Source organism: Miniopterus natalensis, chromosome 4 (assembly GCF_054644295.1).
Source record: "Miniopterus natalensis isolate mMinNat1 chromosome 4, mMinNat1.hap1, whole genome shotgun sequence".
NCBI classification, from domain to species: domain Eukaryota; kingdom Metazoa; phylum Chordata; class Mammalia; order Chiroptera; family Miniopteridae; genus Miniopterus; species Miniopterus natalensis.
In genome coordinates, this window is record NC_142084.1 from 96,253,475 (window position 1) to 96,394,550 (window position 141,076).

Here is a 141,076-nt window from a genome sequence, read left to right on the forward strand (position 1 = left end):
CTCTAAATCGGGGGTGGGGGACCTTTTTTCTGCCAAGGGCCATTTGGATATTTATAACATCATTTGTGGGCTATACAAAATTATCAATTTAAAAATTAGCTATGAAAAAAACTCCTAGATTTATTGACTTTTGAGTCCCATCTGCGGCTGCCTTGCAGGGCTAGACCAAATGATTTCGTGGGCCGGACGTTCCCCACCCTTGCTCTAAATAAATCATGGTCATTCACACCTGTTTTCTCAACTGTGCAGTTCCCTTTTTCTGACTCTTAAAATTCTACTCATCTTTCAAGGTCAAACTCAGAAACTGTCTCCTTCAACCCACAACTCAAGTTTCTTTCCTTGGGATTCCACAGGAAACTCCTAGCCTCCTTAAAGTAAAACCTATTTCACTCTGCCTTACATTGCTCATCAAGGAGAATAGAAAGGAAGACCTGAATTTCAATTCCACAATTTCATTCATTTAGAGAGCAAGTATTTACTGAAATCCTTACTATGTTTAACGGGTACTAGATGAGGCACTAGGGAGTCAACAGTAAACAAGTTAAACACAGTCCCTACCCTCATAAAATTTAAGTCTAATGGAGCATATAGACGCGTAAACTTATGCAATTGCAATATAAAATGAGAAATGTTACCAGAAGATATAAAATAAGCCTCTAACCTTGGGGGGAGGAGGGAGTGTGAAGATGACTTCCCTGGAGGGAATACAATATTTAAGCTGAGACTTTAATGGTACAAACTAGCCACAATTCAAGATGCATCCAGTTTCAGTGCTCACTAGCTGACTAGTGACTCTGAATCCCAAATCCTTGCCTATCAAATGGGAAGCACCCCATCAACCCCCCCTAGAATTTCTGTGAGGACCCAGCTCTTTATTACTCTCTCTCCTTTAAGCTCCTTCAGGACAGACTCACATCTAATGCATCTCTGTAACCACCAGAACACCCAGCTGCTAGAGGAAGGACAGTCCCCTCAGCCAGAAGCCCCTCACCTGAGGATGTTGATACAACCATTGCCATTCGTCAGGAAGAACATGTTATTGTCATTGTTCCAGGAGATCTCGTTGACCTCGAACTTGAACTGCTCCTCAGCTTTTGAGCGGTGTGTCTTGGCATCAATGAAGGTCACTACATCATCCTTGTTGCCCACAGCAATGGTCTGCCCGTCAGGGCTCCAGCAGATATTAATGTTCTCCCCTAGAAAACCAAATATAATCAGTAAGATACCCTGTTGGCCCAGAATCCTCCAGAAGTTAATTTTGTTTTCCTAGAAGGAAGGCCAGAGTTACCTCCAGAGTTCATTCATTAAGGTCATAATCAATGGAAGGCAGCTAACACTTGAGGATCAGCAACCATGAGTCAGGCACATTCATCCACAAGTTTCCCCATTTGGTCTTCACAATACTCTATTTGTTAGCAATTCGTTATCCCCATTTTACAGACAAAGAAATGGAAGATAAGAGAGAAGAGCCAAACTGTCAAAGCTTGAAGTAACAGAGCCACCAGGTTTGGCTCCAAAGCCTCATATTCTTACACCAGAATTACCCAAACTCCAGTCATTCACATGCCACTTACACAATTTCTGTCCTATCCATGGAACAGCTATATTTTTCTTTACTGAAGACTTTTCTTAAAATTGACTCAAAAAAAAAAGTTTAATAAATTTAGCTTTAATTTAGCAACTCAATGAACTGGGGTTTTTCCTAAACACTAAAACATATACAAAACTGTGTATATAAACATATATACGGTATGTTCATCCACATAACCCTAAATCACTTATGCATCACCAGTTGTATACTTGGGGAAATCACTACATCATTCCACCTACAGGTACAAGTCCTGTCAGTCAAGTCCAGTGCCCCACACTGAGCACATCAACTAAAAATTTCATCAACTTTACCAATTCTAAGATGCATATTTTTTCATATTTTATTATCTATGACGCATCTTCTTTTTTTTTTTAAACATATCTTTATTGATTTCAGAGAGAGGAAAGGAGGAGGGGAAAGAGGGGATGAGAGAGTCATTGATTGAGGCCGCAACCCAGGCATGTGTCCTGATCGGGAATCGAACCCCGATCTCCTGGATCCTAGGTCGGCACTCAACCGCTGAGCCACACCCGGCCGGGCTCTATTATGCATCTTAAAATGCACTGACTGCATCTCAAAATTTTTAGCGTGCATGGTTATCTGGAAGCCTTATTTCCTCTCCTACTGGCACTTAAAATACTAGTGCATCTTATAATCAATGACAATCCTAATCAATAAAATATGGTAAATTACCTCAAGGTTTACAGGACAATACCTGGTAAATGCACTGCACAACTTCCAGGTCCACCGGGACCATCCAACCTTCAGCCATCCTAGTATATCAGCAGTTTCCCAAATTCTCCACGCCTTTGCACATGCTGTTCCCTCCTAGAGCTGCCCTGCCTTCCCACTGCACCTTGACCACTAAATTCCTATGGATACTCTAAGAGTCTGCTCAAATCCTATGAGGCCCTCCCTGTCTCCCCCAGGCAGGCCTAAGCATTTCCACTCTGGGTATCCACTTTATAGACATCTCCACTATAAAATGAACCATGTCCTATTTTGTTAGGTGATTGTTTTTTATGTACTAACATGTGATGTCCTTGGAGCTCAGGATGTTCCATAACTAGCACCAGGCCAGGAACAGAAAAGATATTTGGAAAACGCTTGTTGAATGAATGTAAGTAGCTTATCTTCCTATTGCCCTCTCTCTGAAGTCACCTTTAGTGTTGACAGTAGCGATGCACTTGGTAGTCCTCACATCCCAGATGCGGATGGTTTTGTCTCCAGATGCAGTGACAAAGAGGTCAGGGTTACTTGGATGCCAACAAAGCTGGTCCACACTATCCCCATGTCCACGATAATTGTTTTCTTTGACCTAAAAGAACAAAATCCGGGTGTCATTCACACATACGTACTGCCTCACATGCAATTCTTTAACTTTATTCAAACCACTGTACCTGTGACCAACAAAAAATTAGAGAACTAGAGAGAGTCCGGTTCTTACAAGCCTCTTTTGCAAAACTCTTGCCAAATCCCCCTTCCCTTCCTCCCCAGTCACCCCCAACCACCCCCAGGCTGGATTCCACATGAACGCCATTACTCTTGCCCACCCTGGCCTGCCGCCTCCTTTCTGGTTTTCCACCCTCACTCTGGCCCCAAGGTTCCCAACTCACCTCATTCCCACAGGAGGGGCGCTATCATAGTCAGAGGGGCCCTCCTCACCACACAGGGACCCCACAACACCCCTAGCTACCCTCACCACACAAATCCTTCCTACCGCTCCCGGCACCCCTGCTCCCCGCAGACCCATCCACCCTCCACCACCTGTCTGCACCCTCTCACCTCCACAGGCCGGCAGCTTCACCGCTTCTGACTCCACACTTCCCACACCCCCCTCCTCGCCCCTCACCCTCCCTAACCCCCCCTCTCCCCACCACACTCCCTCCTCGCCCCTCAGACCCCGCCTCCCACCCCACCCCCTCCTTGCCCCTCACCCCCCTCTCCCACCCCACCTCCCTCCTCAACCCTCACCCCGTCTCTCTCCCCACCGCACCTCCTCCTTGCCCCTCACCCCGTCTCCGACCCCACCCCCCTCCTTGCCCCTCACCCCCCCTCCCACCCCACCTCTCTCCTCACCCCTCACCCCGCCTCTCTCCCTACCACACCCCTTCCTCCCGTCTCTCTCCCCACCGCACCCCCTCCTCGCCCCTCACCTCCCGTCCCCTCCCCACCACACCCCTCCGCTCCCCGTGCCACCCCAGCGCGTGCCCGACGCGCCCACTCCTCCCCGCGCACCCCTCCCCGCTCTGCCCTCCCCGCCCCTCGCCTCACCGCACCGGCTACCCCACAGCCCTTCGCCCTGGCCTGGGCCGGGCCCCGGCAGCTCACCAACCGGTCCTTCTCCAGCAAGAAGACGCTGGCCGTCTTGTCGAAGGACCCCGAGGCCAGACGGCGGCCGTCGCAGCTCCAGGCCACCGAGTGCACCTTGGCGCTGTGCGCCGGGAACTCGCGCGTCTTGCTGTGGCCGCGGAACAGCTCCTGCATGCCAAGCACGTAGCGCGTCGGGCCGCTGCTCACGGAGCACCAGTGGGCCATGGAGCCGGGGCCGCCCTGGCCCAGCGCCGAGGGCCCCATGGCCGCCGCGGGTGCCGCCATGCCGAGCTCCCGCACGCCCGCGCCGCCGCCCCCTCAGTCCCGCCGGCCCCGCCGCCGCCGCCGCCGCCGTCTCAGTCAAGTCGGTCCTGCCGCCGCCGCCGCACGCATGCGCTCAGGAGAGCGGCGTCGCTCCCGCGCAGCCGCACTGGGGCCTCGCCGGAAAAGGACTACAAGTCCCGGCATGCAGCGCGCTCCCGCCTGTGCCTTTTCAAACACGCGTGATCCCGCTTTAAATTCGCAGCAAAGTTAACGATTCTGAGGTTTTTAGGGTTCCTCTTGCCCCCTTACCTACTCCCTGATAGATATATTTGTATCCCTGTTTAATCGAAGACAGAAACCAACGCTACCCTTCCAAAACCCAGCTCCCCAGCAGTCGACTGCCTGGTTTCCTGGGGTTGCAGCTCACCGCTCAGCCCCGCCGTTGGAGCAGGAGGCCCCGGGCTTCTTGCTGGACAAGGGCCCGCTGGTGAGCGCGGCCAGCCAAGGGCTGGGGGTTTGGGGGAGGGGTGCTGAGGAGGGGTCTGGAGATTTTGTTAAATAAACAAGTTGTTTTTAAAAGAGACTATATACACATGATTATAGATGCAAAAAATACAAAAGATACAGAGTGAAGAAGTAAATTCCTTATTCCCCACCCTTCACTCCCCTGCCTTTACCCGCAGGGGCAGCCGCTTCCAGCTGAAGAACGCAGCGGTGAGCTGGCAACCACGGCCAAGACCCTGGAGAAGGGCCCTGGGCTAGGGGAGGTTTGGGCTGATTCACTAATCTTTTGTGAATTTACAATGATCTCAAAAAGTTTAAAAACAAAACATTTTAAAGATAACACACAGGCTTGGTAATAAATGTAAAAAGTACAAAAAACAGAGTGAAAAGTAAGTTTCCCTCCCTCGCTGGTCCCCAAATTCCCCTTCAGAAAAGTATCGTTAAACTACCTGTGGGCCTCCCAGAAACAGTGTAAGAGTAAATAGGTGTGTGTATATCCTTCCCTCCGAAAAAAATGGTACCATTCTTTACATATCTTGCTTTCTATCATAAACACAAGTAAGAAATAATTTCTTATCAGTATATGCAGATATCACATTCTTAATGGATGCAGTATTTAATGATATGGATTTACATCCATATCATTCATACATCCATATTCAACTGATTATTCAACCGATCCCCTTGACGGGCATTTAGTGTCCATGAATTTGCCTGTAGACAATGCTGCAGTGAATATCCCTAACTTCATTGTGCATATATGCACGTTTTTAGTTGAATAAGTATTGCCAAAATACCTGTGAAGAGGTTCTAACAATCTACATTTCCCCCAGCAGCATAAGGTCCTAAATGAGTCCACACATAAGTTTCCAAAAGGGGCCTTAGAAAATCAGCCCCTTTCTTTCCCCAATTCCCTTTCCTACCCCACTGCAACCAGAAATTCTTGGAGGCGTCAAACCTTTTTAGACTCCAAAGAATACCAATGAAGTCACTAAAATCTTGGAGTAGGAGACTAGTTGGTGTCCCTCCTTAATTTTCATTTTCAGGAATCTTTTCTGTCTGCTAGCATGTTTTTTCCCTATATACACGGAGGATGTCTATCTCCCAGTCCCAAATAAGGAAACTGAAGAACAGAGAGGTAAAATGTCCAGCTCCCGGTCACATGGCTGGTATATGACAGAGCAAAGACCAGAATTCAGATGTAACTGAGACTCCCAAATCTACCTTCTCATTCTTAGTATCTGAAACATCCATTTTATAAAGATGACTTTTTTGTATTTCTGTATTAATTTTGTATTATTATATGTCATGTGTGGTTTTTATTTTATTTCCCTTGTGTTCTTTTTCTATATTCTGTAAACAGAAATGTTAAAACCCACCATACTTTTCACGGTGACCAGTACAGTATAAACAGTAAAGAAAGGCTCATAGTAACAGTCACAGCAGTTTTGCTGTGGTTTATTTCAAAGCTTTAGTTGCTGGATTTTTTGCTCCCTCAGACCTAGTATTAGCTGCCTTACCCAACAGCTGAAACCACCAGTTTCAATAAAAATCAGAACAGCGGTTGCCTTTGGGGGGAGGGGTTAGGATTGACTAATGGGGCATGAGAGAATTTTCTGGGGTGATAGAAATCTTCTATGTCTCTTTTGGGGTGTCAATTTATACTAGGGTATACATTTGTCAAAAATCATTGAATTATACCCTTAAGATCTATACATTTCACTGAATGTAAATTTTTAATTCAATTTTTTAAAAATTAGCATCTTAAGCTAATGACTGTCCTGTTCAGGGAACAAAGGCACCACTTCTTAGTGTTTAGCAGGTAAGAGACAGAAATCATTTTTGAGGCCATGCAACAGGGAAAACTGGTTTTTCTGCCTGCCCTAAGAGTACAAAGCCACACTGATGCGAGAGAGGTCAAAGACAGAGAAAATTCGAAGCAGTGTGTAGTAGCTTCAAGCTTGACACCAGCTTTCCCACATCTAGGTTTATGCAGAGGAAGGAGGCAATGAAATGCTGATTGAAATTTGGAGGCACCAAGTCCTGCCTGGCATTGTGAGAGTAGCACCCCCTTTTAGGTCCCTGTGAAAAGCAGTAAAGAGGACAGCATGCTACATTTGGAGGCCCCTCAGGTCCCTGGAGGCTTCCCAGTGCTCCAGAGTTTCTGCACAGCCCAGGCAGGTCAAGGAAAAGACCACGCGGACCGATGCATCCGAAGGCTCACCATGCTCCGAGTACTTTTCTAAGTGCTTTCTGTGTATCATCGCAGTAATTCCTCTCAGAAATCCTTGTAAGTAGGTAACAATTATTATTCTCTTTTTCTTTATCAAGAAATCAAGGCCAGGATGGCTAAGAAATTTGATCAAGGATGGATAGCTAATAAGTGGTGGGACTAGGCAGTGTCTATGTAGAGCTCTTATCCTCTGACTTTTGTCTTTTTCAAAACTGTTTTTGCTCTTCTGAATCATATTAGAATCAGCTTGTTATTCTACAAAAAAAAAAAAAAAGGCTGCTGGGATTACGATTGCATCAACCCTATAAATCAATTTGAAGAGAATTAACATCATAACGAAATTGAGTCTTTGAAGCCATGAATATGTTATAATTCTCCACTTACTTAGGCATTCATTTTTATCATGATGTACATCTTTTGTTTGCATAATGATTTGTGGAATAAAGAGCTAGAACTAAGTTTATGCAACAGTTCGCAGTTAGTATTTTGGTGACTGGAGTTTCAGCCGTGTTGTTGGGGGACCAGTGTCCTCTATTAAAGCTGTGGAAACTGATGCTCGTGCATGTGGAAATGGCGCAAAGTAAGGTCTACCTGTATCTTATGTAAATCTTTGAATTCTTGATCAGGTAAATCAGACATGTGTTTTCTCAGAAAAACACCCTTCAATTTTATTCTACATTTAAGATAGAAAGATATACTAACTCCTCTGTGTATTTAGAGCCATCTTCCAAAACCCAGGAATCTTTTTCCGACACCTCCAAGAAGACAATTGCTGGAGCTGAGTCTCTTTGGCTGGAATCTGGACAAAGTAAACAAAACGGGGAAAAAGAAACAATCTTGCTTAGAAATGTCATAATCATCCCCAAGCCTCTTTCCTTCTAATCCCCACACTGTGGCGAAGGGTCTTGCAGAAAAGGGTTCGTTAAATTAAAAGTCCACATAATCTCATATTGGACTCATTCAAAGTCCTCTGTAGTCACGTAACGGATCTACGGCAACTGTACCAACAGCTCCTACGGAGTCTCTGCGCCAGGGAACTACCAACTGAAATGGCAAGCCTCTCAGTAAGTGATTGACTTTTGGCCAATTTGTCTTCAGTATTTCTAGGGCACCGCGTTTACCCGTCTCCTCCTGTCCCTCCCTCCAGTCATCGCCTCCATCCCTTTCAGAGCTCGCAGCCGGGGCCCATGGGGTTGCCCCAGCCTTGGTTCTGCCCCTGGATTTGCCCCAACCTTGGTCCCACCTCTCTGCTTTGCATTCTCAGACTTGGCCTCTTGAGAAGGGCTATGGCACCGGCTTTCACCAGAGCGGGTGAAAATAGCAGGAAAGTCAGCCCGTTACAGCCAAACCCCCTAACCGCTGTCTCTTTAGGTCTTCCTTAATTTCTCTCTCAGAGATATCTTGCAATTTTCCATGTACAGGTCTTAGATATATTTTGTTAAATTTATCCCTTAGTATTTCACATTAATGATGCTATTGTAAATGATCTTTTTAATTTTCAATTTCTAGGTTGTGCGATGACCACTACTAATTCCATAACATCTTCATCACCCCAAAAGAAACCCTTATACCTGTTAGTAGTCACTCCCCATACCCACCCCAGCCCCTGGCAACCACGAATCCACTTCTATCTTTATGGATCTGCCTATGAAATTAATTTTTATATGTTGACCTTATATCACGAGCACTTGCTAAAGCCTCTTACATCTAGAGGTTTTCTGTATTCCTCTGGATTTTCTAACATATATGTTCATGTTATCTGAGAGACTGAACATACAAATAGACAATGGCTCTGACACACACACACACACTGCAGCAGCCAGTCTAAGAAGCCAGCACAACCTCTGAGGCAATCAACCCAAATGGCCAGAACTTGATCAGTGACTGCTAGCTAGCTTCCCTATTTTTTTTTTATCCTGCTTCTAACTCAGGACCATCCAGGAAAAGATGAACATGCTTCCCAGACCATCACATAAGATACCCACTTCTAGTTAACACTCCTTTAGCTTCCCTGTGCCACTAGCCTCCAATCAGAGCATGACTGGAGCTTTCCTTTTTTTTTTCATTATAAAGCTTTCCCAAACCCCTGCCTGACTTTGATTCTCTATCAAATGCAAGTGCTAGTGGCCGCCTGCTATAGAAAACGCTGAGTAAATAGCCTCTGTTGTCATTTGGGTGGTCTTCATTTATTTTGACACATCTGTGAATAAAGACAGTATTCTTTCTTCCTTTCAAATTTGTGTGCTTTTTTTAAATTAAAATTTATTTTCCAATTATAGCTTACATTCAATATTATGTGTGCCTTTTATTTCTTTTTCTTGCCTTCTTACTCTGGATAGGACCTCAAGTAGGATGCTTTATAGAAGTGGTAAAAATAGACATCCCTACCTCGTTCCTTAGAATATCGAGGTATTTTTATGTGAAATTAACTTGGTATGGTATTTAGACTTCTTTGAATACATTTAAAAGTATGGAGTAATAGTTTTCTCTTAAAATATTAATATATGCAATATTCTAGTACATGTGCAACTATTTAAACTTATGATGAAAACATTTAAAGGTCAACTAAAAATTAAGCAAGGAGGTACATAAATGTTCAAAGTTCTTTTATAAGGCAACCAGCGAAGTTTGGAGCAGGCTCCAGTGAAGGCCATCACCGAATCTGGGGGGCAGTGGTGCCCACGTTGGTGAGCAGAGGCCAACCAAGAGGACAGGGTCCGGCTGGAACCGGCAAGGTGGTGTTCGCCTTTATGCAGAATGAGGGCGCACAGGCAGAAATTAAAGAGGTGCTAAAAGAAAGAAAAGCGCATTTCCTGCACACCTGAGGTTGTGACCGAATTTTAAATTCACATCGTGATTATTATAATAATGACGATGATGATTAGAAAGCTTTCTACGACAGATGCTGTGTTTTGAAAACCTCCAGCTGCTTGGGGAAAATTACAAATAAGAAAGAACCTTCCTTTAGTTGGCACAATTCCTTCTCTCCATGGGCATCACCTCACTAACCAGAACTGAAGAGACATATCTGCAGTGCTAATACCCAGCCCTGGGGACGGCCCACAGTTGCCCATCTGGTCTACTAACCACCAAGAACTCAATTTCTAACTTCCCAAACGAAAAGCTACCAGCCGCAGCTCCCAGCAGCTCACCAAAGAGGAGAGAAGCAATGACCACAGGCTGGCATCAAGCTAGAAGTCTGCCTGCTAGTTGCAGAATAGAGCTCGAAAGGAAACCCATGTGAAATAGTCAGGGACAAGGCAGGGAAAGTATCCAGCCCCGAGCTTACCCCAGGAAAACATATCTTATCAAAAGAAGGCACAGTCTGCAAACTTGGAGTGCTGGGTGGCTCCTCCACAGCCCTCAGGAAGCTGGAGGAGGGACTTGGAACAAGATCCAGGAACCCCAGGTCCCTGGAGGATCCAGATCCTGGGACTGCTGAAGGATGGAACAGGGCCAAAGGGTCTGCTGCTCGGTTTCAAACGCTGACTCTTTCAGCGTCTTAGCCCTTCCCCTGGTAGGAAGCATCTCAGGCTGTGCATTTCCAGCCCTGATGAAAAGCAGAGCGAGATAAAAGGGCTGTAGCTCCTAACTGACTCTGCACTGGCCCCAGGCCAGGAGGAGCAGCCTGAAGACAGCTGGGGCTCCTTACCACAGGAGGGAGGGCAGAGTTGTCAGGACCAGAGCAGACGGGCTTCCAAGTGAACTAGCAACACCAGCACCAACAACAAAACAACTCAGTTCAATAAACAAATAGTAGGATAGAAAGAATTTCAGCCCGGCCGGGCCTGGCTCAGCGGCTGAGCGTCGACCTGGGATCCAGGCGATCGGGGTTCGATTCCCAGTCAGGGCACATGCCCAGGTTCCAGGCTCAATCAATGACTCTCCCATCACTGATGTTTCTCTCTCTCTCTCTCTCTCCCTCCCCTTTCCTCTCTCTGAAATCAATAAAGATATATTTAAAAAATTTTTTTTCAGCAAGGTCACAGGATATAAGATCAATATTTTAAAAATTAATAGGTTTTTTGTTTACTAACATTGAACAATCCAAAATGAAATTAAGAAAACAATTCCAGCCCCTCTGGGTGTGGCTCAGTGGCTGAGCGTGCACCCAGGAACCAAGTGGCCATGGTCCGATTCCCAGTCAGGGCACTTGCCCGGGTTCCAGGCTCGATCCCCGGGGGGCATGCGGGAGGCAGCCGATCGATGATTCTCTGTCATCACTGATGTTTCTCTTTCTCTCCCTCTCCCTTCCACTCTCTCTAAAAATCAATAAAAACATATTTTAAAAATGAAGAAAACAATTCCATTCACAATGTATCAATAACATCAAATACTTAGAAATAAATTTAGCAGAAGAGATGTAAGACATGCACTCTTAAAACTACAAAATATTGTCAAAACAAATAAAAAATTTTAATAAACAGAGAGACATTTCATTTTCATGGACTCAAACTTCTTAATATGGCAATTCTACCCAAACTGACCTATGGATTCAATGCAATCCTATCAAAATCCCAGCTGCCTATTTTTACAGAAATTGACAAGCTGATCCTAAAATGCATATAAAAATGCAAAGGACCTAGAACAGTAAAAACGATTTTGAAAAAGAACAAAGTTGGAGCATTTACAGTTCAAAATTTCAAAACAAATTATAAATCCACAAAAATCAAGGCTGCGTACCAGAATAAAGATAGACATATAGATCAATGGAACAGAACTGAGAGTCCAAAAATAAACTCTTACATTTATGGTCAGTCAATTTTCAACGACTGTACCAGAACAATTCCATGGAGAAAGAATATCTTCTTCAACAAATGATGCAGGGACAATTGGATATTCACATAATAAAAGGTGAATTTAGGTCCTTACTTCACACCATTTTTTTAAAAATAACTCAAAATGAATTATAGATCTAAATGTAAGAGCTAAAACTACAATATTTTTAGAAGAAAACAGGAGAAAATCCTTGTGATGCTGGGATAGAGAGTCCTTAAATATAACACAAAAAGCACAATCCATAAAAGAAAAATTTGATAAATTGCATCAATACTAAAAATGTTTAAGTTTAAGAAGACACCATTTAATACAGAAAATCACAAATGTTGACCACAATGTGGAGAAATCGGAGCCCTCGTGCCTGTTGGTGGGAATGTAAAATGGTACAGCCGCTACGGAAACCAGTCTGGGTGGTTCCTCGAAAAAATAAAAACAGAGCTGCCGTATGATCCAGCAATTTCACTTCTGGGAATCTGCCTGAAGGAATCAAAAGCATGCTGCCAAAAAGATACCTGTCCCCCACCCCATGTTCATAGCAGCATTATTTACATCAGCCAAGACAGGGAAACAACCTAAGCGTTCATCCACATGTGAATGGACAAAGAAGTTGTATATACACCGTGGAATATTATTCAGCACTGAAAAAGGAGGGAATCCTGCCATTTGTGACAACATGGATGGGCCTTGAGGACATTATGCTAAGTGAAATAAGACAGACAGAGAAAGACAAATACTACAGGCTCTCATGTACATGTGGAATCTTAAAAAAAGAAAAAAAACTTCTAGAAAAAGAGATCGGGTTTGTGGTCATCGGAGGAAGAAGATGGGGGGAGTAAGAATTGGAAGGTGGTAATCAAAAGACGCAGACTTCCAGATATAAGATAAATAAGGGGGGACTAGGGATGTAATGTACAGCATGGTAACTATCGCTAAGCCTGCTGTATGGTGTATATGAAAGTAGTTAAGAGAGTAAATCCTAAGTGTTCTCATCACGAGGGGGAGAACTCTTCCTAATATTTTTCTTTTCTTTTTTGTACCTCTATGAGATATAGATATTGTGGTAATCATTTCACAACATATGTAAGTCAAATCATTACATTGTACACCTTAAACTGTGTAGTGTTGTCTGTCAATTATATCTCAATAAATCTGGAAAAAAAAATTAAAGGAGTGAAGTAAATAATGGTAGAGTGGGAAATCAAGTTGATCAGAAAAAGCAGAGAATTACCCAGAAGTGTTGAAGGCTGACACGATGTTGATAATCATAGTCTGCTGCAAGTATTTTAAAAAAAAAAAAAAAAAAAAAAAGCCCTGGCGGGTGTGGCCCAGTTGCTTGGGAGTCATCCCGTGCACAGAAAGGCTGCTGGTTCAATTCCCGGTCAGGGTGCACGCCTGGGTTGCAGGCTGGCTCCCCGGTGCGTGGGGGGGGGGGTGCAGGAGGCAGCTGATCGATGTGCTCACACATCGATGTTTCTCTCTTCTCCCTTCTTCTCTCTCTAAAAATCAATAAACCATTCTTTAAAAAAAAAAAATCAACTCTGGAAAATGGAAAGCAAATAGTATCAGGTTGAAAGACAAAAGCAGAACCTAAAATACTCCAGAGTAAACTGACACAAAAGGCAAGAGTGACTTGAAGGTTCTCCCACCTCAGGGAAGTGGATGTGGGGGAACAGGAATGCTACCCGGGCAGGGCCACCCATAAGGTCGCCAGCCCGGCTTCTGCCTCCAGGGAAGAGCGGTGAGTGTGGGGTTAGGCCCTGAGACGGGGCGGCTGAGGCCGTGGCAGCAACGTGGTTGGCCCCCGCCCCAGAAGGCGAGATGCTAATATACCTACCCCCCCGCCCCGCTCCCCCCCAGCAAGTCCCTTTCCTGAAACTACGGCAACAAGAGGCCATGTGCAGATCTGCACTCACACGTGGGCTAATGTGGACTTTCAGAAACTGAGATGAGCGTCCAGCCCAAGGATGTTGAAACAGCGGAGGAAAATTCTAGCATCAAAGGGAAGAAACACCGCACGTCACCAAGGAGGGCAGCAGCGCCTAAGGAGCTGGAAGGAGCGGAGCACGACCAGGTGCTTCCCTCCGAGCGAGGCCGGCTCGCAAGGCCCGAGCCTCCACCTGAGCCTCCGCGTGGACGTTCCCGAGCCGAGAATCCGCCACTGTGGTCCTCTGGTCCTCTCGTGACAGTGGAGGAAGGCCACATGCTGGATAAAAACACAGGGGCTTAGATATCAAAATGTTTTCCCGGCGTACCAACAGGAGGGGTGCTGTGCCTGTTGCAATATTAATGTAACAAAGAGCAGGATTCCAGGCGAAAAGAGCTAACAGGGACTGAGTGATATTTCATATCAATAAAAAACAATGAATGAGGGAGGGCTGACTGTTTAGATATCTCACGTCAGAGCTTGTAAATACATAAAGCAAAATCTAACACGAGTATCAGAGTTAACATGTACTTTCCCTTTCAGTAGCTAATGGGATGAGCAATAAGTGGTGAACACGCACACGTGCACGCACACACACACACACACACACACACACACAATACACATCAGCCAAGCCAGATCGGGGCCCAAGAAAATCACCGGATTTGCCTGGAGCACATGGAGAGGTCCAGCCTAGCTCGGCCCCTACCTTCTCTCTCGCCTCCCAGGAGCCTTACTGGTGAACTGATAACCCCTGAGCATTCTTGCTAACCCACAAAACCTGGCAGGACCCCACCTGAATGAGGAGCCCATGCCGACCTCTCCTGACTGAGAAGCAGGACATGTCTCCTGGAGGACATGGGGCAGGTGAGCAACGGGACTGACCCGCAAACAAAGGGAAACACTTCAGAACTACCCAGTGAACGGGGAAAAGGCCCCAAGGCTCAGCAAATCTCAATGGACAATAAACTGAAAAGATTGTTTTAAAGTCCACACTAAAGGAGTAGGTTTAGGCCCTGGCTGGTTTGGCTCAGTAGTTAGAGCGTTGGCCCACGGATTGAAGGGTCCTGGGTTCGATCCTGGCCAAGGGCACACACCTCCGTTGCAGGCTCGATCCCTGGCCCTGGTCGGCACTCAAGGAACCAATCAATGTGTCTCTCTAGCATCAATGTTTCTCTCTCTCTCTCCCTCTCTCCCTTCCACTCTCTCTGAAAAGCAATGGAAGGAAGTATCCTCCAGTGAGGGTTAAAAAAAAAGTTAGGTTTGCTGACCTTGCTACATGCAGCAAAGGAGAAAGGTCTCCAGAGGAGCTGGAGGGGCCTCAGCCAGAGGACCGAAAGGGGCTTCTCACAGGATTTGGACATGTGCGGGGACTAGTTACAGATTGAAGGTTGTTAGGAATTGGGGGCAGTTTCATGGCTGGATATCTTAATAATTTTTATCTGGGAAGTAAGAGGACTAAAGCAAGGCTAATGTCATTGGTAAACAGCTGTCACTCAGGAGAGCCAGAAGTGAGAGATGTTTTATTGTGTGTGTTTTGTCTTTTTTGCTTGTTTGTTCTGTTTTTTGAACTTGTTTTTATTAAATTTACCGGGGCACCAATGGCTAATAGGAACATAGAGGTTTCAGGTGTGGGTTTCTATGTTACAAGATCTGTGTATTGCCCTGTGTGCCCACCATCCCAAGTTATTGTTTTTATGGTTGCAAAGTGGTCTTGTCTCTGTCTGGTTCCAGATGTGACCCAGAGTGGCCTTGTGTGTATCTTATTTATATTCTAGGAAGGACTGTTTGTGTTCATTTGGGAACACCATGGCCTGGCTGCTAGCTGCCAACCAGGGAGCTGCCCACCTTCTCAAGAGAATCAGTCTCACCAGCAATAAGATAAACCCAAAGTACAGCAACAAATACCATTTTTCACACATCTGTTGACAAAAATTTGAAAAAGTGATCCTACCCAGTGCCAAAAGAAATATAAGGAAATAGGTTTTCTCATGCGCTGTAGATAGTGTCAATTGCTAAAGCCTTTTAAAATTGTAATTATGGAGAATTTCAAACATCTATAAAAGGAAACAATGGTGTAATGGGCTCCCATTATACCAGCTCTGGCAACTATCAATTCATGGTCACTCTTATTTCATCCATCCTTCCATCCACATCTCTCCCTTCAGGACTTTTTTGAAGCAAGCTATTTCACTCATGAACATTTCAGTATGTATCTCTATCATTATCACATCTTTAAAAATAACCAAAAACGCTTAATCTAATGAAATACCAGCGTTCACATTTCCAATTGTCTTATAAATGTCATACTACTTATTTCTACGGCTTCTTTGAATCAAGATCCAAATGAGCTCCACACACAGCTTTTTAAAGTAAGTAACATGGTCCTATACATTAAAAACAAAAAAATACATACCCCTTGATTTACTGAACCTAACCTAATAATCTAAGGATAAATCTATCGGATTATGTATTGTGGCATTGTCTGTAACGACAAAAACTTGACAGTAAGTTGAATGTCCATCACTGGAGGCAGATAAATGCATCTATCGCAGTATGGATAACTCCGTTTCTATTGAAGAGTCAAGTTGAATCTGTAGCTACTGACCTGATGAATTAAGCAAGAAAGGGTAAAATAACTGAGAAACATGATCCCACCTTTGTAAAAGCAAATGACAAGTTCACAGTCCTTTATGTAAGCTTTATGTATTTATTTATATGGGTGTATACATGTGTCTGAATATCTTTGTAGATATTTACTTGGTTATGGAGAAAATGTTGTGGGCTTACACACCTCTCCAAACAATACTGGTTACGTGACAGTGGTGATCAGGGAGGGCATAAGGCAAGAGGAAATAAGAATAAAAACAGATTAGCAAAGTGGAAGCATATTTACGGCATATGTTAAATGAAATGTAGAGATCAAAACCCTTGAAGTTACTATAATATTGTATGTCAGCTATAATTTTTAAAAACTCTAGTCATAATATTGCTGCAAATGTATAAAACTGAATGTGCATAAAGTAGTAAGGATACATGAAAAGTCAGGTGGCAGATTTTTGTCTTATATTTTTTTCACAAGAAAGTAACATTGGAAAAAAGAAAACCTGATTAACATTATAGGTGTGTGTGTGTATATACACTCATAATACTCAAATAAATATATTAGGACAATAGATGGCAAACCAATTTTTGTCTCTTTCATCCTGCCAGTCAATACTACTAATGCAGAAAATGTCTGTGCAGATGATCGTGTTGTATAAAACGGTGCCAGCAGCTCCAGCTCTTTGCTGACACGAGGCAGGCCTCATAGTCGGTGAAACTGGCCCAAGCAGGCCGGAATGCCTAGTTTAGCACGGTGTCACCGGGCGCTCCTGCCTGCAGCCCTCAGGTTGGCGTTTCGGTCATTAATGCAACCTGGCTGACTTGGTGTCCTAACCCAGTTATTACTGCAGTGGGCACTGTGAAGCTTCTCAGCCTGCACTGTCCATGCACTCCCTCTAATGAGCGGGCTGTTAGGCGCGAAGCCGGGATTCGTGCGGCCCGGCCTCCCGCGGCCTGTTCCTGCCGTCTTCTCATTGAACCGACTGCCCTGTGCCCGTCGGAGCGGCTTCCCCGGGAGCCCACAGTCCCACGGGCAAGCTGCCTCGGTTCACCCACTGCTGCCCTCCATTCAGCTTAAATTCCTGAACTACCGTAATGCCAACCGCTCCTTCCAACAGTGGGCACCAGCCCCCACCACGGTAAACAGAAACGCAAAGCCAACGCTACAATTGCACGGCCATAAAATTACTGCGAATCCGCTTTTAGTTATTTTTAATACTATTATTCATCTGCAAATTACAAAATGATCATTTTTCTTTTTCCCCCACAGAATTTGCAGTCTCCAGGAAGCCTGAGCACCCAAAGAGAGAAGGAAATTTGAGACTTTAAGCAGCTTATTGATGAAAGCAGCTCGGATGAGAAATGACCGTCGACGGGCCCGCGAGCGCGGCGGCCTGCAGGGCCGAGGGCCTGGCAGTTAGGAGCAACGCTCAGGGCCTCCTCCTTTCTGCCTCCCCCTCCCCCCTTGGACCCCTCCCCCATCACACAAAGCTATTTCGAAAATTTTGACAAAGAGTTCGGCTTTAAGTCAGCAATTCTACTTCTAGAAGTCTGACTTAGAGTGATATTTGGTTCAGAGTACAGAGACTTAAGTACAAGAATGCTTGAAGGGTTCATTACTAGGGACTAGTTGAATAAATTACCCAAGCAATGCACTACTTTGCTCAATAAATGTTAGCTATTCGTACAAATTCTTCTGCTAGCTATTGAAAAAGATGAAGAGCCAAGGAGAAAAAAAATAGTAAACATGTATGCACAGATAGTTTCAAGAAAAAAAAAAAAAAATGGCCAATGGGCATTTTAAAAGTATCTCAACATGTAAAACACATACACCCTTTATTTAACTCAGTCCCCAATGCTTAAGAATTCTCTGTGGATATCCTGCAAGGTTTGTTAACAGAAACACAAAGATGTTCCTATAGCATCATTGGTAATAGTAAAATCAAAACCACACAACAAACAAATGAACAAAACCCTAGAGGCAACCAAAACATCCATCATGCGGAACTCGTTAAATAAATTGCAGCACACACATCCTAACAAATGACTTTTTATGCAGGGGTTTCAAAGAGAAAGATATATTTTTCTTGCAGTTAGAGAATGATCCCCAATATATATTAAGGGGGGGGGAAGCAAAGCAAATAACTGTGTATATTGTGATCTTTTTTTGTTGAAAACAAACAGACAGAAAGAACTATGTGCACATTACATATAGCAATTTCACATGTTTTAAAGAATTCACAAGAATCCCTATTTGTTTAGGTATTTAGCCTCGGGAAGAGATAGGGAAGGGAGGGTGGCTTTCAACTTTCACTTTTTATTTTGTAACTGTTCATAGTATAAACTTTCTAATCTCATGGCTATGTTTCCTTTAATTTTACAGACTGTTCATTGCAGGTTATCAGGGATGGGGGAATGTGATGTCCTGTTTTGTTTGCTTCTCTGTGCTTTTCTAGAAAAGAAAGAGTAAATGCCGTACTATTTTAAGAATATTATTATAAACCAATAAAATGGGTAATGCATGTAACATAGATCTAACATTCACTGACACAGAAAACTGTAAAGACGTATTTCTTAATTTAAGAAAGCCAATTGCAATACAGTGGGCATAGCGTGATCCCACTTAAATAAAATGATGCACACAATAAAGTGAGCACTGGCCATGCGGAGATGCCTGGAAGGACGTTGTCATCGTGTGATGTGGTCGCACGCTCTGCTGTGCAGCCATCCTGAATTGCTTTAATTTTCTCAAAATGAGGATGCATCGTCTTTGAATGTCAAAGATAGAGCAAAATTTTTACAAAGGCTTAGACATCTACTTGATATCTCGGCAAACTAGAAGCTGGGAAGGGAAAGGATAAGAAAGTGATTTAAATAAAGTGATGTGCAATGAGAGGCTCCCTACAAAAGCGGTCCAGAAAAGCTGGGGAGACAGGGAACTGGGAGATTAGACCTGCGACCCGGCAGGGGACGGAGTGTTCCAGCGCAAGGAGGAACCTGAGCCGCTGGCTTCAGCATAAACAAAAGCGGGCCTGCAGGCACCTACCCTGCCTTGTAATGAAAAAAGAAAATGAAAGGAAAAAAACACCTTTTAAAGATATATACCCACCCAGAAAATCCCCATTGGTAAGGCAGGAAGCCTTACTGCTCAGAACATTTTTACTGCGGGTGATGGTTTCGAATCTCTATGCAAAGCAGGCTTAATCTTTGGATAAAGCAAAAAATGTGTGTTGTTTTGATGAGTACATCTGAATACAGGTCGATAGGCAGAAAAGCTCTGGAGGAGTAAACACGGAAACAGTGAAGAGGGGGAACTGGGATCTGGCTGGAGGGGGTGGTCAGAGGGGCCTTTAACCTGATCTATAAAGTTTTAATTTGTTAATAAAAGGAAAACAGTTGCATATTTTTATTGCGTTAAAATATACATAAAATGTGCCTTTATAACCAGTTAAGAGCACAATTCAGTGGCATTAAACAGGCACAATATTGCACAACCAGCCCACTGTTTCCAGAACTTCCATTACCCCGAACGGAAATTCTGTCCATTAGCTAGCTCCCTACTCTCCCGCCTCCAGTCCCTGACGACCTCCATTCCGCTTTCTGTCTCTCCGAATTTGCCTACTCCAGGGACCGCACATAGGTAGGATCAGGCGCGATTTGTCCTCTTGGGACTGGCTCCTTTCAGTTAGGACAATGCCGTCGGGTTTGGTCCGCGTCGCAGCGCATGTCACAGTTTCCTTTCCCTGTGAGCCGGGAATGCCAGCGCAGGGAGGCGCTTCTTACCCCCCCACCTGGGATGCGCAGGCCACTTCCACCTTCCGGCTGTGGTGACAGTGCTGCCATGAAGATCGGCGGGTAAGTAGGCTCGCGTCCTTGCTTTCAAAGCTTTTGAAATACCTAGGGGCAGAATTGCTGGGTCGCATGGTAATTCTACATCTCCCTTTTTGAGGAGCTGCCATTATGTTCCCACTAGCGATGCAAGAGGGTTCCGATTTCTCCATGTCATCGCCAATACTTGTTTTCTGGTTTTTTTTCAAAATAATAGCCATCCCAATGGGTGTGACATGGCAGCTCATCGTGGTTTAGATTTGCATTGCCACATATAATTTTTTATGTATAAATTTTTTAGTAAAATTACTTTTAAAAAGAAAGTAAGGGATCAGGCTGGCCTTCTTCATAAACTGGGGATCCCTGCTTCGCCGCACAGCTCTGCGAGGACAGAGGCCGCGGCTGTCTTGCTCACTGTTACGTCCTCGGACCTGAACAAAGTGCGTGGCATCTAGCAGGCGCCCGATAAATCCAGTATGCACTGGGCGGATAAATAACTGTGTTAGGCTCTCGGTTTACATGGGATTAATGTAGGACGTGAACAGAATAAGTCTATGAAGAAGACCTGAGAAACACACATGCAAATATCATTCAGCCATGAAAGAGAAGGAGATCCTGCTATTTGCAACAACATGGACAGACCTTGTGGGCGTTATACTAAGTGGAATAACTCAGACAGAGAAAGACAAATACTCTATGATCTCACTTATATGTGAATCTAAAAACATCCACGCCCTGGCCAGTGTTGCTCAGTGGTTAGAGCATCGACCCATGTACCGAAGGGGCGAGGGTTCGATCCCCTGGGTTGCAGATTTGATCCCCAGCCCCAGTCCGGGCACATGCGGGAGGCAACCAATCGATGTCTCTCTCTCACATCAGTGTTTCTCTCTCTCTCCTCTCCTCCCCTCTCTCTCTCCCCTTCCCTCCTTCCCTTCCACTCTCTCTGAAAATCAATGGGAAAAATATCCTCAGGTGAGAACTAATAAATAATAAAAAATCAAACGTTACCAACTTTCAGTTCTAAGATGAATATGTTTCCGGCATCTGATGTATAGCATGGTGACTACAGTTAATAATACTGTATTGCATGCTAGAAAGTTCCTATGACACAGAGCTTTACTGTTCTCACCATAACAACAATAAAAAAATGGTAATTATGTGGGGTAAAGCACATTTAACTAACCTTATTGTAGTAAACATTTTGCAAGGTCTATGTGTATCAAAACATCACATCGTACACCTTAAACTTACACAATGTTATATGCTAACTATATCTCAATAAATCTGAGGAAAAAATAAGGCATCGCCTAGGAAAAAAAAGAAACACATACTAATTTCTAGAAAAGATACCATCACTTTGGAAGTCTTGGGTAAATAGCATATTTCAAGACAGATCCAGGATGGCCAAGGAAACCTAAGTGGCACTGCTTCCAGTTTTAAGACAAGCAACTTCCGGGCCAGATGGTTCCAGATTAGGACAAGGTACTTTTCAAGGTACTTTTCATATTTCACAACCAGGAACCCTGTGTTTCCTGAGTTTCAGGCAGGATGGCTCATGAGAAAGATATATACAATCAAGCTATTGTAACCCTGATGTCATATGACTATTTCGATGCTTGGAAAGTCACAGCAACTAATATTAATTGCTTTATCATAAACCATGCAACAAAAGTAGATATTAGCATTTTTGCACTTAGTTCGCCTACCAATGGGTGAACATTGCTTATTACAGATGGCAACCATCCACTGCTTCTCCCCAGACTAAGAAGATGGGGACCATTCAACTTGTTCCCTGTCCCCTTCCTCCCACAAGTGTCAGGTGCAGCAAACTATTCCTCTGCCCACTCCCCAGGCTGAGAACTTGTCTGAAAGTCACTGAACTGCTGACCTGGACAAGCCCTTGATGCCCTTGGGGGTGAGGAAGGGAGGAGAGCGAGAGAGTGCTGAGAGAGGGGCCCCAAGGTGGGAGCTGCCTGCAGTCCCTTCTTCCTTGAATTGTGCATGGGGACTCTCCCTGTGTGAGTCAACTGCAGAGCACAGAAGGCGGCCGAGGCTTAGAGCTTCTCTGACACTCCCCAAGAAGCCCCTCCAGACAATGATCCCCAACAACAAGACTGCCTCTGGCAGGACCTGGTGGGATGTCCAGGAGAAAGGGGTTGAGGCTGACCTCGCCTAGGTTAGGGAGTGCACAGAGGAGGCCCCAGAGAGCAATGATGTGTCCACAGTAAGAAAGCTGACATCCGGACTCCTGACACATTGGGAAAACTGTTACTGAAGTAGCAACAAGAAGCAGAAAGGGGACAGACAACTCTTCATGGTCAGTCTTGCAGAGAACATTCCTTCCCCCTCCTCCGCATCCCTATCTGGGAGGAGATGGCCAAGGGGAGAGGAGGGGAATGGCATCACCACCACCACCACTAAGAGCTGTTGTAGCCACAAGTCCTCCTGCACCAGGAGGATGGGAAGAGCTACGGATATGAAATTAAAGATTTAAAAAGGGCAGGCCTTTTTAAATAATACTTGGAATGTGACTGTAGTCATTACTGAAAATGGCTGCACAGCTGTGGGACCAGATATATACACACATATATCTCACAAATTAAGACTTCTCAAACTGGTTATATACTTATCATAATTTATAATTATTTCTTAGTTCATTGTTTGTCTTCGTCATCAACTATAAGCACCATGGACCAGAGGCCATGTCTGTGTTTTCACTGTTGTAACCCTTGAGAGAACAGCATCTATGCTCAGCCAGAGGATGGGGCCCATGATGGGATTAGTGGCCTTATAAGAACAGGAGAAGACCTCTCTCTCTATCTCTATCTCTCTCTCTCTACTCACTGGGGAAAGGCCATGTGAGGATATAGTGCAACCCAAGAGGAGAGTCTTCACCAGGAAATGAATTGGCCATCACCTTGATCTTAAACTTTCCAGCCTCCAGCCCTGACCGGTTTGGCTCAGTGGCTAGAGCATCAGCCTGCGGACTGAAGGGTCTCGGGTTTGATTCTGGCCAAGGGCACGTACCTCGGTTGCAGGCTCCATGCCTGGCCCCCGGTCGGGCATATGCAGGAGGCAACCAATCGATGTGCCTCTCTCACATCGATGTTTCTCTCTCCCTCTCTGCCTTCCATTCTCTCTGAGAAGCAATGGAAAAAATATCCTTGGGTGAAGATTAAACAAACAAACAAAAACAAACAACTTTCCAGCCTCCAGAACTGTGAGAAAATAAGCTTCTGTTGTTTAAGCCAACAGTTCATGATATTTTGTTCTGGCAGCCCGAGCAGACTAAGACATAGGGTTATTCGGAAGCCCCTGAAGGGGAGTTGAGTACACACTTTCTTAAAGATCACTTTAAGTGGCTGAGTGTGGAGGGTCCAATGAAAGACGGTAAGAATGGATTCACTGGATTGGATAGGGGGCTACTACCGCAGACTGGGTCAGCGATGATCTTAGCTTGTCTAGAATCATAACTGCAGGAGCCAAAAGAACTGAATGGGTACAAGAAATATTTAGGAGGTAAAGCAGGCAGGACTTGATGATGAGAAAAAGAAAATAAAGCATAATGATTAGATTTCTCACTTGAGCAATTGCTGGCTGGTGGTACCACCATTCACCAAGACAGGGGACACAGAAGGAGAAGCAGGCGTTTTGGGGAGGGGGGACAAGGGGGTGAGTTCAGTTTCAGACATACTCCACTTGAAATGCCTGTGAGATTCAACGGACGTTTGGATATATATGTTTGGAGCTTTGAGGACAGGCTGGGCTGGAAATAAACCTGTGGGAGTCATTGGCATAAAAATGATTGTTAAAGCCATGGGAAGCAGGTGAGACTGTGTAGGGAGAAGCGTGGGAAGACAGCCTGTGACGGAACTCCAGGGACATCGAGATTTAAGAGGCAGGAAGAAGAGCAGCAGTCAGGGTAAGGAGACTGAAAAGAAGAGGTAAGAGAGGTGCAGAGTCACAGGAGCCCCAAGAAGACAGTGTTTCAAGAAGCAGGGAGTTAAATAAGCTGAAGGTTTACTGGCATTTGGTGAATCCAATGTAAGGAATCCCTTCACCGCAAGGATGAGTTCAGCCATTCCACCAGAATGTCTGAAATTTCTTGGCCATAAACTCCCTGTCCACGAGACCGCTGGTTTTCAACAAGTGGTCCCCAGAATAGCAGTATAAACAGCAGCTGGGAACTTGCTAAAAACGCAAATTTTGCGGCCACAGCTCACGGTACTGAATTAGAAACTCTAGGGTGGGGCCCAGAAATCCGTTCTTTAACCAGCCTCCTGGGTGATTCTGATGCTCACTAAAGTTTGACAATCACGGCCTGAGACAGGACTTAGACAGCACCTGATAAGGACTGATCCTCCTTCTAATAAGCACATTTTCATCTGTATCTGTGAATACGTTTCACCTAGTTGCCCGGAGCCACAGAGGCAGGATTGTGTCAATACCCCACCTTTATTGTGACACTGATCCTATCTTGGTTTTAATGATGCTGCCTTACAACCAACCACTACCTACCACTTCGCCCCTTCTCCTGGGCATCTCTTCTTCATCTTTACAACCTTGCTCTCGAACGTAACATCTAATTATCCGCAGCATCTACTACCCCACGGCTTCTCTTTGTGCATTTTTTTTTTTTTCAGTTTCTGATCCTATTGTCAACTGAACAAGTGTCTAAATCTCACAGTTTAAATAAATCTCTGAGCGACGTGGGCTGTGGATGACACTGCAGGTTGGGTACAGTTCAGGAGAGCAATTTGGCATCGTTTGTTGAAACAACTAGCCAGGGAAACACTGCCTTTGACCCAGTAACTACACTTCTACGAATTTTTCTTACAGATGTACTTGCACATGTGCACAAAGAAGTGGGGGGGGGCCCTCTCCCCCCAATCAGTCCCGACGTCAGGCCCCCCACCCCTAGTTAGTCGGGGGCCCTCTTCCCCCCCCCGCAGCAGCTCGAGGCCAGGTCCCCACTCTGCAGGGGGCCCTCGGCTCAGTCCCAGGCCTGGTGGCTCCGAGCTTCACACTGGAGTCCATGGCAAGCAGCTCCTAACGCCGGCCCTGAGCACCGGCCGGGACCCCCCGCAGCGTGACTGTCCGGTTTCCCGGACCGGCGGTAAGGAGCGCGGGTGCCCCGCCCGACGCCGCGGCCACGGCCTTGACCTCGCGGCGCGCTGCAGGCGGCCGGCGGCCCGCGGCCCGCGGCCTGGGGGCGGGGCCAGAAGGGGCGGGGCCCGCGCGGCTCTCGGCGCCAGAGGGCGGGGCTAGGGGCGGGAAGGGGCGGGGCTTGGGCGGGAAGGGGCGGGGCCTGCGGGGTGATGGCCAGGGTTGTCGCCGCCGCGGCTGCCGTCTCCTCAGCCGCAGGAACCGAAGTCGCCGCCGCCGCCGCCGCCTCCGCCGCCTGGGTCGCCGGCCGCCCGCGCGCTGGCTCGGCCGGGGCCCGCAGCCATGGAGGACTTCATCGTGATCTCGGACGACAGCGGCTCCGAGAGCTCCGAGGGGACCCGCCCGGGCCGAGCGCGGAGGCTCCGCCGGGCCCTGTCCCGGACCCCCGGCGCGCCGCCCCGCCGGACCGTGGTGAGTGCGCGAGCCGCCTTCGCCGCGGCGCAGCCCCCGCTCGGGCCGCGCCGATTCGCCCCCGCCGGCCGGGCCCGCGGTCCCCGGCGCCCCCGCCGCCCGCCCGCCCGCCCGGTGGCGCCTCACGGCTGCAGCCGCTTCCCGCCTCGCCGCCTGCCCGGCCCCGAGGAGCGCGGCTGGCCCGGGCGGGGGCGGCCAGGCCTCCGGGCTCCGCGTTGAAGCCCGAGCGGCCAGAGGGGCTGGAGAGGGGCGGCCGAGCACATGGGCGACGTCCCACGGCGGGCGGCGGGCGGCGGGCGGGCCGGGGGCTGACCCGAGCCTCGGCCGGGGTGGGGGCTGGGGCCCCGGGGGACGGGGCCTCCCGGGGGCGGGCCGCGACCTCGAGGCCGGCACGCGGGAGCCTGTAATTGTTTGGCTTGCGGTGGGTGCAGGTGTGTGCGGGGAGGTAACGGGAGCCGGGCGGGGGAGTCGCGGGCCTGGGCAGACGGTGGCGGCGCTCCAGGGCCTGGCGGCCGAGCGGGGCCCCGGCGTCGGAGTTATGCAGGGGGGCGATTTATCCGGCCGAGCAGACGCGTGCGGCGCGGGCCCTGCGGGAGCAGAGGGGGCGTCCTGCGCCGTTCCTCTGCCTCTCGGCCTCCCTAGTCTTTGTCCTCCCTGACGTGGAGAATAAAACGTGTGTGTGTGTGTGTGTGTGTGTGTGGCCCCTGCCTTTCTAGAACCCTCCACAGGTATTTATTGGACCCCCTACTGTGGGCCAGACGTTTTAGGGGGCGGGGATACAATGGAGAGCAGGACGACCGTGGTCCCTCTCACAGAAGGTGACCTGTTCAACAAGTGGCTGCTGAGAACTCAGGGGGCCGGAGGCCGACAGGCTTTCTACCCCGGGACTGTCACCCTCAGACTTCCAAGGGTCTTCCCGGCCCCGCAGAGCCACGCACCCCAGAAATGAAGGCATGAGCCCGCGCGGTCTCATAGATCTGTAACACACCGTTTAAGGAAACCGCCTTTCTTCCTGTGCAAAAACTCCTTCAAGACAAATGCAGCCCCTGCTCCTTCAGTCCCCTCCCCAGCCAGCCCCCCTTCGCGTCCCAGGTGAATGAATGGAGAATGAAATGCGGAGGCACAGCCAGTGCACGGATGGTGCTGTGCTGCCACGATCCAAGCAGGAGTCCTCAAAAGTCTCAGTAAAGAATTTAGATGAGGTGGGCAGACAAGGGACTTCCAAGGTAGAAGTGATCCAACTGGGTAGGTGAACGGATGTACCGAGCACTTGGCAGTGTGTGGGACATAGTAGGTCCACAGTAAACATCCGTTGGGTGAAATAATGATTGGGGGGGGGCGCAGTTCAGGTGGGAGTTTGTTCAGGGAGCCAGTTCAAGAGTGGGAGCAGGCTTGGTGTGCAGGGGACGCTGCCTTTTCAGTCTGGACCTACTGGAATTAAAGTGCTGACGGAAACGTACATGGATGTCGCCCTCCCAGAGAAATTGATCTCCAAGAACAGGCAGGAGGGAGAGATTTGGTAATTATCCAAATAGAAAGCACCAAAGGCGTAAGAGTGACTGAGATGGTCAAGGAAAAGATACTGCAGAATAACTCACAGCTGCCTTTCCTCCCTGTCCCTCCTCTTTCCTACTGCGCCTCCTCTCAGTCCCCCTTGAACTTGGTCCTTCCTACCTGCTTCCGCTCATCCCAAGTGTTACCCCTCTTCCCTCATCCTAGCCCAGCTTCCCTCTTCAAGCACATGGACAGCACCCTTATCCCCGTCTGTGGTCTGCTGTGGCCCTTCACATGTACTTCGGCGCCCTCTCTAACTGCTCACCCCGTGACCACTAACCTGGCCTTTTGCTCTTGAGCCTCTTGAGTTGATGAGAAATGAAGGGCAAGTTCCAGAGAGTTATACCCAATTTAAATCTTACTTCTCTAGATATTTTTACTCCAGCTTTCTAAAAATTTCAAGTTTTTCTCCTTTTATCTCGCTTGCCAATTAGATAAGGGTGGTAGGATAACCATGTAAAAGATCAGAGGCATTGAGAGACTTGCAAGGTTATAAAGCCTCAAGCACCTTAGTCCAGCTTTTCTTCAAGGCCCTGAGGTCAGAGAGACCTCTGCAAATCATGACCCCAACATAGCAGCTGTGTGAGCTTTGGCCAGTTCTGCCATCTCTCTCAGTGTTTGCTCTTGGGAACATTAATACCTACCTGGCAAGGCTATTAGAAGATTTGTAGTGAGGTGATGCAAGGAAAATGCCCAGCATAAATGAGAGCTTTTGCTACACTCTGTTATTTCTCAGGCAGGCCTGACCTCACACTTGGCAGGCAATGAAATAAACAAGTTTTATAATTTTCTTTTCTTTTTTACAGTATTGACTGAGGGGAAGCTATGTGTTTGAATTTAGGAAATGAGGAAGCTCTATCCAATACTGTAGTTAATATTTCTAACTCCTGGGTCTTAACCTGGGCTTTGGAATTTCACTAAGTTGATGAAGTGGGTTTGTGTTTTCAGTAATTTTTATTGCTTTTTCTTTTCCGCACTGAACCTATACAGATAGTTGATTGATTTTGGTTGATCTATTACCAAAAAAATTTAGAAATGTATATAAAGGAGAAAATTAAATTGCCCTTAATCTCACTATCCAAAGGTAACGAATGTTAACATTTTGATGTATGTCTGTCTGAACTGGGATCTGTAAATGTACATGTGTGCTCATACATACCCATGTGTCCCCCAATACTTGTTTTTGCAAAAATGAAGTTTTGCTATATATGTGTTTTTTATAGCTTGCCTTTTTCTAGTAGTGTACTTTTATCTCTTTCCACACTAATAAATACACATTTTTACCAATATTTTTAGTGTATTTCATTATACAGATTTACAATATTTATAATCTACTATTAATGGATATCATGCTGGTTGTTTCTAAATTTTCTCTATTATAAACAGTGCAGTAAGGAATTCCCTCATAAATAATCTTTGTACCCTTCTTTATTTGTTTGTTTAGGATAAGATCCTCTTAGATGTGAGATTGTTGAGTCAAAAGGTATGGCCCCCTTTGAGGGCTTTTGACATACATTGCCTACAGAATTTCCTACAGAAATTGTATATCCACTGTAGTCTCATAATACCACTATCTTCACTACCTAGTCACCCCTAGATAGTGTCAGTTTATTTAGTAAATATTTATTGTTTGCCAGGCTCTTGTAGGTGCTGCGAATACAGCCATGAACAAAACCGAGTCCTGCCCTCATGGAGATTTCATTCTACTCAGTGAGAGACGCACATTTAGCCACATAAGTGTAATGTCGGGTGACATACAGAGTATTAGGAAGGAACATGAGGCCTTTTCATTCTTTTCATCTTTGCTGATTTGACAGCCACACTCTGAGCTATCATGGTTTTAATTTTTTTCTTTGGTTGTAATTCATTCTTTCAGTAAATACTTATTGAGCCTTTGGCCCTGGGGACCAGAGGTGAGCAAGATAACAATGGGCCTGCATCCTCGTGGGAAAAGACAAGGAATACACAAATAAGTGGGCGACATACTGGAGAGGAACTTGGGTGGCATTGGATACATCAGGTTGTGTTTTCAAAGAATGCCTCTCTGAGGAGTTAATATTTGATCTGAGACCACAATGACAACAGATTTGTTATGAGCAGGTCTGAGGAAATAAGGTAGAAGCAAAGGGTGCAGCAAAAATGAAGGCTTAGAAGTGGGAATGGTCATGACTTACTGGAGGAATCCAAAGGCCGGGGGGGGGGGGGGGGCTGGAATGCAGTGAGCCGAGGACACAGTCGAAAAAGGTGAGAAGTAGGTGGGCGCGGTCACAGGCCGTGCAGCCCACACAGGGAATTGGGGTTTTATTCTGTGTAGCAAGACATTTTTGAAGGATTTTAAGCAGGGGAATGACATGATCTGATTTACGTTTTTAAAAGGTGACTCTAGCTGTTATGAGATGAAAAGACTATAATGTAAGGTGACTGTATAATTTCTCATACAGATGGGGATCCTTTTGCACATGAAAGGGGGTGCTAACTGGACAGGTTATCAAGCAGCAAGTAAACTGGAACTGTCCCAGACAAGCCAGAAGTATAGTCAGCTACTGTAAGTGGACAAAAGTGGAACCAGGTTGCTCAGCCTAGGAGCTGTCTGCTATAGTCCAGACCAGACACAACCATAGCTTAGACTAGAGCGGTGGTGCAGGGTCAGAGACCTGAGGGACGCGGTAGATACTTAGGGAGTAAAATCGGCGGGTCCTGACTGCTTGGATGTGGGTAAGGAGGGAAAGGGAGGAATCAAGAGGGATGGCCTGGTTTGGGCCTGAACAACTGGATGCATGCTGGTGCCATTCATTGAAATGAAGACGACTTGGGGAGGAACAGAGTTGAAGGAAAGATTCAAGACCACTGTTTTGAAGGTGTTAGTTAGCCAGCTGGAGATGCCAGATGTGAAGTTTGTGCTGAGTTTGGAGGCCATGGAGGAAGTCCTCACTAGGGACACAAATTTGGTGTCACTAGCACATAGGCTGTAGTGATTTAGATGCGATCATCTAGGCTGAGAGGCTACAGAAGGAAGAACATCCAGGGCCTAGCCCAGGTGAAGGCAAGGGGTGGAAGAGCAGCTAGTGAGGCTAGAGGTCAGTGTGTGCTCAGCTGGTAGTAGAGGTGGACATCTTGTACATGTTTATTGGAGATAAATAAATATATATATGTATCTGTTTCTGTCCTATTGGGGTGTTATTTTTCCTACTATGTAAATATCATGTATTGGATTCATTATGGGTTGAATTGAGTCCTCCCAAAAGATACGTTGAAGTCCTAACTCTCACTATTTGGAAATAGGGTCATTGTAGATGTAATCAGTGAAGACAAAGTCATATGGAGTAGGGTGGGCCGTTAGTCCAATATGACTGGTGCCCTTTTAAGGCAGTGTGAAGACAGAGGAAAACCACCATGTGATGATGGAAGCAAAGATGGGAGTTATGCAACAGCTGCAAGATAAGGATTGCTGGCAACACCAGAAGCTAAAAGAAAGGCATGGAACAGACTCCCAATGAACCTTTAAGAGAGCGTGGCCTTGCAGACACCTTCATTTTGAGGATAAGTTACTGAGAGGATAAGTTACTGTTGTTTTAAGCCAGCCAGTTTGTGGTAATTTGTACTGAAAAACGAGTAACAGACTCCTTTGTCATACATGTTAACATTTCCCCCCCAACTTTTGAATTCTTTTTGTTTTCTTTACAGGAGTTACAATTTTTTCTTTTAATCCTCACCTGGGGGACATGCTTAGAGAGAGGAAGAGAAAGAGAGAGAAACAGCGATTGGTTGCCTTCTGTACATGCTCCCACCAGGGATCAAACCCACAACCCAGGTATGTGCCCTGGTTGGGAGTCAAACCAGCAACCTTTCAGTGCACAGGACCAACTGAGCCACTCCAGTCGGGCACAGGAGCTCTAAGTTTTACGTAGCCAATTCTGTCACTCTTTTCCATTATTTAATTTCTGTCTTTGTTGTCATGCTTAGAAAGGCTTTCCTCACTCTTAAGGTTATAAAAATATACTTTACATTTATTTACTTACTTATTTACTTATTTATTTATTTATTTATTTATTTATTTTTATTTATTTATTTAAAATATATCTTTATTGATTTCAGAGAGAGGAAAGGAGAGGGAGAGAGATAGAAACATCAATGATGAGAGAGTCACTGATCCCGCAACCCGGGCATGTGCCCTGACTGGGAATCGAACCCTGATCGCCTGAATCCTAGGTCGATGCTCAACTGCTGAGCCACGCCCGGCTGGGCAAAAATATGCTTTACATTTAATTAATTCATTAATCTACCTGGAATTAGTTTCAAACAAGGGATGAAATGGTAATCTAATATTTTCCTCTCCAGATGGTTAGCCAGTTGTCCCAACATCACTTGTTGAATCCCTGTCCTTTTCACCCAGTGGTTTGAAATGTTACTTTATTAAGTGGTAAAGTTCTATGTAGTTTATATATTTTGCTACAGGCTATTTTAATCAAAAGTAGAGGAAGCACCTCATTACTCTCCTAGAATTTTTCTGGCTAGTTTTGCATGTTTATTCTTTCAAAGACTTTAAAATCATTTCATCAACTTCCAAATAATGTGTACTTTTAAAATTGGGATTACAGCCCGGCCGGGCATGGCTCAGCGGTTGAGCATCGACCTAGGATCCAGGTGATCAGGGTTCGATTCCCGGTCAGGGCACATGCCCGGGTTGCGGGATCAGTGACTCTCTCATCATTGATGTTTCTATCTCTCTCTCTCCCTCTCCTTTCCTCTCTGAAATCAATAAAGATATATTTAAAAATAAAATAAAATAAAAAAATAAAATTGGGATTACACACTAAATTTAGAAATCTACTTTACTCAATAAAGTTTAAGGTTCTTGTGTGCGCATTCGCACATCTTCGTTTTGTTTTCAGAAAAGTCTTTCCTGTACGGGTATTATTTTCCTGTGTCGTTTAACACTTAGCTCTTTCTTCGTCTGAAATGTTTTAGATGCGTGAAGTGTGCCCAGCGTTTACCAGAGACTCTGTTGCCTTATTTCTAAGATAGCACTGAGTTGAAGACTTGTCAATTTGAGAACAGCTTTTCAGGAAAAGAGGAACTACCACACAGAATGTCCGCAATAACCATTCTTGATATTAGAATGTATGTTGTTCATCAAATATGATGTTAATTATGCAGGAATAATTTCTTAAATAATCATTTTTTCTCCACTTATTTGAAACACGTTGTTTTATACGCTTATGTCTGTTTCTGGATTTTCTCTTATGTTTCATTGATTTGTCTATTCTTGTGGTTTGGCAATATTTTTTGTATCTAGTAGAGCAATTATCGGTCCTTTATTTCCCCCAAGATTTATTGGCTATTGTGTCCATTTACTCCTCCAAATGAACTTTAGAATAATTTTGTCAAGGATTTCAGTAGATCAGGGTCTCTTTGGGCCAATACCTCTTTGTTGTGGGAGGCTGTCACCCGCAGTGTGGGATGCTCATCAGTATCTTTGGTCTCTACAGCTAGATGCCAGCAGTAGCCCTCCCACTTGTGACAACCAAGAATGTCTCCAGACATTGCCAAGTGTCCCCTGGAGGGCAAAATTACAGCCAATTCAAAACCCTTAGATAAGATTTGTAAGCTAATTAAAGGAGAATTAATATCTTTATAATATTGTCTTCCTAATTAGAAGCATAGTATAACTCTCATTTTATGAGGCTTTCTTCTTGGCAATTAGACTTTCTTCTTGGCAATTTGGATCCTGAGCCTTTCTTATCAAGGAGCTAATGTTTTGGTTCTGAATGACTATTTGTCACCCAGGGTTGAACATGTTAGTCGTGGTGAGTATCACATATTAAGAATAGTTGGCATTCATGCCTCACACCCTATATGTGCTTTGAGTGGATTAAGTCGTGTAATCTTCACTGCAGCCCCACGAGGTAAATACTGTTACTATCCTCATTTGATAGAGGAGGAAACTGAGGAAGGTTCAACCAAGTGCTAATGGGTAGAGCAGTTTTACCACCACTAGTCTCAATCTTGAAAATCCTGGGATAAACTTGTGAACCTCTCACCTGGTTTCCAAGGGAGCATCCTGTAGGGATGCTAGAAACAAATGGTTGGGGCGGGAGGGAAACAAGTTGTAATATATAATTTATTTTTTTAATGTGTTTTTTTTAAGAATGGACCCACCAGGGTTTCTTAATCTAAAAATTACTTTTTTAAACCCTATCACGTACTTTAAAAAATATTTTTTAAAACCACTTTTTCTTTCTCAACCTCTTTCCTGAAAGAGTAAGTTCACTGTGGTACACAGCCATATCCCCAGTATGCCCAGCAACTAGTTTAATGCCTCAAATATAGTGGGTGCTCAGTAACTATTTACTTAAGGAGAAACAGAATTCTTATTGTTAGTTTTCTAAGGAATTCTTTCCTCCTGGTAAGTTACGTTACAGATATGTCAAAATACCCTCTGTGATGGGAGACCCAAGGCATAAACTTGACATCTATCCCAGGCTAATTTTTTTTTTTTTTTTAAGATCAGATGGGAGTCCCAGAGAGCCTGGGCACAAGCCCAGAGAGAGCCTCTGGAACAAGCTCTCCAAAGCCCAACACGAGGAACCCAATATCTCCCAGACTATGGACGCTTCACGAATTTGTGTGTCATCCTTGCCCAGGGGCCATGCTAATCTCTGTACTGTTCCAATTTTAGTGTATGTGCTGCCCAAGTGAGCACCAGGCTAATTTTTTTATAAATATTTTTTGGAACTAAAAATACAGCTGTGTCATAGAGTGGAAAGCAAAATTCACCTACATTTTGAATTTAAAACATCAGATGTCAAAATAATTTGGATCTTAAATCAAGGTAAGCTTCCCTTAAGGCCAAAGATGACTTTCCCATCTTCCATTAACAGCTTTATTCAGATGGAATTCCATCCATACATAAAATTCACCCATAAATTCCAAATTTTGCAACCATCACCACTATCTAATTTTAGGACATTTTCTTCACTCTTTCCAAAAGGAAACCCTGTACCCTCCAGTGGCTTCTCTGGGGTTTTTCTTTAAGGTACACAATCATATTTTGAAAAATAAAATTACCCCATTTTAAATTATAAAAAGAATTTTAAAATTATAAAAAGGAAAATAATTCAGGACATTAGTAAGAACCCACCCCTGTACATTCCCACTCTCCAAACATAACTAACAGTTTTTGTGTATTATCCCAGAAGTTTTCTGTATATGTACACAAAGGTACATAAATGTCTTAATTTTTTCCCCAATGGAATCATACTAACTTTTAAAAAACCACTTAATATATTTCTTGCATTTAAAAAAATATTAGTATCTCATTCAGACTAGTGTCCATTTTGCTCACAACGGTATTCTGAGTGCATAAGGTGGTAACCTGGCACAAATATTCATTCAATAAATATTTTATCAGTTCCATCTTACCTAATGTTATAAAAAACTATCTAACCAATCTCCTATTGAATTTAATTTCTCTTTTGTGTTTCAGATTATGATGTGATGAGCTCTTCATAAAAATATGTCTGTAGGACAAGTTTCTTACAGTGGAATTTTGGCGTTAAAGACTAATGTATTTAACATGTCACTGTTATGGACATACTGTTATTCTTTGTGGAATCCATTGGAATTTTGTTTAGAATTTATTAGATTTATATGTTAGGGGAGAACAAACACTTTTAAAATTTTAAATGTTTTGTTATAAAACTTCTATGAATAGACAATCTGAATAGACCTATATCTATTAAAGAAATTTAATCAATAATTAATAACCTTCAAAATCAGAAAGCACCTGGCCCAAATGGGTTCACTGGTGTGTTCTACTAAACATTTAAACAAGAAATTATACCAATTCTCTATAGAAGATGGAAGCAGAGGAAATACTTCCTAACTCATGGCCTGCTACCCTCCCACCTCCCAGCTGCTTCCTGATTTCCATAGTAATCACTTGCTCTTCCCAACAGTTTTACTACCTGATGTGTGTATCTAAATAACGTAGTTTACTTTTGCCTATATGTGAATGGCAGCTAAAAGAAAACACTTTCTCTACTCACATCACTCTTGACACCAAATGTGTAGAGAATTGTACTCCACACCAACTGCGTCTCCAATTCTCTGGATGCCAAGTAGGTGCACTACAATTTAATTCCGTTTTGACACTACTGGGAGCTGGGGAAGAACCCGCAGGTTAGGGGCTTAGTCCCCTAAAACTGCCCCCAACTCCAGATGCCAATTGTAATCAGTGGATCCTACACAACTTACCTACACTTCTGTCAAACTTGGCTACAAATCAGGTTCCCAGACCCTCTCCCAAAGTTCTATAGTTTGCTACAGTGGTTCACAGAACTCCGGGGAACACTACTATTACCAGTTCCTTATAAATGATGCAAATGGAGCACCAGAGGAAGAGGCAGGGTCCAGAAGGGGCCCAAGTGCAGGAGCTTCTGCCCCTGTGAAGTTTGGGATGTGCCACCCTCCTAGTGCATGGATGCGTTCACCAACCCAGAAGCTCTCCAAACCCCATGGTTTAGGACTTTTATGGAGGCTCCATGACATAGCATGATGATGAAATTTTAGCCATTGGTTATTAACTCAGTCTCCAGCTTCTCTCCCCTCCCCAGAAATTGAGGGAGTGGGGCTGAAAATACTAACTCTCTAATCACATGGTTCCTCAGGCAACTGGCCTTAATCCTGAAGCCATTTGGGGGCTTTCAGTCATTGCTGCTGTCATTAATAAACTCAGATATGGTTGAAAGGGGCTTATTATGAATAACAAAATAGTGCGCCTCTTATCCCTGTCACTGGAAATTACAAGGGTTTCAGCTCTGTGCCAGGAAAATGGAACAAAGACTAAAATACAGGGTGCCCTCCAAAAATGTATAAGCGCACTGAGTAATTATAAAGGCAGTGTTTGTTAACATTAAGCGATATTATGGTTTTCATTTGCATTTCCCTAATGGCTAATAACGTCAGACATCTTTCCATCTACTGATTTGCCATCTCTCTTCTTCAATGAAATGTTTATTCTCTTCTCCCCATTTTATCATTGAGCTTTGTTTTCTACTGTTGAGTTATGAGTTCTTTACATACCCTAGTTACTAGTCCCTCGTTGGATGAGTGGCTTACAGATACTTTCTCCCAGCCTGCAGTATGGCATCCTCCTCACATGGGCTTTCACAGGCAAAAGTTTGTCATTTTAATTAGGTCTTATTTACTCACTTTCTCCTATAGATAGTGCTTTTAGTGTTGTCTAAAAACTGCCTGGCCCTGGAGCCCAAAGATTTTTCTCCTGTTGTAGGTTTTTTTCCCCTAAAAATTTTATAGTTTTACATTTTATTTCTAAGTCTATAATCTGTTTTGAGTTAATTTTGGCATAAGAGAGATTTCACTCGAGGTTCATATATTTTACCTATGGATGTCCAGTTGCTCTAGCACCATTTGAATTGCTGTTTGTTTTGTGCTCAAATAGACCCAGTTTGGGCCAGTGGAAGCTCCTTTCCACTGGCTTCTGTTTAAGAGTAATTTTGAATAGGCACTATGTTCATCTTACTGGCTTGCTTTGGAAACAAATCCCCAAGTAAGATGCACCTATACTGTACTTACTGTTTTAATCCTGAGGCTGAGTTAAGCTTGACTGTGTGAGATTTTTCTAACTAGTAATGAAAGGAGGGTGCTGCTCTAGAATCCTTTGGATTCTGATGTTCTAATGCAACTTTTCAATTTCCCAAAGTTCTAAAGGTCGGTCCCACTTCTTTAGAAACTAAATAAGTTTCTCTTAGCCTGGGTGTGGGGAAGGGGTAGTGTAACTGTTCTCTTAATTCTTAGTACATTATTAGGCCATCATTGAAAAGACAGTTGGCACGCCACCCCACAACTGCAGTTTTCAAAATATGTGAAACAAAACTAACTGAACTAGCCCTGGCCGGGCAGCTCAGTCGGTTAGAACGTCGTCCCGATAAACCAAGGTTGCAGGTTCCATCCTGGTCAGGGCACACACAGGGAAGAAGCAATGATGCCTGAGTAAGTAGAGCAACAGACCTGTTTCTCTCCTTCTCTCTAAAAGCAATTTAAAAAACAAAGTAACAAAGGGAGCAATAGTCAAAGCCACACTCAAGTGCCCAAGGAACATTCAGCAAGGTAGGCCATTGTTAGGATATAAAACAAGTCACAATGTATTTCAAAAGACTGAAATCATACAGGGTTTGTTTTCTGACCATAATGAAAGTAAATTTGAACTACATGATAATAAAATGACTATATATTACAAATTGTGGAATGAAGTAAAGCAGTACCTACAGGGGAAGTTTTAGCTTTTAATGCTAATGATAAAAAAGAAAGGAGTTGAAAAATCAATGTCTAAGCTTCTATATTAGGAAGCTAGAAAAAGAAGAGCAAATTAAATCGACAGTGAGTAGAAGGAAGGAAATAATGATAACAAATAAATGAAATAGAAAACAGATTTTTTTTAAATCTGTTTTTTTTAAAAGATCAATAAAATTGATAAACTTCTAGCTAGATTGATCGGGAACCAAAAAATGCAGAGGATACAAGTTACCAATCTTGGGGAATTTTTTAAAAAAGAAGTTGGGAATAGATCTATACAGAGCATAGAATTAAAAATATAGTAAGGGACTATTGTGAACAATTTTATGCTACTAAATTTGACAATTTAGATGAATGAATTCCATAAGTCACAAAACTAACACAAGAAGAAAAAGTAGATGTTTACTAAGCTATTGAATCTGTAATTTAAAACAGAAAGACATATATGACATGTTCTCACTTATATGTGGAATCTAATGAACAAAATAAACTGACAGACAAAATAGATCCAGAGGCATGGAAGCACAGAACAGACTGAGGGATCTCAGAGAGAAGGGGGGCGATGCGAAGAGATTAACCAAAGATGCATAGCCCATGAACACAGAAAATAGTACAGTTAAGGCCTGGGGAGGGGGTCAGTGGGGGGGAAAGGGGAGACATCTGTAATACTTTCAACAACAAAGATAATAAAGTTTTTTTTAAAAAACTTTCCTACAGAGCAAATTATAGGCCCAGATAGCTTCACTGGTGATGTCTATCAAACTTTCAAAAAGATAAAAGTATCCAACACAACTATAGGGAGTGGGGTGGGAATAGTTCCCAAGTCACTTTATGAGGCCATTTTTATCAGATAGCAAAACTAGTAAAAGAAATTACAATAGAAAACTATAAACAAATATCCCTCGTGAGCATGCAAAAATTCTTCATAAAATATTGATACATTAAACCCAACAACATAGAAAAAGAATAATACATCATAACCAGGTGGTGTTCTCCCCAGGATTAATTTAATATTAGAAAGTCACTGAAAATAAAAAGTGATCATCTGTGTTGTACAGAAAAAACATTTGACAAAATTTAACAACTGGTCCCAATTAAAACCTTCAGAAAACTAGGAAAAAAGGAAACCACCTCAGTCTGACACAAGCATCTGAAAACCCATCGCTAACACCACACTTGACAATGAAAGGCTGAAAGTCTAAGTTCAAGAGCAGGACAAGAATGTCTGTTCAGCACTTCTGTTGGGAATTATACTGGATGCCTTAGCCATTGCAATAGGCAGGAAAAAGAAAGAAAAGGTACAGATTGGGAAGGAGGAAGTAAAACTTCTTTATTTGCAGACAACATGATTTGTTAGGTGGAAAACTCTAAAAGATCTACAAAAATAGTTACTTGAACTATTAAGTGAGTTTAGCAAGGTTGGAGGACACAGGGATAAAATACATCCATAGTATTTCTATATGCTAGTAATGAATAATTGGAAAATGACAAAAATTCCTTTCCATTTCCAATATAATCAAGAGTTAAATTGTTTGGGTTTAAGAAAGAGGCGTGTACAGATGCAGTGGGGATATGAGAGAGGCATGATGAACCTGTGGCGAGAAGTTGTTGGGGCGACTTCACATGGTGGTATCTGTGCTGAGTCTTGAAACACAAGAAACTTCTAAACAATCAAGGGGATAATAGTCATTCTGGGCAAAAGAAAGAACATAAGCAAACATAGAGATACTGGAGAAAGCATGGCGCTTCGGGGGATCTGTGGGACTGTGTGATTCAGTCATGTGAGGAGGGACAGTAGTCAGGGAGGGGCTACATGCAGGCCTTACTATGAAGGACCTTATGTGTCATGCTAAGACATTTGTCCTTTAGCCTATAGCTCAGATGGTGGGTTTTAAGTGGGACAGACATGGTAATGTTGCACTTCAGAAGTTGGCGATGGAAGAAGGGATGAATTCAGACCCTCTATGGTCTGGCAGCTACTTAAGTTCAGCTAGCAGCAGAGAGCCACCACAGGCAGTGATGCTGTTTGGCTGCTGTTTAGGAAAGAGGTGTTGGTTTCACCAAGCAATCCCTGTTCCAGGGTGAGGTGCATGCCAGCTTCTTACCTGACCCACCCAGAATCCTGTGCCCTGCTTTGGTGCCATTGACAGTGGTGACCATCACGTCTACTAAGATATAGCATAGTAGCTGTGGTAGCCCAGCAATTGGTACCCAACGAGGTGAGAAGACACCTGGGAGGGAAAGCAATATTGCTGCAGGCTCGTGGCACAGAGTTTGATTACAGTGCCTCTGGCTGGCATTGCCAGGCTTTGTGACCTGCCTAATCATTTCATAACCCTTTATAGTATTATCCTCCATATCTGACAACAGGCTAGCTGTGTATTGAGTGAAGGTGTACATTCCTAGGCCCTAACAGGGAAAGAAGGAAACAGTCCTGGTTTGCATGTTTGTCTCTGCTACTTCGCTGTATAATCCTTAGGTAAATAACCCACTGTCTCTGAACTTGTTTCCCCACCTGCACAATGGAGGTGATAATGCTTACCCGATAGGTCACTGTGAAAGTTAGACATGAGGAAGCTCTCAACATGTTCTTAGCACAGAGTCAGTTCTCTTAGACTAGCGTCTCTTTTTCTGCAGCTTCCATTGTAGGTTATCCTGTGCATTTGCTTTTCCAAGCAAAAGTTGCTTTTTAGTTTGTGCCTCAAGGTTGAAATATTACCTACAACTTCCCTATCCACCTTGGATCAGAACACTTTCCCACTATGCCCTCAGTAATGTGCATGTGGCATTTGGATAAATTGAGAAGCTATAGAAATGAACAGCTTTGAAAGTAGTAAAATTTTGATCAAAGGAAATAATGTTTATGTTATATAAGATTTATACATTGTCAGTGAAGTGAAAAGGTAAAATATGCTTATCCTTAAACGCTAAGATTTGTCTTCTAAGATGAAACTGAGACTCCTACTTGACCCTTTATCTTCTCACAATCCTTCAACAGGACTTCATTGACTTAACCAGAGAAACCAGACCAAGGCCAAAGGATCGCAATGGAATCTGTGTGATTGACCTGACAAGAACTGAGGAAGAAAACAGACCTATTGCCACTCTTGACTTGACTCTAGAACCTGTTGCTCCTTCCCAGAAGGAGTCAACCAATCTTCAAACATGTGCCAGCCTCTCCAGCAAAGAGGTGATGGAAGGGCGGGTGGACAGAAGCTCTTGGCCTGCAGCACGGAGAATCATTAACAGCGATCCTGTGGATTTGGACCTTTTGGAGGAAGCCGCATTTGAAGGCCCCCAACCCCCTACATCCATCAATGGAGACTCTGTGTGTCCAGCAGAGCCAAACTGTAGCTCAACCACATTCAAAGATGACTTAAGCTTCTTGGCCAGCCTAGAGCTGTCTTCAGATATTCACTCCCTCTCCCCAATAAGCAATAATGGCAACAGCAGCAATCAAAGGGCACCCTTGCCGTGCCCACAGCAAGATGCACCTTGCCCACCACAAGCCTTGCCATGCCCACTGCGAGTCTTGCCGTGCCCACTGCGAGCCTCACCATGTCCACCACGAGCCTCCTCATGCCCACCACGAGCCCTGTCATGCCCATCACCAACCGTGCAGTGCCAACAACAAGCTTTGCCTAACCTGCCTCAAGAAGTGCCATGCCCTCAGCAAAATATGCCAAGCCCACCTCAGGACTCATCATGGCATCCTCAGCACTTACCATGCCCACCTCAGGAGTCGTCATGGCATTCTCAACACTTACCATGCCCACCTCAGGACTCATGGCATCCTCAGCACTTAACATGCCCACCTCAGGACTCATGGCATCCTCAACATTTACCATGCCCACCTCAGGACTCCTCATGGCATCCTCAACACTCACCAAACCCACCTCAAGCCTCATGGCATCCTCAACACTCATCAAGCCCATCTCAAGTCTCGCTCTGCCCGCCTCAAGACTCTCTGGGCCTACCTCAAGGAGTACCAGGCCCACCTCAAAACATATCATATCCACAAGATGTGGCACACCTGCAAGACATGCCACAGTCATTGGGAGACATGCTACAGTCATCAGGAGACATGTCACAGTCATTGCAAGATGCGCCAAGGTCACCAAGAGATGCACCAAGGTCACCAAGATATGCTCCACTGTCACCAAGATATGCGCCACAGACACCAAGATATGCGCCGGAGTCACCAAGAGACATGCCACAGTCACCAAGAGATGCGCCACAGACACCAAGATATGCACCAGAGTCACCAAGAGACGTTCCACGGTCACCGAGAGATGTGCTGCAATCACCAAGATATGCACCCCAGTCACCAAGATATGCGCCGCAGTCACCAAGATATGCACCGCAGTCACCAAGATATGCTCCACAGACACCGAGATATGCACCACAGTCACCAAGAGACGCACCACAGTCACCTGGAGAAGTCTCACTCTTACCAGATGTGCTACGTTTGCCTGGAGACATGCCACACTTGCCAGGAGACAGGCCTGACTCTCCCCCAAATGATGTGCAGAACCGTGACACCCCCATGGATATCTCGGCCCCATCTTCTCCACGCTGCTCTCTCAGCCCACAGTCTCCACAGTCTAAAGCTTCCTTGGAGAAAATCCCTTGGAGTTTCTCTGTCACAGAAACTCCAGCCAGAAAGGCGGTAACAGTGTCAGAGCGTGCCAACCCCGGGTCCGCCCAGGTACAGGCACGAACCCCACCAGGTGTGCTGTACAACAGACCGTGCCTGCATAGACTGAAGTACTTCTTACGGCCTCCGGTGCACCACCTCTTCTTCCAGACACTGATCCCCGATAAAGACGTAAGAGAGGTGAGCTAACCCACCCTCCCCTAGGGATTAGATGTTCTCTCTACAGGCCTAGCCTAAGGATAGTATGCCAACAAGAGTCCACACATGAGCCCGGCTGGCGTGGCTCAGCGGTTGAGCACTGACCTAGGATCCAGGAGATCGCAGTTCGATTCCCGGTCAGGGCATATGCCCAGGTTGTGGGCTTGATCCCCAGTCGGGGGCACACAGGAGGCAGCCAATCAATGACTCATCATTGATGTTTCCATCTCTTTCTTTCCTTCTCCCTTCCTCTCCCTGAAATCAATAAAGATATATTTTTTTTAAAAAAAGAGTCTATACATGAGAGAACATGCCCAGTATGAACTTGACATTTTAATCTTTCCCCGACTTGTGGAACCATTTAGTGTATGACAAATGCTTACTCTCTAAATCTCAGTGTTCTTATCTATAAAGTAAGAATAATAATAGTATGTGTTTCTTAGGGTTGTTGTGAGAATTAATTGAGGATAAGTTAAATGTACAAAACATTGTTCTATAATTATTGCTATTATTTCTATATTGAACTTTTTAATGTTTTTTTTTTTTCCTCCTGATTGTGAAAGCCATATATGTCTATTATGGAAAAATTGAAAAATACAAAAGAGCATATAGAGGAAAAATCATATATAATTCCACCACCCAGATATTAGAAATTACTTTTCATGTTTTCCCTCCCAGACTTTATATACATACTTTTGGGGGAAGAAAGCAACTTAATATTTACTATCAACTTAAAAAAAAGAACAAAATGGGATTCTTCTCCTAACAATAAAACATATTTAAAATACCTTTCTTCCTCTGTTTTTTTCAGTACCTGATAATCTATTATAACTACCCCTAAATATCTTTTTTTTTTAAATATGTTTTTATTGATTTCAGAGAGAGGAAGGGAGAGGGAGAGAGAGATGGAAACATCAATGATGAGAGAGCCATTGATCGGCTGCCTCCTGCACGCCCCCTACTGGGAATCGAGCCCGCAACCCTGACTGGGGATCGAGCCTGCAGCACAGGCCTGTGCCCTTACCGGGAACCGAGCCTTGACCTCCTGGTTCCTGGGTCTACATTTGATCACTGAGCCACGCTGGCCAGGCAGCCCCTAAATATCACCCTCACTCTAAAATCAGCTTGGCCAGCTCTTGGCTCGTTCATGCTTTTTTCTCTGTGCTGTATTCTAACACAGGTGAAATCATGTTAGATGTAGGACACTGAACTCTTATTCTCTAACTTAATATGAGCATCTTCCCCTGTCACTGAATGTGTTCAGATAAGGCTTCCAGCCTCTTTTTAAACTCATGAATATTTCAGATACATGGGACACTGCTGTCTTCAACCTGTTCCAGAGCCTCTTAGTTTCATGTCTTCAGAAACCCATCCTAATTTCTTCTTTTTTATCTCTACAGAGCAAGGGCCAAAAATTAGAACCCATCCCCCATCGAAGACTAAGAATGGTAACAAACACCATTGAAGAAAATTTTCCCCTGGGGACGGTGCAGTTTTTGATGGACTTCGTGTCACCTCAACATTATCCGCCCAGAGAAATTGTGGCTCACATCATCCAGAAAATCCTGCTCAGTGGCTCGGAGACTGTGGATGTCCTAAAGGAGGCCTACATGCTTCTCATGAAGATTCAACAGTATGCACCTTAGATGTGGGCAAACCTTCTAGGCAGCCTAGACTCGGGGCACAGCTTTCTCTTGCCTAGGCTCTATTCAGCTAACCATTAGAGAGGGTGACTTAGTATATTAGTGTTATTTGGATGACAAGTGACAGGAAACCCATTCCAAACTGGCCTTAACAGCTAGTAAAAGAGAATTTAATGACTCATGTTACTAGAACTCTAGGAATAAGACATGACTTAATTCAGTTCAAATATGCTTACAAGGATCCATTTTTCAGCTCTGCTTTGCTTCTTTTTTCAGGCTTCATGTGGTAGCCTTCTTGGCCTCTAGCTTTTGATACTCACAGTGGGTGAACGAGTCTGCTCCCATTACAATCACACAAGAGTTCTGAAATTGAGTCCTGTAGGCTTTAATTGGCATAACATAAGACATGAGCCCATCTATGAGCCAATCACTGAATGAGGGGTAGAATATTATGACTGGCTCAATATGTTTCATAGGTTTCATTCCAGGGTCCTAGTAGGTAGAGCCAGTAGGCCAACTAATAAAAAGTTGATTTCTTCAAAGCAAAATTGAGCCAATAACACCTCCCAAAAGAGAAATGGGTACCAGGTAGCATTATAAAAATAATAAAGTTCCAGTACCCTTAGATGGCATGGTATGGTATTGTATCAAGGAGGTGGCAAGAACATTCAGGATAAGAGGAGGCTTCTTGCTTCTATCATCTTCTAGAATTCCATCCCTTTTCCCACTAAACTTCCAGAATGCTAATTTCATGTCACTTGACTTTCAGGTTACATCCAGCTAATGCCAAGACAGTGGAGTGGGACTGGAAGCTGCTCACTTATGTCATGGAGGAAGAGGTAACATAACAATTATGAGGGTGTATCTTTTGCAGAGGAAATTTTAACTAGAAACAAAAGTAACAACAAATCTGATAGTAAAGTCTTTGCCACTATTTCCTCCTCATACTCTCATCCCCATCAAACAATTCCTATTGAAATAGTATGTGCTGTTTTCCAATTCAAGATCGAGTACATTCACTTATCCCTGTCCTTCTTGAGACCCCATGAAAAATAATAGTGAGTAGGGAAAGTTATAAATTCATGGTAATGAAAATAAAGGGAAGGACATTAGATCTGAATGAAGATGGAAAGATCTAAAGGAAATGTAAGAGTGATGATTGATGAAGTAGGCAGAGAAAGCCAGAGGCTAGGATACATGTGGAAGGGGCTGCAGCCAAAGAGGAAGAAAGTCTGCCTTTCAGGGCAGAGAGGTTCTGGACTCAGAAACAATGTATAAGAGGGTTGGGGTCAGATATAGGCTGTAAGTTTGTTGAAAGTTTATAAATGGAACTGATAACCTGTCCATTCTGGAGTACAGAAAGTTCAGTCACCAGGTTACTTAAAGGATTCATTGTCTAAAGAAAATGAATGAACCATCTGTCATAAGTGAAGGCAACTAGTATAGAGTTGGTGCTCTAGAAAATAATTCTTTTGCATTCTGACCTTTAGGGATTCCTAAACTTGCCATCTTTCTGTCTGCTCACCCAAAAGCACTTGGGTATAACAAATTCTTTTCAATTTAGAATTCTGTGCTCAGCTAAACTATTAGTCAAGTGTGAGGGTAGAATAAAGACATTTCCAGACATGTAGGAGCTTGAAAAGTATCCCCAAACCCCATTCCTTAGTAGGTTACTTGAACGTATACATCAAAAGAATGGGGAATAATAAAAAAAGAGGGAGGCACAGGATCCAGGGAGCACCAGGAGATAAGAAAGAGAAGTCCTAAGATTACAGAAACTAGTAGACCTAGAGAGCAACCAGTCCAGATTGGAGTAAAATAACATAGGGCGTTAAGAAAGAATAATCTGGGAAGCATCATCAAGATAATGGACAAGGAAACTCCAGGCCCTTATTCCTCCATGGAGATACAAATTCAGCAACAATATATGGACCAGAACATCTTGGTGCAAACTATAGAGACCAGTTGAGAAGCTACAGTACCCAGGCCAATGCATAACCAAAAAGGGACTTAATTAAAAGGAGTAGGGAAGTTTGTGGTATTTTGTGTCCATGCCCCTCCCCATACCTGGCATACCATGGTACCATGGTGTAATTGGGAGGAAACCTCCTATACTACAGCTCCTTCCTCAAGATAGAAACAAAAGAGTGGACTTAGAGCCCAGTGTTCTAATTTGTTAGGGGGCTGCCCAAGGGGTGATTTCTGTCTTTCCTGACTCAAAGCACTGATGGGCACAGTAGCACAGTTGGAAGTTGCTGAAAAGAGAGGTGAGCACTGTGGCATGTTAGAGCTGCAGAGAGAGTGCAGTTCCACAGGCAGGTACCAGGGGGAGTAAAAGACTGTGGGCTCCTGAGAAGATATAGGGGCAAGCCACTCAGGAAATTAGACAGATAAAAGCAGATGCACAAGCCCTGAGAAAACACATTCCCAGAAAAGGTGAGAGGTCCCAGAATTTCTAGCCAGATTGATTGGTGAAGGCCGTGATCTATATAAACTCAGTGGATAAAGACTGGGAAAAGTTCTTGTTTTTCAAATGTTTAAATCTCAACCAAAGACTATAAGGCATAAAAAGAAACTGGAAAATGTGGCCCAATCAAAGAAACAAAACAAAGCTCCAGAAATATACCCTAAAGAAACACAGATCCCTTAACTGCCTGAAAAAGAATTTTCAAAAACTATCTTAAAGGTGCTCAAGGAACTAAAAGAGAATACAGATGGACAATTAAATGAAGCAGAGTAACGATGTATGAACAAAATGAGAATATTAAACAAAAGACTATAGGAAAGTATCAAACAGATTCTGGACCTGAAAATACAATAATTGAATTTAAAAATTCACTAAAGAGGTTCAACAAACTTGATCAAGTAGAAGAAAAATATTGGTGAACTTGAAGAAAGGTCATTGGAAATCACTGAAACAGAGAAACAAAAAGAAAACAGAATAAAAAAAATTGAAGAGAGCCTAAGGGACTATGGAATACCATTAAATGAACATATGCGTCTTATGGGAGTCCCAGAAGGAGAAGAAAGAGCAGACAGCTTATTTAAAGAAATAATGACCACAAGCTTCCCAAGTCTGATGAATGAAATAGATATACAGATTCAAAATGCTCAACTCCAATCAGGATAAACCAAGAGACCCACACCAAAACACATGATAATCATGTTGTTAAACGTCAAAGACAGAATCTTGAAAGCAGCAAGGAAAACATGACTCATCACATACAAGAATACTATGTCCTTCATGTGCTGCCAGTGGGGCTCAGTGGTTGAGCGTTGACCTAAGGACCAGGAGATCACGGTTCAGTTCTGGTCAGGGCACATGCGTGGGTTGCTGGCTTGATCCCTGGTGGGGAGCATGCAGGAGGCAGCCAATCGATGATGTTTCCCTCTCTCACTGATGTTTCTTTCCCTTCCTCTCTCTCTAAAAATCAATAAAAACATATTTTTTTAGAAAAAAGAATACTATGTCCTTCAAAACTTAGGGAGAGCAGTAAAAGAGAAGTGACATATCATATACAAGATCCCCAGTAAGATTATCCACAGATTTCTTATCAGAAACTTTGGAGCCCAGAAGGCAGTGGGCCAGTATATTCAAAGTGCTAAAGAATAAAACTCAACCAAGATTTCTATAGCTGAAAACTGTCCTTCAAAAATGAGGGAGAAATAAAGACATTCTCAGGTAAACAAAAGTTGAAGGAATTTGTTACCACTAGCCCTGCCCAGCAAGAAATGCTGAGGGGAGTCCTGCAATTAAAATGAAACATTAAACAGTAACTTGAAATTGTAGGAAGAAATAAAGATGTCAGTAAAGACATATGTGTGTGTGTGTATATATGTATATGTGCAATCATAACAGCAACTATTATTGTAACAATGGTTTGTAGCTCCATATTTGATTTGAGTGACTAATACATTTTTTATATTAGTCTAAAAGCTAATATTATTGTAACTGTTAATTCCACATTTTGTTTTCTACATAATTTAAGAGGCCCATGCATTTAAAAGAATTATTAGTTTATGTGAGGCCACACAATGTATGAAGATGGAGTTTTGTGACATCAACAACCAAAAGGGGTGGGGACAAGGCTGCAAAGGAGCAGAGTTTCTATATATTAGTATGTTGTTTGTTTTTTGTATGTTATTGAAGTTAAGATAGTATAAATTCAAATTAGGGTATTATAACTTCAGAATGTTAAATGTAATCCCCATGGTAACACAAAAACAGTAGCTATAGAATATACTTAAAAGGAAATGAGAAATGAATTTAAACATTTCACTACAATAACCAAGAGGGAGAAGCAACCCAGGTGTTCATCAGCAGATTACAGGATAGACAAAACGTCCGTACATCCAGGGAATGTTAATTCCGCTCTAAGTAGGCGGGAAGTACTTTCCCGGCCGCAGCATGGACCGCAGTATGGTGAGGACGCCATACTGAGGGAGACACGCCCATCACGAAGGACTAACACTGAAGGAGCTGCCTTGCGGGAGCGTCTGCAGCAGTCAGAGTCCCGAAGCAGCCAACAGAGTGTTGCTTACCAGGGGCGAGGAGGAGGGATTTAGTGGTCAATGTGTATAGAGTTTCAGTTTTGCAAAATGGCAAAGTTCTGGAGATCTGTTGCACAACTATGTGAATATGCTTAACACTACTGAATTGTACACTTTAAAATGGTTAAAAGCTAACTTTTATGTTTTTTAGTAACCACAATTAAACTTTTTTTTTAAAAAAGAAAGCAGACAGTAACAGATATTGGCAAGGATATAGAGATAGAAGTCTCATACATTGCTGGTGAGAATGTGAGTTGTACAGCTACTTTGGAAAACAGTGGCAGTTTCTTTAAAAAAATTAAACATAAACTTATCATGTGACCCAGCTATTCCACTTCCAGATATCGCCCCAAGAAAAATGAAAACCTTTGTCTACCGAAGACTTGCATGTGAATGTTCATAGCAGCTTTATTCATAGTAGCCCAAAAGTCGAAACAACCCAAATGTCCATCCACTGTTGAATTGATAATCAAAATGTGCTATATCCATACACAGGAATACCATTCAGTAATAAAAATGAGCTATTGATACATGCTATGACAAGGTAACCACTCACACACAAGATCACATATTGTATAATTCTGTATCTATGAAATGTCCAGAAAGGCAAGTCAATAAAGCCAGAAGCAGATGAGTGTCTGCCTGGGGCTGGAATTAACTGTGAACAGACAGGCGGGAGGGGTCTTATCTCTGATGAGGATGTTGTAAACACATGGGGCTACATCAAATTACAAAGCTGCTGCACAGCAAAAGAAACCATCCACAAAATGAAAAGGAGCCCACTGTTTGGGAGAATATAGTCACCAATGTTATATCTGCTAAGGGGCTAATTTCCAAAATATATAAAGACCTTATACAACTCAACACCAGGAAGACAAACAATCCAATTAAAAAGTGGGCAAAGGACCTGAATGGACACTTCTCCAAAGAGGACATCCAGATGGCCAATAGACATATGAAAAGATGCTCAACGTCACTGATCAGCAGAGATGCAAATTAAAACCACAATGAGAGATCACCTCACGCCTGCCAGAATGGCTCCATCAACAAATCAACAAACAACATGTGCTGGCGAGGGTGTAGAGAAAAGGGAACCCTGGTGCACTGCTGGTAGGATGCAGACTGGGGCAGCCGCTATGGAAAGCAGTATGGAGCTTCCTCAAAAAAATAAAAATGGAGCTGCCTTTTGACCCAATGATCGCACTTTTGGGAATATATCCTAAGAATCCTGAAACACCAATGAGAAAAAATGCATGCACCCCTATGTTCATAGCTGCGTTCTGTACAATAGCCAACACCTGGAAACAGCCCACGTGCACATTGGTAGATGAGCGGAGAACAAAGCTGCGGGACATTTGCACCATGGATACTATGCAGCTGTATAAAGGAAGGGTCTCTTACCTTTGCAACAGCACGGATGGACCTGGAGATTTAATACTAAGCAAAATCAGCCAGACTGAGACAAATACCGTATGATCTCACTTATATGTGGACTCTAATGAATAAAATTAACTGGTGAACAAAATAGAAGCAGAGACATGGACACACGGTACAGCCTGATGGCAGAGGGGAGGGGGGTGGGGAGACGGGATGAAGGAGGTGAAGAGAATGGCTGAGGAACATATATGCACATGAAATGCGCACAGCCCATGGGCACGACAGCGATGTGGTGAGGGCCAGAGGGAGCGGAGGGCGGGGTGTGGGTGGAGGGAGGTAAAGGGGGCAAAATGGGGACATCTGTAATGTCAACAATATAATAATAATAATTGATTATGGTGATAGTTGCAGAACTTGGTAAATTTATAGCAAATCACTGAGTTGTACATTTAAAATACGTGAATTTTATGGTTTGTCAATAAAGTTGCTTTTAAAAATACCAAAAAAAATTTTGGGAAAGAAGGGTATTCTCAAAATTCAACACCATTCTTGAGGGGGTGAAAGAAATAATGTAGAGAGGATATAAAAGAAGCTTTACAAAAATAAAAAATCTTCACAAGAAAGGAATTATTTTCTTAGTATACTATATGGATTCCCAGTGTAGTCAATAATTTTAACGTGGTCCTCACAGTGTGAACACTATTTCATTATGTTTAGAATCGATTTTATACAAAGCATGGCAGATGCTTTTATTAGCTTTGACAAGGGAAAATAGAAAAGTACCGAAGATAAAGGTTGGGAGATGAAGAGAGAGCGTCTCTGAGAATAGTGGGGCTGTTATTGCACCCTTATCTTACAGCGTCAGGAGACAAAATGTATTATCTGTAGATGGTGGAACATAAGTTGAGATAGTTATTTTAGGAAGAGAAGGGGGATGTGGCATAAATGAGTTAAATCCTTACCTAGCATAGCAGGAACCAATAGGTAATGTCTAAAGTTGATAGAACAAGAAATAGTGATAAGAGCATTTTTTAGAGTAACCTCCAGAAGAAAGAGTTAAAAGTTACTCCCTCTAGGGTTCCAGAGGGGACAAGTGGTTATGGAGAGGTGTCACTGGAAGACTTTCTTTCCTCATAAATCTAGCACAAGTACTTGAGTTTTTAAAAATCGTTTCTATCAATAAAGATCAGAGAGAAAAATTACACATTTATATGACAAAGGTATCCCATTTCCACCTCCAAAGAAAGAAAGAAATGGTAGGTACTTAGAATGGTCGTTCTTTTTCCTGTGGACCATATCCTATCCTACTCCAAGAGTTTAGTTCCTAGAAAACATGCCTGCCCTCTGGTGTTTGAAAAGTCCCCCACAAAGGCCAAAAATGGTTTGGTGCCTTCTGATTCTTTGAAGCTTCAAAGCCTGAGCTCCTGGGCCTGGACCCCAGCACTTGTCTCCCGGTAAAGGGGAGCTACCATTGCGCGTGCCCGCCCAAGAGCTGAATGACTGGTGCTTACACTGGCTTTGGTTAGAACTATCATTAATCACAGGGACACCGAGACTCAGGAGCGAAAGTTAAATAAGGGGATCAAACCAACAAAAATCAATAGATAAGGTCTGTGTGCCGCCAAAGCCCATGTTCTCTACCTGCATCCATTGGGCTTTATCTGTGAGGATCATCTCACCTGGAACAGAAACCCACCTGAGACTTGCTTACATTACACAACAAGGCTGCGCATCTGCTCACATCATAGAAGTTCAGCGGCCGGTGGACATGGTTGCTTGAGCTAGCAGCTCGGCAGAGTCATTGGGAGCCAGTTCCTGCCTCTCCCTTCTGATAGCCACAGGTTAGGGTTTATTCTGAAACATAAATTTAGTGAGAGAGTGAGACTCGCTTCCTATGGCTATCTCTTAAAATCAGAAAGTCTGCACTCCCGAGCCTCCAGGAGTGCTCTACTTGCCCTTTTTTGCACTGACCTAGACGGCCTGCTCTCTCCCTTTCGGTATAGACACAATGTTGATTCGTCGCCTTCCTTTGGACTAGGTATTTACAAGAGCCAAGGGCTCGCCGTCCCAGGTGACCGAGGAAATACTTCTCATTTATCTCCCACAGGGACAAAATCTGCCTGGGCGGGTCCTTTTCCTGCGTTACGTGGTGCAGACCCTGGAAGATGACTTCCAGCAGATCCTGAGGAAGCAACGACAGCACCTGCAGCAATCCATTGCCAACACTGTGCTGTCCTGTGACAAGCAGCCCCACAATGTCAGGTAAGCAGCCACCCGAGTCCTGGGATGGAAGAGGCAGGGGTTGTCGGTGGGCCAGAGAACATCAGATGGATGGGACATTCTAGTTGCAGGATGGTGTGACAGGGATAGTTACTGAAACTATAGACAGACATAAAACAGACTCTATATCAAGTGGTATGCCAGGCCCCAGATCTTGTGTATTTTCTCTTAAGACCATCAGACTTCCTTTGATCTATTTCAGTATTGTCCACACAACCTTAGGAGATTTAAGAGAAACCTTAACTGGTGTTAGTCTAGGGCAGGGGTAGGGAGCCTTTTTTCTGCCAAGGGCCATTTGGATTATTTATAACATCATTCGCAGGCCATACAAAATTATCAACTTAAAAATTAGCTATGAAAGAAATTCCTACATTTATTGAATTTTGAGTCCCACCTGCGGTTGCCTTTGCAGGGCCAGACCAAATGATTCCCCCACCCCTGGTCTAGGGGTAGAAAATCAGTAAGTAGAGAATCCTCAAAGAGCATAGGATAGTGTAGTTGGATTTTAAATTAAAATATAACAATTTAAATGAAAGCAACTCTGCTGACCATTCTGCCATGTGAGAGTAGACATTGGATTGAGTAGGCATTGGGAGACACAATCCCACTCAAGCCAGTGTCATCAGTCACTTTCATTTCCACCTCTCTGATGTGAGCCTCTCACTATATAGAGTGTGATTCTTGGGTTTAAAAATAGGGATGTGGCCTTGAAATGCAAGCCAGGTCCTCTATTTTGTGCTTTATCAGTGAAAAAAGCCATCTGTTCCAGATGGAAGAACCAGCTGTCTTTGATTCAGTAAGAGATGGATATGAGATTAAGGTTGTGGTTTTACGGATATGTGCATGTACTTATCAGAACCCATCACACAAAACCTGTGTGCCATTTACTGTATATAAATTGTTCCCCACAGATAAGGTTTTAAAACGAGAGAGATGCTAAGTCAGTTCCCACATGACTCCTTTGTAAGGGATTTTCTTTTCTTTTTTAACTGTGCCTACAAAGAGTAAACTAGTTCTCTACAAGATTTAAGAAACACTAGTCCCCAGTTCCCCTCACCTGCATTTCCCTTTCCCACAGGGGTAACTACTTTCCACTCTTTCATTTAAGTGATTCTGGGCATATTTACATCTGTGTGGCTAAATAACCTGCTTGTGTTGCTAATTCTTGACTTTTCATTACTAGCCCTTGTTGCCCCCTTCCTCCCGCCTCCCGTTTCCCAGCTCCCCGGCATTCATACAGTTACATCATAACGTGCTGCGGTCGGCATTCGATGCCCCTGACTGGGACTGCGTGCCCGGCGGAGCTGAGCCCTACTGCCCGTGATGCCTTTCCTTTCACTCGTACCCTTTTGTTTTCCAGAGCTGGTCATTGCCTTGTTTCAGTTTCCTCATACTCTGTCACATTGGAAGTCAGTCCCAAGTCCTCTACTACTTGGTCTGAATCTCCCCTCAGGCGTGCATTTGCACTGGGTGGTCTCGGTGTCTTCTCGAATATCTGTGGTGAAACATTTTGGCCATCTTCAGTCCGGATTGGTTGTCCTCTTTGCCAGTCCTTATTGTAAATTATTTGTTTATTTGTTCTTCTCGGTTCACTCCATTTTGATGGTTCAGTCTCCAGTAGCTTCTTAGAAAGGTATGTGGGAAGTAAAATTTTTGAGATCTTATAGGTCTGAAATTTTCTTCCCACACATTTATTGATAACTGAGTATAGACATTTAGGTTAGAAATAACTTTTCCACCGGATGTCGAAGGAAATCTTCCATTGTCTTCTAGCTTCCAGAATTGCTGTTAACAAGTCAGAAGCTACTTTGGTTACTGATTCTTTTTATTTGCCCTGGTTTTTATTTCTGGAAGTTTATAGAATATTCCTTTTGCCCAGTATGCTTCTTGTAGGTCTATATGCATCCATTGTGTGGGCCGTTACAGTCTAGAAACATGTCCTTCATTCCTGGAAAATACAGTTTTCCATTTCCAGGAGCTCTTTTACTTATTTCACTAGATGTTCCTTTTCAAAATTAATAAATAATATTCTGGTGTCTTCTTAAATGGATCCATATCTTCTCATATCTTTGATGATACTAATGATAGCTTTTGTTTATTCTCTGCATTAATGTCTTTTTCCAAGTTGCTCTTTTAAGGGGAGGAGGGGAGGGGCAGGATAGTTTGGGCTATTTTGGTCTTTATCTCTCAGGTTAGGATATTTCCACAGATGTCTGGTAAACCTTGGTAGTCTATCCAAGTTTAAGGGTGACAGACTCAAAGGCTAATGGAAGCTAATGGAGGCTAACGGGAGGACTTGTCATTTCTGAACTTCCCTGCAGGTGGAACTGGCTGCCCATTTCTTAGACAATACCCTGCCCACGTCTTTAGGTCTTTCTTCTTGGGCTGGATGGGTTTTCCACAGAAGACGTACAGCTGCCTAGGTGCAGGATAAAGCCTGGATGCCAGGGCTCGAGAAGGCAGGTGCGGGAGGGTGGAGGGTGTCTGCATTCCGCATGCACGTGTTCGTTAGTGCCCCATTTGGGCTTCAGTGCCTCGCCTTCCAGCTTTGCCTGGTATCCTAGTCCAGAGACCCTCTGTTTACCTCTCCACAAAGGGAACCTATAGTCTTCAGAGCTGGGGATGATCTAGATATCTAAAATTTTCTTAAACATCTTACAAGCCCTCATAGTTATTTTAATTCATGCCTTCTACCCTCACTTCAGAGAAGCCTTGTACTGCCATTTGCAAAGCTTATCAAAAAAATTGTTTTCACTTTTTGGGTAAGTAGTATTAAATAGGATTGCCCTTATCTACTGCTGGAGTAGAATTCAGCTTTCCCAATTCTGCTAAGTCAGTTAAAATTTATTCCTTTGCCATTTAGATTAAACATTATCCTTAAAACATGACTCACTTGCCTTATTTACTTAGTTAATTGGTTACTTTTAATTTTATAATCAGCATCTCTTAACCACTCCCCAAATCAAAGGCCGGGACCTTGACAATTAACTACCTCTAGTAACACATCCACCCCCATCACCAGCTCTTGCTCCTTCCTGCACATACAGTAATCAGCATCCTGAACGTTCATCACTCCCTTTCCCTTTTATGTAGTTTTACTGCATCTGCATGTGCTCCTATAAAGTATACATGTTTTTTATTTTTTAACTGTATATAAAAGGGCATAATGCTGCATGTAATCTATTATATAAAAAGTCTTTTTTTTTTCACTTAATATTACAGAGTACTAAGTTTTGTCCATATTGTTACCTATCACTGTAGCTTATCCATCTTCACTACTATATAATATTCTATTTTGTGAATATGCTTCATTTTCCTTCCAATTTCCAAAATTTCATGATTGTCATCTCCCCTTTTTTTCTCCTGTTCCTTGTGAATTTTTAAAAATTATTTACTGTAGTATTTATTAGTGGGATTTTCAGAAGGAACAAAATTAGATGTGTGTATTCAATCAGCCATTTTCGCCGGGTTACCTAAGAGATTGTCAAAAGTAATTTTGACTGTATGAGATACTTTTACCTTGCTGACTTTTACACCCTGTGTAAAATATGACTCCACTGTACATACTGTAAACCTGGGGTACTAATAAGTGAAAGCCAGCAACAACTTCTGTGGTCATTCAGTCCAGCTCAGCACCTGGTCAAGTGAATGTTCCTGGTCAGGAAGCCACAGTGCTCTTTGACCTCGGAAGTACCTTTCAACGATGATAACTTAGAGAAAATGTTGGTATCTTAGTTACTTGCATAACCCTACTGCAGTTAAATGTGTGGTTTCTGGTAGACTCATTTACACATTGAAAATAGCCTAAGGGCCCTCTAGTGCCACCATACCGTAATACAAAAGTTTAAACCCTTTCTTACCTTTTTTCCCTCGCAGAGATGTGATCAAGTGGCTGGTCAAAGCGGTGACTGAAGGCGGATTAACTCAGCCCCCAAATGGGAGTCACACCTCTTCTGGGGCAGGCGCCCTGAAGGCCAGCAGCAGCCACCCTTGTCCGCAGCCCGCTCTGACGAAGAACACCGTGCAGGTGTAAGGGCAGAAGCTGCCTTTGCTGGGGCTGCTGGGACTGACTGTGGCAGAAACAGCCCCCCTCCCTAGCTGCAGTTCCCCCAAGCTAACCAGCCCTGAAACAGTGATTCTTACTAAAGACTGTCTTGTGTGACTAAAGGCTAAATTTCTAATTGCAAAGGTAGAACAGCAGCAGATGCTTCCCCTAGATGGATAGGACTCCACTAAGTGAACACAAATTTATAAACTAAAGTGAAACAAAACCCGAGGACACAGCCCTCCCTTTCCTGGACACCGAGAGACAGTAAAGTTTCAGCTACTCATCCTTCAGCTTCCACTGACAGAGGAGGGTGGATAGGTGGCAGGCGATCGGCGGCCACTGGTCCTGAGGACCTGCGTCTCTCTCCTCCAGGGCTGGGAGGAGTCTGTCTGTTCAGTCCGCCAGGTTCCACCAGGATATAACAGCAATGGCTCAGAGCAGGCCCGTCCCATGACCTCAGACAGCACCGGAAAGAGAGTCCTGGTGTTTCTTTTATGGGATTGAGAGTAGTCTTGGCACTTTTTGAGAGAAGCCAAGATTTTAGGGGCTGGAGCTGCCCTGACATAAATAACCCACTATCCCATATCAATATTGTTAATAACACTTGACATTTCAAACACAGCACTTGTGCCCTAATTCACAATGCTGTATTATAATCTAATTGTGCCAAGCTGATTTTCATATAAGGCCTATGGGTTTTAACTAACTTAGGAGACAATCTTGTATCAAAATGGAGAATGTCTTGGAGCAAATAAGCATTTACTTGGGCAGATTGTGGGAGGCCCAGAAGTAGGGTTATCCCAGAACCCCAGTTTATACCAAGAGCGAGGCCTACACAGTTCCTTCAAGGAAAGGTAATCTCATATAAATAATGGTAACAAGAAATTTATTGTAAGTGAATATTAGTAGAAATAAAAAGTCAATTTACTATGATCTTAAAAACAGTAATAGGCACTACAGTTCGCCATTCATGAGCACCTGTCTATCAGACGTTTCACAGAGCGCTCACACCTTCTGAACTAGGCAGTGCCAGTAACTTGTCCACAGTTGAACAGCTTGTCACTGCAGGCCCAGAATCTGAGGCACAGGCCCCTGGCCCACCTATTGCGTCACCAGCTGCAGATTCTCGACAAACAGCCCTCTCTCCCATCACAATAATGATGCGGATTAGAGAGAGCAGACTTCTGGCCAGGCTCACCTTTCCAAGGGGTTGCCCAGACTCCTTCCGCCACATCAGCCTGGTGAGGTCTCACGGGAGAGAGGGCCACAGTCCACCAGTTGACTTGTTAGTCATTCTGGACCTGTTTCTTCATCTGCACAACAGAAGTTATAGGCTAGATGATCCTCAAAGTACTCTAGATCCTTAGATTGTGTGTTTCTTAAAACAGCTTGCTTTTGCAGCTCAACCCCAGGTTCTTTGAGGTTCAGATAGTATGATCTGGCAAAAGGGATTCAGGCAGGTGAAATTGCTGAACAAAAGTATGCTGATGGCTCGTGTAGTTCTCCCTGACCTACTGTGTGCTCCACAAGACCCTGTAGAACTGGTGGGCCCCTCCTCCCTGCCAGCAGGGTGGCTCCTCCCAGGCCTCCCACTCACCTGTGTCTGCTCTGGACTCAGGATCGTGTGCCAGCTGCAGAGGATGCTGTCCATAGCCGTGGAGGTGGACAGGACCCCCACCTGCAGCTCCAATAAAATCGCCGAGATGATGTTTGGGTTTGTGCTGGACATCCCCGAGAGGAGTCAGAGGTGAGTCTTAGCTCTCATTTTCTTTTTCATTCTGGGAATGTAATTTTGAAAGAAAATTCCAAATAGTAGTTAAATTGGGGGGGAAAAGAGGTGGAGGGATAGTTCCTGTCTGTCTAACCTGTGAGAAAAAAGCTCTCAATGAATTCTTATTATTTTCAACTAAGGCATACTTTTTTGGGAAGAGCGGGATACCTTAAACGGAGCCTAAATTTCCCTACTGTGTCCCTTTGGCCAGCATCCTCCAAGTTTCAGCCGTTATGCAACCCCCTTCCCCGACCCTGAGCCACGGGCCAGGCATAAATGTTCACGGAGGCCCGAGGGACGAACGAAGCGGGCATGCCCGTCTTAGGGACCATCAAGAGTGAGTAGGGCTGGGCCCGTAGGATGAGCCCAGGTAGCGACAGTCAGGAGCTCAGTTTCCCTCCGCAGGAAGTAATCAGGCGTCCCATGAGGGGGGTAAGGAGAGTTCTTGCCTAGCACGAATGCTTCCTTCTTTGAACCAATAATTTTAGAAGACAGATAAACTGGAATGAATATGAGTTCACGAACAGTTGCTGGTGCGGGAAGTAGCCATGAGAGAGTCGTACAGTGGTGACCCTGGGGAATGAGCTCCCTCAGCCCCCTGCCCGCTGCTCATCGCCAGCCCCTGCGCCCCCGGGGCAGCCGAGAGCATTCCACAGCTCCAGCTCCTCTAGAAGAAAATGTCATACCAAATATGACGGGCATGAAGATTTAATTAAAACACCCTGCTAAGACTAAGACAGACATTTATTGGGTCCCTACAGCGTGCCCAGTCATTGTCACATTATCTCATATTTTCATGAAACTAACAAACGAGAAAAATACTAAAAGTAGTGAAATAAGTAGCCCAGGGTTACACAGCTAATCAGATTCAGAATCCAGTTTTAAACCCAGGACTTTTAGATCCCAGGCTCATTGTTCAAAGGAGGCAGTATGTGAGACTAGTCAGGAAGGAGATGTGCTTAAATACTATGCTCGCTTGACCACTTTTTCAGGAGTATTTCATTTGGGTCTAACTCTCATACCTCACTTGTTTAAGCCCAGATTCTGTGAGAGATGAGAAATTTAAGGAATGCATAACTATAAACAAATTTAGACTTAACACAGACCAAAAATAACTTAAGTAAAATGCTGCCCTAATTTAAAACTTTCTCAGAGGGGGCAATTTGGCAGCTGCCCAAAACTTACTAGAAGATCCTTTATCTTAATGCTCTTTGCTGAGCCAAACAGTATCTAGAACGTTGTGGACATTCAGAAATACTCATTCTTAGTATTAATTCTCTTAGTCACAGTATGAAGTAATTCTTTTTATTTTTATTTCTTTAATTTATTTCAGAGAGAGAGGAAGGGAGAGGGAGAGGGAGAGGGAGAGAAATATCAATGATGAGAGTCATTGATCGGCTGCCTCCTGCACGCCCCCTACTGGGGATTGAGCTGCAACCCAGGTATGTGCCCTGGCCGGGAATTGAACCGGGATCTCCTGGATCCTAGGTCGGTGCTCAACCACTGAGCCACGCCAGCCAGGCTGAAGTAATTCTTTTTAATGTGTCCTAAACCGGTCCTTTCCAAATAGACAAGACTCTCCCCCTTGCAGCAGTTGTTAGTTCATGAACAAATCTGTGTCTGCCCAGTCCGCAGGCTGTGTGATTTGTAGGCCTCCATTGGGTTCCTTTGTAGTCGCCTGTTTTAGGGCCAATGTCAGAGTGTCAAGGGGAAGTCGTGGCACGTGTTCCTGGAAATAAGAGCCGTGACGGTTCACCCCCTCTGCCCTTCCCCTGCAGAGAGATGTTCTTCACCACCATGGAGAGCCACCTTCTGCGCTGCAAAGTGCTTGAGATTATATTCCTGCACAGCTGCGAGACGCCCACCCGCCTGCCCCTGTCCCTGGCCCAGGCCCTCTACTTCCTCAACCATTCCACGTCGCTGCTCAAGTGTCAGGTACCTGCCTCCCACTTCAGTCCGGGCCCGTACACCTTCCCCCAGCCCTTGAGCATCACGGCCAAGTGACCTGGAAATGGCACAGAACCCTTAACTGAGGGAGGCGTTCATTAGCAAGTGCTCTTACTGTCTCCGCAGTCGGACAAAACCCAGTGGCAGACGTGGGATGAGCTGGTCGAGCACCTGCAGTTTCTGCTGTCCAGCTATCAGCACGTTCTAAGAGGTAAGGAGCGTTTGCTCACTCGTCAGGTGGCGTGGGAGTCCCGCAGGGGGCAATATTACGAATTAAAGTTAGACAGGGATTCTTACCAGCGAGCGTCGTTCCTTGGCCATACCTGTGAGGAACAACGAATGATGTAGCTGAATGGCTGCTAGGAAACGGAGCCCCCCAATTTTCGTGATAGCATATGACACATGGTCCTCACCAGTGTGTGGGGTAAGCAAGAGCCATCCCAGCACGGGAAGCGCTCAGCGGTGACCCCACGAGCTCTGGCCGCCGCGCTGTCTTCCCTGGCGCATCTTTGTTGGGCCCACTGCTCACTGACGAGGGGCAGTGTAAACGCCCATCAGCAAGACGCACACGCAGAGTAAACCAGTGGCAGATGAAAGTGTACGCCTTACAAAAGGTGGGAGGCACCCTCACGTCTGTCACAGCGGCTCTGCTCCAATCCCAGGCGAAGCTGGGCAGAAGCTGTTTCAAGTGAGGATGATTTATTAGCCAAGGACTAATGAGGCCCTTGGGGAAACTGACATAATTGTTATGAGGAAAGAGAGTAACTTCCCAAGCAAGACAACTGGCATTCCTCCTGCTGTGATGCCCTGGGGACACCTCAGCACGTATGTAACATTCTTGCCAACAAGCCACCACCTAAATCTAATCCCATGGAAGATCAGGCAAACCCATTCTGAGGGACCTTTTACAGGATAACTGGCCAATTCCTTAAAAACAGAGGAGCAGCGAGAAACTTCCACGTTGGAAAGGAGCTAAGGCACCGGAGTACTAAGTGCAAGGCAGGGCCCTAGATGATCCTGAGCCAGGAAAAGGGAGCTAGAAAGTACCTCATTGGGACAATTGGTGAAACTTAAATAGATTAGATAATAAAATTGCATTAATATTAAATTTCTTGTTTTTGATAATTGTCCTGGCTTATGAGTACATATCCTTGACCTTAGGAGATCCATACTGAAGCACTGAGGGGTGGAGGGCAGTGTCTGCAGCTTCTCAAACAGGAAGTAGGAAAACTGTGTTTACGATGTATCTGCCATGATCCTGTTGAGGTTGACTTTAGCTCAGTAGTGGCACTTGGGAAGGTAAGAAAGTCCTATACCCTCTCGAGCCTAGAACTGAGGCTGTAGTAGAGACAAAAAGCAACAAAAAGCTCTGGATTTCAGGCAGGTCAGGGTTTAAGTCCAACCCCAGCACTTACTCTGTGTGGGGCAGCTGTCTCTAGACCTGTTTCTTCCTTCTGCAGAATGGGGCTGGTAACATTTAACCGCCAAGGCTGCCCGCAAGCGGTGTGAGGGAAAGGCGGGCAGGGCTGTCACTGAGCGCATCTCCGCCTGCCTGCCTAGCCCGGGGCAGGCTACAGGGCCTTCTCTGTTTCAAGTTCTACCTGAACTTAACCGAGTGCATCAAGGCCGCACCGTGTGTGGTTGGGTAGTTTGGGCATTTTTGGCAGAGAACGGCACATGCCCTTCTCAGAACAAAGCCCTAAAGGCAAATTCCATGTGTTAACCTCACTGAGCTTTATGTAATTCTTTCTTCTGGAGATCTAAGCAGAAAGTTTAATATTCAAGCAGCTTGTTTTTGTCTAAAGTTCACCTTTAACACTTCTTGTTCATTTGTTTTGCTTCCCAGGAAATACACCTGGGTGATGGGCAACAGTGGAATCAGTTTTATTACAGAATATTCTTATGCTTCAGCTAAGGGAAAGGCAGGCCTCAGATCAGCATGCAGGTGTGGGCAAGAGGAGGTTTACAGTTCTAATACAAATACTACAATAATTCATAAATACAGTAAGAAACTGTTTCACGTACTCACAGTCGTGAACCTCCTCTTGCCCACCCCATGTCGAATGAGTGGGCCGTGATCCAGTGCTGTTTCATTCTTGACATCCTCTCCAGCTGCTTTGGAGACCAAGTAGTTTGAAAACTATCCTATAGCTGAATGGTGCCCCGAAACGCGAGGGCTCCTTGGTCACCTCTGCCTCTTCACGTGCCCTGAGGACGTTGCTGAGGGCATCTGGAGGTCAGCCTGAGTTGTGAGGCCCCAAGGATGGGGGAAGAAGGGGAGAGGCTGGGAAGCCTTTCAGCATGGAGGGAGAGGAAGGGAGGTGAGGTCAATTCACACACCCTGGCTATAACACCCGATGACCTTGTGAAAGTCATTGACTTTTTATAGGTGGGAACACAAAGGCTGAGAAAAAAGGAAAAACGTAAAAGTCAGAGCCAGGATTCAAATAGGTCTGTTGCCAAAGTCTGCAGTGAAAACACTGGAAGGAATTACTTCTCTCTGAAGTCGCTGGGTGAGATTAGAAAGTGAGTCTAAGGAATTTCCAACCCCCTTTCTAAGCTCCCTATCCATGGTTGTTACTTTCGTACGGACCCTTGACCTTCGGGAGAAGTATTTCCTGAACCTGCACAAACATTTCCAGAGGGCAGAGCATGGATGCTGGGCTGTCTGTTGAACTCATTCTCTGGCTAAAAGAAAATCCCCCACACCCGTTTCAGAACACAGATATTTACTCATTTGGCCTATCCTACAATACATACACAATGGCTTCACTTAAACAGAATTACTATAGTAAACCAACACTATAAACTTACTAAGTACAAGTTCAATATTTCTTTGTAATTCTTTCATACTTTGGAAAAAAATCTCTCTGAAGATACTCAAAATTCATTTGAATATTTTTCAAGTGGTTATATTAATTTTAAATATAGTTTCATTGTTTAAACCAAGGGAAAATAAAATGAATTTTTTTAATATGAAAAACTTGAGGACCAGAGAGAACCAAGAACAAAGGACCTTTTGGAAAGAGAGTCACCACCAGCACTCACCTGGCTTTTGACTTGTAGCCCAGTAGCTAGTTAACAAGTCTTTGCCCAGGCCCTGCCTACTAAAACTGGACTCCACAGTCTTAAATCATAAAGGAATAAAAAGCAGTTCGGTTCAACTGACTTTTTCCCTCTTGCAGAGCACTTACGGAGTTCAGTGATCGATCGAAAAGACTTAATAATCAAAAGGATTAAGCCCAAGCCCCAGCAAGGCGACGACATCACGGTGGTGGACGTGGAGAAGCAGATCGAGGCCTTCCGCAGCCGCCTGGTCCAGATGCTGGGGGAGCCGCTGGTCCCCCAGCTCCAAGACAAAGTGCACTTGTTGAAGCTCCTGCTCTTCTATGCTGCGGACTTGAACCCCGACGCAGAGCCCTCCCCCAAGCACTGGAGCAGCCCCTGAGGCCCTGCTACGCACTGAGCACCAAGAATACCTCCTGAACTCTATCTCCAACTACTTGGAAGTTCTGAAAATATGAAAAGTAGTTACAAGTCTTAAAGGACCAAACCTATCTTATTTATCTGTAGGTTATAATAAATTTCTAACTCTTTAGTAAATACTTTTTTTTATAATCCTATCCTAGCCTATTCTCAAAAATATGGCTTAAATATACAAGGTGTATATATTTTTTGATAAATTATTTATCTATACTTTTTGAAACAGGTAATACTATATGCACTTAGATGTTTAACATTTCCATTCAAGATGTGAAAAAAATTCCTCTGAACAAATCCTAGACATCAAATGTTATTCAAGGAATTAACAGCCTGTTTCGAGAGACACACATTCATTTCTCTGTAATGGAACACAAACATCAATATTAGACCTGTTATATTGCCTATGAATTTGACTTTGTGACCAGTCTATTAAGATCTAATGTAATGGGGAGATGGGAGGTTAGAAACAAAAGGATGAGTGAGTTACAAAAAATGTTAAAAGGGTACAATAAAAGGCAATGGTTTTTCAAAATACCAAGTTTACCTGCTTACCATGACTGTGGGTAGGCAGAATGTGGTAACTACTCTTAACAGGACAAAGAAAACAGCTATCCACGTTTGAGAAAGTAGTAAGGATTTTTATTGTCAAAACAAGTAAGAGATACGAGCATAACAGAAAACACAAATAAATTAATTGTTCCCATCATTTGAGACTCCAGGGCCTCTCTATGGAAAGGTCAGCCCAGCTGGCTATGTAGACATGATCCTTCCAAAGCAAGAGCAGCAGGGATCTGAGACAGTGTTGAGGACAGTGACCGAGCACACCGCAGCGGGGAGCAGTGACAGGTGCTACCCCGGTTCCTTTCCTCAGGCCATGGTCATACGGGTGTGAGGCTCATTTGGGGGAAATGATTGCATATAGAACATTTCTTCATCCTTCCGCGTGGCTCTTAGAAAGTTTCAGGCCCTGGTGACACATTTCACATCAATGTCTGGACTAGAATCTACGGATAGTCATCACCATCTTTGTTTTTAAAAAGCTTAACATCCATTTATCTGTAGCAAAGCAGTAGGCGGAATCTTCTCCCTTAGAAACTTTCCTACCAAAAAAGTTTCCTACCAGATTAACTTTCCTACTTAAATCTCACTTTAAAGTGCAGCAAAGGCTATGCCAGGCTTGTGTTTGCTGACACGGGAAAGAGCAGCACTGCCCAGAACTGCCTAGAGGCGCCGCAGAACTGGCTCTGCACCACAGCCACAGCTAGGGCTCCGGTCTCCACGCAGGAGGGTCCCTGCCAAGTCTGGCTTTGTGCCCAGATCTCAAATGGATCGCAGGTCCCCTCACTGACAAGGCTGCAGCCCACACGGCACCAGCTGTCAGAGGGCCGGACCAGCCAGTGAGCGCCTCTACACCCCGACTGGTCCATGCTCATGCTGACCATGGTCAAGGAATCAAGAAGCCTTGGTTTGGGAGCACAAACATTATCTACCTTGCAAGCAATGATCAAGTTCTTGTCGAGACTAAATGATGCAAAAATAGGTGCTGAGCGTCCCCCCCACTGCTGAGGTGACTCAGTCTACGTCTCAGTTAAAGTGCTACCCGCTGGCTTCTTTGCAGGGATAAGCTCTGCACTAATGGTCCTCGGAAACCAATTATGTTCCCAGTTCTAGCCTCAGTTTAAGAGGTAAAAAAACCCCAAACCTTTCCTATGTCAGAGCCAGGGTAATAGTAAGTGGGTGCAAGACACCCGCTATTCACAGTCACTAGAAGAGAAAGCTCTAGAACCCAGTGGGTGTGAGCACATTCAAGTCACGGGGTTTGAGATTATGGGTCCGTGACGGTTGTTTCTTCCCTTCCATCACTGGGATGTCCATCTTGGGCGGCTTGAAGGTTGCTGGGTCTTCGGCCATTCGGGTGGCCTGCATGCGGATCAGCTCCATTGGCGATGGCTTCTGGGCTCCTCTGTAGGGTTGGGTGGCAAAGCCTCCTACAGAAGTAACCAGAGCGAAAGGATTTAAAAATCAGCAGGCAGCTCCTGATACGCACGGTAAAATGCCTGCTGCACTGCTCTTTCGAGGGAGCTGGCTTACCTGAATCTGACTTCAGGAGGGATCTTGGTCCAAAGAGGATCCATTTATCTGCTGAGTTCCTGTCTTTATCCCCACTTCCAGAATCCATGGTGCTAAGATTTGGGCCAGGTAAGGCTGTGGAAGAGCCTGAAGAGAACCAGCCTCTGCAGAGAGAGAGTAAAACAGCCCAATGTATCCCCTTCCCGCCCTCTAGAAGGGTCTCGAGTGAAAGGCCTAGGAACTGCCCACCCCCGCCCACTTGGAGACCACAGGCCTAAGTCCCAATCTCTCCATACACCCGGCTCGGAAGACCCGTAGGGAGGCTCACCTAGGTTTCTGCTTCGGGGAAGAGTGGGGGGTACTGCTGGGGGTCGACTGGGACGAAGGCGGCTGCTTCTCTTCCCTCGTTACCTCTCCACTCTGTAGTTTTAGTGTCTGTTCAGATGGGTAAGAAGAGAGACTTCGGCTAAGCTTGGGTGTAAACAACCCGGTTCACACCAACGTCAGGCAAAAGGAAAACATTAATAGGTGGAATAACTTTGGATTATAAAACAGACACTCCTTTGATTTTGCCATACTAGATAGAACTCTATCTTTTAAAAAGAATGTACTAACTCTACAACACATCTCAAGACATTTCTGTACTAAGTGCCACACCAGAGCTTTTAATTTTCCCACCTCGCCCAGCCGTGAGTGCAAGAGCCAGAGCTGGAGCTGCAGGCCTTCTGGGCCTTCTAAGTAAGGCCTTGAGCTCTCCCTCGCTGCCTCTCCTGCCACGGACACCCCCACTGCCAATCTCGAAGCCACGACTGGGGTATGCTGTTCCTCTCCAGCTGCCCGCTTCGTCCACGGAGCCTGCCCCATTCTGTCCTTTCCCTCCCGTAACCAGTCACCCTGGGTTCCCCCGCACTGTAAACAGACCTCTAACATCCAGACTAGCTGCTGGGGGAGAGACAAATGTACTTCCCAGTCCTTCCAGATCCAGGCTCCCTTACTGTGTCTGTGCTCCATGTCTAGTGTGCAAGTGCTGAGCCCAAGCCACATCCAAACAAATGACCCTGACTGAATTTTCTCAAACACACCACATGTCAACTTACGCAAGCTGGCACGTCAGCCAGTCTCATGTTCTTCTCCTGTGGCCAAGACCCAGAAAATGGCCCAGAGTCAACCCTACCATTATACAGGGTGAACTGCTCAACTGGAACTCTGGCACCAATCCTGGAAAGTCCTGTGTCAGAGACCAACAGTGCCTCTCTCCTGAAGCATCTGTCTTGTCTGACAGCTTAAAATGGTCCCCCACAGCAATGTTCTTACATTTGGTGTACAAACATCATCTGGGATGCTCAATCTGAAATGCGACAGTCCACAAGGTCTTACATCCCTCCCCACAGGCCACCAGATGTCCCTGACTCTTCCTTCCACATACTGTGCAGCACAATCCTTCTTTGAGCCCCTTCAGGAGCCAGGCTCTCAGACAATTTTGGAATATGGGGTAGACCAAGAAGAAATAGGGCACCAGGAGACTTGAGCTCAGGTGCTGTGACTGGTTAAATACAGGAGCTTGGACGTCAGTCTTGGCATTTATAGAACACAGAGAACAGTTTCTCCCTCAAAGGATTAACAAAGATGAGGTGGATGCAAGTACCTCAGGAATCATAAAGCACTGTGACGTACAGAGCAGCGTTCCCCGAACTAAAGTCACTTGAAATTCCTTTACTCGTACAACTATTTGGTCATCACTAACCTTACCAAAAATTAGTCTTCATTCCAATTTCAGAAATGAAAAGCAAAAGCATTCCAATTTATCATTTTTAAAAAATAAAACAGAGCATGACATTCTTTCAGCTAGTGTCACACCCATTGAGGTTGCCCGATGCTCCGCCCCTCAGCGCCGATCACTGGTGCAGGAAGTGACCCACACAGGCTTTACTTTCAGCGCAGAGGCTCTTCCCATCCTGACCAGGCACCCCCACTTCAGACAGATAAGCAGGACCTTCAGGGAAAAGAGCTCCCGACCATACGACTCTACGTGCCGCCACAGGCGGGCCCAAAGCAGTTCTACACTCCTTGCCCTGTTCTTTCCATCACTCCCCACAACCCCGCCTGGCTGAGCGGGTAACTCTAAACCACAGCACATCTCAAGCTAAAAGCGGTGAGGGTGTCGTTTTTGTCACAGTTCCTGAGAAACCAGCTTACGTGGAGTGCTTCTGCCACGCGAAGGTACTTGGTCTCCTCGGTGGTCAGGCCCTTGTGAGGTGTGTAGCCAGCATCTCTCAGCCCTGCCTGCTGCTCAAAACGCTGAATGCTCTCCTGGGTCTGTTCTGGGAACAGAGGAGATGATGGTCATGCCCACCCCCTCTCCCATCACAAACTGGGGGGGGCAACACAGGTGTCCCATTCTCCCCAGAAGCAAGAGACCAGAGGAGGGTTTCCCCAGAGGGCAGCCTTCCCTCACACAGAGAAGGAAGATGCCTCCAGGGAAATGCCTTATCTCCCTCTTATTTTTACACCACGATGTCCCCTTTGTGCTTAGAAAGGGAACATGGAGAAGCCAGCTGACCTTCAGAAACAGCGCAAGTCCTCCAAATAGTTTTCTGAGAGGCTCACTGCCCTCACGTCCCACACAGAGACCTCCACCAAAGAGAAATGGGCCACATCTCAGCTGGATGGCACCAAGGTACCAACTGAATTCAAACCACAGAGAATGGGCCTTGATCTAGCCAAGGTCTACCAAGCCAACGTTTCTCATGGGTCAAAGTGCCTCTCAGTGCCTGGCACAGCAGACAGACAACTCAGTGTCAGGTCAGTCTGACCCACTTACACTGTGATCAGTGAGGCAGTTATGGGAGCATGTGAGATCTTGCTCTCAGCATATGTCATCTGTTTGGCTTAAATTCATGAAAGTTCTCTAAAGTGAATGTCAGTTACACTGTGGAATGACTGACAGCTGAGTTTTTTGCTTACTCTGTGTGCACACTACCTGGCACAGCCCTACGCGCAGGACTGTGGGAGTACTGGACCAAGGTCTTCCCTGAAATTTTAAAGGTGGTAAAGGATTTAAGGCATCACAGCACACTAATACCAGGACTTCAAATGCAGCTATTTCTTAACAATGTGAGACTATAGCAACGTCCAAAGAAGTTCCCGGCAGCATCAGCTGAAAGAGCGGTACGGCGGCGAGGTCTGCACCTGCGGGAAGCGCGCGCGGAGGACGCGGACGAGCCGAGTGAGGTGCCGAGTGACGGCAGCACTCTGGAGTCGGAACGCTCTGTACTGCTGGGCAGCGTCTCCAATAAAGAAGTCAGATTCTGCTGGGAAACGGGGCTGAGCGCTCACTGCCAGAACATTCTCAAGCTTACAAAACACTAGCGGTTGCTGATTCAAAAGGCGTGTTTACATGTGAATGAGAGGAAGTCCAAGAAGAGACTGGACTTTTGGTTCTTGGGCCAGTTCTCTAGTAACTGCCCAGATAAACCGATGCCCTCTCAGAGCAGATAAACAAGGACTTCCGAACTTTGAAACTGACCCAAGAAGGAGAACCTCTCTGTGCCCTGTCCCTGGCAGAGGCTGCTGCTGACAAGCAGAGCTGTGTATCAATTAATTGTTAACTTCCCACAGCAGAGCCATGGTTTTAAAAAAAAAAATGCAAGCTCCCTGTTTCCAGTCTCATTAGGAACACAAGTCACACATCCTTAAGAATAAAGAACAAACTTGCCTCAAGGTCCAGGAAGGGAAAAGCTTTGAGCCACTTAATTAAAAAAAAAAAAAAAGGACTACTAGGCAGGCGGCGATGCCCCCAAGTGTCGCCTTCTCCAGGAGCGGCACCCACCCACCACTAACCCTCCCTCCACCTGCCAGCCAGACTCCCCATCTGGTTTAGGAGGGAACAGTCCGGATGGTGAAGTACTTGCCCCAGGCCACACCGATGGATGTGGGTAAGACAGCAGCAGCACAGCGGCAGGAATACCCTTGTCAACTGGGACGCCTAGTGTATGGCAAATCTTCATCTCAGTGGAGCTTTACTGGTGACTAGAAGCCCAGCTGGTGCCTGCCAGGCACAGGCAGGACAGGCTAAGGCCGGCGTGTCTGCAGAGCCCCATACACCTTCCCGCCCCTGTTCCACTCTGTTCTAAGGGTACAGAACGCTTACTTGTGATCAGAGAACTCATGATGACACGGGTGGCTTTAGCCTTCACCACAGGGACCTTGTCCATATTGTCAATGGCCGATGACAGGGTCATGGCAGGGGAGGAGATGCTGGCCTCTCCTTCCTCCACCTGTTCAAGAGAGGGAAGGAGGCACTTGAGCAGCGTGGGGGTCGCACACCTAACCCACGCTGCTGGGGAAGAAGTTGCTGAGACACCTTGAACCTGATTGTAAGGAAATCTTTGACAGGAAGGGTTGTCATCTCTGCCTGATTAGGTATGTACCATCCATAGTGACAACAGATAAAGACATAAATAACTTATAAAAGTGGGAAAGCCAAAATTCGAAGCTGAGGTCTCCTAATTCCCAGCCCGTGTCTGTCCAGGACCTACGACTACTCACTAACCATGTACCAGGCACTACACTGCCTTTTGTTTGACTCATCACCGCACCAGCTCAGTGTTCTCAGACTTGAGAGCATCACAATCCGATGGAGGAATTGTTAAACAGACTGCTAGGCCCCACCCCACAGCTGACTCAGTAGGCCTGGGGGGTGGGGGGGACGACTCAAGAATTCATGTTTCTAACAAATTCCCAAGTGATGCTGATGCTGCTGGTTCCCAGACGACACTATGAGGACCACAGCTCTAAAGGTTCAAGGAATGGTCTTTTAAAATAAGCCAAAGAACTCTATGTAGCCCCTAGTCTTTAACATGAGAGTCAGGAGCTCAACACCTTCTGTCATTCCAACCCGTCCCCATGCTCAGGACCAGCAGGGAGGAGACGATCAGGTTTATTCTTTGTTCGCTGCTTCTCCAAAGGAACTGAGAAGACAGAAGGAGGGGAAAAGTAGGAAACATTGTGACCTCACTGGAGTAGAACTTGAACCTCTGCTTCCTCACTTGGAAGATGCTGGAGTCAGGACAAGTGAAAGAATGCATGCACTGAGTCCCGCTGAGCCTCCCTGTAAGAGCAGCTGTTCCAAACTGTCAGCTGTTCCAGCAGGGGCACAACAGCTCATGGGAAGCCCAGCGTCTGCCTTGTTGAGTAAGCGGCAGCCTTTACGTTGGGGGCGTGCTGCCCTGGAAGCACTGCCTGCCTGTTCCGGTCCCTTCAGTGCACTGCCCTGGCACTGCAGGCAGGCTGCCAGGGCCCTTCTCTCCCAGTACTGCCAGTTCTCTCTACGCAAGACATTTACTCCCAACAACTAACTGGGTCAGATTTCGGTAGATAATGGACATAAGGAATTTCCCCCGGAACTGTAGGGGAAGCTTTTGCAGAAAGCAGCTCCCTGTTCTCCGAGCTTAAGGGAAGGGGGTGGGAGGAGCCATTAGAAAGGAAGCCTCAAACACGACTCTACCAGGTCGAAGTCAGGCTGGGAGCCAGGAGTCGTAATGTCCCCTACACACCTAATATGTGTCAAATCTTTCAATCCGCACAGCACCTCCATGTCAAAGTACTGTCAGGTGGAGATACTGTCACTCAGGCATGAGGCTCTGTGCCCAAGGTCATGGCTAATACACAGACCATTCCGGGATTCATACCCAGTCTGTTAGAGTAATTGCTCACTGTGTACTTCCTATCAGGCCCTTAGCTGTCACACAGCTCAAAGTTCAGTGAAACTAGATGTAGATTAAATGGCCTCATCTGAACTTGGCAGGCCTGGTTTATTCAGGCAATAGTACTGAGAGCCAGTGGTAACAGGACACAGTCCCTACAGGCAGGAAGCACAAGCTTCAGTAACATGTCTGCAATGAGCCTGTGAGAAGTCAGACTGCACAGAAGGGCTGTGAGGGCAGCTGAGGTGGGACGAGGTACGGTATCTGGGAATGTGAGCAAGGGCCTGAGAAGGAGGCCACTCTTACAGCGGGAAAGGCATCTGCGGCAGGAGGCAGAGCATGACAAAAAAAGTATAGCATGTGTTCAGGAAAGAGCCAATTTTCCCCCAATCACTCAATGAACATTTTTTTTTTTTGGTATCTGTTTCATGCCAGGTCCTCTGCTTGATACTGCAGGCAGAGCACAAAACTGGCCATGGCTCCAGCCCTCCAGAGCTAATGAAGGGGGGTAAAGTAACGCAGGGCTTGTGAAAGGGGCCTGTGGTACAGTGGCGAGCTCCAAGGGAGAGGTAACAGTCTTACTGGGAGTTCTCGCAGGAGAGATGTCTGTGCTAAGACTTAAAGGACACCTATGTCAGGCAGGTGGGTGGGAGGAGAGGGTGGGAGGACAGGATGCGGATATAAACATTCCACACAATGGAGCAGTTGAGGCAAAGACTTATAGGCACCAAATACCCTCAAGTGCAAGAAATCTTAGGAAACTTGCATGGTTGGATCACTGGGGGGAGCGGCAGGCAGGATGGGATCATGCAGAACCAGACTGAGGGGCTTGCATTTTTAATGCTGTGGCAAATGGGATGGGGTGAGAAGGGTCTGAGCTGGGAGAAGACATGGCCATTCTAGTTTGAATTAAAAAGAAAAAAAGGACCACCCACTCCCACAGAGTCACAGAAAACACATACAGGAACTGGTGGTGGCCAGATTCTACGGATGCTGGGAGCCACTGAGGCTTCCAGAGCTGGGGAAGGGGTCCGAAAAGGCTGGGCTTGCCACGAACAGTCGGCGGGGCAGGTACCTTGGCGAGGTGCTGATACTTGCGATCTGGAATCACTGGCTTCCAGGGGATGCTGCCCATGTCCGATGGAGGAGGAGTCATGGGCGTAGGGTCCTCCAGGGCATCATCATAGCTGAATGCCCGGCGGTACATCCCGATGGGCAGGGACATCTTGCCCAGAGGCCCACTAGGCTCAAGAGCTAAGAACAGAGACACCTGTCAGGATTGGTTTAGCAACTGAACATGCGAATAGCTTTACACTGATCTGTGGGCAGGAAAGCTCTGAAACACCCACTCTGGGACACAGCAAGAAGAACTTGCCTGGAACAGTGAATCCAATCAAGGAATGAGAATCTGTAGTATTCAAGTGTCTGCCTTTATGCCTGACACTTGGATTCTCCTCTTGACCCACTCAGCAGCCCTAATCCACTTATATGGTTTACAAAAACCAGAAATTCAATTTAAATGACCTGAGCAAGGTGACAAAACTTCGAAGTGCAGTAAGGAATCAAAATCCAATTCTGTCTGATTTCAAAGCTTGTGTTCTTTATGCCACAGAATCTGCCCCCACAGCAATTCGAGACTGAGGATATGACGTTCTTGTCCCATTTTTCAGATGAGAAAAGTAAGGCCTAGAGGCAAAGTGATTTGCCCAGTTTCACACAGCAAGCAGCCAGCTGGGGCTTGATTGCAAATCCTCTGCCTTCCCTACTTCACCAAAGAAAACAAGAGCACGATTACAAGAAACATTTAAAATATGCTGTCCAGCATCACTACTGTTTCCAGTGCTCTGCATGATTTAGCAACAGTGCCAAATGCCAGCAGAGAAACTGTTGACAACCATGCTCATAAAGAGCTGCCAGGTGATCCTGCCCTTCCATCTGCCATCTGCTGGACCTGACCGGCGGAACATCCTGCTGTGACACAGGCACCCCTCTCAAGGGCACTCTCAGCTCTGCCAGACCAGGGAGCAAAGTTCATTTTGTTTCACAGCAGAACTAATGTCTACATCCTGCCTTCAGCGTGAGTTTCCTGTTGCTGAAATTCCATTAATTGCTCTTCAAAACATCAACTTGCACGACGGAAAGTCCCAAACCACCAAAGACACTTCATTTAAACAGCTAGGGAACCAAGCAGCTATCATTATTATTACTATTAACATCAATAATAATTACTAACAAATCCCTAAAAACAGAAAGAGGATCAGTGGCTGCCAAGGGCTGGAGGGGTGCGGGGAGGAAGAGGGATTACTAATGGGAGTAAGGGTTTCTCTTTGGGGTGATGAAGATGTTCTGGAATTAGATAGTGGTCATGGTTGTACAACCCTATGAACACTAAAAACCACTAAGTTATTCATCTTAAGTGGGTGAACTTGATGGTATGTGAATTATGTCAATTAAAACATGCAAATAACAATTGCCAAGTACCCTTCCTTGCCAGGCACTGACATCCCTCACTTTTACCTTATTCTCATTAAAAAGATACTCTTCCCATTTCCCAGCTCAGGCAACTGAGGCATAGATCTTAAGCGACACCCAGCTAGCAAGTGTGGGTGGGGACTGGAACACAGACCTAAGCCACCGCTCGCTCCACACGCAAAACCCCATGCTCCCCACACTACAAAGCATTAACATAATGAGTGCAACCCTGCGGTCTAGGGTGGCCATAGCAGAGTTTATGGTAATCACAGGAGCAATGGCAGACAGACTAAAACACAAGCTGATGAAGTGAGAGACTAGGGAGGGATTGATACTGGAAGGCATGGGGAAGATTCCTGTTGCTACACTAAATTTGGGAGCAATGTCAAAAACATCTTAAGTCTCCTCCCAACAGCCTTCCTAAAAATAAGAAAGTAAGCTAATATTTACCAAGAAACATATCCCTACAAATAGAGGCCCCCAAACTTTCTGGGCATTAAATGCACATTCATCACTAACTTTGAACCCACATTTTCACACGTTTTATGTTTAATCTTCACAGTAGCCCTCAGACGTGGGCACTATCGTCTATACTTCACTGATTATCTAAAACTGAGTGATTAAGACTTGATTAAAAATCACTGCCCTTCCCACTAAAACAGTCCAAGGCAGGATCAATGACTTCAGTAACCCAGAAATTACTGCCCTACAGAAACCCAGGACACATTAAATGTTTGCTGGCTTTAAATCAGGCTGGTCCCTTTTTGCCAAGACCTCCATTCTATCTGTTCCCCAAGCCACCTAAAAAGGGGGTGAGTTTAATCATTCTGGCACATACTACAAGAACTACCCAACTTATTCTGAATTCTTATTTGATACCTTAGGAAAGTGACAAATTTGTCATACCCTTGAGTGAAATGACTACTCTCTTTCCAGGTAGATTTTAGGTTTATACCCTGGCTGCATGGTTAGTAAGATAATATTTAAGTGAGGCCAATATATTAATTCTAAATACTCCTGGAGGCCGAAAGCAACCATCAATATATGGTTCAGAAAAAGTAGTTTCTGGTTAACAACGTGAGGGAAACATGACTTTACCAAAAAAGAATTAAGTTTACCAGGCACTTCTGATTGTCTCGAAGCCATTGAAAGACTGGATCCAGGTACTTTTTCTATATAGATTTCAGGGCTGAGTCCCTGCCACCTAATAAAAATAACAAAAAGCATTTTCTTACAGTGAACACCAAAGAATAGCTCCAATGCTGTTCTTTTGACAGGCACACAAAGCATTGTATGGCTTGCTTACAAAGTTGAAACACACACACACATGAGGCAATGGGTGAGAAACATGCCAAGAAAAAAAAACAATGTCAAAGGTCGCACCACACCTATGGCTGACCTTAACAACTCTGATATGTCAAAGACACTACACCTGCTGGAAAGGTCACCTTACCAGAGTGAAACAATGTGATGTTTATGCTGATAGACAGAAGTTAATGAGGAACATTGTCCAGCTGCTGCAGATTAGCTAAGTTGCTTAGGAAGAGTCCGTCCATCCCAGAGGATCTGAGAACAAACAAACAAACAGCATTGGTCCAGCCCCCTTCAGCAACTGCCAAACCACCTCCTACCCATTCGTGTACTTCCCCAGCCTTGCAAGAGGGATTTATAAGTTTTATTTTTTCATTTTCCAAGTAAGTTATGACTCATGGTCCAAATAACTTGACCTGTAGCAAGGGACGAGGTGGCACAGAGGGTAAATTCATTCTTTGTTGTTAACACTAATATTTATTTATTTATTTACTTATTTATTTATTTTTGCTAACACTAATAGTTATAAGGGTTTTTATACAATCCTTGTGTTTGAACCCTTGCAGGAATCCCACAAAGCAGGCATTATTTATCCCCAATTTAAAGGAGAAGGGAACTAAAAAACCAGGAGATAAGTGATTTGTCCAGGGTCTCTGATAAGTGGCCCATCCGGGAGACAGGCAGTTTCACCCCCAGTTTACAGGGGAGTTCAAACAAAGCCCTGAGAAAGCGGAGTCGCTCGCTTTTCAACTTGCTACACAGCCCCTCCATCCAGCCGGCGCTCAGAGGGCAAACGAGTCAGCTCCTCATTAAAAAGCATCGCAGAAACCAAAGATCAGTCACCCCCCGGGGCCTGGGAGCGCCCGGCGCAGACGCGCCCCCGCCCGCTCCGCGTCGCCTCCCCGCACGGCCCGGCTCCGGCCAGGGGTCCGGGACAAAGCCCCCGGGGCCTCAAAGGCCAGTTCTGACTCAGCCCCTCTCCCACCCGGCGAGCGGGGGAAGGCTGGGCTCAGGGCCGCGCCTGCACCAGCCGAGGGTTCCCCGAGGAGGGCAAGAGGCCTAAGGGGTGACGGGGCAGGGCGAGGAGAGGGGGTCCCGGGGAGGCAGGTGCGATGAAGAAGAGGCGGGGCCCGGCCGGCGCTGCGGGGGCTTCACCCGACAGCAGGCCCCTGGGGACCCGAGAGCCGGGTAAGGGGTGGGGTAAGGGGTGGGGGGAGAGGACTCGGGCCAGGGCCAGGGCGCGCCCCTCGGGACCGGCGGAGGATGGCGGCCCGCGGAGGCCCCGCCCGGCCCACCTGCTTACCTGTTTGGCCGCCGCGGAGCTGCCCACAGCCCGAGCTCCGGCACTACACAGGCCCCGAGGACCCACGTCTCTCTACAGGTTGTGGCGCAGTCGGGACCCAAGCCATGGTGCGAGCGGTGTCGTGTCCGTCGAGACCCAAAAGACTCGGGAACCGACCAGGGAGCGTAAAATGCCGGCCACCCCCGCAGCCTTCCTGATAAAGCCTCCCTAGTCGCTCAAGTCACGCGAGACTTGGCCCGGAAGACGCTCGGGGCATGCTGGGAGATGTAGTCCACGGTGCCAAAGGCCTCCCGGCCTCCGCTGCTCTTCTAATAGGACAAATGAGCAGGGACCCTCTTCCAGCAAGAGCTGGGTTAGTCAGGGTTTATACTAGTAGCGCAACCAAAAAAGGGAGCAAACCCCATCGGCCTCCCCTATACAAGGTGATCCAAATGGCATTTCCCTTTTTATAAAAAAAATTATATATATTGTTGAAAATATTACAGATGTCCCCTTTTCCCCCCATTAACCCTTTCTGCCCCGCCCCCCACCCCCACCCCAGGCCTTCCCCACTCTATTGTCTGTGTCCATGGGTTATGCACTTATGCATATAAATTCTTTGCTTAATCTCTCCCCATCCCCTTCCTTCTGAGATCCCTCAGTCTGTTCCATGCTTCTATATCACTGGACCTATTTTGTTCATCAGTTTATTTTGTTCATTAGATTCCACATATAGGAAAGGTCATGTGATGCTTGTCTTTCTTGGCCTGGCTTATTTCACTAAGCATAATTTTCTCCAGGTCTCTCCATGCTGTCCCAAAGGGTAAGAGATCCTTCTTTACAGCTGCATAGTATTCCACGGGGTAAATGTCCCACTTTTTTATCCACTCATCTACTGATGGGCACTTCGGCTGTTTCCAGACCTTAGCTATTGTAAATTGTGCTGCTATGAACATAGGGGAGCATTAATTCTTTCTGATTAGTGTTTCAGGATTCTTAGGATATATTTCCAGAAGTGGGATCACTGGGTCAAAAGGCAGCTCCATTTTTATTTTTTTGAGGAAGCTCCATACTGCTTTCCATAGCGGCTGCCCCAGTCTGCATCCCACCAGCAGTGCACCAGGGGCCCCTTTTCTCCACACCCTCGCCCGCACATGTTGTTGTTGACTTGTTGATGGAGCCATTCTGACAGGTGTGAAGTGATACCTCCTCGTGGTTTTAATTTGCATCTCTCTGATGATTAGCAACGTTGAGCATTTTTTCATATGCCTCTTGGCCACCTGTATGTCCTCTTTGGAGAAGCATCTATTCACGTCCTCTGCCCCTTTTTAAATTGGTTTGTCTTCCTCTTGTTGAGTTGTATGAGTTCTTTGTATACTTTTGAAAGCCATTCTAATCAAAACAGCCTGGTATCAGTCCGTCATGACTGAATCCACAAGACCCCACGAGGGGTTCCTTCGGAGCTGTTTAAGTTCAGGCCACCTTTCCTAGTTCCTGGGTTGGATCTCTTGTGGCACTAGAGGTTCCCCTCCACCCCTCTTCTGTGCTTTTCTTCTGACTCTGGTTTTGGTTCTTAACCACGTCTGCTTCCACTTCTGTGCATGGCCACCTTACTTCCCCAAGGGCAGCAGCATCTTTGGAAAATTCTTCTTTGAGGTCTGGCTGTATGGTTCTTTTCTGGGGGCAAATACCAGTCAAGGAGCCCTGTGTGTGGCTGACCAGAGAACATGGTTGTCTTTTTATGTATATTTACAACATACACTTACTGGGAAACTAATTTCTGTTTGTTTGTTTTTAATCCTTGCCTGGGGAAATTTTTTCCATTGCTTTTCAGAGAGAGAGGGGGAGAGAGACACATATTGGTTGCCTTACACACCCAGGGATGGAGCCTGCAATGGAGGTATGTGCCCTTGGTCAGAATCGAACCCAGGACCCTTCAGTCTGGGAGCCGACGCTGTAATCACTGAGCAAAAACAGCTAGGGCTATATTTAAAAAAATAATAAACTTGGAGCCTCAAAAATTAGAATTAATCAGGATCTCTCTTGCATCCTACTTCATAGGGGAGGGGTCACCTGCCTTTCTGTAGACATCTGTTCTCTCTGGCCAGGCCAAGCCCTCAGAAAGGCCCATTCCCTAGACAGAGCTGCTAGCATTCTCAGGATCCACCAGCAGACAGGAATTGGGTCAGCAGGAAGGTAGCAAGCGGGGGTGTGGGGGGTGTGGGGGGGTGTCATTTGCGTTTCTGGAGTCTCTAAACTGGGAGCTCTACCAGGAAGCCTGCCGCCTTTGTCATTTAGATGAGGCCGTCCACCTAGCGGTGCGCAGGAATCGTCCATTTCCATTGCCCAACTGGCAGCAGAGGAAACTAATACTTTCGAGGCGACTTTGGAAATGTACCTCAGCCAGGGGGCAGCAGAGTTGACATTCGAGCCCAGGGCTGAGCACCTACCTGATAGTTTGGCTGCTAGCTGTCCTTGGTCTCAGCTCCTCCACTTTTTAAGTCCCTGGGGCCACAGGTTGAAAGCACCTTCCCAAGGAAGAAATAACGGGGAGCAACATCTCCCTCTAGTGGTAAGGGGGAAGAAAGGTTTCATGGAAGAGATTAAGAATGCTGGGTTAGAGCACGCCTGCGGAACCTTTCTTCTGCCAATGGCCATTTGGATATTTATTTATTATTATTATTTTATATATCTTTATTGATTTCAGAGAGAGGGAAGGAGAGGGAGAGAGATAGAAACATCAATGATGAGAGAGTCATTGATCGAGCCCGCAACTCGGGCATGTGCCCTGACCAGGAATCGAACCCCGATCGCCTGGATCCCAGGTCCACGCTCAACCACTGAGCCATGCCTGGCTGGGCGATTTGGATATTTATAACATCATTCCAGGGCCATACAAAATTATGACTTAAAAATTAGCCTACTGCTGGCCGGGTGTGGCTCAGCGGTTGAGCGTAGACCTAGGATCCAGGCCACTGGGGTTCGATTCCCAGTCAGGGCACATGCCCAGGTTGTGGGCTGCAGCCGATCAATGACTCTCATCATTGATGCTTCTGTCTCTCTCTCCCTCTCCTTTCCTCTCTCTGAAATCAATAAAGATATATTAAAAAAAAATAGCCTGCTATACTTGGTCAAACATTTAATTAACTCACCCCTAATATGATGGCTGGAACTGCGGTTGTCTTGGCAGGGCCAGAAGAAACGTCCCCCATCCCTGGTTTAGAGGGTCATCTGTGAGGCTATCCTTAGAAACCAATTTATCCAACCTGATATTACAGGTGGTGCAACTAAGCTGCAGAGAACAGAAGCGATCAGGCCAACCTCACAGCGAGTCCGGAGCAGTTGGTTAGACAGAAAGCTGTTCTTGTGTCTTTTTGTCGGGGCTCTGCTGGGTGCTTGGGATGCCCCGGGAAGGAGGGCACAGTCTCTGCGTTGGGCTGACTTGAGTCCTACCAATATTCACATGCGTAAGTCCCAGCCCCCAGAACCTCAGAATGTAAGTCTATGGGCTTTTCAGGGACCCACAAAAATATCTCTGAATACTAAGAGCAAAACAATTGGCTCCATTTTAAAAACAAAACACCCTGCATAATCAAAATTAGTATGTTTAATTAAATGTCTGCACAACAGGTTATGTCAACTTCGTTTATGGCAATATGACATTGTCATAAAGATGGCATTTGAAAACGATTTGGATCATTATTCTCGCTTTGAAATAAATCCCCAGTGAGCACCCTAAAAAAGTCAGTTGATCACAAATTAGACAAGTCACTGTAGCGATTAACCTCCCTGAGGTCTTGAGCGACGCACGGGAAACGGGTCGCTCGGGTTCAAATGCAGGCTGCGCCAAGGCACCGGGGCGCGACCCGGGTGGGCTCCGGGTCCCCGAGGTCCCGTCTTAGGGGCGACCGGCGGCAGCGCGAGCCGGCCGGGGCGCCCCGCGAGAGCTCGGCGGAGGCCGCCGGCACCGCCCAGGCGCAGCCCCTCGCCGCGCCGCGCACCGCCCCGGGGGACGCGCGGACCCGCGCCCGCGCCCCCGCCCCACGGCGCAGGCGGCCCGTCGCGGCGGCGGAGGTGCATTGTGGGGCTTGTAGTGCGGGGCGCGGGTGGGCGCGGCCGCGGCAGTCGCAGTCGCTGCGGGGCCATCTTCGGCGGCCGGCTGGCTCGGCCTGTGCACCCGCACCCGCGCCCCGCGCCCGGCCCGATGGCGCCGCGGCCGCTGAGCCCCTGGGTGCTGGCGCTGGGCGGCGCGGCGGCCGTGCTGGGCTCGGTGCTCTTCGTCCTCTGGAAGACCTACTTCGGCCGCGGGCCGGAGCGGCGCTGGGACGGCGGCGAGGGCTGGTGGGGCGCGGAGCCCGCGCGCCTCCCCGAGTGGGACGAGTGGGACGTGAGTGCCGGGCCGCGGCTGCGCTGGGGGCGGGCGGCGAGCGCCTGGCCCGGGCTCGGGGCCGCCGCAGGCCCGCGCGGGCGGCCGGGCCGTCGGGAGCCGGGGCGGAGGGGCGGGTGGGCGCCGGGCCGGGCCTCCCCGGGGCGTCAGGGCCGCAGCCCTCGCCGCCGGCGCCTGCGCGGTGCGCGGCCGGGGTGCGCGAGGGGCCGGCGCCTGCCCCGGGCTGTGGCCGCGCCGCGCTCCCGCCCCGACTCCGCGGCCCCTGCCACCCGGGGCGTGCGCGTGAGGAGCTTGGCGGGGTCACGCAGGGAAAGCCCGCAGACGAGGCGGAGGATTCGGGACCCCACCGGGCTGCGCCCGCGGGTCCCAGGCGGTGGAGGGCGGGGATGGGCGCTTTGGTGCCTGTGCCGGCCCCCGGGAAGGGCAGGGGGGAGGGCGAGGCCGCAGCTGCCCTGTACCCCGCAGCCCGAGGACGACGAGGGCGACGAGGGCGACGAGGGTGACGAGGGCGACGAGGGCGACGAGGAGGAAGAGCCGGCGCTGGAGGAGCTGGAGCAGCGCGAGGTGCTGGTGCTGGGCCTGGATGGCTCCGGGAAGAGCACGTTCCTGCGAGTCCTGTCGGGGAAGCCGCCGCGGGAAGGCCACATCCCCACGTGGGGCTTCAACTCCGTGCGGATGCCCACCAGGAACTTCGAGGTGGACCTGCTAGAGAGTGAGCAGACCCCCTCCCCTCCGCGCGCGCAGACGCCATCTCCCCATCGCCTGAGCTGGACCCAGGCCTGGGCTCTTTGCCTGGGGGTGGCTCCAAATGCTTATCTAAGCAGAACACACCCCTCTGTGCTTCCAGGGGCACAGGATACAAAACACGCTGTCTTTTGACGTGGGGGCCCCTCGTGAACAGGCAGCTCAGCTTTGTCCTGCCTGCCCCTCACTCCAGCTGAAGCGCACGTGCCTAACAGATACTAACAGCTAGTTTTCTGCATGCCAGTCATTTGACAGGCATTACAGTCATGTGTCACTTGACAGGGGTGGCATCTGAGAAATGTAGTTAGGTGATCTTATCCTTGTGCAGACATTATAGAGTGCACTTACACACCCAGATGGTACAGTCTGCTCCACACCTAGGCTATGTGGCGTATGCCCATTGCTCCTAGGCTACAAGCGTGTTACTGCACTGGATACCGTAGGCAGTTGTAATGCGTTGTGCTACAGTGTCACTAGGTGATGGGAATTTTCCAGCTCCATTATAATCTCATGGGACCATTGCCACACATGTGTTTCGATATTGACTGGAGTGTCATTATGTGGCGCATGACTGTACTTGATAGAATCCTCCCAGCAGCTCCATGCAACTGGAAACAATTATTACCCTCATTAAAACATGGGGAAACAAGCCTGCAACTGTCTGACTCTCCATGTTAAGCACACTGCTTGTTTCTCAAGGGTACTTGCTATTTTTCTTTTGTGTCTTCTGTCCTGCAAGCACTGTTCCCTCAGTCTGGGAAGCCCATCTACCCGCGATAAATTAGTATTCATCCTTCACGATTTACGTCAAACACGATGTCCTTGTGAAGCCTCCTCTGACCCCCATGCTAGGTTTAGGGCTCTTCCTCTGGGCGCACCTTCTGCTACAGTATTTGCCACATACCAGGCTCTGGGAGACAGACAAGTCTGATCCAGCTCTATCCCCTAGGCCCAGCCCACACAAGTACCTGGGAGAGCTTGTCGAGAGATCAGAGAGGGTCTGAGCAGCCCCTTGCCCTTGGTGTTAGGCTTCTTGGGATCTTGGGAGAGGATGGCAGAGGGAATTGAGAGGGGAGCAGTACTTAGCCACCTGTGTCTAGCCACAGACTTGGTAGAGGGACAGGTAGACGTCCTGCCAGCCAAAGGACTGGGTGGGCTGGGTTAAGTGCTAGGTAGGGGATCAGACTCAGGGCCTGGCTGTTGGCATGACTGGACCCAGTTCATCTGATCTCAGACACTTGCCTGTGGGTCAGATCTGGCTACATCTTGCCTCCCTGGTTATAGCAAACGTTGACATTCACCTAGTATTTGGTCTCTTCAACAAGCTTTCCCATCTCCCTCTTTTGTGCCAGGGACACAAAAAGGTCAAGTGGGGGTTCTGCACTTGAGGCCCACCCTGTCTGGCAGAGATAGTGCACCCCTCCTCCAACCCTGAGAGAAAGGATTTGGTGTTTTCATGTTACCCAAGGGTCTGACCAGGAACAGTCCAGCCTCCGTAAGGTTACTCGGCCTGGATTCAACCACAGATCTTCCATTCAAGTCCCGGGTTTTCTCCTCCCAGAACACACACTCTGCTGTGGTCTCCTACAATGCCGGGCCTGGAACCCAGCTGAGGATGGGCCTTTGTGGATCTTTGATGACTCTTCCCTTCCCCCACCTCCTATATCCATTTCATTAGCTAGTTCCGTCAGCTTAATGCTTGTCTGTCCGGCTTCTGGTCTGTCTGCTTTTCCCCACCTCCACCACTGCCTGCTTGCTCCAAGCTACTGCCCTCTCTCAGTACAACAAGTACAACAGCTTCCTTGCTGGTCGTCCTGCTTCTACTTGTCCCTGATGTCAGCCAGTGGTATCTTTCAGATCACGTCATTCTTGTTTAAAACCCTTAAGGGGCTCCCCGCAGTCCCACTGTGGCTTTCCAGGCCCTGTGTGGTTCAGCCCTGGCCAGCCTTGCTGGTCATGGCTTCTCCTCTCCCTCTGGTGGTGCCTTCGCCACCCTGGCCACCTTCTGCCCAGCCTCTCTTCCCTCTGCCTGGAATGCTTTTCTTTGCCTCTCCTGTGGCTAGTTCCTTCTCACCATCCCAGACTCAGCTCTCATGCCACCTCCTTGGGGAGACCTTCCTAGACCACCCAATCCAAAGCCACCCCTGCTCCCAGCCACTTTCCCTGTTTCTGTTTCCTTCCTTTCTGACATGTTTGTGTTATTGCTGTATCCATCCTGATTGTGGTGGGAGCCCCTTGAGAGCAGGGCCCCTGCCTGCCTTGCTCACCTCTGTATCCCCAGCACCCAGATCAGTGCTTGGCACCTAGTAAGCACTCAGTAAATACTTGTTGAGTGCCTGCTATGTGCCAGGCATTGTGCTGAGGGCTTTGGGGGGGATCCAGAGGTCAACAGCTCTAACTCTCAAAGAGCTTAGTGTCCACAAGGGCCAGAAGTATAACCAGAAACACTAGGCTGCAGGGTCACCAATGGGGACTCTGCAGAGGGACAGAACGAACAGGAAGGCAACCCACGTTGGGGATGTACATGGGCAGCCATGTGGTAGGACTGAGTATGGCGTTTCCAGGGGAAGAAAATGGGGTGACCAAACTGAACAAAAAAAACTGAATGGAGAACGGCTGTGCACAGGCAGGGCAGGAAGTCCTGGCTTCTGACCGCAGCTACCGTTGACTCAGGAGAAAGCTAGGAATTGTCAGGAGGCAAGGCAGCCCAGGAGAAATAACTAGAAGTACTACTTCTTGAGCATTTTTCTATATACCAGCCCTCAGAAGAGAACAGTGTATATGTACCTTTGGATTTTGTTGTTAGGTAAGTTCAGTGAGTAGGAGACTAACGTTTGAAGGTGGCAACTTAACCCAGGGAGACCCAGCTGTCACCTAGAACTAAACCCAGGTCTGATTGGCTGTGGAACCTGTGGTCTTTTCCTTGTTCTGGTTGATGAAACCTTGGGAAGCTGGAAGTAGGGTGGGGATGGGGCTGTATGTAGAGAGCCAGGGCTCAGGGAGGCTCTGAGCTGGCCCCTGACCTCTCCTTAGTCGGCGGCAGCCAGAACCTGCGCTTCTACTGGATGGAGTTTGTGAACGAGGTGGATGTGCTGGTGTTCATGGTGGACTCGGCTGACCGGCTGCGGCTGCCCTGGGCCCGGCAGGAGCTGCACAGGCTGCTGGACAAGGACCCCGACCTGCCTATCGTCGTGGTGGCCAACAAGCAGGTGAGGGCTCCAGGAGTCTGGTTCAGGCCAGACTTGATCCACAAGTGCCCAAAGTTACAGTTGGGAAGTGGCAAAGCCAGGACTTGAACTCAGATCGTCCTCAAAGTCTCTGCTCTTAACCACTACACTGTACCTCTCCTGGGAGCCAGAGAGGTGCCCTGGGCCCAGCAGCCCTCAGCATCACAGACCTAAAGTGCTCTCTCAATAGCAGGTGAAACCGCCAAGGTACGGAGTCCTGAAATATCTCCCATGGCCTGTGACCCTGACCTTGAATGTCATGGGACGTTTCCAACCTGGTTGGAGAGAGGCTTGTGTCTTTGACCTCAGAGTCCCCCTGCCTGTCGGGAAATAGGTGACCTTCATAAATAGGTGACTGTAGGTCTTGGTCTGCCTGGGACAGTCCCCGTTTATGCCTGTTGTTCTAGTATGATTATTGGTAGTGCCCATTTTGAGTCTCAGAAGTACACCGATTTGGACAATGAATTACATCATCACCCTACATATAAACTATAATTTATAGCAATTTTGATGTATTTTTTAAAATTGATTTCAGAGAGAGGAAGGGAGAGGGAGAATCATCCATTAGAGTCATTGATGAGCTGCCTCCTGCACACCCCTTGCTGGGGATTGGGCCTGAAACCCAGGCATGTGCCCTGACTGGGAATCAAACCCTGGTTCATGGGCCAGTGCTCAGCCAGAGCCACACCAGGCAGGCTATAACAATTTTGAACCTACAGGAGACAACACCGAAGGTCCCAGCATTCTATGAATTGCTCCAAAAAGAATCATTTTAATTTTAGGCCAGTCTTGACGTTAAAATGTGCCCTCACCAGCCGTATTCTATAGTTGCCTCATACTTTCCTCAGCTGGTGTCTGGAGTCGGGGGGCAAGGCCCTTGTCCAGAAGTGACCCCACTGTAAGATCTCTCCACTACTGAGTTTAGGAACCTAAGCTGGGATTCCTATAAGGGTCCTATACTTGGGTATCACACCAACCTGAGTTTGACATCTGGCTCTGCCACTTCTATTTCCTTGACAATGACTTCACCTTCCCTGAGCCAATTTCCTCATCAGTTTACACTGTGAGAATTAAATAAGACTTAGTACCTATCACAATGCCTGACGTATAGGAAGTGCTGCTCATGATGGGATGAAGAGAGGTTAGTACAGAGGAAAGGCAGAGATGAGGAAGAGTTTAGACCAGGGGTTCCAGAGGCCACTTCTGGGAACTTGGGCCCCAGGGTTCCCTGAAGCAGCTCAAGTTTATTTCGTGGGCGATGAGGCTGGGTGTTGGGAAAAACTGGTTGTTTCACCAGGACCTGAGCGAGGCCTTGAGCATGGTGGAGCTACAGCAGGAGCTGGGTCTGCAGGCTGTCAACAGGCAGCGGGAAGTCTTCCTCTTGGGAGCCAGCATCGCCCCTGCAGGACCCGGCTTTGGAAACCCTGGCACCGTGCACATCTGGAAACTACTCTTGCAGCTTCTCTCCTAGGTGGGCACCACCTGTTCACCGACCAGCCCTTGGGTGCCCCAGTTCCGCTGCTCCTGCTTCTTCCTCTCCCGCCTGGGCCTGGGCCAGGAGCTACACATCCCTTCTCTCCTTGCCCTCATGAGCAGGGTCTGGGCAAGGCCAAGAACCACGAAGAAGCCTTCCTGGTGAGGTGGCAATGGGGCTGAAGCGGGGAGGTGGATGGGGCAGAGGGCGAGCACAGAGAGTATCTGGCTTCTTCTGGACAGAAGGGGATCCAGCGTTTACAGTGAGGGCGCCTCCCGACCTGTGTGGTGAGATGCTCAGTGGGCTCAGTGCTCCCTGCCCTGCAGGTTCCTGTGGCTGAGGGCCATCTAGGTGTCAGAAGTACTCCCAGTCTAGACTGTTCGCTTCTGGCAACTGCATGCTCCTCCTCGAGGGTGGTTCTGGACAGTGAACCCTGGCTCTCAGCTCCACATTGTCCTTCAGCCCAGCTCTGCCCATCTGGCTTATGGCCTTGACCAGTCTCTCCCTCTGGCCCCAGGGCCATCATTTTGAAAGGATTTCTATGGTTTTCTCAAATTGGGAGATGCATTTCCCAGCAACAGAGATAAGAAATTGAGGACAAACCTGAAGGTCATCATATCAAGGATCTGAAACCCCCCGCCTTCCCCAAGCCAAGGCCTGGCCCACCAGCCTCTCATGACTGTAGAATAAGAGGTGCTCATCCTCTAATCAGAAAAACTGAAAGCTTTCCCCCACCAAGTCTGGAGGCAAAAGCTGCTGCTATTGTGTTAACTGTGCCAGCGCCCATGCTTTCGTAAGTGGGGAGACTGGAGTCCCATTCCCCGGGGGGGAAGAAGACCGAAGACGCCCATCAGAGCTGGGCATCGTGATTATTTATTTATTTATAGAGGGAACAGGCCAAAGACTTACGCTCTGTTTCTAGGTGTGTTATCAAAACCCCATGTGACTGTCATGGAAAATTTGGATCTTTGAGGAAAATAGCTGGAATCATGAATGACAAAGTGATAAGCTATAAGCCGTAGCTGCCCCTGCCCATTGGCTGTAATTGATGTCAGTGTACTTCACACTGATCCACATGAATGTAACTCCATCAGTAGTCAGACCCCTTCTATATAGGTAACAAAGGACTCTGGGAAAGGAAATTTCAGTCATGTAAATCCAGGTGAAAAGAAATGAAAGACGTAGCAGACCAGCCAGTGGGGTAGCCTGGGGCTCGTGGCTCAGCCTTTTAGACCCGTGGCTGCCCAGCCACAGTGGAGCTGGAGGGAACGTCCGTTCTCTCCGTGCACAGATTCTCCTTCCAGGGACCAGCCAGCCTAAGGGCCGTCTTGTCTGCACCGACATTCTCTTTAGTGCAGGCAAAGGAAGGGGCCTTGTCTGTCGTGGCCACTGAATTAACAGCCGCAAGTGGACTTTTGCGAGAGCAGATGCCCGACTCAGTTTGCTTTTCCGTTGAGAACAGGTCACGTGCCTTTGTTTCACTTGATGTTTACTCTCTTCAGTTCTGTGGCTGGTGCAAGACAAGGGGCGGAGGGAGGCAGGAGAAGTGAAGAGTAGCCTGCTCTGCCCGGGGGCTGCAGGACTTTCTGCATTGAGTTGATTTGTCTGCTTTTATTTTCAATAATTAAGGAACGACTTGGGTTGTAGAATAGCCTTTGAAACTTTTCTGACAACTTCTCGCTTCTGTGTTCTATAAGCCCCAGCTGGTTTCCAGTGCTTGAAAGTTACCTTTGGGACCAGCGTTGGTGAGGGGACCCTTTTCTTCCCCTGAGATCTGCCTTGGCCTACTGAGTACCACTATGTAGTGCAATTCTTAAAGTCCCCAGCAGGGGAAGGTGAACTTGAATAGAGTTCAACTGTATGTAGTTGAGCTGCTTTTAAAGACCACTCAGAAGTAATGGGTCCCAGTGGCACCAGAAGACACACACTGCTGAGAGGCACTGCAGGGTCGGACTGCCACTCCTGATACTTCTACAGAATAGAGATGTTCTGTTGGCCAGTGGATGTGCCCCAGCAAGTCTGTGGCTGAAGCCTGCACTCCTCTGCTGGGGCTGCTGGCCTGTCCTCCAAGCAGAGTGCCACAGGGCCCATCTGCTCTGATTTCCAGGACCAGACGCTGCGCAAGGTGGGACAGCGTCCTTTCTTAAGAAAAGCTAGCTGCCTGGCCTTGTGGTGCTCTTACCAGTTGCTCCTGAATGTGACGTTGATTCAGGAACCCAGATAACTGCTTTTGCAAACCAGGCATTACCTGGAGCTGTTCATCTCAAAGGGAGGTTCCTGAGCTAGCCAGGGTGACACCTTCCCGCCACTGCCCCACCTCTGCAGCTCCTGCCTACCTGAGCCTGGGAATATAGGGAGGAAGTGTCTGGGCAGTTCTTGTAATGAAGATGGCAGCAGGAAGGCTCTGGACCTGAGAGCATGTGGGCACTAACCACGCGGTACCCACTCTTCACGAGGGAGGGAAGCCTCTGCTTAGCTGGGATATGTGGATGGTCTGGGCAAGAGAGCTTGAGGATTCTGGGACCATCACCGTGGACTGCCTATCCCAAGAAGCCTCTGGCACCTCTTGGTGCCCACAACTGCCCATCACTGAGCAGTGGTACCAGCTCTAAGACTGGGGAGGGGATGGTGTCAGTCCTCATTGCCCCCAGCCCTCCGCAGAGGTGCTGGTGAAAATGTCATAACTGGACTATCTGCCTGAAGGAAGCACCTGATTCTCCATACAACCTTTCCACCTGCCTTTGGAAAACACTTTGTTCTTATGCTAGTTTAGTAGCAACTGCCAGCACTTTGCACCAGCTGCTGGAACCTGCCTGTGGTGTTGTCCTCTTGCCGCTGCTCCAGACCTTGAATGGGACAGTGAGCAGTGTGCCTCCCACGCTTGCTGTCTACTTACAAGTCCTCAGAGTCCTTTCTAGTAGCTCTGAAAAGGGGACCCTCCAACTTTTCCTCATCTGCTGTGTCCGGGAGATGAGTGCACTAAGGAATGGGGGAGGATTCCCACCAAAGATCTGGAATAAAGGGCCTTGCTGCCCTGCCTGAGCCTCGCGAACCCAGACCCGCAGGCTGCTGAGGACAGACGGCGTGAGATGGAGTGCAGGCAGCGCCCGAGGTACTACACAATAAATGCCAAAAACTCAGCTGGTTTCATTTGAATTGTGATTTTGATGAATGTGTGTTGGGTGCTTACAGTCCCAGTGAGGGACAGCTAGAGGGTGGTTCCAGAACACTTCCTGTGATCCAATTTGTCAACAGCAAGTCCCCAGCCCCTTCAGTCCACATGGGGTTGGGGTGGTATCCAAACCCTCCTCCCACTCCTGGCTCTGGCCCTTTTAGCAAAGCCTGGAAATGGGACCACCAAGGACATCATCTGACAGCCTCCACACCCCAGGTCAGAATGGAGGCCACTCCCCAAGCATTTCCAGGCAAGGCCCCTGCACTCGCCCTGTCTGATAGAGGATGTCAAGCAGATTAAAAACCAGTTATGATGGACAGGTATTGCTAACAGGAAGTCTGGGGTATGGGGGCTACAGGACACTTACAGGGCCTGGGGGCAGGGGGTAATGGTAGGGAAGACTTCCTAAAATTGGCACCTGAGCCCGGCCTCTGTGGCTCAGTGGTTAACCAGTTCGATTCCCAGTCAAGGTACATGCCCGGGTTGTGGGCTTGATCCCCAGTAGGGGGTGTGCAGGAGGCAGCTGATCAGTGACTGTCATTGATGTTTCCATTTCCCTCTCCTTTCCTCTCTCTCTAAAATCAATAAAAACATTTTAAATAAATAAATAAAATAAAATTGGCACCTGAACTGGGTAAAGAAGCAAGGTGTCAGGGGCCTGCCTAGTCAAAGGCCTGAATCTGGGAGGCTGTGAAGGACTGAAACTACGAGGCCAAACAGCAAAGGCCCTCTGGAGCTCCGCTAGACTCGGTCCTAAAGGCCGTGCTTGCCGTGCCTGGTGGCCAGTCACTGCTGGAGTCTCAGTGTGCCCTGGTGGGTCAGATGGCAGCAAGTAAAAGCCCAGGCCTAGCTGTAGGAGAGACGTGACTTCAGCCCACCCCCAGTGCCGCCCAGCCTGTTCCCTTACCTGCAAGACGAGAATAAAATCACACCTTATGGGGCCTGACGTGAAATGATTTATGTAAAATCACTAAGCTCTTTAAAAGCACTAAGAGACATTTTCCGTGCTTGTAGAAGCCTCAGGAACAGGAGGATTTTTGTATCATTAGTAGCTGAAGACAGAGTATCAAGACTAAGAAAATGCCCAGTGCACACCCTGCAGCCTGCCTACGACCCTGCTATGGAACAGCCACCATCTCCTCACGTCACCCAAATGAGGCGGGCCTGGCCCTAGCCCTGGGCCCTGGCCCCGAGTGGGGTTCGGCCAGCCTCTAACCACACGCCCCTCCTTGCCTTCAACCCTGGCTCCAGCTTCTTGGTCCAGCAGGAGGCTTCCGCCTGGGGCCGGTGTAGACCAGTCACTCGACCTCCATCGTGTTCTGTAAAGACTGAGTGAAGGCTTGCCACTCCACTGGGTAAAAACGCTTATAGACGTTGATCTTGTTCCGAATCTGTTTCGGGGTATCTTGATAGTAATTCTTCTCATCCCGGGCCATGGCCTAAGAAGAGAGAAGGGTTACTTGAGGGCTGGACAGGCAAAGGCTCAAATCCTAGCTCTGCTGGAGGTGGGCCAGCCACTTCCTGTCCCAGAGGCTCAGCTTCCTCACCTCAAAAGCCATGGTGTATGTGGGGAAATGGGGGCAGATGCTGCAGGGGCCAGCTGAGCAGCGCATGCTTCAACCACAGCCAATTAATCCCACTAGGCATGGGGGGAGAGGGGGCAGTGTAGCCAGATCTTTCCATTTTTAACTGAAGCCAAAAATAGGGACTTTTATTTGAAACCTCCTATAACTAAAATGGCAACTAGTTCAAGTTCTTTGTAAATACTATGCAAGCAAAACAACGTATTTGTGGGACAGCCACTCAGTCTACCAGCTATAAGCACTGTCAGTAGGATCCATCTCCTAGAGTCTTTCTTCCCTTTGTTTCGACTCAGGAAACTGGCCCTAGACAAGCAGATCAGATCACGAATGGTCCACGATGCCTTTCCAACAGGCCCAAGTGGTGCTTTCTGTCAGGCCTGAGCTACTCACCTTGTAGTCCTCCCCATGGTTCTCCACCATGTAGCGTACATAGTCTATGAGGTCCCGAGACAGCGTATTTCCTTTCTTTTCTGGGAGACTGGCTTCTGCCTCCAGGTCTGGGGTGAGAGAAGCCAGGAGACAGGGAATGAGGTGTTGCTTCCTGCACTGTCTGAGCTGCCCAGTCACCCCTTCGCCCAATCCCAAGCCATCTGGTGGGCTTTGCCTCTCCGCCCCCATATTCAGTGCTAGAATCTCCCTCTTCAGCCCCTTGGGTCCCAGGCTCTGCCTATGACACAATCATCTGCCAGTGGCAACTTCCTGAAAGGCAAGTCATCTCTTTGGACCTCAGATAGGTAAGAAAAAGGCAGCATACTTATAATCTTTATTTAGTGCCAGGTCCTGGGACAGAGATGAAAATACACTGCCTGTCCACAGGCCAGGGCTCCCTTCCAGCTCTAAACTGAGACCCTCTTTTTTTTTTTTTAATTAAATATATCTTTATTGATTTCAGAGAGAGAAGAAGGGAGAGGAAGAGAGAGATAGAAACATCAATGATGAGTCATTGATCAGCTGCCTCCTGCATGCCCCCTGCTGGGGATGGAGCCCACAACCCAGGCATGTGTCCTGACCGGGAATCGAACCTCGATCTCCTGGATCTTAGGTCTCTTAGGTCCATGCTCAACCACTAAGCCACGCCCAGCTTGGCGAGACCCTCTTCTTGAAGTGTTACTGTAAACATGAAACAGGAAAGGCCTGAAAAAGTGAGAACTAGGGCCTAAGGCTGGGCCTGGCACCTCTCTTCCATGGGAGGAAAAAGCCAAGCTGTGGAGCCAGTGATGGCTTTGCTTTTGAAATAGCTACGCAAATGCTCCCTCCTTCTCATCTATGACGGAAGAAAAATAGCTCACGGAAGGAAACACGGTAGTCAAATCTTATCCAGGGTTAAGTGCAAAATTGCTTAGAGTCAAAATTTTTAAAATTAGCTTTGACTACAATAAGTACATGATTTTATATATGCAGTCCAATGCAGTAATCCTTATGAGAATCACTGAGATATACTAAAGACAGGACCTCAAGGAATTCTATATCAAATGTCTGGCTATTCAAATCTTTTACATTCAGGAGAACTGTCAGAAATCTGATATAAGGCCCAGTCAGCATGGCTTAGTGGTTGAGCACTGACCTATGATCCAGGAGATCACTGTTTAATTCCCAGTTAGGGCACATGTCCAGGGTTTCGGGCTCCATCCCCAGTAGGGGGCGTGCAGGAGGCAGCTGATCAATGACTCTCCCATCATTGATGTTTCTATCTCTCTCCTTCTCCCTTCCTCCTGAAATCAATAAAGACATATTAAAAAAAAAATCTGATGTAAGAGGAAGGGTGGGTGGAGAATTCCAGAGTATTCTGAGTTTCTATGGCCTTAATGAACATGAAATTGATTAGTCATTGGGAAGATTAAATAAGATGGTGACATCTCTACAAATCTGTTCATCCTTAAATTTAGGAGAAGCTGAAATGTGTGCCTGAGACTTCATGGTTTCTTTTCTAACCTCTCAGGCACCTGGCTCCATCCCCCCTGAACATCTCTGACCTCACTTGACACATATGAGTTTCGTCAGTAGACTAAACGTTCCAGCTGGAGACACAACTCTAACTCTGTGAGCCCTGGACCAGATCACTTCTTTCTGATCCTCCATTTTTCCATCTGCCCTTTCCGGCCCTGACTATGCTGGATGGTAACCTACAGGAATGTGGCCAGTACTCACCATTTAGCACATAGGGCTTCCGCACGAGCTCCTGAGGCTTCTCTAAGTCTACCTCCATGGCCTTGACCTGCAGAGAACAAAGCGAGTGAGGCCAGTAGATGAAGGAAGGATCCGGATGAGGGAAACTTCTAGATGCTCTTGCTCATCCCAGCACCACTGCATGACACATAAGAATCCCTGCACAAGGTTAGGCAGGAATAGATGACAAGGAGAACCAATGCCCTAAAGGCTTCATGGTTTCCAAGAGACTCAAGCAAGCAATTGTCTTTCTGCATCTACCTGCGAAATGAGCATAATACTCCTTGTCTGCTTCACTTTGTTGGGTGACAATCCAATGAAACAACACACAGAAGTGCTTTATAATTTACAATGAGGGGGAGATGTCAGATCTCTTCTCTATGGCGATTTAGTAGTGAACAGAACACAAAGTCCTTGTCCCCAAGGGGATTATGTTGGGCAAAAGAGAGAAACAAATATATAGCACCACCAAGTATTTGCAAGTGCTATAAATTAACGCAGGAGAGAAGTTGCTGGGGGGGGGGGGAGGAGAAGGTGCTATTTTTTTTAAAAGGGTAGCCCAGGAAATCCTTATTTGGGAGAAACTGGCCCTAGAGAAAGCCTCAGACCAAGGACGAATGGATGGCTGGGGGGAAGATGCAAGGAAAAGCAAAGATCCAAACTCGGGAGTCCTTACTAGGAAAGTCAAGGGCAGAAAAAGCTAAATTCTGGGAAATATCACTGAGATGCCAACAGGTGAATTTCAGAGGGAAAAGCAAGTGGAGAAGCAGCTCCCACCCAGGCCCGGATGTGGGGTAAGGAACAGAGGGGAGGCCGCCAAGGCGCCCTCGGCCGCATCCGGCCGGGTCGGGTGGGCGGCCGCGGGGAGGCCCAGGGCGGGCGCCTGAAGCCCCGCTAACCCCGGGGGAACGAGGCCCGGGGCCCGCCGCGTCAGTACCTTTCTCTTACGGAGGGGCACCGCCTTGTTGGGGTCCATGGCCAACCCCATCTCGGCCAGGTTCTGCCGCACGGACTTGCCGTGGTCCCAGGCATGTCGGATGTGGGAGCTGCGGGAAAAGAGAGGGAGGGAGGGCGCCTATGTGTCAGCTCGCGGGCCCCCCGGCCAGGCCCGCGGCCTCCTGCGACCCGCCCCCTCACCATTCGATCCGCGGGGCGGCCTTCCGGCGAGCATTCCGGTTCAGACGCTTCCGGTTAACGTTGTAGCCGAACTTCTGCCGCCGGGTCTTCCCCTTGGCCTTGGGCATCACGCCGACCCCCGCTCAGGCAACTCAGACCCGGCGCCGCTCGCTCCGAGAACCTCGTGCGACGGGCTCCTTCCGGCGGCTGCGTGCGCGGCTTGGCAGGCTTTCTGGGAAATGTAGTCCTCCCCGGAGCAATACCGGGCTGACGACTACAACTCCCAGGAGGCATTGAGAAGCTGCGCCTGCGTTCAACGCTCAGCAACCCCCCATACCCCCGCCCCTTTCATGACCGCATCAGGAGGCGGAGCTTAGCGTTGCCCCGGACACCGCGTCTGCTGGCCCTGTGGCTCCCCAGGCGCCCTTGAACCCGCGCAGCCAGCCCGCCTAGCGCCTCGGCGGCTAGTTAGCCAGCCCGCACCGTTCTTCCCGCAGGCACAAAGCTGGCTCCCCGCGGCTGGCAGGCCGTGCTCGACCTCAACTGCATGACCCCCTCCCTCCGGGCCCCGTCCCTGCCCAGGGACAGAGTACAGCCGAGCTGGCCCCAGGGCCCAGGCTGCTATGTCCAGTCTTGCAGGCCAGCCAGGCCTGGCCACCCCCTAGGCCCTGGAGTCGGAGGAAAGGCGCGCTCCGCTTGGCCACGGCGCATGGAAGCGCCGGCTTAGGCAAAGGAGCGCTCGCCGCGCGCTCGGTGTCTGTCCTGCGCGGCCCCCCGTGACCGCGACGTCGCCGGGGCCCGCGCTGGAGCACAGGCCCTATTGCACAGCGGGCGCAGAGAGGGTAAACTGAGGAACAGTCTCAGTCCCAGGGCAGGGCCCCTGTGCTCAAGCCCCTCTCCCTGGAGGGGGCATTTCCAGGCCCGCTGCCCAGCGCCTGGCATGCAGCAGGCGCTCACCACGCCTCGGATGGAGAGCCGCTTCCCCAAGCCGAGCGCGTCACGAGGGCAGAAGGCACCTGGAGAAGGGCCCGGAGGAGCCTGCCGGAGGCTTCGCAGCCCGGCGCGCGTCCGTGGGGATCTCGCAGCCGACTGGGTGGGCGCGCTGAGACGGAGCCGGGGGGGGGGGGGGGGGGGGGGGGGAGGCGTGAGGGGAGGGGCGCGGGGAGGGGAGAGAGCTCCGGGGGGAGGGGCGTGGGAGGGGCGCGGACCCGGGGAGCAGACGGAGGGGCGGGGGGCAGCGAGGGGAGGGAAGGACGGGGAGGGGGCGCCGAGCCGCTGACGTGGGCTGGGGTCTGTGCGGCTGGCTGGGGAGGCTGGGGCGCGCGGAGACACAGCGTCCCCAAGCGAGGACGAGCCGGCGCCGCGCGTCCGCACCTCCCCGCACCGCCCGCGCCGCGCGCCCCGGGGACAGGCCGCCGCCGCCGAGTGGAGCCTCGTCCTGCCCGGCTCCTGCTGCTCCCGGAGCCGCCATGGCCCCGGCCCTGCGGCCGCTCGTCAGCCAGGTCCTCTGGCTCGCCTGCCTCCTGCCCTCGGCCCCAGCCGTGCGGGCCGCAGGTAAGGCGCCGCGGGGGCGGCCGCGGCCTCGGGGGCCCGGGCTGCGGGGCTGCTGCCGTGCGCCCTGCGCGCGTCTCCCTCCTTCCCCGCGTCCCCGCGCCGCGTTTCGCAGGGGACAGCGCCGGCCGGGCGCCGCGAAGCCCGCTCCTCTCTCTCCTTTCACCGCCCTCCCCAGAAGTCGCCTCGCCGCTTGAGGGGGCTCCCTGCGCCCCCCGGTTTCTGCGGCCACCTCTAGATGCGCCCGGCGCTGCCCTGGGAACCGCGCGCGGTGCCCCCGGAACCCATCCGGATGCTCGGGGATCTCACAGCCCATAGGGGTGCGGGTGACCGCGCGGGGAGGCCGGGTCCGTGGGGGTCGGCCGTGACCTCGCAGCCCCCCAGGGCGCGCCCCGGGCATGGTTCTGCTCTGAAACGTCGCCTTGTCTGCAGAGCCTTCCCGGCTGGTAGTGTGGGCTGGGGGGAGGGGGAGAGATTTTAAAGCCCAGGAGGCCAGTCTGCCGTTGGCGCTCTGGGAATGTTTCCAGCCTGGACCCCGAGCAGGTTCCCCGGCCCCACCCTGTGTTCCTGGCCGCGCTTCTGCCATCCCCACCGCCCCACCGCTGGGAAGCCAGCACCACATTTTCTGCCTCGTTTTGGCGACAAAAAAGGACCCAGATCGGAGAGGTGTTGCGGAACAGTAGAGGCACGGGCAGCTATGGGGTGGGGTGTTAAATATTATCCAACAATTTCATTCCCCCGCCCCCCCCCCCATCTTCAAAGAATAGGGGAGAGAGAGAGGAAGGCAATTCTGTGCAATAAATGCCACCAGGTAAAATTAGAACTTGTATCTCAGGGGTGAAATAAGAGAATTTTGTGGGAACTGTGCTTGTTCAGGATCACCTGCCTCCCCCTAGGGATTCATAGAAATGGGATCTCTTGTCCATTAGGCTTACTTGTCCAGAAGTGATTGATGTGGCCTAAATTACCAAAAAAAAAATAATAATTCTTTGGAAGTCATGTGTGGTTCCCAGCCTGGCCTACTGCACCCATGATATGGTCAAAATAGCCGGGCACAGGGTTGGGGGAAACCCACAGGGAAAAACAGAGGCTTGGGCGCCCTTTCCACCCTTCCTGGGATCTGGGCCAGCCCCGCACCAGGGGTTGAAGTCAGAAGTCTGTGCCCTGCACCATTAATTCCAGGATGTGTTACCCGGACTTCAGAGTACCCTGGACTGTGTCTGCATGTGCAGCGTGGAAAGGCTGATGTTGCCATTTTCTAGAATGTTCAGGGCCCCAACGCTGTGCTGTGAGAGACAATGTGTGTGCTCCAAGTGGAAGCCCTGGGGCTCGCCCGTGGGTGTTGCCTCCCTGGGTCAAGCTTTGTGGCAGTTGTCAGCTCGCTTTCTGCTTTGGCTCTTTCTGCTCAGGGTCTCTCGGGGTACCTGTGGCGTCCCTCTGAGCCATGCCTTGAGGGCTCTGTCACTTGGACTCTCCACCTTGGAAACGTGGATTTTGCCGATGGGTAGGGTAACAGGACCTGAGCTTGGTTTCTTCAGCCACATGGTGCAAAGCCTTCACAGTCCATTTCCACCTGAATGTCCTGGACACTCCCAGAGCCCTGAAGAAGAGCGACAGCATCGCCCAGGAACTGTGAAACATCTGCTTTAAAAAAAAATGCTTAAGAAAAAGTGCCCGTGGAGGCTTCTTGTGTCAGGACAGGTAGGGGTCTCCCGGGAGCTGCGCCAGCGTCTGCGCAAAGTCTGCTGTAGCCACAGCCCCACTCCTCCTCCCTCCTCCCAGCTGAGCCTGCGGCCCTCCGATTCCATCCCCCTGGCAACCGATCTGCTCGGTGCTGCACGCGCCTTGACGGGCGCCCGTCTCTGCAGATGCTGGATGGCCATTAACATGCAGCCACCGAGTGTCCCTGCCACCTGCCAGCCTGCTCTGGCCCAACGCTCCTTGCCTGGGGCAGGGGGGCGGGGGGTGGCCTCTTATCCAAGCACCTCTTTCTGCCCAGCCTGGCCGGATGCTGCCCCCCAGCCAGAGGGAGAGAGAACAGAACTCAGCCCGGTGGTGCTGATCCGCTCGTGGCCACAGGCAGTGGCATGATCCCGGAGGGCTCACAGGACTCAGTCCCCTCATGTAAAACACACACCTTATCTTCTTGGGGAAGCTTCTGCCACAGCACCTGGAAATCCCTCCTTGGGACATGGGGCCAGGGGAAAGCATTGCCTCAAGGCAAATGGGGACAGTTGAGGACACACTCGCTCGCCTCCCAGTTTTGTTGAGTCCCACAGGTCTCTCATGAGCTCCCTGAGGGTAGGAGGCACATCTGTACTTCTGGGTTCCCCTAACACCTGTGGGGGGTGAGACCCAAGGACAGGGCTCAGTCAGTACCACCTGGGTGAACAGTGGTATTGGGCAATGCCAGGTGGGCTGGTCCCTTTGCCACACCCTTCTCTCCAGGTGCCACTCGGCAGCAGCAGTGTTGAACACCTACTGTGTGCTAAGCACTTTGCTAGGCACAGGGGAGACGGGGATGATCCCTGCCCTAACGCCGCTTACAGTGCAATGGGGAGATGAGAAAACATGGGGTTGTGACATCTGTGTGCTCAGGCTGCTGAGAGCACAGGGAGGTGAGGGATTCAGGGTAGGCCTCCCAGAAAAGAGCATATCCAACAAATAAGTGGGGAAGGGCCATGGGGACAGCATGTGCAAAGGCCCTGAGGCTAGGAAGGTCAGCATGTTGCAGGGAACTGCAAGAGTTAAAGTGGCCGGCTACGGACATGACTCTGTCCTTCACCCTGAGACTGGCCAGTGATCAGATGACCTGTGCAGGAAGCTTGTTGTGGGCAGGGCTGGAGGCCAAAGATCAAGGATGGCATGTGGCAGTAATCCAGGCAGGGCTGAATGCTGGCCCTCAGCGATGCCATAGTGATGGAGAGGAGGCAAGCAGTGAGGAGTTAGAGTAGCAGTGGCCTGGGGATGGGTTCTCGGGACAGCTGGATCCCCTGACCTCAACAGAGTGCTAGGTGAAGGGGATGGCAGGTTTGAGGAGGGGAGACGTTCAGAAGGTCTAGGACAGAGCCGTCCAACAGAAGTTTGGGTATGAAGGAAATGTTCCTGATCTATGCTGTCCCAAAGAGGAGCTAATACCCACTTGCGGCTATTCAACACTTGCAATGCAGCTAGTGCAACTGAGGAGTGGAATTTTTAGTGTTAGTTAAATTTGACTACTCAACTTGGATTAATTTTTCCGTTCCGGCCTGGAGCCCAGAGAGTGGGTCTGTGTTGCTGGGCTCCATCAGCATTCAGGAGGCCCTCGAAGCCGCGGGAGACGGTGCCTGTGGCCGGGGAGGTGGGCGGGAGAGAGTGAAATGAGCCGGCAGCCGCTCCCCAACTCCTCTGCCGCCTCCTGCCCAGGCGCCCCTGCAGCAGGCTGCACACTCAACCTCAGGCCCTCCGGAGACCTCGCCTGCGGAGGAAACACATTACAGGAGAGCCACCAAGCGGCGGCAGTGTTCTCGACGAGTGCTACCTGCTTGAGGAATTATCGTGTACATGTGGAGACTCACATCAGTGTGACCATGGACACACTTTTGATATGTTGTGCTGTGAAAATAAAATAATTCAAAATTGTGTGCAGAGTGTGATCATGACTAAATGAAACACTTCTCTGCGTGAAAAAGACACGAGGACAGCAATAAGCCAGCAGCGGTTGGTTGTCTTTGGGAGGGAGGATAGTTGGACATTCTAATATCCTTTGTGCATATGCATCACCTTGATGATAGCAGCAAGCTCATTTTAAACATCTTACCTTGTTTATACAGTAAGCTATTGTGCAGCTGTCAAAGCAGTGGGAGAATTATGACAGGAAATGCCTATGATTCAGAATTGAAAAGACAATAGACTCTCTACTCTCAGAGTAAGAGCATGATTTAAAAATAATAGGAAATGCTCAAATATGGTAACAGTGGTGGTTACCGATTCTTTTTTTTTAAAAAAAAAAATCTTTATTGATCTCAGAGAGAGGAAGGGAGAGGGAGAGAGAGAGAAACATCAATGATGAGAGAGTCATTGATCGGCTGCCTCCTGCACGCCCCCGACTGGGGATCGAGCCCACAACCCGGGCATGTGCCCCGACCGGGAATTGAACCGGGATCTCCTGGATCTTAGGTCGGTGCTCAACCACAGAGCCAGGCCTGGCTGGGCTGTTTTCATTTTTAATAAACTATTTTAATTTCTTACTTTAGACTTTATTTTCAGGTTACAGTTAGTCTTACCTTCAATGTGGTGGCTGGGAGAGGATTGTTATTTAAAAGGCCTCCATCGCGCCCTGGCTGGTTTGGCTCAATGGTTAGAGCATCGGGCTGAAGGGTCTGAGGTTCAATTCCCGGTCAAGGGCATGTACCTCGGTTGCAGGTTCGATCCCTGGTCCCAGTCAAGGTGAGTGTGGAAGGCAACCAATTGATGTGTCTCTCTCACGTTGGTGTTTCTCTCTCTCTCTCTTTCCCCCCCCCCCCCTCTTTTCCACTCTCTCTAAAAACCAATGGAAGAATATCCTTGGACCAGGGGTAACAACAACAGAAACTTGGACTTTTGTTTGACATGCAGTGGGCACGGTGAGCGGTTCTCAGCAGCCGCGGCTGCAGTTCTTCCCGTGCGCGGGCAGCCGTCCCTCACAGCCGGGGTGTCACTCCAGACGGTCCCCCACGCCGTGCGCGTGCTCTGTGATAGAAACTAGGGACACCAGAAACCATGTGATTTGGAGTGTGTCCGCCCCGGGTTTCAATCCCAGCTTGACAGCGAACTAGCTACATGGCTCTCGGGCAAGTCACTTGAACTGCTGGGCCTCAGTTTCTCCACCTGTCACATGGAATAATAGAAGCCAGCCCAGAGGGCGGCAGTGGGGTTCCTTGCCATGTCCCCTCCTGAAACGTAGTTTCTGTTTCTCGGCTCCTAGGCCTGTATGAACTTCAGCTCATCACTGATAGCCCGGCCACCACGGGGGCAGAGGTGACCATCACAGCCAGCCTGGAGGCCAGTGACAACGGCAGCCTGGCCCTGCCCGCCAGCTCCCACTCCTACCGCTTCCACTGGATCCACAGCCCGCTGCTGCTCACGGGGAAGACTGATGGGGCTTTCAGCTCGACCATCCGCGCCGTGGGAAACATGCCCGGGGACTTCCCCGTCTCCGTGTGGGTCACCGCCGCCGACTGCTGGATGTGCCAGCCGGTGGCCAGGAGCTTGCTTGTCCTCCCGGTCACAGGTGAGGGCCTTTCCTGCTCGGTAATGTGCCTTCAGAGCCTGGGTGCAGAGACCATCTGGCCTGGCTGGTATTCACAGAAATGCAGAGCAGGCCCTCGGTGCCTTGTCTGTTGTCAGTTGAGTTGACAAAGGATCAGAAAACGGTAACACCCACTGCTGGCAGGGCTGTGCTGAAATGGGCAGTGCTCCTGGGGGTATAAATTAATACCACGCCTTGGAGAGCAGCTGATTGATATGTATCAATTATTTTACTCTTCAGTCCATTTTCATTCCCTCTTTCTCCCCCACCCCTTCCCTCCTTCCAAGAAGTCCCTGCTGTCTTGGAGTTCACAATTACTTAAATAATTTATCTTTGGTCCTGCTGCTGTGGCTCAGTGGTTGAGCGTCGACCTGGGATCCAGGAGATCGCGGTTCGATTCCGGGTCAGGGCACATGCCCGGGTTGCGGGCTCGATGCCCAGCAGGGGGCGTGCAGGAGGCCGCTGATCGATGACTCTCATCATTGATGTTTCTCTCTCTCTCTCCCTCTCCCTTCCTCTCTCTGAATCAATAAAAACATACTAAAAACAAACAAACAAAAATCAATATGATTGGGGGAAAAAGAGGCTCTCCCTCCCGGGAGCATGCCCGCGCCTTTCCCTTTCCCTCCCCTCCCCTTCCTACCCCCTACCCCAGGCATGTTACCTTTAGTTTCCTCAGTCCCAAGCTCCTAGGGCTGGCCCTTCCTTTGCCTCTATAACTTGTTTCCTAAGCCTATTTCTTCTAGAAATTACTTCTTCCACCTCTGTAATTTTACCAAATAAATGTTCTCTTATAAAAAAAAAATAGAATTTACCTTCAGGAAATAAACCTGCATTTGGGCGATGCTTTACGGGCAAAGGTGTTGGCCGAAGTGGCATTTACAGCAGCAGGAAAAACAGCAGCAGGAAAAACAGCAGCAAGCTAAGCGGGCGGCCACAGGGGGGCGCTGGGGGTACCGGCCCGTTTGTCTAATGAATACTAACGGCCTTTACACGAGTTAGTAATGTCCTGGGAGGTCACTCATGCTTGTAACATTCTAAAAAGCAAGAGAGAATTTTATAACCAGGTCCGTCACCTGCGTTTAGCGCACGCGTGCACACGCACTCACCAGTGCTTTGCGATTCTTCGCAGTGGCCCGCAGTGGCTGTGTCAGTGACGCGAAGCTTCTTTCCCTTCCGTTCTACTTTGCAGAGTTTTCGGAATGAGCGTGACTGAGGGCACCTTGCCCTCTGCTTTTGTGCCGAAAAAAAATCAGCTCTTCCATTTTCTTTGAGGACACAGAACGCAGGTCCTCCCCCAGCCCAGCACGCTGGGCGTGGAGATGTGACCGGTGGAACTGCTCATTTTTTAGGCTCACCTAATGCTTTGAAATACTCCCCAGAAGTTACTTTCAAAGCCTGTGCGTGTCCTTCTGATTCTGGGCATCTTTTGTGCCAGAAAGTTCAGGGTCCTGGTGGCAGGGGCGCAGGCGCAAAGCTACGCCTGTCATACCCGCTGTGGGTCTCCAACAGTGTCTACACTGTGGGTGCGATGACTTGGGGGACACGCGCCTCTGTGTACAGTGGCCTGCAGGGTCCCCCCTCGCCACCGGCAGCTCTGACAGCCAGAAGGTCAGGTAGGGGAGAGGCTGCTCCGCCTGCAGACAGTGAGGTCGCTCCTGGCTCCGCCCTCCCCACACCTCAGTGGGCTCACCCTCCCTTGGTCTCTCTCTCCCAGATGCCATCGTGGGGAACCTGGTTGTCACCCAGAACACATCCCTGCCCTGGCCCAGCTCCTATCTCACCAAGACCGTCCTTAAAGCTTCCTTCCTCCTTCATGACCCAAGCAACTTCTTCAAGGCTGCCTCGTTTCTCTACAGCTGGGACTTCGGAGACGGGTATGCGCTGACTCCCTTCGATGCCCCAAAGCCTTGCCCATGGTGGTGGCCCTGTTGTCCCATGCAGGGTGCTCTGAACTGTCCCGCCTTCACCCCCTCACTCTCTCTTGCTCCAAACATTCCTGAGCACCTTCCTACTCTGTGTTGAGCTTGGGGTGGGTGGGGAGCAGTGGTGAGTGTCATGGGATCTGCCTTCGAGGTGCCTGCACCCTAATAGAGGAGGTCATTGGTGCGCAACACAGAAGGTCAAGGCAGGGAGGATTTCTCTCCATTGACTTGGGAGGGACCTGTTCCGGCTTCATTTCTCTGTACTCCTCCTCTCCAAACAAGCCAGGCTGCAGGAGGCAGGTTGGGAAGTGGCGTCAGAGGCTGGGCCCAGGCAGCCCACAGGCACCCCAAGTTCAAGCAGGGGTGGAGCTCAGTGGATACCCCTCACCCACTTGAGTCCCCACAAGGCCCTGGCTGACAGCCCCGCATGTGAGCCTGTAAGCCCCCTGGGGGTGAGGATGGTGCATGTGAAGGGTCTTCAAGCTCTGATGACCTTGGAAAGTGGGCGTGCGGGCGCCGAGGCTCCCACGGCCTCTCGGCAAGCCTAAGGAGCCTCTTGCACCGTTTGGAGGCTGCTGCTGTGATGACAGGCTTGCTCACGGGGCAGTGGTAGCCGGGGCGTGTCACTGTACAGCCACCCTGGACTCTAAGAAGTCACGTGAGTCACTCTGTCATCTGTCTCCTCGCTGTCACCTTCCAGCACCCAGATGGTGACTGAAGACTCTATGGTCTATTACAATTATTCGATCATTGGGACCTTCACCGCAAAGCTGAAAGTGGTGGCGGAGTGGGAACAGACAGCGCTGGACGCTGGGAAGGGCGTCGCTCAGAAGACGGGGGACTTCTCTGCCTCGCTGAAGCTGCAGGGTGAGTCCCTGGGGGTGGGCGAGGCTGAGTGCTTCTGTCCCCCGGCTGCATTAGCCTCTGGTCAAGGGCACGAGGCACAGTGGGCTGTGCCTCAGTCTACCACCCAGGGAGGAAGCACCGAAACCCGTCTCTCCCTGGCTTTGGCGAGAGGCGGTCGCACAGCCCTGGGCTCTGGGAGCCCTGAGACATCTGTCCTTAGCCACCGGGCTTAACGGGGTCCTCTGTCTTCCAGAAATCCTTCGAGGAATCCAAATCTTGGGGCCCACCCAAATTCAGACTTTCCAAAAGATGACAGTGACCTTGAACTTCCTGGGGAGGTGAGTGAACCCCAGAGTGTGTGGTATGTGACTGTGCCCACTCTCCCCGCAGATGACCCCGAGCCTGCTCCATTCCCTGAGGTGGCCTACATCTGGGGCTCTTGGGAGGATGATGCCACCCAGCCCCTTGACTGTGCCATGGGAGAGCTGTGGGCACAGCTCCATTCTCAGGGCTCAGGGGAGGGAGCACTGCCTTTCGGGGCTGTCTGCAGTGTGGGCGTCAAGGCAAAGGAAGGCGAGGGACTCCTTCTGTGGAAGGCCCTCCACACGTGACTCGGAAAGCAAGCCATCTTAGGTAGGACGTGGCCCAGCTCTTGGCAAGAATGGCATTAAGCTGGGTTTGTAGTGACAAGACGTGGAGAGGCCGGGCGTGCTTGCCCCACACGGGTGGACGGAGCTGCAGCGCTCAGCAGCCGGGCCCAGCCCTCCAGGGGCTCTCGTGGGGAAGACCATCCCCTCCACAGGGACACGGCTTAGTCCACAGGGAATAAGCAGCGTGGCTAAGGGAGGAGAAAGACATGCCGGGGGCTGGGGGCCCCCTAAAGCTTTCAGGGGGCCGCGGAGGCAGGAGCGTCCCGCTGGGAGGCGGTGGGAAGCCTGGCTGCGGGTGCTCTGCCTGAGCCCGGGGCTGCGTGAGGGGACCTCCCACCGGGCGTCCTTAGATGGACCTGCGCTTCCCAGCTTCTGGGCTGTGCTAGCAGGCAGGTCACTCGAAATGCACCCGTCCCCTCAGACCCATCACAAGCCGACTCACCTCTCAGGTCCCCCTCAAGTGCCACCTCCTCCAGGAGGCTCGCACAGCGCCCCGCCTGTGTCACTGGGGCTCGCCCTGCCTCGCCCAGCCCTCCGGCTGGGCTCTGTTTGCCTCACTGGCTGGAATCCCCTCGGGGCCCCGGGCCATCTCTATCTACTGATCTGTTCCCGTCTGGAAGGTGTGAAGGGGAGGCCAGGACAGCTGGGTGTTCTGCCTGGGAAGGACACAAAGTTCACAGCCACCTGGCCTTCCTTGGACTTGGTCTGTGTTCACATTGTCGGCTGAGCCATTTCTGAAAAACTGCCCACGTTTCCCTGCAGCCCCCCTCTGACCGTGTGCTGGCGCCTCAAGCCCGAGTGCCTCCCGCTGGAGGAAGGCGAGTGTCACCCGGTATCCGTGGCCGGCACTGCTTACAACCTGACCCACATCTTCAGGGACCCTGGGGACTACTGCTTCAGCATCCGGGCCGAGAATGTCATCAGCAAGACGCATCAGTACCACAGGGTCCAGGTGTGGCCCTCCAGTAAGTGACGCGTCCCCTTCTGCTCAGAGCCACACAGATGGCAAACCTGCCAACCCTGCCACCAGGCCACCCTGCCCATCCATCAACAACCAACCCCTCCAACACTAGAATCGTCAATAACCCTCCTGACCCCAACCAATACCACTGACCGACTGCCCGCACCCCTCCCCCACCACACTGTACCGGTGCCCCCGACAGCCAGCTCTAGCACCACCCGTCCTACCAGCGCGCCCTTGGCACCGCCGCTAGCAGTAACGACAGCCAGTCAGCCACCGCCAGCCCACCCGGCCACCGAACACACCCCCGGCATCGCCTGCAGCGTCCAGATCCAGCAGACAGCTCTGGGACTGCCACGCCCGTCGGCACTGCCACTAACAGCCCGCCTGGCGGCCCCGCGCCACCTGGGCCAGCGCGGCCACTCCCGCGCCACCTCAGCATCTCAGCGCCCCCGCTGCCACCACCGGCACCATCAGTGTCCCTGCCGTGTTACCAATGCCCCACACGTCCCCACACAAACACTCCCACACGGAACGAGCCACCGTGATCGCAGTGCGCCCGTTCGCCCCCATCTCTCCCACCTCAGCACATGACCCCTGTCACAGCTCTGTCACCACCACTAAGACCCGCATCCCCAGCAGTGACTGTGGGACTCTCAGGGCTGTTGCGGGTCCCGGGGGGTGTGAGCTGCTCAGAAAGTGCACAGTGTGGCCCCTCTCATTCACAGGGATGTCCAGCCTGTGCCCCTGAAATACTCTTCTCCAAGCTATTGTCAGGCCCATCCACAGGAGCAGCAATGACGGCGTTAGGTTCTCCCCTTCATTTCCAAGGGGACTCTTCTGTGACCCCCGAAAAGTGCTTGCTTATGTAGAGGAGAAAGTTGGAGCCCAGATCCCTCAGGGATGGCCTTTCAGACACCCAGCCGGGTCCCCCCTGTATAGTACAAAAGGAAGCCCTCCCAGCGGCCCTGTCCCCAGGGGTGGCCCTGTCCCCTCCAGTCTCACCAGTCCCTCTGAGCCCTTGAGGAGATGCTGCATTCCACTCCAGGCCCTGGCTGACCTTGTGGGCCAGGCAGACTCTGACCTGCGGGCACCTCAGGGGGCTTGGGCTCTGCCTCCCCCAGCACCTCCTGGGCACTGAGTTCCCAGGGTACCCCCAAATTCTGTGGATAAAACAGCACGCCAGGTAATCAATGCCACCTTTTCTTGGGAAACAGATCCTCATGGTGTCTGTTGGTGCCTATATGCAGGGAACGTAGGAGGGTGAGGGGAGAGGGAGAGAAAACTCACACCCGTAATCACCTGCCACGCGCCTGGCACATTTACACCTCACCTGGCCCCACCCCCATGGCAGCCTCTGGGGTCAGCATTGGCATCAGGTAGCCTGGTGAGAGCCGGGATTTGATCCCACGACCACCTAACTCCAGACTCTGGGCTCTTCCTGCTCTGCCATGTAGCTTCCTGGCAACAGGATCGGTGAGAGATCCCAGAGCTGCCAGAGAGCAAAAAGCTGCATCAGAGGTCCCAGGGTGGCTTCGGTGCCCTCACAGCGTGGCTTCCCTTCCCCAGTGCAAGTCGCCCAAGAGAGAGCAAGGAGGACGCTGTGATGTCTTTCATGGCCTACACGCGGAGGTCATGTGCTATCACCCCCGTCATGTGCTGTTCACTAGGAACAAGTCCCTAATGCAGCATGCACTCGGGGTGGGGACTTTAGCTGCACCTCTCGAAAGTTACTATCAACACTTGTGGACATATCCTAAAACCCTCACGCACACCGACTTGCTTTTTGTGAAATCCTGGCTTTGCCTTTTGAAGTTCTAGTTGGGCTGCGTGTACAGAGGGAAAAGCTCCAGTGGGGTTTGCCTGCTCTCTCCCCTGTTGTGGCCTCCTGAGAGCTGGCACTCAAATGCCCAGGCCCGTGACTTGGCCCTTTCTCACTCCCAGGCATCCAGCCAGCTGTCTTTGCTTTCCCCTGTGCCACGCTTATCACCATGATGCTGGCCTTTATCATGTACGTGACCCTGAGGAACGCTGCTCACCAGAAGGACATGGTGGAGGTGGGTGCGCAGGAGGGTGGGGCCGGGCCTCTGGGCCCTGAGAGGGTGAGGGCGGAGCAGGTGTGTGGAGAAAGTATGGGGCCCAGGCCAGAGGGCTTGCAAGGGCCTGGAGCCCAGGACAAGGCCCCAGGGCTGGGGCAGATGTGCCCAAGAGGCATCCGCAAACCAGGCAAAATTTGTTGAGCTGACTTTTTCCCATCTGACTCACCTTCTACACTCACCCCTTGCCTGGCAGCTGTGCCCATGAGCTGGGAAGGGAGAGGGCCACCAAAAGAGGGAGCCCCGGGGGGCAGAAAAGCCCAGGGCACAGTGACATGCTCCATGGTGCCAATAAAGTATTTCTGTGCATGCTGCTGCGGGGCAGCTGAGCTCGTAAGGCCACCTAATGGGGCCCCCGGTGGGCGGGCGATTGACCCGTGGGGTTTTGTTCATCATAGGTGGCTGATTTTGACTTTTCCCCCATGTCTGACAAGAACCCGGAGCCACCGACTGAGGCCAAGTGCTGCCGGATGTGCTGCGGGCCCTTCCTGCTGGAGACTCCGTCTGAGTACCTGGAGGTTGTCCGTGAGAGCCATGGGCTCCTGCCGCCCCTCCACAAGTCGGTCAGAACTTACACAGTGTGAGCGCCCCCCACCCAGGCTCGGCTCTAACTAACCGCCAACTCGACACTGTCTGCGGGATGGCGCCTGCCGCCCAGCAGGAGGGGCTCATGCGTGCGGAGCCATCTACCCTGGCCATCCACCCATCTGTACAGTCCAGCGGCTGTCACAGCCCCGTCAGTCACACCCCCGGCCATCTGTCCATCTGTACAGCCCAGCCACTGCTGTAAGCCCCTCCCCGTCGGCCCCACCCCTCACCTCCAAAGAGGCCCCTGACGTGGTCCCTACTCTCTCCAGGTGCGCCTGGCTGTCCCTCGCCCGCCTGTCCTCCCATGTTGACACATCTGCTGGCCACCTGAGGCTTGAGCTTTCCTCCCCCAGCAGCCCGGCCCTGGTCAGAGAGCCAGGAAGGTCACAAATGATTAGGGATATATCGAAAAAGGTCATGCATAGAGATAAGTGGGGAGGCGCACACACGTGTCACACAGACGTCCCAGATGCTTTCCTCTGTATCAGTTCAGCTGGTGCCTGGGACGTACCCTGAATTAGAACCAAGGAAACCTGACCGTCTCCACTTGGCCCCGACAGCTCCGGGGCCTCCTCCGTCCCTTTGTGAGCTGTCTCTGCAGCTATCTGGTCCCATTCTAAGGACGCCTGTTCCCCGCCTGCTTGCTGGGGCTGGGAGGGGGGGCAGGGCTAATACCTAGTGAGTGCAGAGTGCTTTCTAAAAGCCCCTTTTACTGAGGCCCTGTGAACCTCCACGGAGGAAAAAGCCTCAAAGCAAAAGAGGAGTCAAGCTGGTAGGGACTTGGGATCCCTGCCAGGGGAAGGTGGTCTTGCCACCCAGCTGCCCCCAGAGGGGCCTTGAGGAGGAGGAGGCAGGACTGGATGAGCCCGGGGGAACCAAGCCCATTCCTCTCCCCTGCAGCCCAGTGGCTGGAGCGGGCAGAGCAGGCGGAGGGGGCAGGTTATGGGCGCAGAGGAGACACAATTGGGCCTCAGTCAACTTTGCAGGGGGGCCGGGAGCGACCCGGGCCTGTTTGGTGGGGACAGGGCGTGGGGGCCGAGCTCTGTTGCTGTTATCATTTGCTCTCAGGCTTTGTGCAGAGAACAGTCATGCAGCTCATGCCCATGAAACACTGCCGTCATTGCTGAATAAAGCTCGTGTGCTCCGAGTATAGCCGAGCATGTGCTGGGCGGCCCGAGGCTCTTTTTCCCCCACGCACGGACATTTGAGTGGTTCTGGGTCGCAGCAGGATGTCCCTGGTGTGTTCTCTGGTGAGTGGCCTGGATGGAGCTGCTGTCTGGGGCCTCGGACCCTGTCAGTGACTCTCAGCCTGCTGGTGGGCTGCGTCAGGGGCAGATCAGACTCTGACGAGGGCTGAGGAGGGTCTCTTGCAGGTGGGTCCAGGCGCCCCCGGGTGACCAACATGCAGCCAAGTGTGACGCTCCGGGTAGACTCTAAATCAGAGTAGGAGTCGTTTCAACCCTTGGGCACTTGTTGAAAATGCACATCCTAGGGTCCAGCCCCCCACATCCAATGCAGCACCTGGGAGGGGGCGGCCACGTTTCCACAAGCCCTCGGGCTCCGGTATATCATCAAGCGTGAGAACCCAGGTCTCCAGTAGGGCTTCTCGAACATGAAAATCACGGGAGGCCTTGTTCAAAGACACACTCTCATTCAGGGCGTCAGGAGGGGGGCCTGAGAATCTGCATTTCTAATGAGATTCCTGATGACACTGCTGGCCCCAGGACCACTCTCTGACTAGAAGACCTCTGGGCCTCCACCTGTCCTAAGCTCTTTTTCTTCTGTAAGGGGTTTGGGTTTTTTCCTCCATTGCCCCTGCTCTCTCGCCACCCATCACCCAGCACCCAGCAGGCATGCCCCAGGCTGGACACAGGTGGGAGTGGACCCTACCCCTGCCCCATGCTGTACCGCTCCAGGAAAACCCACTTTGAACGAGCAAAGCCGTTCAGGGACTTCAGCATCGTTGGCACGTGGAGCGGATGCAGCCACACGCACCCTCCTTCCTCTGCCCCCCCCCCCAATTCCGTGGTCAGCTGTCGGCCACCAGAAGCTGCAAGAGGCATGGGACAGACTGGTGTACAAGCACACATTGCTTTATTGTGCCTCACTTGTTTGCGCTTCACAAATGTTGCAGTTTTTACAAATGGAAGGCAAGACCCTTCAGCAGCAAAGCGACTGCAGGTCCCTTTACCGTGGCATTCTGGAGCCACACGCGGTGTCGCTGAGGTGTGCCTGCCTCAGTCCGCTCGGGCTGCCGTAACGAAGGACCACGGACCAGGTGACTTACCAACAGAAAGCTACTTAGTTCTGGAGGCTGGAAGTCCCAGATCAAGGCACCAGCAGGGTTGCCTCTTTCTGAGGCCTCTCTCCTTGTATCGTAGACGGCAGTCTCCTCCCTGGGTCCCCACATGGTTGTCCCTCTGTGTGTCTGTGTCCTAATCTCCTCTTCTTAAAAGGACCCCAGTCGGATTGGATTAGGACCACTGGAATGGCCTTCTTTTAACTTAATCGCCTCTTGAAAGGCCCTGTCTCCGTGTTCTGAGGTGCTGGGGGTAAGGGCTTCAACATATAAATTTTGAGGACACAGTTCAGCTCACAGCACCTTGATTTCAGATGTCCAGCCTCCGGAACGGGGAGAGAATAGGTTTCTGTTGTTTGATGCCCCCGTTTGCAGTATTTGTTTCAGTGGCTATAGGAAACACATACGCTTTCCCCATGTCCGTTTTGGTAGCTTCATCTGTCACAGTCCCATCCCTCCAACAGGACGTCCTTCAAACCAGATCCTACCGCCAACCACTTCTGGTCTTCACCGCCCCACAGCGGAGCCCTCCCGTTCCACTGTCCCCTCTCCCTGCCCCAGAGTGTCCTCGGAGCTGCACCAGGACCATGTCCCCCTCTGCCCAAACCCTTGATCATCTCGGAGCTCAGAGTCCTGCCAGTGGCCCCAAAGCCTGCCTGGCCTGACCCTTTGACCTTGACCTCCTTCCCCATTGCTCATCAGTTTGGCTCTGTCTTCCTCAGGGCTTTGCTCTGGCTGTTCCCCCTGCTGGATGCTCTTCCCTACACATGCATGGGGCTCCCTCCTCGCCTTCCTCAGGTCTGCTCAAATGTTACCTTCTCAGTGAGGCTGACCCCGGCACTCCCGCCTCCCGTACCCTACACCCCCCCCCCAAAAGCACTGATCGCCTTCTAACATACTATTACTTTTACTAATTTATTTATTTCATCTGTCTCCCTCCATAAAATAAAAACTCCAAGAAGAAGGGTCTTTGCCTACTGTGTTCACTATTTCTAGTTTCAGCACCTGGAACAATGCCTGGCACATAGTAGGTGCTCAGTGAATATCATCAAGGAAAGGGGGGTGAAAAATGCCCTCCCCCCAAGAAAAACTCATGTCCTCCCAATGTCTAGAATTTAAGAGAGGAAAGAGAAGTTGCTATGACTTGGCCATTGGTAGAAGTCACATGTGTTTTCATATTACATTCTAACTGCTGGGATCTCTCATAACATCTGTGCTTTAAAAACCACAGTTGCTATTGACCTGCCCCTGGATCTTATTTCACCAGACAGATACATTATAATCGCTGCTTTGATATCCATATTTGAGTATCATTGGTTTCCTTTGTAATCCTGTTATTTAATATTATGCTTTTTAAAACATTATTCTGAGGGCTTGATTCGATTAGAGAGATGCTCATGGTGCCCAGAAGGCTACCAGGCCCCTGTAGCTGTTCCCTAGAGAGGCCCACAGGGACACAGGGGTGACTGGGGGCTCTGCTTTCTTCCAGCCATAGGAAAGGACCCTTCTGGGGCTCTACAGGCTGCTGGTCTGGGCGTCTGACCCAGGAGACCAGGCACCAGCCCCCCACAGGCTGCCTGGCTGCAGCACCCAGTGTGACCAGCAGGTGGCAGCCTTGCGTGGCCTTGCTTCCCGCAGACTCTTATCAGAGGCAGTCGGAGGGCCCGGCAGGGGGACAGGGGGACATGGGTGGCAAGCATGTCAGGCACACTTCAGTCATGAGAGTCATGTGCTGAGTCAGTATTTTGGAGACTGTGGTCAGCAAACACCGCTCGGTGCAGTGGCCTTGCCAGGGGGGATGTGGGCTTTGCTTTCCATTTCCTTCTCCCAAAAGCCCCAGCATGCTTCCAGAAATGGGCAGTAGGGGGCGCTATAAGCTCTTCTGAGAGGAAACCAGCAGCAGAACAAAGCCTGGAGGGCCAGGCCTCCCTTCCAGACTCAGTTGCTCCCACTCTGGCTGTAGTTTCTGATCAGTCCCCTCGCTCCCAGGTCCCCAACGAGCATTTGGCTGGGCACCAGGCCACTCCTAGCCTGATCCTGGAGGAGGCTGGTGCGGGATGGGTGTGGGGCAGGTGCCGCATCTTCTCTCAAACAGAAACCACAGCCTCTGGCCCCAAACAGAGGTCAGATCAGCTCACTCTCGTGCTCAAAACCCTCAACACTGCCGCATAACCTTTAGCACCGTGTCCAAACTCGCAGTTTGCATTCAAGCCACCCCCACTTATATCTCCAGCCTCAGGTGCCTAGTATTCACCTTAGGCCAGGATCCAGGTGGTCTGATCACACCCCCACTGCCCACCCTTCATTCATTCAGCAAATGTCACTGTGCCAAGTGCTGGGATGTTCAGCCACAAACAAAGCAAGGCCAGGCCACTTGGGGCTTTCTGTCCAGTGGACGACCAACATTGACCCAAGAACCACAGAAATAGCCACCAACTGTCGGGGGCCGTTACTTGTGTGCCTCTCCTTCAAGTTCTGCCTGGGGAACGTGTCTGAAATCTGGCTGGTGCCCAGCACAAGGCCTGGTGCAGAAGAGGCAGAGAGTCCTGACTCCGGCCCAGACCACAGCGATGAGCGATCTGGTGACTGATGTGCCTTTTCTGGCAGGAAACCATGAGGCTTCCCCAGGCTCAGGCTTCCTATGGAGATGCTCTCGGATTCTGAGCTCCATGGAGCAAAAACAGTAGCAAATACCCCAGCAGGTGCCTTATCAATGCCACCAGCACCGCTAGCTCTACCACGGCGACATACACGCTTCTTCCAGATTTAACAGTTACTAGGAAAAAGGTCAATGCCTGTGGTCTATTTATTCTTGTTTCACTGTGGACACCATGAACGTTCTTGCTCTTTTCAGATTCAACCCATTAAGGAGAACAGTGGTACTTGAGCCCTTTGCTCCTGGAAAACAGCGTTCTAAGTGAACTTTGCATTCTGGAAAACGGCTTATTGCAAAGAACCACCTTCTCCATATGACTTACAGGAGAGTCACAGGTGCCCCCCCCCCCCCCCCCCCCCGTTTACCTGTGACATGGCCAGATACAGGCCTCACAATCCCCTTTCCTTGCCTCACAAACAATAACCTTTGCTGCTTGTCTCCCCTGGTCATTTGGAACAAAGTGCTTGTTCATGGAACTTGGGTTCAGCTTCCCGCCTTCCTCCAGGCCCCGAGCTCTGGCCCTCAGCGGAGCCAGCAGACAGACCCTTAGGAGCAGGCTGGCCTCGGGGCGAAGCATCCTCTGACTGTCCATCCCCTCCTGCCTCCCTTGCGTCCCGCTTCCCCCGCCCTGGCTCCCGCCACACGCACGTTCTCCTTTCCAGAGAGAACCCCTTGCTGCCTGTATAGCTCTCGAGAGGCTTTCGGACCCGGTGGTTGGGACCTTCTCCCTCCGGCCAGAGTTCCCTCCCCCTTTGCAATGATCCTTTTGAATAAAGTCTCTCTTAGTCAACCCGAATTCATTTTTATATGATGCTCTTGAAAGAGCAACGTGGAGATGGTTGCGGGCGACTCATAAGTTTCAAGAGGTCAGAGCAGGTGCAGCCAGAAACCTGACCGCCTGCCTTAGGCTCTGGGCAAGGCTCACAGCTGTCGGGGGCAACATGCCTTTCTGCCCAGACAAGAGCACACACGGTTCCTAGGAACACAGCACAGCTCAGCTGTCCCAGGGCCATCCGCTCAGCACCCACCGAAAGAGCCAGGTCATCTGATACGGAGAGGCCGGGAGGCAAAGGAACACGGGGGCCTGTTCTCTTCTTGGAACCAGGCAGGGGAAACGCAACAAGAACAAAACAAATTAATAACAGCGATTTCTCCCGCCCGCGCAGCGCCCAGGGGCACAGGGCTGGGAGTGGGTGGCAGGACCAGGCTTTGACTACCTGCCTGTCGGCTCCACGCGGCTCCGCTGGGCTCCCGGGCCCCTGCTCCTCAGGCCTCCAGAGGGGCCCCTCTGTCCTGGGCTGACCTGGAGAACCCAAGCTGAGCTGCTCTGACCACGAGGGGGCACCCAGGCTCCAAGGATGCTGAGCAGGGGGGCCCAAAACAAGGCTGAGAGCAGAAACAGAGGGTTCGAGCCCTGCCTCCCCCGTTCTAGAATCCTCCCAACAGCCCTGGGAGGGCTGCCTGGGCTCAAATCCTTGCAGGCTGTGTGGCCTCGGACAGGTCTCACTTTCCTTGTCTCAACTGAAAAGCCGTGGAGACAGTGGAGGCAGAAAGAGCCACAGGCTTGAGCCCTGTTTCTCCCACATGCAGCTACTGACCTCTCTGAGCCTCAGTTTCCCCTGAGATAATGCCTTGGAAGCGGTTGGGAATTAGGTGTGAGGATGTGTTCCCAGGAAACAGTGGTCCCACCTTGGAGTTCCTGGAGGGCAGGGACGAGGTCTTGGTTCCCTGGGTGTGTGGTGAATATGTCCCAGCTACAGACAGCAGTGCCCTTGGGGGACACGGGGGTGGGGTGGATTGATCAAAACAGTCACCTGTGGGTGTCAGGGGTGGGAGCCTGGAGGAGGAAGGGGTGTGTGGAGCAGTGAAGGGGTGGGCGAAGTCATGGCGTCTCCTTTTGGGAAGTGTGAGGCCCAGAGGACCGCAGGAGCCAGCAGTGTCCTGGATGAGGGACCTGGGCTTATGGGTCACAGAATCTCCATGTAAAGGGACCAGGCTAGAGATACCATGGAGGGTGGTGGGCAAATGCCACGTGGGTGCCCCCCGGAGCAGGCCAGAGCTGTGTTCTAGGAGTCATACACAGGACTCTGTCTTCTGATGGCCCATCCTGTGGGGCCCGTGAGGTGCCACCAGCTCTGCATGTCACCCTCCAGCTGGGTGACCTTCAGGAGACTGCTCTGTGATTTTCCTCACAGCCTGGCCTGCAGCTCCATCTTTAAAAATAGTTGCAGAAAAACCCATTGCTTATTCAATGAGCTCTTTTGTTAAAAAACAAACACACACAACAACAAAAACCCTGCACTTCGGTTTGTTTAGTTCATAAAAGGCCTATCGCGATGATTAAAGAGCTGGCTCGTTGAAAAACAGGATGCTGGGAAGCAAGGGAGAGGGCAAGGCGGGGAGGGGAGCCAGGAGCCAGCGCCCAGGAGCCAGGCGGGCTGTGGGTGGCCTGGGGCTCCAATCTCAGGCCCTTTGGAAACCTGAGCCATCCGTCTGCCTCTCAAAGCCTTAATCTCCTTACCTGTTGGGGATCATAATAACGCGGGGTCCTGGGATTCAGAGCTGAGTGGGACCCCCACCGCCCCCCACCTAAGTCCCCCTCCGCCTCTGTGGTCCCCCAGCTTCTGGAAGGAAGTGCGCCCGCTCGGCCCGCGCTCCCTCTCACCCCACCTCTCGCGGCCCAGCTCCCGGCCCACGCCTCCTGAAACGGCTCCTGCCAAGGTCATCGGTGATGTTCACGTGGCTAAACCCACGTTTTCCAGTGAACGCTTGTCAGGCACCTCCTGCGCGCCGCACGGCTCCCTGCAGCTCTGGCTCTCGCCCTGCCTGGCGCTGGGCGCCTGGCGTCCGGGCAGCAGCCGGTCCTTCCCGAACCCGAACCCGCAGGCACCGCGCCCGAGGCTGCGCCTTCCTGATCCCCTGGGGCAGGCGGCTAGCTGTCACCCAGCCTTTGTCCTTCCCATTCCCTTTAGGACGGTGGATCCCCTGCGTTCGGGACCACCATGAGCCAACTAAAAGACTTTTCCAGCGCCCCGTACAGCTGAGAGTGGCTGACGAGATGAAAAGCAGAAGTTTGGGGTGAAACGCCCGCAGAGTCCCCTTAAAAGGGAGACAGACAGCTGCTCTCTATCCCCGCAGCCACCATCCTAATCAAAGCCACTAGCATTGATGACAGTGGCTTTCCAACTTGTGTCCCGCTGCCCAACTCTCCCCAAAGCTGCCACAGGGATCCTTCCGAGGCATAAATACCTGACCCTGTCATTGCCCTGCTCACGCACCTGCTGTGGCTCCCCATTACCCAGGAAGAAGTTCAAACTCTATGGAGCCAGCAAGCCCTCCCTGCCCACTGCACACCTCCCAGCTCGCTGCCCATCCCTCTTCCTCCCCCTCGAAGCCCACGTCCCACACTGTCCCATAGAAAAAAATTCAAGCCACAAATGTCATTTAAGATTTTCTAATGTTCACATTAAAAGAATGAAAAGAAACAGGCCAGATTATTTTAATAATATCTTTAACACAGTATAACCAAAATATTACCATTCAACATGTAAGCAATATAAATTTAACCAGTGGGTGATGTACCTTCGTTTTTTCATGTTTTGTCTTCGCCATCTGGTGTGTGTATTTCCCTTTACAGCACATTTTAACTTGCTCTGCGTTTAGATTTCATAAAATGTACAGTTGGAAAAATAGATTCACATGCCTGCGTTGTTCCAAATATAATTAAAAGTCTTCCAATGACTGGATTAAAGATTCATTTTTAAATTTTAACTAAAATTAAATAAGTTTGAAATTCAGTTCCTTGGTGGCACCAGCCACATTTCCAGTGCTCAGTGGCCACGTGTGGCTAATGGCTGTGGCACTGACAGTGCAGCCTGGGGTCTGGCCAAGCGGACCCAACAACTTCCCGAGATGGTGAAAATGTTGTATAATCGCTGTCCTTCCGCTGGCTAAACGCAGTGTGGCTTCTGAGCGCTGAGGAACTGCACCCTTGATTCTGTTTTCTTTCTTTTTTAAAAAAATATGTCTTTATCGATTTCAGAGAGAGGAAGGGAGAGGGAGAGAGAGAGAAACATCAATGATGAGAGAGTCATTGATCGGCTGCCTCCTGCAGCCCCCGACTGGGGATCGAGCCCGCAGCCCGGGCCTGTGCCCTGACCGGGAATCGAACCCCGATCGCCTGGATCCTAGGTCGACGCTCAACCGCCAAGCCCCACCTGGCCGGGCCTGATTTTCAGTGATTGAAATGGAAAAGCCACATTTGGCCAGCAGGTTCTTACTGGGAAGCTGCTGTCCCCGACCTCTCACCTGCCAGCCCTGGCCCTGCCTGCTGCTGCTTCTGCCTGACCTCCCAGGCTCCCCCTGGGCTGAGTCATAAACATCAACTCCTTGTTAGGTTGTTGGCCCTCCTCTATGGTCCCCATCACTCTCTCTGGTTCCCCATCCCAATAACGACATTTTTATCACAATTAATTGTTATAGTTTTCTTCCCAGGTAGAGGGTGAGCGCCAGGCTCTATCTCGGTCATCACTCTACGTGCAGGGTCCTGGGACGAGTACATGGTGAGCCTCCGGTAACACGAATAAATGAATGAATGGATATTCAAGAATGAATTAGGTGCCACAGTGCTTGGAATTCCACTATTAGATAGTATTTGCTTCGTGGTTAAGCATTGCCCTTCTCTTCTTATAAGATGCACACCTTCCCTTTTCAGGCCAACAAATTCAGGAGACCTGGGCTCCCCATTCCCTGGGACCCTAACTCACGGCATAGCTTAGGTACTCTGATTCTCTTTCTGGCCTCAGTTTCCCCTCTGAAGGTGAGGGGTTTCAGATCAGGTTGCCCAGCACACACACTCCCGGATTCTCAACACCGAAGCTCAAGGTTGGGGTGCACACCGACAGGTCTCTCCAGGCTGTGCTTCTAGAAAGATCAAAGGATGGACTTTCTTGGGAAGGGCTGGGAGAGTCCCCCGAGCAGGGCTGGGACAGGGCACGTGGTGCCCCAAGCTTGAAGACCTGGTAGATTCCAAGTAAGGTGGGGACGGGGGAAGGGCTGTCATTGTTTAACAAACCCCTGATGTGCCACTCTGACGACAGAGGGGCCTTGGCAGGTCTGGACAGGAGCGAGGGAGGTCCTCTGGCCAGGACGGCTCCCAGAAGCAGAATCAGTCACGGCCCAACTTGGGCCGGGGCTGTCGTGTTTCAGTTTAAAGACATCAGAGGCTGCGATGGAGCCGGGAAAGAGCCGCCTCCACAGCGAGTCGCTGAAGCTCTGCGAGTGTGACGCCTGGAGAAGGGACGGCTGGCACCGGGTGCGTCGCAAGGCAGATGGAGGCTTCAGCAAAAGCCGGAACTCGGTGCCAGGTGGGCCTGGCGCCGTGTCAGCCCGCAGAGGATCCCCAGGGAGTGGCGCGGGGCTGGCGGCCCTCCCAGGCCTGGACAGGGGCCAAGGCCAATGCTGAAATGTAACCGGACAAGGTGACTCTGGCGGGCTGGCGGGTGTGGGTGATGGGAGAGGCTGGCAGACAGGCAGACGGCAGAAGGAAGCTTATGCTGTGATTCCGCTGGGTCCCCGCAGTCACCCAAATTCTCACACACCTGTGCAGGTGTGCGCCCAGCGAGCACGCGCAGACACGCGCAGACACACTCGGCGGCAGGCTCACCTCCGCCCACCCCCGCAGGCTCACCACCCACGCTTTCTGTTCCTAGAGGTGTGTGTCCTAGAAATCCCTTTCCATTCAAGGATTTCTTGGATATGCAGCCAATTTCCATTCCTGCTGTGGAGTTCCTCCGCAGACCCTGCCAGGAATGTCTCACTTTCATTTATTTTGGGAGCCAGGAGGCAGTGAGAGGAAGAGCCTGCAGACATCTTGTGTATTTTCATCTACACCAAGGCCTCCTGAGCGCGTACCCCCTGAAAGCCAGGGCCCGGCTGCAGATCTGGGTCTTTCTCTCTCTGGTGGGAATGGCTGGACTAGAGCCCCTCCATGGCAGGCAGGGATGCAGGGTGGAGGTGCGTCCTGTTCCACCTGTCCCATTCCCAAATCTTACGTCCCATGAGGCCAGGGGCCATGTCTGGGTGGTCCACCTTTGTGACTCCAGCACCTAGGACAGTGCCTGGCCCACATGGTACCTGCCTAGATCCCTAGACAGGATTTTATTAGGGGAAATGCCTGAGTGATGGGGTGGATAGTGCCACTCCCCCAAAATTCATGTCCTCTCAGACCTCAGAACATGATCTTATTTGGAAATATAGTCTGTGCAGACATAATTAGTTAAGGACCCTCATCCTGGAGCTAGGAGGACCCAAAATCCAATGATTCGTGTCCTATTAGAAGAGGCAAGGACACAGAGACACGCAGGGAAGACAGCCACGTGGTGATGGAGGGGAGACTGGAACGATGCGGCCATGAGCCAAGGACACCAGAAGGACTTAGCTCAGAGAGAGCGGTCATACTCATGGAGGGGTTTACAGCAAAGGAGACAGACTCAAGTCACCAAGGACAGAGACACAGGGGGCAGAGTCCAGGAGGGTTCCATGTGTGGAGCTTCAGTTGCCCCCTCCCAGCAGAGCCATGGACAGCACTAACATCCCAGCAATGACATGTGACAATACGTACAAAGTACTGCACATCGGGAAAGCCCCCTGAGCCTTGGTGTCCAAAGTCTTTATTGGAGCTCCATCAGAGACATGGCTGATTGTCCCCATAGCCGACCCCAGCTCCTCTGGAGGTCAAGCTGATATGATATGACCCAAAGTCCCACCCTTATGCACAGCACTAGACTTTCTGGCATGGCCCAAGGCCCCCCGGTAATCAAAGATGCTCTTATCAGGCAGGACATTCTGAGGGCTTAGAGAACGTCTCCCAGGAGCCAAGGATAAAGGCCAGACCTCCCTGGATAAGGTTGATTCTTTAGTTGGCACCCACAAAAGGACCTTGGACAAGATACTAAACCTCTTGGGACCTCGGTTTTATCATCTGCAAAATGGGTCTGTGGGCACCTTCCCTCCAGCACTGCCAGGATTATGGGAAATGGCATCTATGCACACAGCTGGTCCTCAGGAAGAGAGGGCAGTGCTGGCTCCGTGGCCTGACACATGTGATTCATCCCCAGCCTCAGGGTGACAAGATCTAAGGGTCTTGTCCAGGGTGTGGGTTCCTAAGGTGAGCTGACAGCCCCAGCTGCAGAGTAAGAGCCGAGCTCATTATGTGTGACCTTTTTGATGAATTATAAAGAGCTCAAGCCACATGCTGAGCATGGGGAGGGAGAGCTGGGAGGCCACCAGCAGGCAGACGGATGCACAGTATTTCTGAAGGAGAGGGATTCTGGTTCTGTGCCAGGAGAGCTGTACCTTTGTGCAGAAAGACCAAGCAGCCTCAGGGCTGAGAAGTGCTAACCCAGGGGACAGGGGCACCCATCGAGAAGAAGGCGGCAGGGCCAGGTAGCTATGGCACCTTTTAGGGGACCCTGCTGTGTTAGACATTCCGGGCTGAGGTATTCGCCGGCAGTGAAGAGGAGCCATGCTGATGGCTCCCTGAAGGTTTCTGCAGGAGTGGGAGGCCCTGGCCTTCTGGTGGGGGCTCCGCTGGGCAGCCCCCTTGAAGAGGAACACTTGGAAGGCAGACAGGCGGTGGGCAGGGTCCCTGGGTCTCCACCCCCTGCCTTCCACTCCTCTCCCTGTCTCCCGAAACGGGTTCACAGTGGGCTCAGGTGGACCCCTGGTTTCTTTTCAGCTTTGATCCCCACGACCTGCTCCTCGCAGCCTTCCCGCCTCAGATGATGGCAACTCCACCCTCTGGTGTTTCAGTCCAAACCTTGGGGTCACCTGGACCTCTCTCTTTTTCAAATGCCACATTTGTCAATAAGTCCCTTTGGCAACCTTTGTAACTTACCCAGAATCTGCTTGTTTCTTCTATAGCTCCTAGCCTAGCCCAAGTGATTACCATCTCTTCCCTGGATTGTCGCCGTCAATCTGTCCTGTCTCCTGTCTACTTTCAGCCCCTTAAAACCTACGTGGGGGGAAACAAGACGGCGGCGTAGGTAACAGCTGCCCCTGTCGCCTCTCGCAACCACATCAAAATCACAACTAAAACACAGAGCCACCGTCACTCAGGGCCTCCTGAGATCTTGCTGCACAGAAGCCCCACAACCAGGGAGCTGAAGAAGCATTGAGATCAGGAGGAAGGGTGGAGATGCGGCCGCAGGCCCACACCCGGTGCTGGGGTTGAAACCCGGGAGGGAATCTCGGCGGCGGAGTTCTCCTGGAGGAGGGAGGGGTCCCAGCCCCACAGCAGGCCCCCTGCCCAGGGCTCCAGGCCGGGAAGAGATGTCCCCACACCTTCGGGCTGTGAAACCAGCGGGGACTGTGGCTGAGGGTTGCGGAGGCTGCGGGAGCCCCAGCAGCTCCTCTAAAGGGCCCGGCACGGACTCACTCGGACGCTCCCTCTGAGCCCAGCCCTGGGCAGCGGCCGGAAAGGACCCGGGACACTTGGGGAGGAACTAACCTGCCTGAGATCCGGGCGAGAGGCGGAGGGGCGGCTTCCTCCCAGGCAGAGGGGCTGGCGGAGGCCATGGCTCCTGTGGCGAGTCCTCCCCGCACACAGCCGGCAGGGGCCATGTTTGAATCGCCAGCACCTGACTCCACCTTTGGCCCCGCCCCCTGACTCCCGGAGGCCCCGCCCCTCCCACCTGCAGCTCATCCAGGCCATTTCCAGGGGCTTTTCTGTGCAAGTGGCCTCTCGAGCCCCATGCTTAGGACTTTCCTAAAATCTCTCCAAGAAGCAGCAGCGGGATCCATACGGCTTGATAAGTGGCCCCAGGCCTGGCACTAGTGGCAGCTGCATTGGCTCATAGCTTGGCTCTCCTGGACACCTCCAAGCCCAGCACAAGGAGCAGCCAACTACAGTTTGCTGTGTAACTCAGGCTGGGTGGCCCTGGGAAAGGCACTGGCACAGGCTGACTGTGCACATCCCAGGACACCCCAGAGACAGTGCACCTGGTGGTCAGACTCGGCCACGCTGGATTACAGCCCTACCACATCCACGAGTGACACACTCAAGGGGCCCACTTGGTGAACACCAAAGCCCCACTGAAGCAAATCCTGCTCCATAGGGGTGTCTCCAGCACAGCAGCTCTCTGGCTGTAGTTGCAGCTAGTCCTCACAGGTGACTGCCTGGGGGTCAATTCCTCCCAGTGATGCCAACAGCAACCAAGGCTCAGCTACAACAGGACAGTGCACACAGCCCACACAGGGGAGCACCTAGAAGGCCAAGCTCAGGTGACTGGGGAGCCTGAGCCACTGGGCCCTACAGGACACTTACTACACAAAGCCACTCTACAAATTCCAGGAGACATAGCAGCTCTACCTAATACATAGAAACAAACATCTGGAAGCAGCCAAAATGTGGAGGCAAAGAAACATGTCACAAAGGAAAGAACAGAAGAAATCTCTAGAAGAGGAACTAAATGAAATAGATCCAAGCAAGCTAACAGATAGAGAGTTCAGAATAATGGTTATAAGGATGCTCAAGGATATTAGTAAGAGTATGACAAAAATAATTGAGAAAATCGATGACATAATAAAGGACCAATTTGAAATGAAGGCTACAGGAACTGAAATGAAGAATAATTTACAGGGAATCAACAGTAGAGTAGAGGACGCTGAGAATCACATCAGCAATTTGGAACATGAGGAAACAAAAAACACTCCAACCAGAAGAGCAAAAAGAAAAAAGAATCCAGAAATATGAAGATAGCATAAGGAGCCTCTCGGACAACTTCAAGAGGCCCAACATTTGTATTATTGGGTTGCCAGAAGGAGAGGAAAGAGAGCAAGAAATTGAAAACCTATTTGAAAAAAATAATTACAGAAAACTTCCCCTACCTGGGGAAAGAAATCGACTTACAAGTCCAGGAAGCACAGAGGGTCCCAAACAAGAGGAACCCAAAGACGCCCACAGCAAGACACATCATAATGAAAATGTCAAAGGTTAAAGACAAAGAGAGAATCTTAAAAGCAGCAAGAGAAAAACAGTTAGTTACCTACAAGGGGGCACCCATACGACTGTCAGCTGATTTCTCAACAGAAATTTTGCAGGCTAGAAGGGAGTGGCAAGAAATATTCAAAGGGATGAAAAACATGGAACTATAAGCAAGATTGCTCTACCCAGCAAAGCTGTCATTTAGAACTGAATGTCAGATAAAGAGCTTCTCAGACAAGGAAAAGCTAAAGGAGGTCATCACCACCAGACCAGCACTACAGGAAATGTTGAAGGGTCTTCTTTAAGAAGAAGCTAATGAACAAAAGAATATGACGAACTAAATAGATCCAGAGACATTGAAGCATGTAACAGACGATCATATTTCGGAGGAAAGTGGGAAGGAGGGTGGAGGGTGGGAAGAGATTAACCAAAGAAGTTATGCATAACCCATGGACACAGACAATGAAGGGGTGAAGGCCTGGGGAGGGGGCGGGAGCAAGGTGGAGCGGATCAATTGGGGGGGGAAAAATAGGACACCTGTAATACTTTCAACAATAAAGATAAATTTAAAAAACAACAACACCTACGTGGATTAAAACCTACGTTGATTATGCCTTGCCCCTGCCCCAACCCTCCAAGTCTCCCGATCTTGCTCAGAGTCTTGACCTGCTCCCTCTGGACTCCCTGGACTTCGGCAAGGGGACCTTAGTGGGCAGCAGGGGGTCAAGGGTATGGGAGGGGTCACCCGGGCCTCTTATGCTGGAAACACCCATCTTGTAATTAGGTATCAGAGTAGGCACCTGGGGCTCAGGAGGTGCGCAGGCACCACCTGGGGTCTTTGCGTCTCTCTATTAACTCCACCAGTGTGGGATACATCCCATGACTAACCAGGACCTGTTTTATGATGGCAGCCAGAATCTCAAAGAAAATATTCTAAATAATGTACAAGAGCACACACATACACGCATGCACACAGCACTTGGCTCCGAGCTCTTTGTGTGATTCGACTCATTTAATCTACACAACAGCCCACCAGACAGGTTGCTGCCGTTGTCTCCAGATGTGTGGGGTTCCACTCTCTTCTCCTTAGTAACATCTCGAGTATTGTCAACAGCAGCTAAGTACTGGAAATTCTTCCTGGAACAGGCAGACAAATGTGAAACCTACCCAGCCGGGCTGGAACACAACCCTCCGTTCGTTTGGTCAGCAGGGGCTGAGGAGCCACTCGGTCCTGGAGTGAAGTCCGAGGAGTTGATAGCCCAGCCTCTCACTTCAGCTGAGCTCGGGGCAGAACAAGGCGCACCTGCCGCCCTCCCCGCCAGGCCTCAATGGGCGCAATCCATCTCGGCGACAATGGGGGCGCTGATGTGAGCTCCGGGCTTGTAGGAGCCAGGCCTGTTGCTAAATGCTTTGTGCTACTGGCTGCCTTAATCCCCACGAAGACCCAGCAGCATGAGCTAATGAACAAAAGAAAAGGGTGGGGGGTGGGGGGGCAACCTCCACTTCACAGGTGAGGAGACCAAGGTTCAGAGAGGCCACGTAACGTGCTCCAAGCCCCTGAATGGTGGAGCTGCAGAGCTAGCCCCGAGCCTGGGGGATTCACTCTGATCCCGGTTTCCTCTGCTCTCCAAGGGGCTTTCATCCCTGGCAGAGGAGACCGGCAGCCTCGAGGGTAAGTCCAGCCCCCCCTCCCTCTCCAGGGCGGGGGAAGCATGCGAGCTCTTCTCCTGCATCTTGCATCTCTTCCCCTCCACATTTTCACAACCTGCAAGCCCTGTGCCCCAAGGGCCACCTGTCACAGTTTTCCACAGCCTGTCCACTCCTTATCCAGACTCTCCAGGCTCTACCCAGGGACCAGTTTCCAAAAATACATGTCGGCTCCAGCGCGTGGCTGAAGGGCAGGGCAGCTGGGGATTGGGGCAGGGAGGGGAGGGGGCCGTGAGACAGTCAGCTGGTAGCTCCCTAGGACGGAAAATGTTACCCAAACTCCAGGGATGTGGCAGGGACCCACCCCAGACCCCAAGACCCACGCACGGGACGGGCGTCCAGACAGCTGGTCTCCCAGCGTCTCACCAGTAGCCTCTAATGGCCCGGCCAGGGTGAGATGGCTCTTTCCCCCGTGAGGGCACATCTGTGTTCGAGGCCATAAAGACTAATGCATTTGCCACCTGAAGACATTTCCATAAAAGCCGCAACCCACCCTTCTCCAGACAGGCTCGTTTGATGAATAGCTCGGATGAGCCCAATAAAGTTATAGGTGAGTGGAAATTAGGCTTTTAACGGGTCCAGCAGCAGCTGAGACCGGTCGCATTGCCTTTTTATGAGACCAGGATGGAGCTCCCCCTCCCCTTCCTTCCTGCAACTCCACCCTGGAGCAAAGGTTCTCACAGCTGAGACCAGAACATTCTGCTAGCCAACCCCTCCCAATCTTCCCATCTTGCGACTCCTTTCTGAGCAAATGGGCTGAGGGGGCCCAGGCTGGCCCGGTGTGCCTCTGACCTGCCCATCCTGGGGGAGCAGAGACCCCGCTCTGCACCCACAGCAGCCTCTGCTGGTGACCAAACGAGGAGGAACTGTGGGCCTCTCCAGTGAAAGGCAGGAGAAAGCCTGTGCCTGTGACAGTTGCCCTGAGTCACCACTGTGTCCCCAGCTGGGCCACATGCTCCTTGATGGAGATCCAGAAAAGACTGCCCTAGAAAGGAAGGTGCAGGCCTGAGACACAGGGAGGCGAGAAGGTGAGGGGATGGCCGTGGACTTCAGAGCCACCACCCTGGCCTTCGGCTCTGAGGCAGGTCTGGAAAGAAGCCCCCCTCCCCCACACTGTCCACCTTTATGACACTTCCAGTTGCCACCTGGACCCCCGCTGGGCTTTCTGTATTTCAGTCCAGGCCCCTGATCTCCCCTCTTCTTTCTGTTCCACAGAAAGCAGGCCTGGCTGTGCACGGTTTGCAAATGTCCTGGTCGGTGGAGCCTCGTGCACCATCAGGATGCTCCCCTTTGGTGGCTGTTGGTCTGCCTGGGGCCTGAACAGCCTGTGGAATCATTGCATGAGGAGGCCCTGCCCGCCAGCCCCCGGCAGCCCTGGGTGAGGGTGGGCGTCTGTGTGTGCACAGAGGCAGTGCCCAGGGCCACGGAGCCAGGACGCTGTACCTTCGGAGTCAGGACCTTGACCTTCAGCTCCCCCGCCCCACTGCACTGTGGCTCACCTTGGAACAAGTTTGAAGATCAAAGCTCTTTTGCTGCCTTTAAGAATGTATATGTCCACTGAGGATGTGACTCAGAATCCATGGTGTCTGGGGGCACTGTGGCTGTTTGCTACCTTTGAAGACCTGCTGTCTTAGTCCTTTCAGGCTGCTATAATCAACCACCACAGACTGGGGGCTTATAAATACAGAAATTTATTTCCCACAGTTCTGAGGCTGGGAAGTCTGAGACCAAGATCCTCACAGACTTGGCACCTGCTGAGGACCAATCTCTTGTTCATAGACGACCATTTTCTTGCCCTGACCTCCCATGGTGGGAGGGGTCTCTTTTATAAGGACACTAATCCCATCATGAGGACCCCACCCTCATGACCTATTCACCTCCCAAAGGCTCCACCTCCCAGCACCATCCCATCAGGGGTTATAATGTAACATACGAATGGGCGGGGGGGGGGGGCACATTCAGCCTATAGCACCACTAACACGCATTCTGTGTGAATTAGGATGAAGTAGAGATTTTTCTCAAAATGACCAAAAGGTAGCCACACACGACTTTTTAGAGTATAAATGCTCACAGGCTTCAATTCCCCACCAAGGAGCTGCCCCCCGGGCTGAGGGTTTCAAAGCTTCTTTGGACGATGACATCGAGATGGGTGGGTTGGTCCGAAAGAATGAACGCTCGCAGCGGAGACATCCCAGCATTTCCCATTTACTTCTCAAGTTCCTCTGACTGTCATTGTCGTGACAAGTGAGCCTCGGCATTCATCCATTCGGCCAGGAGGGGCGGGCCGAGGATGGGGCATGTGCGGAGGGGCTATGAGAGGGCAAGCTGGACATGGAGCTCACGGCTGCGTCGGGAGGGGCAGGTGAAGTGGCTGGAGGTGCTCAGCGCCCAGGGTGGTAAGGGCAGCCAGGAGGGGCTGGGGCAGGGCCGAGGACAGAGAGAACCCCAGGGGCACCGGGTGGGAGTGGGGGCCCCTCAGCAAAGGCTGCTCAGAGAAGGGAAAGGGGAATATTCTCCCGTTTGAGAACTTCTGATCCTTTAGGTTTGGCCTTGGGACCATCTATGATGACACGGTCGGCCACGTAGGTAAATGGCACAGACAAGATTGTGGGGAGAAGGCTCATAAGTGGCTTCAGAGAGATACAGTGTTTCCAAATACTGTCAAGTTCTTTGCCTCCGATGGATGAAGCCAGCCGGGCAGCAGACCAGAGTTCCGGGCAGCACAGTGACCCTGGTTGCCCAGTGAAATGACTCGGACTTTGACGAAGACTCAAGGCCACCCCTGCCGAGAGACTCCCACCTCACTGGCCCGGGATTTTCACCCGGAAAATCTCCCTGGATGATTTCACCAGCAAAGTACAAAGAGGCTGGTTTGGACGTCAGGCTAGCTGGGCTCTGCTGCCAGCTCTGCCCGCCTCGCTGAGTGACACTGAGGCCAGCTGGTGTCCTTTCTGAGCCCCAGTTGGTTCATATGTCCCTACCTGGAGGCGGGACTCTATCCAGTGTCTCCTGTCCTGCATCAGTGAGGATGCTGGTGGTCGGTCCTCCCTGGTGAGCACACATGGGCATTCTTGGAGTGATTGCGGCCAGGAGGCGGGGAGACTGTACTCCCCAAATCTCCGGGATGGCATGCCTGCTCCCCAGGCCCACAGCCTGAGACTGGCATCTCTGCCTTAGCTCACAGCCGTCTCCACAGGTGGCCTGAGGTCTTTTCCCAGAGCGTGAGGAGGGAGAGGGGACTTCCGTGCTTGGCCTACTTTCCCGGCAGCCGACGCTCCACTGCAGCCCAAAGGACCACGGAGCTTGTGATCTGCTGCATCGAGCCACTTGGGTCCGCATCCCAGTTTCTCTGGCTTGTGGTTTCGGCTAACTGAAGCCGGTGACTGACCCTCTATGGGGCAGATTTGGTTGCCATGGACACGTTTTACCTCTCAGCCCGAGTTCTGCTGCCTCGTCTTCCCAGGATGGGGCTGGCCCGGAGTTCCACGCTCAGATGTGGTCCCTGCCACCCACGGCGGGGCAGGCACCACAGCACAGAAGGGGTCCAGCTCAGCAGCCAGTCACAGTGACTCAGACGGGCTTTCTGTAAGAACCTCCATGACCACCCCATGCATCCCCCCACAGCCCTGGGAGATGGGTGCCCTTGGAGGCAAGGCTGAAGCCACAGGCTCTGGCCTGTCACCGTCGCTGCTGTGCACATCCGGGGGACACTGCCCCTGAGCACACTCAAGGACCCAGATGAGATGACGCCTGGTGGTTGTTAGGACGGCTGTGTCAGGAGTGGGTGGCTCACTGCCTCCGAGCACCTGGCTGAGCCCAACACCGATGGGCTAGAAGGAGTCAACATGTGCTGAATAATCCGGTGATCCTGGTCTCATAGCAGCTGGGACACCTTGGGCACATCCCCGACCGTCTGTGGTCTTCCTTTCTCTCCTCTCTAAAGGGGAAAACACGCGCAGGCCCTGCCCACTGCTGTGAGCAGCATCAGAGACCAGGCCTGGAGGGCGCTGGCCCAGCGCCCACGCGGTGACTGTGATGAGTACCCAGGGCATGTGCCACAGCTGGCAGGGCTGGGCTCCCGTCCATCCCAGGATTTCTGCTCCTTGTGTGAGCAGGGGTGGGGGTGGGGGCCTTTCTTCTCCATGTTCTAAACAATTAGATGTCAGCACAACCAGCTCGGGCCCTGGTGGTCCCCACGGGTCTACGACTGGGACATGAGCGGCTGGGTCCTGACAATAGGCGTTTCCAAGGGCGTTGGGAGGAATTTTTCTGGGATGTTCTTGCCTGATTTCTAATTTGTCCCACTGAGGGCAGCTCCTCGCCTTTATTTCCTCCCCAGGGCGAACTCTATGGATCCCGACCCTGGTTTCTATTTTCTGAGGACTGGGTTCTCCATGCCCTGCTCTGGTGTGGAAATTGTGCATGCCGATGGTGTAGGCCACCCTGTCCCACCCCCACCACCCCGCCCCACCTGGCTATTCTGCACGCTTCCACAGTGCCTTGGCTCTCTCTCAGGAGGGCTGGGAGGCAAACACTCATTCACCAGATGCTCATTCCACACATACTTGCATGTGGGAGCTACAGACACGACTGGATGCTTGCTGCCTACAGGCCCGGGGAGCAGGGCCACCGGCTCTGCCTGGGCTGCACGCATTTCTCGGGCAGCCTCTGTCCTGGCTGGCATCACATTGCTGGGGCCTCTGTATGCATTCCCTCCCCACTGGCCGGTGGGCAAGGGACCCCATCTCATCACGTTCCTCATATCCTGGGCAAACAGTTGGCATTGGTAAGGGAAGCGGCTGGTACTGAGGTGCCGCCTGCCCACAGCATCACCGCGGCCTCTCCTTGCCGGCCTGCCTGGAAAACCTGGGTCATCACTGACGTGGCCCCCAGGCAGACAGTCCCACGGCCCGTGGGCCGCAGGCTTCTCGGTCTGGAAACTCGAAATTGCCTTTTTTTTCTTTTAAACCTCTGCTGACAGCCTGAGGGTCCTGTGATGTATACCATTAATATGAGAAGCAACATCAATATTCTGTTAATATATTATTCATTTCACTAGTGATCCATTCTCTCCACACCGCGCTCTGAGAGTCAATTTTCCCCTCCCCGCTATTTTAATAGAGCCGCATTTTAAATGGCGCGAACAGCGCATTAAACATGTATAAGATGTAATCTCATTTTGAACGCACTCTTCCAGCCCATCCACCCCGGGCGGAAAAGACAACAGTGTCGCCTGGTCTTACCGGGACGCGCGGGGTGTCGCTCTAATGAAGGGATCCGTCACAGCTCCCCACTTGGGCCTTGGCTCGCGGGCGAGGTGAGTGGGCTCTGCCCCGGGCCTGCACCTAAAGCTCAGCTTCCCTTCCCCGCAACGTGAACACTTTACTGAACTTTGTTGCTTGCTCCGCAAACCTGCGGGAGGGGTCGGAGCACCTCCCTTCCAGCTGAGGGGCTGCACCCCAAAGTTCTCACTGCCATCGCCCCTCCCCCACTCTGAGGCGCAGGACAGAGGGGTTGCCCCCCAGCACTTGGCTCTCTGTCCTTGGGGTGCCCACAGACCTGTGCACAGTGGGGGCTGTGCAAGCTCCAGCAGCCTCCCCCACGACGGACGAGAGGCTCCCACTGATGGCCCAGCCCCCTGGCATTGTTCAGCGGCACAGTGGCTAATGACGTTGTTCTGGGGTCACCAAGCCCTGGCTTCAAAGCCCACTTCCCCCTCTTTTGATCTCTGTAGCCCCTCTCTCACCAGCCCTCATCCGTAAGGAAATGAGATGAACGTCCCCCAGGGTGAGCAGGTGGGACAGCCCTCACTTGTGGGCTGTGGGCCTGCAGACTGCTTGGGCCTCCCCGGTGTGGGCTCTGCCCTATTTTCAGAAGGGTCTGTCTCTGGACCATGGGGCAGAAGGAAATGCCACAGGATATGGTAGTGGGGTTGGCATTGGCTAGCCTGGGAACCTGACTGCCCCTGAGCTGTGAAGCCAGCAGCTGACACCAACACAACTCGGGTACCCATGGCAGATCTGGGGGGGGCGTCCCCTGCTGGCCCAGGCCATGCCAGGGGCTCCTGTGTGAGCCAGCCTCCTCTGGAGCCGGCAGGCCCTCACATGCCTTGTCTACCAGGTGGAGAGCGGGAGGAGGCTCATGGCTGGGGAGGGCTCTCCTCCCCTTGCCTTCCTGGCTCCCACGTGGACCCCACTGCAGGATCCCGGGCAAATCTCCAAACCTCCCTGCACCCCAGGAAGTGAGTGGCTGCTCTGGGTGGCCTCTCAGGCTGAACCTCATGACCCAGAGCCTCCCTGACTCTCCATCACTGCTAAAAGACTGCTTCTAGGGTGCCCGTCCTGGAGCACCCGTCTCCAGGAGTTTGGCCTCTAGCATTCGGTAAGTGGCAGATTTCACTACTTGGCAGGGGAGACCCCTCCGCCCTTGTGGTCTGAGCTTGGCAGCCCTAAGCTGGTCCCGAGGCTGTGCTGTTACTCTACCTCCCTCCCCCCTCTCTCCCTCTCCTTTCCTCCCGACTGCTCCCCCGCCCCCTCCCCATCACCCCCTCTCCACCCTGTTAATGAGTCCCAAGGAGATGCCTCGTGCCAGGCATCGCCTTTCTTGTTGCCAGGCGAGAGGCCCTGAGAGCCCCTGGCATGCTTGGCTCTGCCTAGTGTGGCCCTGACTCATGGTTTCCATGGCAATGGCACTCGCTATCAGCCTTGGCTTGTTGCCAGGGCAGATGACAACCATGACAGCCAGTCAGACTGGGACCAGCTGCGCTCGCAGCCAGAGGGAATGGGCTGCTGAGTGGGGGCAGCTCTCCTGCCTCTCTGTCCACTGGGGCCCAGCCGGGAGCACTATGCCCAGGAGGCCCACTCCTCTTGCCTGGACAGCCGCAGCAGGGATGTTAGGGTCCTAGGAGGGGACGCAGCAGGAGGAGCCTAGGACGGGAACCGGGAACCAGGACCCAGGAGCAGGCCAGGCCATGCCACTGCCTTGCTGTGCAACCTTGGGCAGACCGTGCCCTCTCTGGGCTGTGTCTGTGCTAGAGGAACTGCAGGGCCCTCCGGCGACTTTTCTGGGAGCTGATGCTTGTTTGGAATGGAGGGACCACTCCCCTTGGTGCAGGTGTGAACACTGCCCTTGCCTGAAGCCCTCCCCTGGGTCCCCAAAAGGACCTGGACCCAGGTGACTGGGCTAAGTGTCCTGTCTGTGATGCTGCTTCTCCTCGGAGAAGGCTTACTGCTGTTCTGACACAGCTCAGTGTCCCTGTAGACCCTCATCAGAAGGGCCACCTATGGGTCACGCTGCAGCCCCCAAGCTTGCAATATCTTTGGGCCCTGCTGCTTCCAACTGTCCCGCAATTCTTAGCTGCAAATATCTCAGAAGGAACAGAGGAGGACGGGGGTTGGAAACGGGAGCCTCCCCCCAAAGAGCCTCCTACACCCATGCCTCACTCGGGGTGGGTCCTCACACGCGTGCTTCTCCAAGTCCTCGCCCACTGACATTTCACAGGGGACTTGTGTAGATCTCAGCCCCGCGGGAAGCAGAGTGTGAATCACTGCTGCTTTACTCACCCATTGCTGTAGAACAGGCTTCCCTGAGCAGATGTCCTATTGTCCCTCTCGGTGTCACCTGTAGGCTCAGCTGGACAGTGGGGCATCTCTGCTCCACAGAGTGTGGGCGTCTGCCTCTCCATGCTATCGTCCTGACCTCCTGCAGGCAAGTGCATGGCCTTGGGCTTCCCCTGCAGTCGCCAGAATGTTCCAGGTGATGCACCCAGCATGTGGGAGAGTTTATTCCCCACGGGAACAAATTTTTTGTTTTAATTTTTAAAATATGTCTTTATTGATCTCAGAGAGAGAAAGGAAGAGGGAGAGAGAGAGAAACATCAATGATGAGAGAGTCCTTGATCGGCCGCCTCCTGCACGCCGCCTCCTGGGGTATTGAGCCCGCAACCCTGGCATGTGCCCTGACCGGGAATTGAACCTCGATCTCCCGGATCCTAGGTCGACGCTCAACCGCTGAGCCAGGCCAGCCGGGCTCCATGGGAGCAACTTTGACAGGAGGTGACAGAAGACAGGATGCAGATGATAGATAAATTCGTCTCCTTTCCTCCTCTTGAAAGATGTTCCCAGACAGTCTATGCATCCTGCTGGGAAGCATCCCCATGGCCTCGTGCCCTGGGACACCTCTCTGCAGCGGCGAGCCCAGGAGAGTGGCGTTCTGTTTAGGTCTCCACCATCCTCACCCTCACTGCCCTGGGACCGTTCCTTCCAGTACGACATTAGCACTCGAGTCTTGTCTCGAGGTCTGTTTTCTAGAAAACCTGGACTAAGACAGACATGGTGCACAGCGTACATGGTCCTCCACGTCCTGGAGAGAGTGGACATCTCTCCCAAGGCAGGACAGCAGACAAAAGCCTGAGCTTGGATGCCGAAATTCCATATTCAAATCCCGACACTTCACTTAGTGACGTGTGACCTTCAGTTTCCTCACCTGTAAAATGGAGATATATTAGTTAGTTTGCTGGGGCTGCTCCAGCCAATTGCCACAAGCTCGGTGGCTTAAAACAATGAGCTGTGTTCTCTCATGGTTCTGGAGCAGTGAAGGCTCTGGCACCACGATCTTTTGCCAGTCGCAGGGGTACTGCCACGGGGTCCCTTCTAGGCTCGTTTCCTGCAGACCCCACCGCCCTGAACAGTGCTCTGCTGAATTCTAAAGGTGCCCAGGCCTGCCTCTGTCCCACCGATGACCTGCCTCACTTGTACTGCGGGCCCCCCTCCCCTGTAAGGCGCCCGGTGGTCCTGGGAGTCCTCAGGTGTCCACGTAAGGAGGCACCTGGCATTTCCCCACTCTCCTCCAGCCCAGGCCTCTGCTGCTTGAGAAGCCAGGGGAAGCCCCACTTCCACTGCAGCCTCCAGCCCCAAGGTTCAGCTGTGCACGTGACAGGACTTCCTTTTTATGGCTGAATAATACTCCATTGTATGGAAAGACCACATTTTATCCATTCATCTGCCGATGGGCACATGGTTTGCCTCCCCCTTTTGGCTCTTGTGAGTAAGCTGCTATGGACACGTTTGTGCAAATATCTGTTGGAGAACCTGCTTTCAGTTATTTTGGGTATAAGCCAGAATTGGGATTGCTGGATCATACGGTCGTTCTATTTTTAATTTCTTGACGAAGTCATGCACTTCTTACGTGCATCGCCATTTACGAATCTGCAGGAGAGCCAGGTGCGCGCAGGGAGAAGTCTCGCATCTCCCCCGAAAGGCGTCAGCAGCGTGGCCGTGGAGGGGGCGAGGCCTGTCCTCCTTCTCGCTTTCTCCAGGCACTGCCGGGAAAGCTGACACTTCAATCTCATCAAGGGAAAGAAGAAAGCAGCTCTGACGGGGAGGCGATGTGACTCAAAGGCTCCTCTGGAGAAAGCTCATGATTTGGGGAGCGAGAGAGTTGGCGGGAGGTCGCCTTTGCTCCATTCTGTACAATTCAGGGCCTGAAGCTTCACCCGAATGCTGGTTTGCAGCTATTGAGATCAGCCGGGCAGGACAGGGAAAGAAACGATTCCATTGTTCCATGTGGCTTCGTCAGGGCAGGAGCCCCGTCCTGTCCCAGGCGAACAAATGTTGGTGACGGCACCACAGTCCATGACCCACGGGTGGCACTCTGGGAAATGCAAGTCACACTGTCTGGACTCAGAATGACCACGATGGCCCTGGGAAAGGGCTGGCCACTGTGCCGCCCGGGATGAGGAACTGTCCCTCAGGCTGAGGCCTGGCTGAGGAGACGCGAGCATCAGTTGATGGGTGAGCCTGGTCAGTGGCTGCCCTGCTGGGCCCGGAGGAGAGAGGAAGGCTCTAGCCCCTGTGGCCCTGGGGGAGGGAGGCAGACACGGGAAGGGGAGGAGTGATGCTGGATTGTCAAAGAAATGGCAATGGCCAGCACAGTACGTGGCCACCTGAGGCCCAGAGTCCTGGGTCCATGATGAAGCTCGGGGGTCTGTGACCTCCCTGAGTCTGCCTGTAACAACACGTGTGCGTGAGAAAGAGAGTACAGGTGCGTGTAGCCATGTGCATCTCTAGGAGGAGAGGGTCCATGGTTCTCATTGGGCTCTGAGAGGGGCTCTGTCACCACCCCGATCCACCTTAAAAAGCTCAGAGTCACTGTCTGAATCCTCCACAGCCCCCCCGGGACCTCACTCTCAGGGACCCTGTGTGGGGTGTTTTCTCTGCTCCCTCTGAGGCAGGATAGTAAGAAGCCAGGAAAATTCCTGGGCAAATGGAATGGGGAAACTGAGACAAAATAGTTTAACAAGGCCGAACAATTTGAACAACTTACAGCCAGCTAGTGAATCGCAAGACTTTATCTCCCCTAACCAAGGACACTTGAGAGCAGATGGTTTATATGTCCCCACCCTTGGTTGGGGAGATAGAGAACAGAGACCCAATTAATGCCATTTGTGCCAGCCAAACCCAAGGACAGATGAAGTCAGGGGGAAAAGTAACAAATCCTGACCAAAGCCAGACGGAGCGGTGAAGCTGACCAGAGAACAATCCCAAGTTTCCCTATATGCTCATTTTGATGCCTCAGCATATTAAAAATGCACTTGGAAAGCTGATGAACATTCTGCTGAAACCCTCTCCTAAGATTCTTGCCCACAGAAGAGAAATAAAAGCCCTCAAGAGAGGAAAAAAAAAAAAAAGCGTATCCATGCCTTTTCTCAGGCATGAACTTTTTACTTTCTTTCTCCTAAACTCTAAGGTTCCCCATGAGACTTGCAACCAGGGGAGCAGTGGGCAGCGGCAGCTTGTCCCAGGCTTACCCCCGATCCTGTCTCTGGGCCCCCCTCTTCTCTGACCTCCCAGTGAGCTAACAGCAGCCTGCCTTGGCTCACTTCTTTCCTGTAACACGTTTAGGTGGCCAAAGCAGAGCACCACCTAGGCTCTCACCTGTTGCTGCTTCTGCCCTAAGTCCTTTCTTTGTTTCACTGTCCCCGGCTTTAATAAACATACGCTCAAAGTCACCTGGACTCGTTCTGTGAAATCTTTCCTGCACAAGGTGAAGAACCCACGTACTACCGGCCCTAGGAAGACCCTCCCCAGGCCAGGTCCTTGTTCAATGACGCCTCCTGCCCCCAAACTGCATTCCCCACAGCTGGCACAGGAATCCTTGGAAGTGTCACCAATCTCATCACATCACCCTCCTGCATGGGCCTCTCCCAAGCTTTCTCTCTCTCGTAGCTCTAAGATCTGCACCTTCTTCCATGGGCAGCAAGACCCCCGATCACCCCACTGCTTCTGTTTCTCCCCACCCTTTTCCCTACACTCTCCGCTCCAGCCATGAACAAGTCCCCTGGGTGCCCCATCTTGAGGGACCAACTGTCCAGGTTGCCTGGCTCTACGGGGCTTCCAAGGACAGGCCCAGGCAAACCTGGACAGCTGGTCACCCTAGGTCCAACCTTTTCCCACCTCGCTAGCCCTGCTCCCTCCCCGTGACTGACCACAGCCCCACCTCCACTGCGCTAGGGGCCCCTCATCTGCGCTCCCACAGGGCCCGGCTTCCTGTCCCTGCGCCCACCCTGCTGCTGCGCTGGAACGGCTGGATTCCCCACCCCTCCCGCCGCTGCCTGACTCATTGCAGCAGCCCCACCTGAACTCACGACCTAGATTAGCTGAATAACGCGTGTGGTCGGGGCAGAGGGAGGGTGACTTCACACCGCTCAGCCCTGATGCGCAGTGAGGTTCCACCCGCTCCCTGCCTTACGAGGGGCAGCTCTGTGGCTCTGGCATTTGGTCGGCATTCAGGAACATTTGACTGCCAGCAACAGAAAAAAAATTCTGATAGAGTAATCCCCCCATGTTAGGAGGTAAGACCCCCCCTCCTTACTAGGTGGGTCTGGGGGTAGCTTAGAGTTGAATGGAGGCAGGAGGCAGGTTCCCACAGGAAAATCACCCAGTTAGGGGCGTATGGTAGGGCTCACAGACAGCCTTGGGGTTCAGATTTCAGGGAGGGGCATCAGATCAGCATCCTGGCCACCCCCACTGTATTCATTTCCCAGGGCTGCCATTAAAAGTACCACAGCCCTGGTGGGGTGGCTCAGTTGGCTGGAGTGTCATCCAGTACACCAAAAGGTTGCAGGTTCCGTTCCTGGTCAGGGCACGTACCTAGGTTGCGGGTTTGATCCCCAGTTGGGGTGCATAAGGGCGGCAACTGAATGATGTTTCCCTCTCTCTAAAAATCAATAAAAACATATCCTTGAGTGAGTATTAAAAAAAAATACCACAGACTGAGTGGCTTAAATACCAGAAATGTATTGTGTCACAGCTCTGGAAGCTAGAATCCAAGATCAAGGTGTGAGCAGGGCCACGTTCCCTCTGCAGGCCTTAGGCAGGACCATTCCAGGCCTCTCTCCTGGCTTCTGATAGCTTTGCCTGTGGCAGCCTCACTCCAGTCTTCACATGGCGGGAGGAGGGGGGGTGTCCAAAATTCCCCTTTTTATGGGGACACCACTCACTGGGTTAGGGGCCCAGACTACTCCTTTATGCTCATTTTAACTTGCTTTCTCCTGCGTTATCCTCGCTCAGGCTGTAAGGACACAGACTTCGGCCGTGTCCCCCCAATGCACCCACTGGGCGTGTGTGTGCTGAGCGCCTGCAGCTGCTCTGTCCAGGCACGTGGCCTATCGCAGTAAAGCACGTAAATTCTCTGCCCTCTCGGGGCTTCCATTCTAGTGAAAAACACCGAGGAACACCTGTGACCCCTTCCGGAGGGACGCTGGGCCTCACCCTTTCCATGGGCCCCTCCTGCTGTGGTTTCAGTGCTGGGTGACGCGATCCCCACAGCACTTCCCCTAGGAGGGACAACCGTCAACCAGGGTGTCCGCTCCCACCCCACCCCGCCCACCTGTCTTCCCCTCCCCGTGTCTTTCTCGTTCTCAGAAACTGAAACTAGAGGTGAGTTTATCAGACACAAATTGCTCGAGGACCTTACTCATTTTGTGCAGTAATTAAATAGAAGCTGTTTGGAAATATGATTATAGATTGGTCCATCAAAGCAAATTAAATCGATGAAGAGTAATGGCCTAATTAGCTTCCAGATTCTGTCATTTAAAAAATCCAAATGCCCTGTTGTCCCAAGCCAGGAAATATTGGGCCCAGCTGTGAACGGCGTCCAAGGGACACCGCAGGTGACTGTGGATTCTGAGAGGGGAGGGGCCGCAGGTGTAGGCCCATTTATCAAGATTAACCTGGCTGGCGAGACCGGTTCTTCAGTTATTTATGTGCTTTCCAGGGTCTTCTTTTTAGTGGACATCTGTGTATAAACCATCCACTCTGGGGCTTCTTGGCTCCAGATCTTGACCCGGCCCCACGTCCACTCACACCCTTCCTGTCCTAGCCCCAGCCCCAGGACTGGACCCCAAACATCTGCCCGTTTCTCCAAGACCACGCCTGTCTTGGGAAGTCTCCCCAACCCTGACCCTGCTCATGTCCAGTTTTCCCACTGACCTGGGAGATGAGGTAGATGAGGTTCTGGAAAGTTCTGGAAGGTCCAGAGATGTCTCAGGTCCTGTCCCTGTCTGAGCCCTGACTCCAAGTGCCCGTGGGCCCTGGCCTCCCCTCTGCTCAGCCTCCAGAGGGCCGGGCTCACCCAGCACCACTGGAGGTGCTGCCCTGGTTGTGGTCATTTAGGTCCCTGTTTTAGAAACAGCACCCTGGTTTTCCCACAGGGAACCGCCCTCCACAGTGGCCCAGGTGGATTGTGCTGGTTAACCCCACCCCCCTCTCCAAGAATGGACACGTGATCCAGATCTGGCAATGAGAACACTTGATTCCCTTGGCCTAAGTGATTGGCGACCCAAGCCAGGCCAACCCGAAACATAGTGGGGCCACGTGGGCTTTCCCACCGAGTTGCTGAGCAGGGAGATCACCCTCTTGTGGCTGGAGGGGTGGGCCTCCCCGACGCTGTCCACAGCCCGGAGGATGCCGGGGCCCCAGGGTAGACTCAGCCCTGGGCCTGCCTGGGCTGGGAGAGAGACCTCCCTGACTCTCAGTTCTTGCACAGGCCTTCCAGTTTTTCCTTTGGTTGGTTTGAGTTGGAATGCTGGTAGTTGCCACTAGAGCATTGAAAATGCCCCAATTCTGCAAGTTTCCCCTTCTCAGTACCCCCAACCCAGGAGGGCTGGTTACCGGCAGGTTATCAGATTCATGGGGCTCCAGCCTGGGCCCCCTGTCTCCAGTCTTCACTCCCCAGGAGAGTGACCACTGGGACCTCATCCCTACAGGTCCCCTCCAAAGCAGATAGGACTTCCTTTGCACCCCTGAGAAATGGATGCTAAGACTTAGATTTTTATTAGGAGAAACGCCCATGGGGAAAATGGGGAGGGAGTCAGGAGGGGCTGGGGCCATAAGCCCATGGCACAAGGTGGACCCTCCAGGGAAGGGGAGAGGCTGAGAGAGGAGGGTGGGTGGAGTGTCCTGGACGCCATGAAGTCCGAGGGAGGGTGGAAAGGCTGCTGGGAGGCCTGGAGCCCCGGTCTCCCACCCTGTCAGGCAGGGGAGCCAGGCTCAGAAACCAGCAGGCAGGGCGGCCTGGGCATCAAGAGGAGCTGGACTGAGGCAGGAAGACCCTGGGGACTGGGAACAGGACCTCTAAGGCCCGGCTCCCTTCATCCTGTTGCAGGACTAACAAAGATACATCCTGAAGATAATCATACTGGGCGCTGGTGGGTCCTACTACGTGTGCGTGTGTGTGTGTGTGTGTGTGTGTGTGTGTGTGCGCATGGTCTCCTGTAAGCACACACCAACCCAACCAGGACACAAGCTGTACTGTCCCCATTTTACAGGTAGGGGCGTTGACCACAGAGAGGTCAAGCAACTTGCCCAAGATCACACAGCCGGCAAGAGCTGGAGCCAAGAACGGGACCTCTGCTCTCACCTTCACTGTACTGCCAGGAGTGTTAGCCCTGGGCTGCCACCCATAACCATCTGTTCCTGGAGACCTTCCTTCCCTCCCTGGGCCTCAGTTGCCTCCCTGGAAGTGAGGGAGTTGGACTCGAGCAGGTTCTTAAGCAAGGTGTGTCCCAGAGCCACTGGGAGAACTTCTGAAAAATCCACCCGGGCCTCACCCTGTGCGCAGGACCAGGAACGCGCCTTCTGCAGACACCCCTGGGTGACGCCCCAGATGGAGTCCTGAGAACCCCCTGGGTGACGCCCCAGATGGAGTCCTGAGAACCCCCTGGGTGACGCCCCAGATGGAGTCCTGAAACCCCCTGGGTGACGCCCCAGATGGAGTCCTGAGAACCCCCTGGGTGACGCCCCAGATGGAGTCCTGAGAACCCCCTGGGTGACGCCCCAGATGGAGTCCTGAGAACCCCCTGGGTGACGCCCCAGATGGAGTCCTGAAACCCCCTGGGTGACGCCCCAAATGGAGTCCTGAGAACCCCCTGGGTGACGCCCCAGATGGAGTCCTGAAACCCCCTGGGTGACGCCCCAAATGGAGTCCTGAGAACCCCCTGGGTGACGCCCCAGATGGAGTCCTGAGAACCCCCTGGGTGACGCCCCAGATGGAGTCCTGAGAACCCCCTGGGTGATGCCCCAGGTGGAGTCCTGAGAACCGCCGACCGGAGCATCCCCTGCTCCTCCCATCACTCCCAGTTCCTCCCTGCGCTGCAGCTGAGCAGATGGGGCTTAATTCACTCATGTTCGTTACTGGGGAGCTCTGCGGGGCTGGGGGAGGGGGGCTGGCAGGCCGGGTTGCAAATGGAAACCAAACACACTCTAAATTATGAAACGCGCAAAAAACCTCCGGAAACCAGGCCTTTTCATTCAGACCCAGAGAACTGGATGCCGTATCCTTGGCAACACAGTTTGTGAGCACCGGCCCAGAATCCAGCCTTATGTTGGGCTCCTGCTCTCTGAGACAGGTCTCCTGGGCTTTGTCCCCTGGGAGATGTGTTGGGGGTGGCAGGGGAGGCTCCAAGGCCCACGGAGAAAGCAGATTTGGTGCACAAAGAAGTATGAGGTGAAGGGACACGGAAACCGATCAGGACACAGGGAAAAGACAGTCAGACTTGGCAGGGCAACCCAAGTGGCCACTCGGGGGACTCACAGCTTCCGCTCTGGCAGGACGCCCCCCCATCACTGTGGGTGGACGGAGTGTGCCCAGGGTACACAGGTCGTGAAATAAATGTGCATAGTTATGGACGCAGGAGGGAGAAAGGGGAGGAAGCTTGGGGTAAAATAACGGTAACTCTAGGTGCTGTTTATTGAGCACTGTGGGGAAGGTAGTCACTTGGTCCCTGCTCGGTCCCGCACACAGGGCCTGGGCCACTGTCACACCAAGAGCCAAGGAGCCCACACAGCCTGTGCTGGGCTGGCCCTGTGCCGGGGTAGCTTCCCGGTTTC

The 141,076-nt window shown here is 50.1% G+C and overlaps 6 protein-coding genes and 1 non-coding gene across 9 annotated transcripts in view; 3 read left to right on the forward strand and 4 right to left on the reverse strand.

Annotated features, from left to right (window-relative positions):
• THOC3 (THO complex subunit 3) overlaps positions 1-4,189 on the reverse strand; it is an 11,518-nt gene extending 7,329 nt beyond the window's left edge. The window contains exons 1-3 of the mRNA XM_087816983.1: positions 3,923-4,189; positions 2,753-2,909; positions 992-1,196 (exon numbers count right to left, since the gene is read on the reverse strand). Of these exons, the coding sequence (XP_087673109.1) occupies positions 992-1,196; positions 2,753-2,909; positions 3,923-4,189 (629 nt within the window). The remainder of the gene's footprint in view (positions 1-991; positions 1,197-2,752; positions 2,910-3,922) is intronic.
• Positions 4,190-25,427: 21,238 nt separating this feature from the next.
• On the forward strand, positions 25,428-64,149 carry SIMC1 (SUMO interacting motifs containing 1). The gene is given in 11 exon segments (XM_087816984.1): positions 25,428-25,617; positions 40,487-42,325; positions 43,744-43,976; positions 44,756-44,825; positions 52,022-52,176; positions 56,071-56,223; positions 57,861-57,989; positions 59,792-59,948; positions 60,087-60,171; positions 63,146-63,385; positions 63,388-64,149. Coding segments are annotated over 11 exon segments (3,249 nt in total). The 5' UTR covers positions 25,428-25,488; the 3' UTR covers positions 63,447-64,149.
• On the reverse strand, positions 33,771-33,874 carry LOC148093416 (U6 spliceosomal RNA). The gene has a single exon (XR_015714513.1). It is a non-coding gene; the product is annotated as a U6 spliceosomal RNA (small nuclear RNA).
• Positions 64,049-76,504, reverse strand: KIAA1191 (KIAA1191 ortholog). 2 transcript variants are annotated; one of them, XM_087816985.1, is made up of 9 exons: positions 76,305-76,504; positions 75,144-75,256; positions 74,809-74,894; positions 72,294-72,472; positions 69,664-69,790; positions 67,710-67,834; positions 65,842-65,948; positions 65,535-65,677; positions 64,049-65,431 (listed from the first exon to the last, which is right to left on the reverse strand). In XM_087816985.1, the coding sequence occupies exons 3-9, from the start codon at positions 74,834-74,836 to the stop codon at positions 65,223-65,225; spliced, it is 918 nt and encodes a 305-aa protein (XP_087673111.1). In that variant the 5' UTR covers positions 74,837-74,894; positions 75,144-75,256; positions 76,305-76,504; the 3' UTR covers positions 64,049-65,222. The 2 variants fall into 2 exon arrangements, with proteins under 2 accessions (XP_087673111.1, XP_087673112.1); XM_087816986.1 differs by lacking the exons at positions 72,294-72,472; positions 74,809-74,894 and having other exon boundaries at positions 64,050-65,431.
• A 3,968-nt stretch (positions 76,505-80,472) lies between these two features.
• ARL10 (ARF like GTPase 10) lies at positions 80,473-88,738 on the forward strand. The gene is made up of 4 exons (XM_087816987.1): positions 80,473-80,670; positions 81,136-81,382; positions 84,448-84,623; positions 85,939-88,738. Exons 1-4 carry the CDS (start codon positions 80,488-80,490, stop codon positions 86,110-86,112), a joined length of 780 nt encoding a protein of 259 aa, XP_087673113.1. The 5' UTR covers positions 80,473-80,487; the 3' UTR covers positions 86,113-88,738.
• Positions 88,739-90,493: 1,755 nt separating this feature from the next.
• NOP16 (NOP16 nucleolar protein) lies at positions 90,494-94,338 on the reverse strand. Its single transcript, XM_016208783.2, has 5 exons — positions 94,177-94,338; positions 93,977-94,085; positions 93,022-93,088; positions 91,264-91,370; positions 90,494-90,729 (listed from the first exon to the last, which is right to left on the reverse strand). The coding sequence occupies exons 1-5, from the start codon at positions 94,281-94,283 to the stop codon at positions 90,589-90,591; spliced, it is 531 nt and encodes a 176-aa protein (XP_016064269.1). The 5' UTR covers positions 94,284-94,338; the 3' UTR covers positions 90,494-90,588.
• Positions 94,339-95,624: 1,286 nt separating this feature from the next.
• Positions 95,625-108,109, forward strand: TMEM130 (transmembrane protein 130). 2 transcript variants are annotated; one of them, XM_087816115.1, is made up of 8 exons: positions 95,625-95,709; positions 100,652-100,957; positions 102,693-102,852; positions 103,601-103,767; positions 104,000-104,084; positions 105,159-105,361; positions 107,302-107,414; positions 107,852-108,109. In XM_087816115.1, the coding sequence occupies exons 1-8, from the start codon at positions 95,625-95,627 to the stop codon at positions 108,035-108,037; spliced, it is 1,305 nt and encodes a 434-aa protein (XP_087672241.1). In that variant the 3' UTR covers positions 108,038-108,109. The 2 variants fall into 2 exon arrangements, with proteins under 2 accessions (XP_087672241.1, XP_087672242.1); XM_087816116.1 differs by having other exon boundaries at positions 107,888-108,109.
• Positions 108,110-141,076: the final 32,967 nt, after the last annotated feature.

Coding starts and splice junctions, on each gene's coding strand:
- TMEM130 (XM_087816115.1), top strand. CDS start 95,625: ATGGCCCCGGCCCTGCGGCCGCTCGTCAGCCAGGTCCTCTGGCTCGCC. Junction 102,853..103,600: donor AGCTGGGACTTCGGAGACGG/GTATGCGCTGAC, acceptor GTCACCTTCCAG/CACCCAGATGGTGACTGAAG. Junction 104,085..105,158: donor ACCTTGAACTTCCTGGGGAG/GTGAGTGAACCC, acceptor GTTTCCCTGCAG/CCCCCCTCTGACCGTGTGCT.
- ARL10 (XM_087816987.1), top strand. CDS start 80,488: ATGGCGCCGCGGCCGCTGAGCCCCTGGGTGCTGGCGCTGGGCGGCGCG. Junction 80,671..81,135: donor CCGAGTGGGACGAGTGGGAC/GTGAGTGCCGGG, acceptor TGTACCCCGCAG/CCCGAGGACGACGAGGGCGA. Junction 84,624..85,938: donor TCGTGGTGGCCAACAAGCAG/GTGAGGGCTCCA, acceptor TTGTTTCACCAG/GACCTGAGCGAGGCCTTGAG.
- NOP16 (XM_016208783.2), bottom strand. CDS start 94,283: ATGCCCAAGGCCAAGGGGAAGACCCGGCGGCAGAAGTTCGGCTACAAC. Junction 93,089..93,976: donor TGCCCCTCCGTAAGAGAAAG/GTACTGACGCGG, acceptor TGTTCTCTGCAG/GTCAAGGCCATGGAGGTAGA. Junction 90,730..91,263: donor ACCATGGGGAGGACTACAAG/GTGAGTAGCTCA, acceptor CTCTCTTCTTAG/GCCATGGCCCGGGATGAGAA.
- KIAA1191 (XM_087816985.1), bottom strand. CDS start 74,836: ATGGCTTCGAGACAATCAGAAGTGCCTG. Junction 69,791..72,293: donor AGTATCAGCACCTCGCCAAG/GTACCTGCCCCG, acceptor TCTCTTGAACAG/GTGGAGGAAGGAGAGGCCAG. Junction 67,835..69,663: donor CATGAGTTCTCTGATCACAA/GTAAGCGTTCTG, acceptor CTCTGTTCCCAG/AACAGACCCAGGAGAGCATT.